The sequence below is a fragment of the Mustela lutreola genome, chromosome 4, assembly GCF_030435805.1.
Source record: "Mustela lutreola isolate mMusLut2 chromosome 4, mMusLut2.pri, whole genome shotgun sequence".
NCBI classification, from domain to species: Eukaryota; Metazoa; Chordata; class Mammalia; order Carnivora; family Mustelidae; genus Mustela; species Mustela lutreola.
The window spans coordinates 10,663,719-10,781,780 of NC_081293.1; the positions used below are offsets into that span (position 1 = coordinate 10,663,719).

The window sequence follows — 118,062 nt, forward strand, 5'->3', positions numbered from 1 at the left end:
GGGGCTTCTTGGCTTGGTGCAAACTCCTGGGCCTCCCACTAGGATCAGCCTGAAGACCCCTCACACTCCGTGTTGAAAGGTTAAAGTCTACATTTTGTCCAAAAAACACATTCCTCCACCATTACTCAGCAATTGGGATGGGAGGTACCACTCTCCAGTCTGCTGTACAAGCAAAAACTCGGGATCCCAGCATGACCTGTCTGCATTGGAACAGCCCCTTCCTCTCAGCCTTATCTACCAGACCCCAAGTCCTGCAACTTCCACCTCCCAGGGCACCCACCTAAATACCACCCCCTGCTTTTCAGCCCAGGCCACACCACCTTGCTCAGGTTGTCATCATGATTCATCTGCATCAGCGCAGAAGCCTGCCATCTGTCCAGCCCAGCTCCAGACTGCAGCCAGAAGGTGCTTCCAAAATGGCAGAGCCACTCCTGTCCCAACTTGGAACCCTCTGGGGATTCCTGGTTTTAGCAGAAGGAACAAAATGGCTAATATGACCCCTTTGGTGGTCTGTATGATCTGGCCCCTGCTACTTCTCTATCCTCCTCTCTATACCTGCTCTAGCCTTACAGACATTCCAGAGAGCTCCTCCCTGCCAGCCACAGCAGTAGACCCTTCCAGGGAGATCATCTTATTAAATTCTCTCAACACCTCTGCAAGGGAGATATTACTATTACCCCCCTCCTATTTTTTTTTTTTTTTTTTTTTGACAGTTGAAGCAGGCTCAGAAAAGCCCAGGTGACTTGCTTAGGGTCCCAAGACCTCCTGGTTTGAAATTCCTTGCTCCTTCTATCTCAGCCTGCTGCTCCCCACCTTCATGACTGTCATTGGCAATGTTTGTTAAGGACCTACTGTGTACAGAACACCATACAAGATGGATTCCAGGGCCCTCTCTCCACCGAGAAAGTCACAAAGCACAAACCATGTTCACACATGGTTAGCAAAATGCTAACTGGAGCCTCCAGAAACTTGAATCCCCAGCATCCAGCACATAGTAGGTGCTCAGTAAACATTTGTTAAGTGAGTGATTGCCCATGCTCCTGTCCCTACTTCATACCCCCTGTCAGCAAGTACGGTTGGTTATGTTTCTAGAGCCATCCATCTTGTAAAAGGTAAAGAAAATTTGAGCTTTACTCATCTTTTCCTCTGGATCTTCAGGCTCCCATGGGTCTAGAAAAGTTTTGTTTGTTTGTTTGTTTTTCATCTCCCCAAGTAGAACACTGATCCCAACATCATGCAAGTCTTACCTGGCTGGCACATTCTACTGAGATGCCAATAAAAGCTGTGGGTGAAAATGCTACATGTAAGTCACGCACAGATTTTGTCCCAACATTGCAAATGACAGAGTCTTTAGGTTTGATCTTTTTTGGGGTTGGAATATAGACCTGAGCTCTTGCAAAGCCCCAATAAGGCAATGGTTGCAGGGATGGGGGTGCAGAGGCAGCCCCCCAGTGGGAGGTACGTTCCAGGCAGCTGTTCATCCCGTTATAGGAGTTGTCCACCCTGGTTGCCATGGCAACCTTGCCCTTCAAATTTGGAAAGTTTCATGAGCAAGATCACCCTTTTTATGAAAAAAAAAAAAGGCCAACTCAGCCCCTGGGGGAGTGTGCTTTCTTTGGAGGACTTCTCTCGTAAAGCCAGCAGCGAGATAAAAAGACTCTGAAGACTGGTAAATATGAGCAGGAAAATAGGAAAACCACATTCACCTTTGCCCTGGGAAGCAGTTGGTTCAAAAAATATATATTTTGAATATATGAAGAAAGGAATATATTTTTAAATAAAATTGATTTCTCTTATAAGTAAATATAATCTAGATATAGATGTGTTTAATTGTACCATAAAAATGCCTAGAAAAATAAAGTGTCTCTGAAGGATGGATTTTCCAGTGTACTGTAAATTATGATTAGAACATCAACACTGACTAGTGGGGAAAGCTTGAGATTTCAGTCTGGGAGCATATGCCATTAGTAAGCTATTTTTTTCCCCCATTTGAGGATGGTTGTAATAAATCAGACAGTCTATGTTTAACATTAGTTTGAAAAAGCTAAAGTGCTAAACCAAAACCCACAGTGTTTCTTTAATCAATCTCAACAGATCTTTATGTTTTTGCTAACCTGGGCCCTATTTCTCTTCTACATGGATGTTTAATATTCCTCTTCTGCTGCCTTAGGCAATCACATCCACCCAAAGGCTCAGACCAGGGCGAAGTTTGTACAGCGGGTATGTTTATGGGCACTTGGCGACACATGTTTCTCCAGAGGTGAGCACAACATCAGGACACCAGTCACAGGGGGACAGCCCAGGCCTTGCTGACACAAGAAGAGATTGTCCCCCCACCCCCACCCCCGCGCTGCCAAAAAGAAGCAATGGAGCCCTCAGCACTGAGTTTGCTTCAGAACAAATGACTTCACTGGGAGTCCTATGGGAAATGGAAGGTTTCTTTGGAAACCCTTCTAGGCTTATCTGGTAAAAATCTCCATTGTCACTCTTTCTGTATGGGATCCGCAGAAATTCCTTCTTCCAGACAGCTTGGTTTCTTGGTAGGAATGACTGTACCAGGTGCCATGTGTGATCTTCAAATCCTGTCCAGACTAAAGCGTCAACCCACCTGCCCCACTCTCCCACAGGTAAAGATGCCAAAGATGATACTGGTTTGCTTCTTTTCTAGAGCCTGGAGTGAATAGAAATGGGCAGACGGTAACAAGAGCAGAACCGCCTCTAGCCCATTTATGTCGTCTTGTCCTTTCTTCGCACATTCATTACTCCTTTATTTATCTATGAATTTCCCGAATTCCTATAGAGTGATATGCTATATCTAGGCACTGGGATGCCATGGTGAATGGGCCGCAGACCTGACCTCTCACCTTTGTTCTCCATTATCCCATCATGTAGGCTCTGTTCTTACGCGCCATGCTCCTTCCTGTGCCTGGACATTTGCCCTTACTGTTTCCTCTGCCGAAAATGATCTTCTCCTCTTCGTAGAGCTCATTCCTCCCCTATCCTTCTAGCCTCAGTTCACAAGTCCCCTTTACAGAGAGGCCTCCGCTAACTCCTCTAAGAGAAATCCCTCCTCCCCTGCCCATCCTACATATATTTCCCTTATAGCTGATGTGACTTTACTCTGATGTTTTTAAAGACAGTTCTTTGTCTTCTTGCCTGATGGATCCCCAGCCCGTGGCACGCTGCCTAGCGTATAATAAGACAGAATAGAATTTATTTAGCCCTTACTATATACCAGTTGTCCTTCGAAGTGTTTCACATGCACTCTCCCAATTAACCATCCCTATATGTTACAAAGCGGGTACTAATAGAGGCATAGAGAAGCTGCATAACCTGGTCATACTATACGGGGTAGTAAGACACAAGGTTGATTTTTGAACCCAAGAAGTTTGATTCCAGTGTCTGTGCTCTTAAACCCTACACTAGACTGGCACTCGATTTGTCAGTCAGCCCTTTGAATGAATGAGTGAATAAAGACGTAAGAATGAATGAATGAGGGACGCCTGAGTGGCTCAGTCATTAAGCTTCTGCCTTCGGCTCGGGTCATGATCCCACGGTCCTGGGATCGAGCCCCACATCGGGCTCCCTGCTCAGCAGGAAGCCTGCTTCTCCCTCTCCCACTCCCCCTGTTTGTGTTTCTCCCTGTGTGTGTCTCTCTCTCTCGCTGTCGAATAAATAAGTAAATAAATAAATCTTTTTAAAAAATGAATGAATGAATGAATGAATGAGTCTAGGATGGACTCCAAACAGGAAACAAATCATTATTTAACACCCACATAAATACAAGGAGGGACAGGCTATGATGTGAGCATGGAATAGAGAGCTCGAGCCCAATTTGGAATCTCAGAGAGACCTGCCTAAAGAAGCCACACTTATTTAAGCAACGGTGTGGGGGGGGGGGGGTGCGGGAGTTAGCAGGAGAAGGGGGTCCTTCCTTCATCAGGTGATGTGCCGGCAATCCCGGAAATAAGGTGCGCTGAACACCGGTGCCTCAAGGTTCAGAAGAGCATCCCTTAGGGATGTTGTGGACAATCAGGCCACATACCAAGATAGGAGCAAAAATTAGTACGTTTTCTTAAAAGCAATGTGCAGAATCCATGCTCGCTATAAGCAACTTGCAGAATTTAAAGTATACCCTCTTTTCAACCCAACAACTGCACTTTAACTGTCTTTCTTACCAATATACTTGGCCAGCTGTAGAGAGGCATGTGTATAAGAAAGGTAGCTATGCAAATTGCCCCAAACTGAATAATGAAAAACAAATATTTATCAATAGGGAAATGGGCTAAATACATTTTGGTGTGGAATATTCTGGAACCATTTTTTTAATGATTTTAATCAATATGCGATGGCATGTAAAGATCCACAAGACATTATGCCAAGTGAAAAAAAGGCCCAGTGACCCTTCACTGTGTCAAGAATTATCCTATTTATATATTTTTCAAAAAGGGAAGAAGCTACACACGTGTACACACAATACACATGTACACACACAAATATAAATAAATGTTTTGAATTATTGGGGATGTTGTGAAAGAACACTCAGCTAATTCTGATTCGTGATATTTGGGAGGAGAAGTAAAAAGACGACACTGACCCACACTGCCGGAAACGCCACCAGCCACAGAGCTCCATCTGGGCCATCTTCCCAGAGTCTCCAGCCTGCCCTGGTCTGCTTCCCCTTCCACTCAGGTCAGTGGTTCTTGTATTCTGACTCTTGGCTTACTCCTGACTTGGCGTTTGAGCTTCATCCAAGGTTCAGGACACCTGCCTGCACACCCAACATTCAGCATTGGGACTACTTTCAACCAAATAATGTACTTTGTTTTCCTTGTCCACAGGCTTCTTAACCTCACCTGAAGCAAGGCAAAATCCCATCCCTTGGTCTCACAGCTGAAAAGAAACTCAGCAGATCTGTAGACCAGATAAGGGCAGTCATAGCATCACCCTAACAGGATTATGCTCAAGCTTAATGCTGGAATTTCCCCCCACTCTGTGGTGCCTGAGACATTGTCCATGTTATTTTTGTTTGTTTTCTTTCCAGGATTCTAAAACAGATTAGCTCAGCATGTAAGAGGGCGAAGTCATTTTTGCTTGGTTGAATTTGTGGTGGCATCAATAAAATAATGTCTTAACTCACAGGATGCTTGGGCAAAGCCACAATTGGTTCTCAGATTCACCCTTCCCCGGTGTCCTGACCAGTGTCCTAACCCCTGGCCTCCTCATCTGTCCCAGCATCAACTGTGACCTGCACCTGCTACTCTGTGCCCAGCCCATGTGGACAGCAAAGAGAGAGGAAGAGAGCACAGCCTAGGAGGGAGGACAGAAGCATTTCCCATTTCAGCTCAGTAAGCTCTTCAAGCCTCATGGCAACTGTAAACCACATTAAAGCCTGGAGGACAAGCCAGTGAGACAGAGAACCTGCCATCTTAGGGCTTCTGGGCAGTGTAGGAGACTGACATGGGAACACACCATCTCAGTACTCTCTGGTGAGTGATAAAAATAGTCAGAGGCATAGGGAAAGAAATATAAAAATGAGCGGCCCTCAGTGAGCCAGAAGAGTCTGGGAAGGCTTCCTGGAAGAGACAGATGGATGAGCAAGGGTATCGAGGCAGAGCTGTGGATGCCAAGAGAAAAGCATGAGTCAGTGCATGGAGATTTGAAATGAGCAGATGGGCCTGGCTCAAGCATGAGGGTTGATGGATGTGGCCATGAACAGAGATGACACAATAGAGGCAGGTGGGGTCCGGCATGGAGACACAGACCCCCACCTCACACCATTTCCATAGCATTCCAGCATGTCAACTGGTGTTTTAGCACTGACCCTCTAAAGCACTGAGTAGTATTTTAGCATCCTATGTTGTATTGAAAGGTGATGGGGAAGGGGTGCCTGGGTGGCTCAGTCCACCCAGGTCATGATCTCAGGGTCATGGATGGAGCCCCACATCAGGCTCTCTGCTCAGCGGGGAGTCTGCTTCTCCCTCTCCCTCTACTGCTCCCCCTGCTTGTGCTCTCTCTCTTTCAAATAAATAAATAGAATCTTTAAATGAATGAATGAACAAATGAATGAACCAATGTATGTATGTATGTGTTCAAGGAGGGAGCTATCACATTTGTTAAACACTGTTTAAAACTGTACCTGACCCCTGTTGACATTCTCTTCTAGAATAAAATGACCCACTTTGAGAAAGTTCTAGGTAATGAGCACCAGGAGGCTTGCTTGTCAGGGGTCAGCTCCTGGACACTCCCGGCCTGGCTAACAAAAGGGGGTAAATGCCAGGCTTGGAGATGTGCCCTGAAGGGTTTCTCTTCCTTCTGCATAGTCTAGTGTTTGGGATGCGGGAAGAGCAGAGGCGATCTGCCTCTTTCTCCAAATGAGAGAACAACCAGTCGTTCCCTCATGTTAGAATTGAGCGGTAGGGCTGGGTATTGGCACGCGGCGTTCTGACAGATACTGGTAAGACAGACAGTTTTCCAGCTTGCGGTGGTCATTCTAAGTCCCACAGCGCGGGATTTGAAAGCCGGATGATTCCGTGACTGCTCACTTCAAACAGGCATACATACGCAAAAACCTTAGTGCGGTTTTTTGATAAGAAAAATAGAATAAAAAATAATAATCCAGGGTCCCATGGCCTGTAAATTTATTCTATTATCTCAGTTTACTTGGGCTTGAGTTTTTTAAATTCAGGTTTATTAAGGTATAATCTATAATCAGTAAAGTGTACACTGTTACGGTTTCACTTACTTGTGGAGCATAAGGAATAACACGGAGGACACGGGGAGATGGAGAGGAGAATGAATTGGTGAAAATCGGAAGGGGAGATGAACCGTAAGAGACTGTGGACTCTGAGAAACAATCTGAGGGTTTTGGAGGGGAGGGGGGCGGGTGAGCCTGGTGGTGGGGATTAAGCAGGGCACCGATTGCATGGAGCACTGGGTGTGATGCATAAACAATGAATCTTGGAACGCTGAAAAAAAATAAAATTTAAAAAAATGTACACTGTTTGGGGTATGTGGTTCAGTGCATTTAGTAAGGCTCTGGAACCATGGTGGAGATACAGAACGCTTTCAGCACCCCAGAAAGTTCCCTCCTGCCTTCTGTGGGTCACCCTCCTCCATCCCCAGTCTCTGACAATCACCCATCTGGTTCCTACCCCTGCAGGGGTATTGCCCCAATTCTTCAGAAATAATGTAAGAATCAAGTAAGAAATTCCAAAATAAATAAAGAGCAATTTAATTCCAAAATAAATAAAGAGCAATTTAAGAAATCTTTTCCTCTTTTTTTTTGTGAAGGTACGGGACTTGGGAGGAAAAATGAAAGCCTATTTTTTTTTTCAGTTAATTTTATTTTACTGTGATTAGAAAATAAAATCTTATACTTTTGACCAAAAGCAATTTATGGAGATTTTCTCTATGACCGGGTATATGGTTAATTTTTATAAATGTAGAAAAACTACTTATCCATAAGGAGGAGTCTCCATCAGTGGATATGCCCATGTATATTATTATAATTATTAATCTCATTTATAATTTAGTCATTCTACTTTATTAGTATTAACAAATTATATATTAATTACAACTGTTGGATCTTCTATTTAATTTAGTTTTTTTCATCATGATAAGTATATTCTTCAATCTCCAACACCTATTTCACCCCTTCACCTCCCCGCTGGTAACCATCATTTGTTCTCTCTAGTTAAAAGCCTGTTTCCTGGTTTGCCTCTCTTGCTCTTTTCTCCTTTTGCTTGTTATTTTTTTTCTTCTTAAATTCCACACATGAGTGAGATTCTACAGTATTTGTCTTTTTTCTGACTGACTTATTTCACTTCTCACGATATTCTCTAGCTGTATCCATGTTTATGCTCATGGCAAGATTTCATTCTTTTTATGGCTGAGTAATATTCCATTGTGTGTGTGTGTGTGTGTGTGTGTGTGTGTGTGTATAAATATATAAATACCACCTTTTCTTTATCCATTCATCTACTGATGGACACTTGGGCTGCTTCCAAAGTTTGGCTGTTGTAAATAATGCTGCAATAAACACAGGGTTGCATGTATCCCTTTGAATTAGGAAATACTCAGTAGAAAAATTACCGGATCATAGGGTGGTACTATTTTTAATTTTTCAAGGAAATTCTGTACTGTTTTCCAGAGGCTGCACCAGTTTGCATTCCTACTGACAGCGCAAGGGGGTTCCTTTTTCTCCACATCCTCACCAACCTTGTTGTTTCTTGTGTTTTGGGGTTTAACCATTCTGACAGGTGTGAAGTTTTGATTTACATTTCCTTGAGGGTGAGTGATACATCTTTTCATGTGTCTTCTAGCCATCTGTCTATCTTCTTTGAAGAAATGTCTGTATATGTCTTCTGCCCATGGTTTAATTAGATTATTTTGGGGGCTAGTGAGTTGTATCAGTTCTTTATATATTTTGGATACTAACCCTTTATTGGATATGTCATTTGTAAACATCTTCTCCCATTCAGTAGGTTGCCTTTTGGTTTTGTTGATTGTTTTCTTTCTTAATTATAACTTTCAGACCTTTTAAATTCTTAAATATTTTTCTCTGTATCTCCTAATCCTTAAACTAGGCTACTGTATCAAAAAGACCCCCAAATATACAATAACTCAAATACATAGAAGCTTATTTCTCACTCTCATATAATGTACTGGTCACAAGATGATTCAAGGACCCTGCTCTTTCCACCTTAAGATTTCTCAATCTCCTAAGGCCTTATCACTGTTTTGGGGGAGGAGGGGACAGAGTGAGCTTCTTAAAAGTTGGCCCCGAAATGTTTTATATCCTACTGGCTAGAATTGTCATATAGCCATATCTAGTTACAAAGGAAGCTGGGAAATGTAGTCCAGTTGTGTACTTATGAAGTAGAGAAGACCAAAGATTCTGATGAGCAGCTAGCAATCTCAAACCCAATTTTGTATGTTAACGGGTATGAGCTAAACTCTCTTTCCTGATTCTGTAAATTTCTCTGTAGTCCCTACCCTTTATTCTTTACATAATTTGACACTTTGTTATTTGGTACATGTGCTGGATTCGTATGGCTGATGTAACAAATGCCTACAAATGTAGGCACTTAAACAACACACATGTATTATCTTACAGTTCTGGGGCCTGAAGACTCACCCTACTGGAACCAAGGAATTGGCAGGGCAGCATTTTTCTGGAGGCTCGAGGGCAGAACCTGCTTCCTTGCCTTCCTGGCTCCAGAGGCTGCCCACATTCCTTGGCTTGTGGCCCTCTTCCATCTTCGAAGCCAGAAACTCCACCATTCACATCATATCTCAGTCTCTGACTCTGCTGCTTCCCTCTTCCACTTAGGATGACTTGTGATGACGCTGGGCCCATGGGGATAATCCAGGATAACCTCCCTATCTCAAGATCCTCAACTTCAACCCATCTAGGAAGTCCCTTCTGTCATGGTCACATTTTTACAGGTGTTAGGAATGATACATGACCATCTGCGGGGAGCGGGAGGGGGGCATTATTCTGCCTCCCACACAACCTGAAGATCTAGATGTATGATCGTTATGGTCTCGTTGGGGATAATATCCTTTATAACAAAGTGCTACTTTTGCCTGATTTTAATCATTGGCTTTGAATTCACCTTCATGTGATGTGAGTACCATTTGCTAACATTCGCTCCATATGCTTTCATCCAGCCCTTTCCGTTAAACCTCACGGAATCACCTATTTTGGATGACTTTCATTCAGGATTCAAATTCTTCAAAGACTGAGAGGTTTTCATCTTTCTGTCAACTTCTTTCACAGTTGCTGATACTATGTTTGCCCCCTTTTTGCTGACATCTGTCACAACACACTTTGTTTCTTCAGTTCTTCTCAAAAATAATTGGGGCTCAGTTATTGTCCCATTGCAATACGGGCCCCAAAAGGGCTGGGACCAAGTCTGGCATGCTGACCACCAACTCGCCCCAGGACCTAGCACAGCACCAGCCACAGTAGGTGCTCAGAGACCTATGTCTATGAACGAATGCCTGGCTCTAGGTAAATGGTTCTGGTCACGTAAGGGCCCAACCTTCTCTCCAGGATTACTTTTGGTGACTCTCCCATTTCCCCACCTACAGACCCATACGTATGTCCAGAGCCAAGCTTATAGCTTCACACACTCAACACCCCTTTGCCATTCTGTCATTGGAAGACATTCCTCCCCTAGAAACCAGAGTGATGGCAATCTGCTCCCCCCACTCCCCGACCCTAGCATTCCCCCGGGGCCAGGGATGGCAGCCCAGTCAGCCAAGATTATTTTTTACTTCCTCTAAACGAGGGGACTGAAGCCAAGACTAAAGGTTTTAGAGAATCTGAACTTTGCCACCTGAAAGCCCTTCCTCATGTAACTTTACAGAGGAACTCAGAAACAAATGTAACAACATTTTAAAGAGATTTGGCATTTCCTGCCACATGAGGATACATAAAGTGAATTAATTATTTAGTTATTTTTCTGTAAAGCAGCTCAGAAATACCTTTGAGGCGTCTGCGTTTAATTCTGCTAAAGGATTAGCACTCTGCCTAATTTCTCCCTTTCATATTTTACTAACTTTTTTCCTGCTATGTTTACTCCATTAAAGTCCATAACAGCATAAAAGATGAAAGAATGCATTCAATTGTTTTAAAATGCTAATATCACCAAGCCTGTGGTGGCTGTTCAAGGTGATTTCTCCTTTAATGAGGAAATGACTTGGTAAATTTCTGACTCCCAATGTAAACTGTTCAGTTCACAGCCTCAATAATTTATGTTAATTTGATCAACAGTAGCTTTCATAGCAAACCTTAAAAACCTGCATTTCCTATATTGCTGGCAACAAGGAACCAACTTGGTGTACCTAAGTCAAGCATTTAATCCCCTCTGAAAGACAGAGTGTAGTCATCATAAGGTGGTAGAAACCATGAGATGGTAAAAATTTCATGTACACAAAACTTATGGGGAAGCAGAAATGATAGAGTAGAAAGAAATTCATGGTAGCAAAATAAGCAGGAGGGATTATCACCAAGAGTGTTGAGCCTCAGACAAGGGAGAAGTGGACTGCCTCCTTTTTTTTTCTGACTTTTCTTTCTTATTTTTTTTTTTTTTTAAGATTTTATTTATTTGACAGGCAGAGATCACAGGTAGGCAGAGAGGCAGGCAGAGAGAAAGGAAGGGAATCAGGCCTCCTACTGAGCAGAGAGCCTGATTCGGGACTCAATCCCAGGACCCTGGGAACATGACCTGAGCTAAAGGCAGAGGCTTTAACCCACTGAGCCACCCAGGCACCCTGGTGAATTGCCTCCTTGAATTGGGGAGTATAATAATGTGGACTTGACAGTGAATGAAAATGTCTTTCTGGTCCCCATGAGGATTGATCTAATTGGGAAGTATACTTACAATCGTTCCTATTACTGGGGGCAACCCAAATTGTCCTGACAAGTAAAAGACCCATTCCAGTGCCATTGGTTCCATGAGGAAGCAAGTGGCAGGTATGGCTGGCTAAGGGCAAACCTACAAATACTGGGAAGCAGAACAACTCACATGGCATGTGCAGCCAAGGGGAAGTCTGTGTCTGTAGGCAGAGAACAGCGAATCTCAACGGTCCTGATGGGAAACAGTCTTCATCATGCGTTCAACAAGTGGCATCAGGCATGGCACGGGCAGGGACCTTGCAGGGGCACAGACATTGCAAAGAGGCAACCCCACCCCTTGGGCCCTGCTGGGAGCAGAGCAGTGAGGAACACAGACTCCCCGCCCTCACACAGCTTGCAAGCCAGTGGGCGTCTTAGAGAGTACACAAGTTAACAAATCACGAATGGTATGATTAGATTGTGCTCAGCCCTGGGAAGAAAAGCACAACGTAAAGATTACAGAGGGTCTGCTCAGTTCCCTGTTGTTGCTGTAACTGATGAGAAGAAAGGCAAGAGAAATGTATCCAAAATTAAATTTCCTTACAGCTTGCAGCCAACTGATAGATACCTGAAACATACACAGCATGATATTCCTGGAGGAACTCATAGCTGCCTTAATGCCTTCATTTTTGTGTTTTATTAAGACGAAGAGTAATCTTACCTTAACAGCAGCTAGCCCCTCAAGGTCCTAGAAGCCTTGCTTCCAAATTCCTGAGAGACTTAACACTATCCCTAACCCCCACTAATTAAAAAGTGTATAATCAGTCACTCCTCACAATCCCAGTGCAGCTCTTTCTGCCCATGGGTCCTGTCTCTGTGCTATAATAAAGTCACCTTTCTGCACCAAAAACCTCTCAAGAATTCTCTCCTGGCTGTTCGCTCTCAGACCCCAACTTCAAATCACATCATAGGAAAGGAAAACAAACTTAGTGTCTTACATAAACAAAATTTATTTTCTTACATTTCATGGGGTGGAGTGGGGAGCAGCCCGAAAATCACAGCGTCGGCAGGGGTGTACCCCTTCCAGAGGCTCTGGGGAAGGATCCATTTCCTGGGTTCCTGATTCCGTCCTCTGCAACACAGCATCAATCTCTCTCCTCTCTGCTGGCTCCCTCTCCCATTCCCTCGTTCCATTGCCTTTCCTCACTCTGATCTTCCTGCCTCCCTCTTAGAAGGATTCCATGCTGGTTTCACTGGCCCAGCCAAACAATTCAGGATAGTATCTCCATCTCAATATCCTTAATTTCATCACAAAAGTCTTTTTGCCATGCGAGGTCAATATTCACAGGGTCTGGGGATTAGGATGTTCCATGTTTAGGGGACCACTGTTCCTTCTATCACAGAGAGGACCTTTCTGAGGAGGTAATGCTTGAGCACAGGGTCTGAGACAGGAGAAAGCCCAGCATGTTCCAGAGCAAAGACCTGTGGGAACAGAGCTTGGCTGAAGAGGGGTCAGGAAATAATACGGAGCCAGGGAAGTGGAGGGGCTGGGCTGAGCTGCTTGGATATTACTCAGCCAGGGATGGGCAACTATGCAAGGATTGTAAGCGGGGGAGTCCCATGATCTGGTTTATGCACTTGAAAGATCAAGATCTTCCGGCTTTTCTGGGTAGAATAGCCACATGGGGCAGCAGTAGAAGCGAAGAAAGAGAGAGAGAGAGGCTCCCACAATATTGCAGGTAGACCGGGGTGCTGCTGGTGTAGGGGATCCGGACCCAATGGGTTTGGGATGCAATTTGAAGACTAAGAAGAGCCTGAGCAAAGATTCCAGGGTAGGTAGCTTACTAGGCAGCTGGATCCCATGAAGCACGGTGAGAGTGCGAGCAAGAGACAGGGAAGGGGAGACGGTCCACAGAGGGTGCGTGCGTTAGCTGCTGCAGACGCTGGGGTTCCACCTGGCTGGGGTTGCTGCGAATCAGAACTGCTCCACGGAGGGAGAGCACTCCACTCCCTCCCAGCCCCTACTGCCTGACAGCTTCTCAGCTCTTCCAGATGCCCCCACACCCATGACCCAAGAACCCCCTTGGGCAGAGAACCAGGAGGATGTTGGCCTGAAAGAGAACTGTCCCCCGTGGCCTCACAGTGGGCCAAGGAGAACGGTGGGACACCCAAGTCCCCGTTACTCTCAGATCTTTGCGTCTTCCAGAAAGGACAGGGCAGAGGACCGAGATTGGTAGATTGAGGGAGGTGGGTGGTTCCTGTCTATTTTCGCAGTGAAAGAACGGAAGTCATCAGCTAAGAAAGTGGACAGGGTCAGATGTTAGAGCGCTGAGGAAAGCACGAGTGTGACATCGTCATGGACAATTACGGCATGGTGGGCTTACCAAGAACACACAGCACGCGGTGGAGCAGTGCCAAGATCGCCATTAAAGTCCGGGATCTTCTCCCAGCCCCTCTCAGGGGCTGGCATGTCCGCAGACAAGCGGTCCGCTTTAATCAGGGCTGGGAGAGTGGCAGGTGTGACTGGACAAGGGCAGAGTGGGGACCGGGAAGGTAATGTTTATGCTGCACCATTAGGAGGAAACCAGGTTTTGTGGGGTCTGAGACATAAACACTTCTGGGCGCCCTCTTTATGAAAAAGCCTACAATATCACAAAAATAAAATTAAAAACAAAAGTGAATATTTTTTTAAGAATGAGAAAATAAATCATAATTTTAACATCATAAAATCCAGAAAAGTAATGTGATTTGTTCTTTTTTTTTTTAAAAGATTTTATTTATTTATTTGACAGAGAGAGATCACATGTAGGCAGAGAGGCAGAGAGAGAGGAGGAAGCAGGCTCCCTGCGGGGCAGAGAGCCTGATGTGGGGCTCGATCCCAGGACCCTGAGATCATGAGCTGAGCCGAAGGCAGAGGCTTTAACCCACTGAGACACACAGACACCCCACATGATTTGTTCTTAATTAGCTGCCTGATAAAACTTGTATTACTTCTTCCCTGCCTTTTTTTTTCCTACTCCTATGACAGGAACTTTGTGTTATCTTCTATACAGAGAATAAAAAGATAATTCTGCCTTTCCTCTACAAGGCTGATTTGTACTTGTTTTTTGGTTTTTGGTTTTTTTTTTTTCTTACTGATATCTGAGGAAAGAAAACGTGTAACTTCACGCAGATATCTACTACTGACAGTACTTCACGGAGCTCCAGCTGAGTTAATGTGAAAAATGGGGTGAACCTTTTGTCTTAATCCGCCAGCCCACCTACTGACTTCTCCATCTGTCCATTCCCATCCAGCCCCACCCACCTGTCTGGCTATCCACCCCCTCACCCACCTGTCTGGCTATCCACCCCCTCACCCACCTGTCTGGCTATCCACCCCCTCACCCACAGATCCAGCCACGCCCCCAGCCCCCCCCCCCCCCGCTGCCCACTCTGCACGTGTCCACCTGTAGGCCCGCCCACCTGCCTATGACTCACCCGTCTACTTCCCCTCCATTTATCTCATTTTTTTTAAAGATTTACTGATTTTTTTTTTTTTTGAGGGGGGGAAGAGGGTTCACAGAGGGAGAGCGAGAGGAAGAATATCTCAAGCCGACTCCCCACTGATCTCAGAGCCCAACACAGGCTCCACCTCACAATGCTGAGATCACGACCGGAGCCTGAGATCATGACCTGAGCCAAAACCAAGAGTCAGACACTCAACCTACTGAGCCACCCAGGCGCCCCCACCCCTCCATTTAAATCCTCATTAAGCATCTGATAGATAGAAGACAGGAAGCTTAGCGTTGCATTTAGACCACTGAAGCCTTTCAAAGGTTTTCATTCCCATTTGCATTTTCCCGGTTTCTCTCTATCACGATGTATTTTATGCATGTAAATCCCTTGTCTCGTCTATAATCTCATCTTCAAGACCACAATTCAAGCCATGGCTCTCCCCACAGAGGCCCCTTCTCCTCCATGCTATTTGCATTGCTTGCACATGACTAATTAATTTCTCTAATCAAAATAATCCTCCTCCCGACACTGTCAGTGCTGGGCAAGAACATATCATGAGCACTGTGGTGTCATTTTCTAAAATTTAATAAGGAAAGGATAGCTGGGGATTTATAATTTTTTCAACAGTGGAGACATTAGCCCAGGGAGAGATGGATGAATAAAATCCAGTTCAGTAGCTAATAAAAGGCCAAAAAAAAACCCACAAAAAGCAAAAAACAAAACCCCAAATGCATGAAGGAAAGAACGGTTGGAAATGCGCACTGAGCCTGTGCTCGCTTCAGAATAGAGTTTAGAGAAAGGATAATCATAGTTGACCTTTATGGAGTTCTTACTAAGTGCCAGGCTCTTCGCATGACTTAATTTAACTGAATTACCATTGCACCGAATGATAAATTTAGCTGTTACCCCATTTTGAAGATGGGAGAACTGAGAGGCCTTGGCTCAGTGTGGGAGCCAGGCTTAGGCAGTGCAGGTGGCATCAGCAGCGGGGCAGCCCGGCTCTGGAGCCCAGGCTGTAGCCTCACCCTCCTAGTCTTTCATGTGTGGAGGAACCCAAAGAGGTGAGGCATAAGTGGAAACCAGATGGCCAGTGGACACAGCAAAGCCTGCAAGGCAAGGGCTCCAGGAGCCAGTCTCCTTCTAGCCGTTAGCTTGTTGTGTGATCTTGGATAGCTCCCTTTCTCCTTTGGTCCTCATAAAATGAGAAGACTGAGTGGATGATCTCCCCTGTCTATTCCTGACTAAAGCCTGGGCTATCTACATCCCGGACTATAGAACTCATTGATGACATTAGGCCAAAGTTCCTGCAGTTATTCAAGCAACCAGAATTAACCAGAGAAAGGACTGCAAGTAGAAACATCAATCTATCAGCCATGAAACAGGGTCTGGGCAATTCTGTGTCCAGAGAGAATACCGGGAAAATCCCAGCAACTGGAAACCGTGACCCACGGCCCCTTGATGCCATCGCCAGGGGGATTTGCACCGCTGCGCCCTCCTTCACATGTATCAGCTTACACAGAGGCACGTAACAAGCATCCAGCAAAGACAAGACCAGAGTCATGGACTTCTGCATTCAACAAACACATACTGTACAACTATTGTGTGCCCAGTAGGGCCCACGTTGCTGGAGGCACCAGATGATTAGAGCCGAGACAGGAAGCAGACAACCCAACTTAGAGAACCACAAGTTACCCTACATTGGGAGCATGCACAAAAGGTTCTGAGGGCATGGACTGAGAGCCCTTAATCCATGTTCTCCCCAGTCCTGCTGGCTTCTTGCAGTTCCTAGAACTTGCCCTGCTCCTTCCTTTGGCCTTGCCAGCTTCCGAAATGCCCTTCCCCTGCTCCAGGGCCAACTGGCTCCCACTTGTCCTCCAGGGGTCAGATTACAGGTCCCCTATGGAAGGAGGTCTTCTGTCAATTTCCCTGCCTGGAAGTTCCTCTGTCATACCCCTCTTAGCATCTGGTTATCTTTTTATAACCTACCTCTGTTTAAATAATTGTGTTTGCTTACTTACTTATTATTATTATTTTTTTTAATCTTGGGTCCTCACTAAACTCTAAGTTCCAGGAAGACAGATGCTAGGGCTGCTAAGCCGACTGTGGTACCCCAGTGCCCTAGCAAGTGCCCAGCACATCATTTCAAATGTTTTTGAATGAATAGATGTCTGGGACAGGGGAGACTTTACAGGAGAGACATCAGAAGGAAGAGGGGCCCCAGGTGTGTCAAGCAAGGACAGGGTTGTTCAGGAGATCAGCAGGTGCAAAGGCACTCAGGTAGGATCAAGAAGGGCGATCCTAGGACACTGCCTGATGGGCGATGAGAGTCTGCTCCCACCTTCAGCTTATGGATCTAAACCTTGAAAGTGTCTGCTCTTCCATTTCTTCTTTGGCAAAATGTTGAATCAGTGAGAAGACAGAACTGCTCAGTCTAAAATAAAACAAGGCTGATAGAAACAAGGACATGATGCAAATTACAGCTTATCAGATCCAGAAGGTGAGAGGGGAACCTCATGGTTGATGAAGCCACACATGAAAATGAATCATGATTTGTCTCCAGATTATTCTATTTAAAAAAAAAGGATATACTACATGTATCTTGGTATACTTCCTAAAAGAACTGAAAGACAATCATTATCACATTAGTCTAATTTATGCCTGCTAATAGGCCCATTGTGTCATTCTCATGAGATCAACTGCAGGCAGCAGGCCAGGCCTGGTTCGCAGGAGCCTCTGTGTGTCCTCCCTTCCAACCCAGTCATCAACTACCTTCCTGCCATCTCCTCCTGAATTCACTCATAAGATTGGGGCGACGGAAGTATGAGCCTGCCCTTGGGATTTCCTCAGAGTCTCAGTATCACACAAATTTGGTTTTGTCATCTTCCAGGCTCCCCCCAAATGCATATCCTAGTCCGTTCCCTCTGTGTTCCACATTCCGATAGACAGTATGCTCTGGGCTTCCAGTTGTGAGAGAAAGAGAGAGGAAATTAGCCAGTGCTAGATGGCAAGGATGCCATGTTCTGACCAGATTAATTCCAGACCTGCTCATCACAGGGCTGGTGGCACAATGCACACTCCAGAGGGATAAATGATGATTAGACTCCCTCCTTATGGAGTGGAAATGGAGAAGTGGCAATTACTTGGTGTTTATGCCTTCTCAAATGAGACGAATGAGCACAGCCTTCCTCACAGAAAAGCCTACACCTCTGAGTGTTAGCCACAACCTAGGATTCCAGCAGCTGTCAGCTCTATTACTGACCAATGGAAGCAATGGCTCAAGGCCGGCTGGAGACTGTAGTGGGTCTACAGCTGCTGGAACTAACCGGATGGGGATATCATTCAGGGAAGCCACCACATCATATCCCAGAGATTTCTTTGTCATAAGACAGACACAAAATCATGTTGTGAAATGCCCTTGACTGGGTACGATGAAGAGTTTCTGTTGAAATAAAATGTTTTTCGTTGCCTTGCTACACCCAGCTTTGGAATCCACTGCTGAGCAACAGGATTCTTCCCACTGATTACACTTTAATTTTTTTAAACTAGTAATGTTCCTCCAAAGGGAAGCTACACATTGGAATCAACTAGAAACTTCTCAGTGATGAGGTATTTCATTAACACCCTGTCCCCATCGTTGTTTTTTTTTTTTTTTAAGATTTTTATTTATTCATTTGATAGACAGAGAGAGATCACAAGTAGGCAGAGAGGCAGGCAGAGAGAGAGGGGGAAGCAGGCTCCCCGCTGAGCAGAGAGCCCGATGTGGGGCTCGATCCCAGGACCCTGAGATCACGACCCGAGCCAAAGACAGAGGCCCAAACCACTGAGCCACCCAGGCGCCCCATCGTTTTGAAGTGGCCTCTGTCTCAGGTCTCCTGGGCCCCCTTGACAGAGTAAAAACACTCTGTAGCTCCTGGGGACAGCTACTCTACAGCTACTTGACACAAGTGACAACCATGTTCCTTGAATTCGGGGAAGATGTGGGATTTCTTCCTGCACGCTTATGAGGTACTGCAGTAAACAGCTCCTTGGACAAATACTTCAGGTCCAAGAAGTTCGTTTTCCACCAAGAAGGCAGTCAGGGGACATCAAGGCTCTGCTCCATTGTCACCCTTGTCACAGATTAGATGGAATAATGACTCTGCTTCACAGTGATACTAATGCAAACAGCTCCACTGAGTCTCTAGAAAGTCCAAAACCCATCTAGGAGCGTAGATGCTTCCTCCGGGAACCAACTCCACTAACATCAGTAATTTGCAGGCAGTAAGCACACAGCAGATTATTGTTCAAAATCATACCTGGTTCGCTCTCCCTTACCCTCTTGGACAAGTACTTCAGTTTCTATTATCGAAACAACTGCATAAAACAAAGGTGAAGAGTTCTATAATTTGGTCTATAAAAATGAACTGGACCAGGTCTTCCATGAACCAGAGCCCCAGGCTAACCAGCTTTGCTCATTCCTAAATGCGGTGGTCAGCCTGTCCCATGTCACACTGTCCTGGGGAGGAGCAGGGGCGCATTAAAGCCAGTGGTCTGCTGGCTTGTTTCCCACCCAGGGGCTCAGCTTGGGATTACTGCCCAGAGGACTGACCTACAAACTGGAGAAGGTGAATACAAGGGAACTTCCAGGCACCCCCTCCTCCCGGGTAAGGTTATTTGAATAAAGACAATACCTGTGCCTGGGAGGGAAAGAAGATCTCAGACGAAGCTGAGAAAGGTTTCCGTAAAAAAGGACCACGGCTCTCCCTGCTACTTCCTGTCCTCTGTAAAGATAAGCATCACCAACTTTTCTTGCACATCCTTTGGTTAAAATATTAAAGCAACTGTATCTATTTGCATATGCTTTTAAAATAATCAATTAGAGTTAGGTTCTTTATATATGCTGTTCTCGGATTTTCCCTTAATATGTTTTAATGATCATTTCAAATCACATAGATCTCTATTTCTTATTTATAGCATAGTTCTTTTTTATCATGATAAAATATACATGAAATTTACCCTTTTAAGGATACAGTTGAGTGGCCTTAAGGACATTCAAACTGTCAGATGCATAACCATAGGCAACATCACTACTATCCATTTCCAGAACTTTTCATCATTCCAGACTGAAACTCCACACTCATTAAATACTAACTCCTTTCTCCCTCCCCCCAGAGCATGGTAACCTCCATTCTAGTTCCTGTCTCAATGAATCTTTCTATTTCAGGTACCGCACACACAGGGATTTCATACAATATTGATCCTTTTGTATCTGGCTTATTTCATTACTTCATGTAATGTTTTCAAGGCTCACCCCTGTTGTGGCTGCTCCTTTTTATGACGAATAATATTCCACTGTGTGGACATACTCATCATTGGATGGACACTTGGGTTACTTTCATCTTCTGACTATTCCTATACAAGTGCTGTTGAATCTCTGTTTTACATTCTTCGAGATACATGGCTAGGAGTAGAAGACCTGGATCATATGGTAATTGAGGAATTGTCAGGCCATTTTCCACAGCAGCTGCACAATTTCCCCACATTGTCACCAATACCTGTCATTTTCCCTCTTTTTTTCAAGCCATTGTCGTCCTAAAGGGGAAGGAAGTGGTATCTCATTCCATTTTTGATCTGCATTTCCCTAACAATTAGTGATATTGAATATCTGTTTGTGTGTGTATTGGGCATCCATATATCTTTGGAGGAATGTCTACTCAATTAGCAATAATTGATCCTCAGATAAACCTCATTGGTTATGATATGCCCATGTGCAGAGCTGGAGGAAAGTCTACTCAAGTCCTTGGCCCATCTTTTTAGTTGGGTTGTTTGTTCTTTTTTGTTGTTGGGTGATATCTATTTTTAAGTAAATTTTCAGTTGAGGTATTACATTTATAACACACCAAAACCATCAATGCAGAGCTTGATGAATTTTCAAAGGGAGCACATGCAAATAATCACCACCTATGCCAAGAAACAGACTCTACCATGTCTCACCCCACTCATTACCTGGCCCCCAACTGGATTTCTATCACTCATTTGGTTTTATGGGATTTTGCACTTCAGACACCTGGAATCATGTGGTGTGTACTACTACACCGTCTTTTATGTCTGGCTTCATTACTTCAACATTACGTCTGTAAGATTTACTTAGGTTGTTGCATAGAGAAGTAGTTTGTTTTCATCACTGCATAGCTTTCCAATAATCTGATGATAATCACAATAATCTATGATTCCACAATTCATTGACCCAGTCTACAATGTTTGGATATTTGCATCGGTTTCCATTAGGGCTATTATAAATGGAGCTGTTGGGAACATTCTTTTGTTTTATTTAAAGATTTTATTTATTTATTTGACACAGATAGAGAGATCACAAGTAGGCAGAGAGGCAGGCAGAGAGAGGGGGAAAGCAGGCTCCCTGCCGAGCAGAAAGCCTGATGTGGGGCTCGCTCCCGAGACCCTGAGATCATGACCTGAGCTGAAGGCAGAGGCTTTAAGCCACTGAGCCACCCTGAGGCGCCCCTGTCTTTTGTTGATTATATGATGCAAGTCTGTGGCAATACACACAGAAGTAGACCTGGAGAGCTATATTGGCAAACATTTGTTCATTCTTAATAGTTCCAAGTTATAGAATTATGTTTCCAGCTCAAATTAAGTTATTTTAGTTTAAAACATTAAAAAAGCCCTTGTACCAAGTTATACTCCATCGAGAAGTACAGTTACCCCAGAATAGTCTCCCAATTAATTTTAGTAATTCGTTGTATTGATGTACGTAATAAAATTACCCTGTTTCCTACCAAACAATCTGTAGGCTGTGTATTGGAGTTCTCCAGGGAAACAGAACCAACAGGAGATACACAGAAAGAGATTGAGTATGAGGGTTTGGCTCATGCAATCCTACGGAGACAGAGACATCCCACCATCTGCTGTCTGCAAACCAGAGGCCCAGGAAGGAAAGCTTGTGGTCTGTTTCCAACCTGAATCTGAAGGCCCGAGAACCAGGAGAGTCAATGGCGTAAGTCCTGGTCTGAGTCCAAAGACCCAACAACCAGGAGTGCCGATGTCTGAGGGCAGGAGATGGATGACCCAGGTGATGTGGAGAGCAAGTCCATCTTTCCTCCACCTTGTGCCTCTACTCAGGCTCTCACCAGGCTGGACTTGCCCCTCCACTTTGATGGGATCCATCTTTACTCAGTCTGCCGACTCCAGTGCCATTCTTTTCTGGAAACCCCCTTACAGACACACCTAGAAATAATATTTTACCAGCTATCTGGGCATCCCTTAGTCTACTCGTGTTGACCCATAAAATTAGTTCCTTTTTTTCTAGTGTTTCCATTACAAACAGTGCTACAGTGAGCATCCTTACACATACAAATTAGCACAGTTTTGCAAGCACAATCATAGGTTAGACATGTACCAGCATAGGAACTCGCCTACGCTGTACAGGACCCTGTCTCTGCACAAAACATTTTGACAGACGTGAGAGACGGTCCCCCTGAGAGGCTGCACACATTTCCACTCCCATCAACAACTCTCAGCTTGACTGCCACACACCGCCTCCCTCCCCTGTCCCTAACACCTAATTTAATTTCTTTCCAATTCAATGCATGAACAATGGCCCTCTTTGTTGCTCTGATTTGCATTCTTTAATTATGGAGTGAGGTTCTCATTTTCATTTTTAAACTGCCACTGAGTCAGTGACAGGAGGCAGCAGCCTCCTCATGCAAGGCACAGGGCAAATCTGACTCCAAGTTAGCTCTTGGAGGGACCAACCTTTGGGCTATAAAGTCTCCCCATAGTGTGTTGTCACTTCTGCCCCTGCTGCCCCTGCCATTAGAACGGCTCTTCCAGGGCCAGGAGCAATTTGGGGCTTCAGGGGAGCACAGGGCAGCACAGAGGACTTAAGACTCCAGAAATCTCCCCTCTCACAGTTCTGGAAGCCAGAAGTCCAAGAAGCAAGGTGTTGGCAAGAACACCCTCTCTCTAAGACTCAAGGGAGAATCTATCCCATGCCTTTCTCGTAGCTTCTCCAACACCAGTGCTCCTTGGCGCTCCCTCATTTGCCATTGCGTAGCAAAACTCCCTGCCTCCATGACTGTCACACGGCGCCCTTCGTGTGTGTGACTGTGTCTAAATTTGCCTCTTCTTATGCAGACCCCAGTCACGTCGGATTAGGACTCACTCCAATGGTCTCAGCTCACCTTGATGACATCTGCAAAGACCCTATTTCCAAATAAGATCGCAATGACAGGTACGGGGTGTTAGGGTGTTTGGGGAAACACAATGCAGCCCATAATAGTGACCTAAATCTGGAAACTTGCCTCTAACATCTCACCTCTCCAATCCATTCTTTCCCCTTGCCGCCCAAGCCATCTTTCTAAATGACAGGCACTGTTCTCCCACTCCCTTTCCTCGGGAACCTGTCACAGCTGTGGCCACCTGCAGAGTCAGTTCTAAACTCCTTAGCACAGGAAGACCTCCACTGTCTGGCCCTTTCTAACTTCTGCCTCCTCTCTCACTGCTTCCCCATCACGTGCCATGCATCCCGGCAGCCCCTTCCACCTGCCTTTCCCCAAACCTACCCTGCACTTTGACTTTGATTTCTGTGCCCAGAATATCTTTCCCTCATCCACTCCACATCCTGAACTCTTATTCACCCCACATACCCCCAGCAAGTGCCACCTCCTCCAGGAAGCCTGCCCAATCCTCCCTGTAAGTGAATCCCTTCTCCCCTGTAATTCAGGACCTACTCCTTACATCACTTCATTCTGCCTCTAGTCAGGTCTCCGTATGTGTGTCCTCCCTGCCAGATCATTTTTCAAGCCAGGGCACAGTAGCTTATGTAGGTCTCCCCACTTTTGCTCACCCCATGCTGAGGGCAGATCCATATCTTGTATCCCAAGAGCCAAACATAGCACAGTAGGTTCTTGGCATGGAGTGTCTGTTCAATCAATTAATTCCTTGACTGCTGGAACCAGAACCAGGCTCATCGCTTGCTGGATATCTGACTTAGTCCCGAGCTCAGATAAGGTTGCAAATATTAGGCACCAAGCACCGTGCCCTGCAAGGAATGGTGGCTCTTGATCCTGTTATTTTTTACCAAAAGGAGAGTGAACTTGGCTTTGACCTGGTCTAGATGAAATTGCATTTCTTCCAGAGGTTGAACTGAGTTCCTCAAGTATGAAAACACGGCAAAGTGGTGATGTTCAATGAGGAGAAATCTTGAAGCTTGTTGGTAGAGTTGAGAATGGCCCAGAATTCAGAAGGAGATTCCTCCATGGGGACGTGAGCTACAGGGGGACAGGGGCAAGGCCCAGAGAGTTCTGTGAGGAAGGACTCAGGGCCTTCCACATGCTGCCTCCACCCAATCTCCTTTGCCTGCCTGACTCTGTCCCAGTGTTTCCCATCTCAGTGAATGGCTCCACTATTCACCCAGTTTTGTAAGTTGGGACCTCGAATGTCAACCCTAACTTCTCCAACCCTCCATTTCTGAATCCAGAACTGCATCCTGTCAAGTTTATCTCTTGAATGCTCTCAGAGGCCCGGGCATTTCCACAATCATCTCAGGCCAACTGCCCACCATCCCTCCCTGGTTCCCTAACTGCTCTCCCTAACTGCTCCCCCCATTCCCATTCCTGGTCACACTGCAGCCAAGAGGTGCTTCCAGAATGGAAATCAAGTTACATATAACACACATACTCATACACACACAAACACCCGTTCATAAAACCTTCCAACAGTGGTTTCCCATTTGGTACTAGAATAAAAAAGAGAAGTTTCCGGCAGCACCCTCTAGGTGCTGCACAGCCTGTGGGAGGGTCTCCTCCTCAGATGCATCCTGATTTGTTCATGCCCCACTCACTGCCACACTGGCCTTTTCTCAATTTCTGCAGCATGCACGCTCTCTCACCTAAGGTCTTTAAGCTTGCCACTCCATCCTTCTGGAATGTTCTTCTTCCTTGAACCAGGTTAGCCCATCCTCACCCTTCAGATTTCCATTCAAGTACCACTTCCCCAGCAAGGCCTCCCCTGCCCCTTCTGAAAAATCAGTTCTCCTGCACCAGAAAGAGCAGATCTGAACAGGTTAGAGATGACATACCATCCGTCTCTCCTCTTTAGCACTTTTCGTGGCTTGTATTTTAGTGGTTCGCTCTGTGATTATCGGATGCCTGTTTTTCACGTGCTGCTCTGTAGGCTCCATAGGACAGGCACGATGTTTCTTCCTCATTACTGTGTTTTCATGACCTGGATGAGTGCCTGGCGTGTAACAGGTGCACAGTAAACATTTGCTGGACGGAGGAGTAGGGAATGAATGAACACACGCCTTTGCACGTGCCCATGTCCCACCGATTGAAATCCCAGTATCCTGCACCAAAGGGCAAGGGGAAGACCATTTGTATTAGGGAACATGTAAAGAGAGAGTTACTGGTCACCCAGCCTTTCACAAAATAATCTCGGTAGGGCCAGAGCTGTGACTACGAGGATAGTGAGTGAACAAAGCACATGGACGCACCGCCCCGTAGACACTAGTTTAAAACGCTCCCCAAGCAACTTAGATAAAACTGCTCAGTGAAGTTTTCTGCATTGATTTGTCCTTTGGAACTATAAGGGATCTCTGCCAAGAATTATCATTTCCCTTTCAGCACAGGTAGTGTTTCTTCTGAGAAAATTGCCCCATAGGTTTGGCTGCCTCTCTGGGCTGAAGACAGAGAACTGATGTCTACACAATGGGAAAGGACCATGGTTTTCCTCATTCACTCTGCCAAATGGGCGTGTGGCTGGCTGGCTGGCTACAGTTACTCGTCCGCCTCCAGGAATTCAAGCAGAAGCTGAAAGAAGGCGCTGGCAGGCATGAGGATGGGAACGACATCAAGGGGTGAGGCCCCCACTGGCGGCGCTCTCTCCACACGCCGGGCTCGGTGTAGAACCCCCAGGCATTGTCCTGTGTGGTCCTCACCGACACCCTTCAGATGCGGAGTCACATCTGGTGGCTGACCGAGGAATGAGTGGCTCAAAGAGGTTAAACGACTTGGCCAGAAGCCACATGGAGGAAACCATGGTCCGGGGCTGAGACCCGAGCAGCAACGCACGCCCTCATGGACCATAAATGGAGTACATCACAGACCTCCCTCCCCAGCTCTCCTGCCCTCCAGCCTAATCGGCCCTACAGCTAAACACGGCGCACCAAACCCACAGCTGAATGCCAGTGGAGTGGCTAGAAATCTAGAAACTCTCACAACAGCCCTGTGCAGCATGGCATTATTATCCACTTCCATGGGCAAGAAAACAGAGGCCTGGGGAGGTCAGTAACATGACAGAGTCACGTCATTACTAATGTCCTCCTGGTATTTGACCTCAAGACTCTGGCTATAGGACTCCTACGCCTTTGACCCCTTTTCCCATAGAACATTCCCCTCTTCGGCCTGTAGCCAGTATCCCTCTCCTCCCTCCTCACGCAGAGGTTCCCAGGAACACCTAAGAACAAGGGACTAGAGAACCTGATGCCTGATTTTCTTAAAGCCATCCTGGTTTCCTTGCACTCGTGGCAGGTGCAGACGGCAACAGTTATTTGGCTCTATAGCCAGAGATGCTGAAAACATTGAAACATGAAGTCAGAGACCACTGAGCAAAAGAAAGACATTGTATAGACCTCACCAGTTGGACTTAAATTAATGCTGTAGAGTCTGTTCATTTGGAAACATCAGAAACCCTACCAAGATTCTTTCTCCAAAGCTGCTTTCCCTGTTCTCAGGGCAGCCTTATCCCACCACACAAGCTGAGAGAGTTAGCTGAAATCTCCACTGCCGAGAGGCTGAAACAGACTTCCGGATTTCTAAAAGACTCCTTCCCTCCTCAGCATTTCTAGCAAGAGGTCAGATTTCACAGGAGACCTCCATCAGTCTCCAGGCACTTCAGAGCCCAAGGAGGCGTGGGGATGATGGTTCTTTGCACAGTTTAAATTACATTTGCTGAGAAAGGAGAGTAGCCAAAACACAAGTGAGAAATCCCATCAGTGTTTCCCTGACAGAAGAGCTCTTCCATTATGACTTCAATTATTCCTCCAGCATTTCTGATTAAAATATAATCGCTTTCAGGGGGTCCACAGGAGACAGGACTCTGGAAAAGAACTGATTCTCTCTGCACAGAAATAAAAAAGATCTAGGATTTTAAAAGATACGATCTAAAGTTAGGTACATGGTATTTGGGCAGGACCCAACCACATGTAAAATCCTCAAGCTCTTTGACACACTATACCCCAAAACCTACCCCACAATCAGGAAGGGGGCACATGTGTGCCCACTGCAGCAAACCCCATGAGGGCAGGGATCTTGGTCTAGAGCAGAGGTGGAATTTTTTTTTTTTTTTTTTTTTAGGATTTTATTTATTTAATTGAAAGAGAGCAAGAGAGAGAACACAGAGGGAGAGGGAGAAGCAGACTCTCCACTGAGCAGGGAGCCCAGTACAGGGCTCTATCCAAGGACCTTGGGATCATGACCTGAGCTAAAGGCAGACGCTTAACCAACTGAGTTACCCAGGCACCCCAGAGACTAGCATTTAATTCATGCCTAAGAAGTATTTATTGAGTGATCAAATAAGTAGAGCTGAACCCAAATATCAACCAATAGGGAAATGTTCAATGAGTGAAGGCAGAGCAAGTCTATGGAACAGAGGCGAGAGGCCAATTGTAAGCCTACACAAGCATGTAAGGAGTCTTGGTAAAACTGCTGGCAGCAAAGTAAATGTCTTGCATTATCACATTTTTTATCAAAATGAAAAGAACAAAAGTCCTGGAAGTGTGTGTTTGTGTGTGTGTGTGTGTGTGTGCGCGCGCACGCGCGCGCGTGTGTGTGTGTGTGTTCATGGGCATAGCAAAGGGTATGGAAGAATGCACACCAAACTGTTAGCAGTGCTGTATGTAGGGAGCTGGACTAGAAGAGGGGGTTTCTGGAATCCAAGACACCCACTCTTTACTTTATATTCTTGTCTGGGCTAGAATTTTTAGCAATCAGTATCTGTTCATCTTGTAGGTTAAAGAGTGCATCAACAATACCAAAACCTAAAGTCTGTTGCCTGCTGAGATCTCAGTTGTACAAGCTTTTACGTTGCCAGTACTCTGAAGTTCCCGGCATTGATCTGTCTCTCCAGCACTCGTGGGGTCCCAGGTTGGAATGTCAGCCAGGCTTGGCAGGTGGTCACAGGACAAGATTGGCCTGACCAGTCACTTTGCATGAAGCATCAGAAGCAAATTATTCCCTGGCTCTAACTTGGAGAAAATCATGTAGGTTACGTGTCATTGGAGTTTTGAGAGGGAGCTCTGGGGTGACGGACACCAGTGACAGTTCCACAGTAAACACGTTATGCCCAGCAGAGAGAGGCTTACAGTGTCAGTGCAAAGTGCCTACTCACTGGAGGTCCAGAGAGCTGACTGTGGGGTGGCGGGGGGGCCCAAGAGAGCCCTTGAAGGCTGTTGCTGGTGGCTCCCCGAAGTCTCCTTTCTTCCTTTGTCTTTTTTTCCATCTTCTTAAAACCCTCCCAAGGGCTTCCTATCCCCCCCCCCCCCCCCCGCCACCTCTGCCCCCAGTCTGCAGGGCTAACGCTACTCTGTTCTGTCCTCTCCAGTGATGTCCCCCAGTTCCATCTCGGGCTCCTCTCTCCAGCCCACGCCTGGCTCAGAAATAAAATACTAGCCCCCCGGGGCACCTGGCTGGCCCACTTTGTTGTGCTGCATGTTTGCCTTTGCTCAGGTTGTGATCCTGGGCTCCTGGGGCTCAATCCCAGGAGTCCCAGGGGTCAGATTCTCTGCTCACTGTGGAGTCTCTTTTCTCCCTCTCCTTCTCCCCCTCCCCCTGCTCTCTCTCTCTCACTCTCTTTCAAATAAATAAATAAAATCTTAAAAAAAAAAAAAACCAGCCCCCTGCTTCCTGCCTCTTAGAACAAAGAACTACCATCTCCTTTTTTGGTTTATTTTTCAGTTTTTTACCAATTATGAGGGACAGAGCAGTGATTACAAAAACATGCGCCTAGAGGAATTGTGCAGCATTGGGCTGCAGTTCCAGCTTTGGTCATCATCAGAAATACCCAAAAGCTCACAGCAGACTCCATCCCTAAAGATTCCTGGGGTTGACAGATGACCAGGTAAAATTTTCCACATACCCTTCCTTAACCCTTTTACACACATAGCTTAAATGAGTGAAATCAATGGAAGATATTCTAAATTCACCAAAAAGAAAGCTAAACCAATACTGACAGTCCAATGAATCACATCCAGCGATAACATAAGGAACCGAAAAGAGCAAGAAAAAAAAAATGAATGCCACAAAAAAAAAGAAAGAAAATTTTTTAAAAGCCTGTACCTTTTTATACCTAAAATTAAGTTAAAATTTTCTGGAAAATATTCCAGAAAATATTCTAATTAAATATTAATTGTACCATCCATTAGTGTATATTGGAGATATAAATCATTGGCTTCCCCCAGAAACCCATAATTCAGTCTTCAATATTTAGAAATTACAGCAGTAAGGAGATAGTAAGATTCTTATCCTGTTATTACATAAAACTGAAAAACACCAAAGACATGAACATATGGGCCAAAGGTAGCCAAAGGAAAAATTCTATTTTTGGCTACAGAAGAACCTAACATAATGGCAGCCTGGGCCAGCCTCTTGCAGTCACGGTTTGAGGAGGCAGCCCGAGGCCCTTCTGGTCTGAGTGCAGTATCCAGTGCAGCCCAGGTGGAGAGCAGAGCTGTCCGGGAGAGGAGACAGGGTCAGGCTGCACCCTTAAGCCAGATTCAGGGCAGGGGATGGAAAAATGGCATGAGCTCACGCAGGGTCTATGGGCTTGCAGAGTTTGGGGAGCCAGGAATCTGTGGACCCCAATAAGATTTCAGCCGGGAGGAACTCTGATGGCCTCCTTCCCTGCTCAGACGTCCAGAGTTTCTTTGATCTGCAAGTGATAGACCCACCCTAGTTATATGGAGGAGGGGGGAAGGGGAGCCCATGCCTTCTCTCTCCACATCCACCATTAATATGACTTGCTTCCCGCAATATTACAGCACAGTTCAGACTGCCTTCTGGAGTTAGACTCCACAGCTAAAGGGCTCAGTCCCCAGCAAGACAGCTCTCCTTTGGCACACAAACCACAAGCTCGGGGGTCCGCAGGCCACCTGCACTCTGACCCACGGGCTATGACTGAAACCTTCCTCCATCTCACCATAGCAACAGCAAGGACATATTGATTATGTGACAGTCAGAAATTGTATTAGGTCCTCAACTTCATAAAATAACTTAGGAAATTTATATTAAGGAAACACTGACTCAAATCAGAAACAGCTGAGGATGAAAGATAAAGTGATTGGGTATGATTGAACTATTGAAACAGATTTGTGTGATCTGATAACACAGAAAGCTCCAAGCACACAGCAGCACCATTCTGCCCGAGCACCCAGAGGCAGACGCATATCACACAAGGACAGAGAAATCTCCCCAAATTGCTAAGAGCTGAGGTCAGCACTTTCTTTCTGCTTTTGACTCCTGTTAAAATCATTTATCCCATGGATACTGCTCTGCATAGTGAGTTGATAGAGAAGTAGTATTTTCCTTCTAGAAACAAGTGGACAAAAACCCCTTGGATGCTCAGAATCTTGTTAGGGTTGTGACACACTTCCCCTTTCCCAAGCTCTCAAGTCTGACTGGAAAGAAAAGACCGATGCCCGTAAAGTACCCCTCAGACCCCTGGCTTGTCCAACATTGACCTCTATGATCTCTATCAGACTCAGTAAACAAACGAGCTTTGGGCAGCTTCTTTTTCAATATTCTATTTACATAAGACTATCTACAGTTCCCCTTCATTCTAATTTAGAGGAATAAATATCAGGTCTCCCTTTTTACAACCCCAGTGATTTGTTAGCTCATCGAGAGGTTGGACGGGTGGGAGAGGGAAGGAGTGCATTCTGGAGCAGATCAAAGAAAGTTCCAGTTGCAGGATGGGGGTTGGTGATGGGGGCAAGGCACTATTTCTAGTCTGGCTTTAGGCTGCATGATACTGTTGGTGAGATTTCTCTTCAAACAGATATCCTCTCACGTTTTTCTTTTTGTAGACAGGCTGGTTCTCAGCTGTGCTTATGCACAAAAAGTAAAGCACCTGGAGGAAGCTAAGAGGTTGTGGTTCTCCTCTTGATCTCATCTGCCACAGTGCTGATCCTTGACCATGAGGTTTAATCAAAAGGACAGTTTCATGCAGTGACTGGCAATCCATGGGCCACACATCTTGCGGAGAAAGGAGCAATTTCAAAGACTCTACAAATGCACATGGCAACAAACACTGCCATTTTTATCTTCATTTAGTTGTAAAAAATAAAATGACACCAGATACATGCCTATAGGTGCCATTAAGATTAACCCGCTTGACCACTGGGTGTTACATGCAATGAGTCATAGAACACTACACCAAAAACCAGTGATGTACTGTATGTTTATTAATTGAACAAATTTAAAAAAAAAATACAAACAAAAAACTCATAAACGATTCCTTAACTTATCCATTGCATTTTGTCATTATATAGGTGCTCAATTAACAGATTCTGAAAAGCACAACCACCATAGAGTGAAAATCTGTGCAAGTTTTTACCATTAAAATAGGCTGCTCCTCAGTTCCTTAGAAGTTGGGAACTGCTTGTCTAGTCAATTTGTTTGGGTACCTAGTGAGGATGCTTTGCCCCAAACCCTAAATATTTACTTAATTCAACCAGCCAGCAGAGAATTCCATGCACTCCATGCCTACTGGCTCAGGGGGATACAAAGTCTAATCAGAAAAGACCCCTACAGGTGCCTAAGCCAAACAACATTAAGCACAAATGACTCTTTAAACAGTAAGAAGAGTCTCTTTATGAAGCCTATTTTTCCAAGCAAAATGCCCATGGTAGTTCAGCTGGAAGGACGCGGGGGTTAACCATTCATGTCCAGCAAACATGTTCCTGTGCCTTTCCTGAGTGCACTGACTTGTAGGAGGGCTAAGAGTGGGTGTCATAGGCTGAACGCCCCCACACCCCAGATTCTAATGGTAAATCTGAACACCCAATATTAGCATTAGGAAATGGGGTCTTTGGAAGGTGCTTAGGTCATGAGGGTGAAGCTCTCATGAGTAGTTGTTTGTGCCCTTAAAATAGGGACCCTAGGGAGCCCCTTTACCCCTTCTTCCTTTTGAGGACACAGCCAGAGGATGGTCATCTATGAACCAGGAAGCGTGTCCTCACTAGATACCAAAGCTGTTGGCACCTTTGTGTTGGACCTCCAGCCTCCAAAGCTGTGAGAAGTAAGTGTTGGTTAAGCCACACAGTCTATGGTATTCTGTTGTAGCAATCTAGACAGACTATGACAACTGGGCTCTGTGCTCAAGGAGTTTCCATCTGCTGGGAAAATGGAAGACTATAAATGATGAGTGTCCACTGCATGTCCCACAGACAAATGTGATTAGCAGTTACCTAGGGAAGAAAGTGGTAAACTCCAACAAGAGAACCACAAAATGATGGACCCCACAAAAGAGAAGGTGAAGAGAGGTTTGTAGCTGATGGAGATCAAGGAAGATACCTGAAGAAAGCAAAATTTGATCTGGTCTTCAGAGAAGATGATTTCGTATGGCTGCTGGTGGACAAGAGAGTCGGATCTTAGGCAAAGTATAGCACTGAGACTTGGGATTTATATGCATTTCATGGAACATAGACTTACTGAGTTCCAAAGACAGGTGTAAATGCTAATGGTTTCTTTCCTTCACCCCTTAGTCACTGCGGGTCATGTGCACCCAGAGATGGGATGGGAGCCAAGCCTGGATCAACCTGTGATCCTAGCATCCCAGCCAATAGCTACAGTGAAGGGTCCACAGGAAGGACATCAGCCCAGGTATCCTTGGACCTTTTCCAGACTCATGATGCAGGACCTCTAACCCCTTGAGAAATACATGTGTAGGTACACACACACACACACACACACACACACACACACACTCCCACCCATACACATACACCCTGACTTTGAAGAGTCACCAGAGAGTCTTTACATAGGCTCATGATACCTCTTGCCCTCTCTTCCATCCTGCAGGTCAGTGCCCACAGCGCTGACCCACAGACATTCCATTTTCCTGGTACCACCAGCCTTGTCCGGGCAGAGTGGGGTGTTTTTCAGCTCTGAGGCCCTGCTGTATGCCACACACAGGTGAAGCAGACATCCTCTCTTCTCTACACCGTGGTCATGGCTCCCACCCAAAGCCGTGCCATGCTCACCCCTCATTGCCCCATTCTCCCCCATAGCCTTTCTCTCCATGGGGCTCAGACAGTCCAGGTCAGATGAGCAGCACCAATGTCAGAGACCAAGCCCAGCCCAATTGTTTACTCCACACCACACCTTCCCACTCAGCTAAACACACCTGAGAAATGGCCTCCTGGGAGTAGTTTGTCAGAAGGTGGATTCTGGAGAAGTAACTCAGGGCCCTAGACTTGGGGAAAAGAAATGGGAGATGCCTGGCCTCACCTTCTAGATTCAGGTTAGTTAAACTTAGTCTGAAAGGTTTTTGTTCAATAGGTTTGGAGGCAGGGTTGTGCACTGATACTTGTTTATCCAAACATCTTTAAATGATGCCACCATACATCCAGAGCCAAGAACCACTACAGGTTCTCCCAAATGCCAGGAGGAAGTCAACATAGTTCGTCATCTCAAGGCCTGTGGGAAAGAAAATAAATATCATAAATACCAAGGACTGGATTTTTTTTTAAAGATTTACTTATTTAAGAAAGAGAGAGAGAGTGTGTGTGTTTGTGTGTGTGTGCGTGTATGAACAAGGGGAGAAGCAGAGGGAGAGAGAGAGAATTGCAAGCAGACACCCTGCTGAGGGTGGGGCCTGACATAGGGCTCAACCTCATGACCCAAGCTGAAGTCAAGAATCAGATGCTTAAACCATCGAACCATACAGGTGCCCCCAAGGATTGTTTTTAACCAATGAGATGTTGTATTAAATGTATGCTCAAGACCCAGCAGAGCTTGGGTCCTAGTAACTCCAATCTTTAGATGGTTTTTAACCTGGCACAGGGAGTGGGGAATCTGCAATTATCCCTCTGTGTTTGCCTCTATTTCTGCATCACTTTACCCACTGTTTCAACCACAACGAAGAGTCTGGAAATGGAGACTGGTCACAAAAGACTTCAGCTGCTGGAATAGTACTAACGTGACCCACACGGTAAAAACTGAAATGAAATGTGAACCACCAACCTATTAGAGCTTTAGTGGATGCTCGGGGTAAAATTCAACCTCTACACTGTTCCTATTCTAGCCATGTAGTCCGTCAGTCTTCGCTCTGCACACCCCACCATTGTTTCCCCACGACTTCCGGAGTTGCGGTAGCCAACTTCTGGCCGGCACCCATGCGGATCCAGCAAGGCAAAAGAGATGCTCCTTAACACGCTCTCTGAGAGCCTTCCTCAAGGTAATGTTTCACAGACCCCTCTTCACCTTCAAAATGGACGAGAAAAACAACCCCATCTGACTATTTCGAATGCTTACGTTTTTTATTATTTTACAAGAAATGGTATTTTAAAATAGTACTCAGAAATTAATATTTTAAAAATCTTACCATCTTATTATTCAGATTTTTACAAATATGCCAACAAAGCATTACCTTGTTCCAAGTGGCTCAAAGAGCCATTAGAAGATCTTGTTCTTTTAACCTTCCTGTAAATATATTTCTATTATGCTGAAATCTATGTTAATATCATAATGGCTGCACACTGCCAGCTAATGTGATGTATTATGAAGTATGAAGAGCTGAGTAATTTCCATATTATGGGACTCGAATCTATTCTTAATGGGCACCTAAATGTGTATTTATGTATTACCTCACAATAAATCACAGAAATGACCCAGAAGTTTTTAAGCACATATTTGAAAACTCCTAATAGCTTCAGAAACCTCAATAAATCTTACTGTACAAATTAATATGTAATGTTTCATTTGACTTACACAAGAAAAATGTATTTTAAATGCCTACAAAAAAAACCCCCCACATCTATGTATGTCACCTTTGAGTTTATTTGTCAAGAGGAGAAAAGGAAAAAAATAACGTGCATATTCCTGAAAAATCTATTGATTTAATTCCACTTCTCATAAATGAGATGTTTCATCCAAAAAAAGGAGGGAGGAGACTATAATTCGAGGAGAAGTTTTGAGTTAATTATTCCAGATAATTTAAATTCAATTAACACCCATTTGAAATATTCAGATTTTTGGAGTCCATCTGAGGTTTGAATTCCTTATGTAATACAATCACATCAGGTATCTTTGGAGGATCTTCGTCAATCTCTATTCTAGGATTCTTCCAGCTCTTGGCACAACCAATCATGGCCATAAGATTTTGGTGTTTTCTTTAAGTCTCTACTCAAAAAGGTCTATATTGCTTTTTCCTCAATGGAAAGAATGAAACTCACTCTGTTGACTGAAAACTAGAAATCACCCTATAGAAACCGCATCATAATGAACTGTAACTCGTTAGTTGCAGGTGGACCTTTTCGGTGGCATGGACTTCCTCGCACTCTCTGGGCTTGTTCCTCCTCAGTCAGGGACGCTGGTAAGGTGAACCGTCTTGAGCCCACATTCACACTAGCAGAGGAAGCCCCGCTCCATGTCTGGATGGTTTCCATTGACCCTCCCGCTCTACCCTCCGGCCTCCTCTACTCTGCACTGTGTGCTAGAGGCCCTCAGTGCCCCTCTTCTATTTGATTCTCTATGACTGCCAGGCAATAGAAGGAGAGAGGAAAGTGACACTGTGTTATCTATGTCCCCTGGCTCACTTGCAGTCTCTGCACTGTGCAGGTCCCTCTACCAAAGGCCACAGTTCTTGCTGGGAGGTCCTCCCCTCCAGCTTCAACTATTCCCACCAGATTCCAACAACTGCCCCTTAACCAAGTCCCCACGGCCTGTGCCATTCACCTCAGCCAGGTTTTCTCAGTTATCTTGCACATTTTTCAGCAGAAAAAACAACCTGGGTCTTCAGTTCTAGCCCTGTTTTCTTGCAAGGGAAGAAGCTTTATAGAGTTGGACACATTTTGGGTTTTCCTCATTTTGTTTCATTTCTACACTAATTTGTAAACATTGATTTTTGCCTGCTTTTCAGGTCAATTTTTTAATTCTGCACTTGTCGAAATAAAGATTCTTGTGTAATTTTAAAAACAGTAATTTAATTATATAATGATGCATATAATTTTATGTGTTAACTTTTTCAGGTCATAGGATACCCAGATATCTGATTAAACATTATTTTCAGGTGTGTCTGTGAGGATGTTTTCAGAAGAGATCAGCGTTTGAACTGGTGGACTGAATAGAGCAGATAGACCTCCGCAGTGTGGTGTGCATTATGCAATCCACTGAGGGACTGGGGAAACTATATTTGGAAATAGAGTCTTGGCAGGTGTTGTTAGGTAAGATAAGGAGTAATAGTGTGGACCCTAATCCCATGACTGGTATTCTTATAAAAAGAGAAGACACAGACAGATATAGAGGGGATGGGAGCAGAGGTTGGAGTGACGCATCCACAAGCCAATGACACCAACGACTGTGAGCAACCACCAGAAGTCAGGAGGAGGCAAGGAAGGCTTCTTCCTTCAAGCCTTCAGAGGAAGCATGGCCAGGCCAATGCCTTGATTTTGTACTTCAAGACACCAGAACTGTGAAAGAATACATTTCTGTCACTTTAAGCCACCTAGTTTGTGGCACTTTGTCCCCAGAGCCCTAGGACATGAATGTGGGGTGAGTGTTTTCCCACCACATGAGCTTGCTGGCATCTCTTAGGAAACAAGACTCTCATTCTGTCATATTGTCAGTATGTCAGCCATTTCAGTCCTGCATCAGTAATTGCTGTGTTTCAATAATGTGACTTCTCCCCAAGAATCTCTCCATGTGTCTCTTCACACTCAGTCTTTCCTGCCTCCCTCCTCTCCACCCAAGACCCTTTCCCCACTTCCTGCGAGAGGTCAGAAGAGTCCCACGAGAGAGAAACCACCCTCCCCAGGTGGTTCCCAGTGACCCTTTAGGCCATGGACAGCAGATTATGGCAACTGTCACCACACAGGTCACATGTGTCTATGGCCATCATGTTCCCAATGTCTTCATCAAGCCAAGACTGTGATACTTTAAGATGATTTCTATTTTTTTGTCACCTTTCCCCACTGAAGCAGTCTCTGTTTCATTGCTTCAGGGGAGGAATACGCTAGCAGAAAACCACCAGTCTAAAACTTCTTGGCTTTTGTTTTCCAAATCCTGAGCCCAAAGTTGGACAGAGCTGGCGGAAGAGGTAGTGGGGCTCCACGACACAGGGTGGTGGTGGGGGGTCCTCCCGTGGAAGGAGAGCAGCAGGGATCTGGCCTCCCCTCTTCCCCCATCCTGAAGAGAGACACTTGGACCCAGAAAGGACCCCAAAGGATATCCTCAGAAGCATCAAGTGTCCCAGGCTCCCCACAACTCCAGCTCCTAACCCAGCATATAACAGTCCCTCATTCTGAAGGATGAGCTGCTCAGCAGAGGGACAGACAGTGGCTGGAGAATTTTTCCTTTCCCAGCTCTGGTCATAGGAACCAAGGGGTGTGGGGGGAATCCCACAACTGAGATGGGATTCCCCTAGCCTGGCAATATGAGGACTTGGAGCTAAAACTTAGGTTTAAATTTCTAAAACTTCAGTGCTATTTCTTATACACCTGAGTCTATGGTCTAAGCTCTGCTCAGGTTCCCTCTCCACTTCAGCGAATGTTGAAATGGTTGCAGGGCAGGTGAAACTTACAATTAAAGTAAAGGGAAGCTTGCATTTCTTATTCTAAATCAGGCACCATGGAAATAGAGGCACATGCTTAACAGAAGACGACTTCCAGAATGTCCCCAGGAGCACTTCCCATAACAGCCCCATATTGGAAACTTCCCAGTGCCCATCAGAGGCAGAATGGGTAAACAAACCACGGTATTTGCAAAAAAAGAAAGAGTGCCCAGTGATGAGAATGAGTTTTCAACTACACACAATGTGAGTAAGCCTCACAGACAAAATAGCAAGTAAACGAATCCACAGGATTCCTGTTATTTAAACCACAAAAACCGGCAAATGCATCTGTGCTGTTAGGAATCAGGGGACATGGCTGGTCTTGGGAAGAGACAGTGATCAGGACAAGGCATGAAGGGGCTCCTAGGATGCTGATTAGTGTTTTTGAGAATTCGCTCAGCTGAGCACTTATGATATGGGCACTTTGCTGCATGTATATTTCCCTTCAATGTTAAAAAAAAATTAAGGTAAGGAGAGAGTTTCAGAGAAAGTGGGCAGAGACAGAGAAAACTACGCTGAGACAGATGGAGGCAGACAGGGGCAGACAGGGGCAGCACTGACAGACAACCCACCGTCTCCAAAACCATGAGGTACGTGGCCATCATTGGGGTATTAAACACACCAGCTAGAGATAAGGGGTTGGGGATGAAAGATACGATGTTTGAAACTACAAGCCCTGAGTTGACATTCCAACTGTTTGTAGGAAAGGTTGGCACGCAACAGGCGACCCACAAGCATTGTCCCCCTCCCCCTCCCTTCTGACCACCTGCTGTCTGTGAGCAATGGCGCTGCGGCTTCGGCATTTCATAATAAGCAGAGCCGTGCAAACTCTCTGAATGAGGAGAGGATTTCTAGAGCCAGAGACAAACATCTGCATTCGTTTGTTCCTGAGTGTGGTCAAATATATAGCTTGCAGAGTCTCAAGGGGGATGGGGGAATGGTGCCGCTCACCCGTAAGTCATAGCAATTTAATGACTGTTACCAATTGCTAAATAATTTTTTTTTCGAAAACCGTGATATCACTGGAATCGTGTAGAGGCATATAAAACTGGGCTCAGGGTATCCCTGTTTTGGGAAGGTGGGATATCACAGGCCCTGCCTCCCGCTCCTTCTGGGTTAACCTGCATCCCATCCAAACCCATACACGGCACAGACTCGCTCACAAAGTCCCTCACCAGGGGTTTCTCAAAGACCTGAGAAATGTTACATGAGCTAGGGACCTACAAGCCCCTGGAGGATAGAGCCATGGGTTATTAATTGCTGGCGTTAATATCCACCAAAAGTGTATATATTTGGACACAACCCTCAGGACTCCTCAAGCATTTTCCCTTTTGATTTATTCTTCTCCCTTCTGTGAATGCATGTTCCTAATCTACATTAGCAGTCCTCTAACGACGCCGTGTCAGATCCAAATGTCATCTCATTATTTCTGACACTCACAGAACCCACACCAGTAAAAGCCAATTATAGGCTAAAGAAATCCCAGAAGACCTTGCCCACTGCAACAGCTAATAAGCTTCAGCATCGTTATACTCGGTGGTGGCCCCCTACAACGGAAGTCTGCGCGGATCTGTCCTGGGCAGTGGGCCCTTCCATTCACCGGGGGAAGGAGACTAGCGGGGTAGAGCTGGCTGTCGGGACGCTCTGGCAGGAAGCCGCGGGATTCATCAGCAGCCAGAGGACGGAAGTGCTCTGTCTTATTCTGGCAGACATGGGAATCGGCTTCAGATCATGGTTCATTGACAGAGTCCACGTGGCTGCCTGGGACCGCATTTCTAGATCCCGCGCAGAGCTCACCAGAGGAGACATGTGCTGAAGACCTGCAAGTCCGGAGTGAAGCAACAGCTATTGCTCTCGGAAGGTCGTCATGGGATGAGGGGAATCCATGCTGAAGTCGGAGTGGGGGGATGGGTTCTGATTTGTTCCTTTTCTCTCCTCAAAACACACCCAAATCTTCTTCCTAAATGTCAACCCGCTAGCCAACAGGACTGTCTCCAAGAGAGAGAAGGATGGCCACAGATGTCATCCCCAGCCTCCTTGGAGGTCCCCCTTCAGCAGAGGGATCCGTGTGGCAGCTTCCCAATTTGGGCAGCAAGCTCCGACTTTCTACCCGGGTCGTACTTCCAGAGGACTGGTTAATGACTCTCCTCTGACCCTCCAACTCTCCGTTCTGGATTCTCTTTTCAGGTTGAAGGACTGACTTGTCACTGGGGACAACAGAGGCAACCAGTAGGAATTCATTTCTTCATAAGTATTTACCCAGACTCTTCCATGGACCAAGCATTAGAGATACAGAAGGAGAAAGACAACGAGTCCCTGTCCTCCTGAGCCTGCACAGCCTGCAAGAGGCTCTGTCACACTTACAACATCCCAGACACTGGGCTAGTGCCCTACGTAAAGGATTTCATTTAATCCCCACAAAACCAATTTTATAACGTAGGTACTATTATTACTTTCATTTACAAGCAAGGAAATGGAAGCTTAGTTAGGTTAAGAAATATGGATGCCAACTCCAGAAGGCATATTCTGACCTACTTTACCATTCAATGCCCTTGAGCAAGAAGATCCCCCAAAACACCCACACAGGATTCCAGTTCAGAAGGCCCACATGGCAAGAACAAGCCAGACCCTGAGCGAGCTTCCCACCTCATGCCCAGAGCTTTTATGTGGCTTCCGTTTCTGAGAAAAACACTACCCCTGGAACAATGCTATTTTGGTATCTGTACAAGCCCTTACTGGGGAACCGTGGATGCACGGTCAAGGCCAGCTGCTGACCAGAGGCACAGCAGGAGAGCCAGGCAGGCCCAGGCCCATGGAGGTGGTGGAGGTTGTTTTAACACACAGAGATACTAAATTATAAACTGAGTTCAAAATATGTTACTTGAGCTTTCTCTGTTAATAAATAAATAAGTGGTAGAAGGAGCCAAAAACAATTCCAAGAAGAAGGTACAACTGTTGGCGGTGGTTTTCCTCAGAGACGAGGGAGAAAGGGAGTGATTCCACAGAACCCTCCTTGGCCAGTCAGATATTTCATGATACCTGAATTTTTTAGCAGTGAGGATACACTTTTGTAAGCAGAAAAATAAACAAATGACGCTTCTAAGAAGGCCAGGAATTTACACTGTAGTATTGGCTCAATTAGATGGCGTCTTCACTTTGGGGTGCTGGGTGGCTCAGGCGGTTAGGCATTGGACTCTTGATTTCAGCTCAGATCATGATCTAACGGTCGTGAGATGGAGCCCCACGTGGGGCTGAACTGAACTGAATGTGGAGCCTGCTTAAGATTCTCTCTCTCCCTTTCCTTCTGCCTCTCCTCACCACCCCCACTCGCAGGCACATGTCTGCACGCTCTCTTTAAAAAAAAAAAAAAAAAAGGCATCCTTACTGCAAGCACTGTTTGTGCATGGGCAGCCCAACGGCCCAGACCATGCCTTCCACACTCTCTTCCCCCAGCCTTTGCCTGCGTGTATGTTCAGAGAAGAATGCTACATTGGCAATTGCAGTAATGAAGTCCAAGTTCACCCATAACTGATCTCGCCTTATACCTCTTTCCCAACTCAAAATCAAGTCTAAACTATTAATCATTCCAGCAGAGCCCAGAAAAAACTGCACATACTGATCTTCTGAATGTTATCACCCACTGCTCAGGAAATATTGAACCCAAAAAAATTGGACAGCAATTTCATTACAATTTAAGAATACCATTTATAACATTTTTTGTGGTCCTTTCACAAAGCAATATGTAAATACATATTATTCAAACTGATATGCTAATGAAAAGGACAGATTTGAGTTTGCCAATATTCTTCTTGGGTTGATTTTTACCTTTTTATGTCAAAGAAACTTTGCAAGGAGACAAGTTTTCTTCATTGACAGCATCTGTAAGAGCCAGGAGTGTAACTATCCAGCTGGGCCCCATGAGAATTAGTCTTTCCGAAATCAATAAGAAATCCCAGTTCTTAGGGATTTCTAGTCCCACTGTATGGTTTGGAACAAAATAAAGACAGATCTCTATACTAATTTCATCTTTTAGTGAATCAAAATGTTCAAAAAGCACAAAACTGTGGATTGAGCCACAGTGGACAATTTGTGTCTTCCCACCCACTGGGCATGTGGACCTCTGCCCTCTGTCCTCAAACTCCCCATCCCAACCGTCCTGCTTCTCATCAACCCCGAAGTGGACTTTCACTCTGGGAGGCATTACAGGACATTTGCCACCTCTTAGATAGAATCAATCCACAAATCTTCCCGGATTCAACGCAAAAAGATTTTATTTTTATTTGTTTGACAGAGAAAGACACAGCAAGAGAGTGAACGCAAGAAGGGGGAGTGGCAGAGGGAGAAGCAGCCTCCCCACTGAGCAAGGAGCCCGATGTAGGGCTCGATCCCAGAACCCTAAGATCATGACCTTCCATTGTTGAGGGCTCCGTGGAGCTAGGGACTGTTTCTACTGCCTTTGGCCTCTGTGCCCAGGCTGGTGTCCAACCTACGCCCTTCACTCAGTACTCAACACTAGCAAAGGTGATGCTTTGGCTGCCTCATGCTAAACAGACGTCAGCTTTTCTGGAACACTATTTCCTCATCTGGAACAGGTAGAAAATTAAATAAACACTTTGAATTGCAGGAACATCCAAGGCTGTAGCAGATAGGAAAGCAATTTGTAAGGTATGAACTCATATATGCATTATGGGATGACTCAGGGGCTCAATTCAGAGCAAATCTGAATTTGATCTAAAGAGAAGGAAAAGCATAGTTTTCCAGTTTTAACTCTATAGTCTTTCCAATTTATGCAAGCCCAAATAAAGAATCCACTTACATTTATTAACATATCTCTGCCTTATGTGAATTTTAAATCTTAACAGACTATCCGTAAGATCTTAACTGCCTTAGCCTACAAATTTTTCCCAGTTGGTCTCTCAGTGTATACATATATAAATAAAATGCCATATATACATATATAGAGAGATACATATGTATGTATCTACATATGACATCTTATTGGAAAGCTGAGAATAAATAAAAATTAAGACAGAAATGATATTTTCTTTGGCAAGAAGATTCTTTTTCAAAATTGATGTAATCTGTTCTATTTTTCTTATTCAGAAGTTGCCTTAGGAAACTGTATTTGATATCCCTGCAGAATTTGGGGGCAAGGAGTTAATACTTTCTTTAGGTAATTTCTGTGCACTACATGGGGCTTGAACTCATGACCTCAACATTAAGAGTTGCATGCTCTACTGACTGAACCAGCCAGGTGCCCCCTATCCCCACAGAATCTTTAGATCTACTTTGAATTAATTTTCTAGAACATTTCTCCCTGTTTTCCCATGTTCTCTTCTTCTTACTACTTTAACTCAAAAAGCAACAAACATGCCTTCTATATACTTAATTATCCCTGAATTTCAAATTAATGTGAGTACTTTCCAATGCAAAGGCTAAAATCCCAACAGCAACAATGAGTAAGCAGACGGGCTGCTTACGGGGGAAGCACCAGAGAAAACTATGTAACCTACTTTATACACCTTCTCCAGGCAAAATAACTCTAGGTTCTTTACCACATTATTAAAGTTGTAAATTAATCCAGCTTGAGGGGTTGGCCAAGAAGTAACAGCTACGGAGAGTGGGAGAGTGGGGGAAGAGATTAGATGAGGAGGAAGAACTGCTGTCCGCTGAGGCGCTGATACCAGGCATAGGGAAGGATGCCCAACTTCTTGCCACCCGCAACAGGGCTCCCCTCCACTGATTTGTTCTAAAGTCCGCCTTTTGATGTCTGATGTTGATGGAGAGTAGACAAAGCAGCATTCCATATGACAGCTGAAAGCCCATTGGATTGCATTAGGAACAAAAGGTCTTTCTATGGACCTCTGATTTTGCTGTTAACTCGGCCATTTTACCATTTTGGACAGGACACTATATCTTTTTTGGTTACTGACTATAACAAAGCAGCTCCCCAGCATGAGAACTGTAAATTCAATCGGAATAATAGCAAATGTACCCATTAGGGGATGTTGGCCTATGGCATGGCTGATGAGGGTTCAACCAAGTGATAGGTACTCTATTCTTTGTAAATGTCAGGTACTTGAGTATTTGCAAATAAAGGTATCTCATGCCCCCTTCTTTTGCAAATTACATGAACCACTGGCTAGTCTCTAATATAGAGGTAGTGTGGAATCTACTAACCTGCTAACTATTCTTGGGAGCCAGCAGATTGTCAGTGTTCAGACTTGTCACTTAAGAATGGCTTGTTTAGGGGCGCCTGGGTGGTTCAGTGGGTTAAAGCCTCTCCCTTCAGCTCAGATCATGATCTCAGAGTCTTGGGATCAAGCCCCACATCCGGCTCCCTGCTCATCAGGGAGCCTGCTTCCCTTCTTCTCTCTCTGCCTGCCTCTCTACTTGTGATCTCTGTCAAATACATAAATAAAATCTTAAAAAAAAAAAACACACACAAACAATGGTTTATTTATATACCCAGTCCTTCACAATTCCCATAACACTTAAGGAATCTTCATTCATATAGGCAAATTTATATTTTAGCTGTTAAAATGTATGCTCCAATTCCAACATTTCTGGAAACTATGATTAAACACTGACTGTTCACTAAAGCAAGGAAAAAACCTCTGCTTCCAGCCAGGGTACTGGTATTCCCAGACCCTGCATGGGCCTTGAGCGAGTTACCTTTCCTCCCTGAGTCTACACTTCTCCAAAAGTGAATGCTGAAGTTTGATTAGATCTAGGGTATAAATAAGCTTCACTGTAAATCAATCAAAACTCATATTATTCTGAAAAGGATAGTGAATCTGCATCCAAGCCTGGTGGGAGAAAGTGCAGAGACTGACTGGCAGCATCTGAAACAAACAAAAAAAGTCAGAGGGTGGAGAGGCACTACCCTGGAATGACTGCTAAGATCTCTCCAATGTCTAAAATCCATGCAGAATATGAGCTCTGGCATGTACTTTAATGTCACCGGTTCCAGAAATCCAATTCAAGCACAGTCTTTTAGGAAGCAGGGAATGAGAGTGATGCTCACCAGATTGTCTCTGGTCATAAGGAGTAGAGAGAGAGAAACAATCCAAGAGATGGGGCTGAGAGAGAGTGACAGAGAGCCCTTGCCGAAGGCCAGAATATACCACCCCAAAATGTGCCACTTTGGCATAAGGATTTTTTGAGCTATAGCCAACAGAGAAAAAGCAAATGCCACAAAGCTCTGCTCTTCCTCATTCCGTGATTTTGCAATTGCCGGGCTATGCACTCAGCCAAACAATTTCTTGGTCCCTCCGTGTATGAATAAAATCTTCCACTGGCGTCTTGCTACCCTGTGAAACAGCCACAGAACAGTATATGGAAACTGCCGAGGAGGGCCCTCAAACTCCACTGGGAAATCTTGATAAAAAATATAGACTCCTGGGTTCCATCCCCAGAGAGTCTGATTCCATTTATCTGGGTAAATCTCAGGAACCTATATTTTAAACCAGTTCTTCAGGTTCCTGGAAAGTGGAGAGTAGAGGGGACCACACGTGGGGAAAACTTGCAGGGTAATCCATCATGCAGAAATGCTAGGAGCAACAGACCCCCATTGTCCCTGAAATGAGCTGAGAGTCCTTCCCGATTTGTATCTGATGACATCCATCAAACATGTTAATGCCAGCCACAAATTAACGACTTTTAAGCAATTTGTGTAGGTGGCAGCTCATGTAATCAATCTTAATTCACAAACACTGCTAACTGTCTCCACAAGGGTAATAATGTATCCAACCTCACACATAAATCTCTCAAACAGAAATTAAGTGGGTAGATGTAGGACTCTGGTGGGCATCATTCAATGTCCCAAGAGGTAGCATTAGGTTAACAGGACTGGAGCTGAAAAATCAATCAGACCATCAGTAAAGTGCCTGTCTTGTCCTGTTCAGAGCCACACCCAATTTCAAAGCCAAGGCAGGGACTTGGGGTAGAAACCTCTCCCCTCTGGGAGGCAGGTATGCTGTGAACCTGGAGACCATCTGGACGGCTGTGATCACTTGCAAAAAAAAAAAAAAAAAAAAAAAGGAGTATGGAACTGGAAAAAAGTTAAGTTAATCTCCGTAACTCAGGCAAAGAGCTCGTGCCCTGCTTCAAACAGTGAAAATGATTTTGAAAGATAGAGCCCAGACGTTACGAGGTCATGGGTTGTCTATCCAACACCCCTTCTTTGGGGAACATCCTTTCTTGCTACCTGATGATCTTGGGTGCTCCACAGCCTCACCTGCTCCATAGTGACAGGGGTAACTCAGGTCTACTTTCCCTGCCCTCCATGATTGGGCACAAAGTCATGTGGTCCAAGCAGAACCAATCACAGTCCTCCCATGATATTTTATACACTTAAGACTGGCTGATAGGAGGACCATGTAAGCTCAGGGATGCCACTGGCCAGTTTAGCTGCTGGGATAGCAAGAACCACCCTGAGAATAAGCAACACAGAGGAAGTAGGGTTGAGAGATTCAAATTCCCAAGGCCATTGTTTGAAAGCCCACATCTATTCCTGAATTCTGTATTAAGTAAAGCTCATATTAATTGTTTAATTGTTGTAAAAAACACATAAAATATGCCATCTTGACCATTCTGAAGTGTGTAGTTCACTGGCATTAAGTCCATTCACACAGTTGTGCAACTCTTACCACCAACATCTCCAGAACTGAAACGGCGCTCATAACACAACTTCCCATCTCCTCCTCCACCCAGCCCTTGGCAGCCACCATTCTATTTCTGTCTGTGGTTCCGACTACTCCAAGAACTCTATGTAAGTGGCATGATCAAGTATTTGTCTTTTCATAACTGGCTATTTCACAGACCACCATGTCTTCAAGGTTCATCCACGTTGCGGCATGTGTCCGCATTCCCTTCCTTTCCATTTGAGGTTGAATCATGTTCTATGACTTGCATATGCCTGCATTCATCTGTCCATCCATGGACATTGGCCTTGCTTCACCTTTTGGCTATTGTGAATAATGCTGCTATGAACAGGGACGTACAAATATCTTTTTTAGATCCTGCTTTCAATTCTTTTAGGTGTATACTCAGAAGTAGAATTGCTGAATCTTATGATATTTCTATTTTTAATTTTTTGAGGAGTCACCATACCATTTTCTTCCACGGTGGCTGCACCACTTTACATATCCATCAAAAGTGCACCAGGGTTCCAATTTCTCCACATCTCACCAACAGTTGTGTTCTTCTTCTGATAGTAGTCATCCTAGTCTGTGTGAGGTGGTGCCTCATTATGGTTTTGATGTTAATTTCTCTAGTGATTGGTGATATTGAACATCTTGTCATGTGCTTTTGGCCATGTATGTATCTTCTTGGGAGAAATGTCTCTTCAAGTCCTTGGCCCATTTTTTGATTGTTTGTTCTTTTATTATTGTTGAATTGTAGGAGTTGCTTATACATCATAGATATTAACCCCTTGTAAGACACATGATTTGCAAATATTTTCTCCCACTCCATATGTTGCCTTTCACTCTGTCAATTATGTTCTTTGATGCAAAAAAATTGTTTATTTTGATATAGTATTATTTATTTTTTCTTTTGTTGCCTTTGCTGTGGTATCATATCCAAGAAATCATTACCAAATCCAACATCATGAAGTTTTCCCATATATTTTCTTGTAAAAGCATTACAGTTTTAGCTCTTACATTTAGGTCTTTGATCCCCTTGATTAATTTTTGTATACAGTGTAAGACAAGGATCCAACTTCATCTTTTTGCGCATGGATATCCAGTTTTCTCAACAGTATTTCTTGAAAAGACTTCATTTCCCTCACTGAATGGTCTTAGTAGCTTTGTTGAAAATCATTTGACCATACACATGGGGTTGATTTCTAGGCTCTCTATTCTACTGCACTGGTTTATATGTTTGTCTTTGTACCAGTGCCACACTATTTTGATTATTGAAACTTTGTAAGAAATCAGCTTTGCAAAATGATTTTTTAAAATCAGAATGTGTGAGACTTCCAACTTTGTTCTTCTTCACTACCTCTGACTATTTATTTAAGGTTCCTTGAGATTCCATATGAATTTTAGAATACATTTTTCTAATTTAAAAAAAAAAAAGGTAAAACAAACAAATAAAAACTCACCCTTGGGATTTCAATAGGAATTACACTAAATGTGTAGAGTGCCTGGGGTACTACTGACCTCTGAGCAATATTAAGTCTTTGAATCCATTAACATGGGATGTCTTTCCACTCATCTGTGTCTTCTTTAATTTCCTTCAGCAAAGTTTTGTAGTTTTCAGTTGTACAACTTTCATCTCCTTGGTTCCAAGTTTATTCCTAAGAATTTTATTCTTTTTGGTGGCATTGTAAATGAAATTATTCTCTCCATTTCCTTCATGGGTTGTTCATTAATAGGACACAAAAATGCAACTGATTTTTTAATGTGTTGATTTTGTATCTTGCAGCTTGATTGAACTTGCTTATTACCTGTAACAGGTGTGTGTGGGTGCAATCTGTCTGGTTTTTCTCACATAAACTTATGTTGCCTATAAACAGACACTTTTACTTCTTCCTGTCCAATCTCAATGGCTATTATTTCTTTTTTTGACTAATATTTCTGGCTAGAACTTATAGTTGACTTATGTTAAACAGAAATGGCAAAAGCAAACATCCTTATCTTACTTCTGATCTTAGAGGAAAAGCTCTCAGTCTTTCACAATTATGATGTAAGCTGTACCCTTTTCATATATTGTCTTTACTAAGTTTAGTTGATTTACTTCTATTCCTAGTTAAGGCTCTCATTTTTTTAAAGATTTTATTTATTTATTTGACAGAGAAACGGATCACAAGTAGGTAGAGAGGGAGACAGAGAGAGAGGAGGAAGCAGGCTCCCCGCTGAGGAGAGAGCCCGATGCAGGGCTCAATCCCAGGACCCCAAGATCAGGACCTGAGCCAAAGACAGAGGATTTATGAGCCACCCAGGCACCTAAGGCCCTCATTTTTTAACTTGAGTAAGTTTTAGTTAGTTCCCTGTTCCTCACAGTCAAAATGTTCTTCACTGAAACAAGTATATTGTAATGTTTGTAAATGCTTGGTACTGGCAACAGTGAGCACACAGGTAGGATATCTTGTCTAGCTCAAATACATCGCAAAGTTAAAGAGTCAACTCCAATCAACATGTGATAGTGTGATTGCTAGGGCTGCAGAAGTGGATTTCTGTGTAGGCTGGTGTGTGTTTTGGTTTCTTTCCAGATAGACAAGATCATGGAATTTTCACATCTGTGCATTAACGCACTGTGTACCATCAAAGGAGGTAGAAATGGACCAAGAAACTTCACTACAAAAGGTAGAGCATACAAGTCCCCAAAAGTGAGAGGAAATCTGACCAGTGCCTAGCAACTAGAGGTTTAAGGTATCACTGTAAATGAAAGACCATGTGTGGAATGACCATGTGTCACTCTCACTCCCCAGGCTCCAGAAGCAGAGATGAGTCCACGCTGCTTCTGCAACCCCAGAGCACTTCCTGCCTTCCCGATCCCAAGCACACTCAGTACTTGTGCACCGTGTGAGTTTTAGATGACTAGTTTGATTGCTGGCAAATGAGAGGGTTAAGCCAGGGTGTCACTAAACTTGCCCCATTTGTCACACTTGGAATTTGTGGACAGCATGCTGGCTGCTGATGACAATGACAGAAAAGAACTGAGACCTGCTGGTCCAGGGCTCTGGTGAACACAGCTGGCTGCACACCAAATAGTATTCACTTAACAACCTGGGTTCCAGACACTGAGCTTTTCAAAGCCCATTTGTCCTACTGTCTTCAGATGTATAAGCTACAACCTGGGACAAAAAAGCAGAGTGACATCTTTTATGCACAGAGCTTTTGCCATATTGGTCATTCCCCCTGCTCCCTTGACAATCCCTTTGACTCCTGGTCAACTTCTTCCACCCTGCCCCACAGTGACAGCCCTGCCGCCGAGCAGCCCTCCCTCCTCTGTGAATGAAACCCCCTCCAATTTGCTTGTATCTCCACCTAGCGCTTTCTCTATTTCTTTGTGCTGTGCTCAGTTGTGCAACAATGTCTCCCTCAGTCAGTGGGCAGCTCCCAGGCAGCAGAGGCCTCTTTTTATTACCTTTGTATCTATTCAGTCGTCCTCTTCCCCCGCCCCCTCCCCCAAGCCCTGCATGATGCTGACCCATAGTAGAGACATAACCTATGTATATTACATTGAAATAAACGGAATCTCCTATTAAACAAATAAGAGGATTACACACAAACTGCTCAACTGGGGCTTTTAGGGGCCGAGGAGGCTCAGACTGCTGCAAAAAGGTAAAGGAAGGAAGTTCCCTAGAGAAGGGACGTCACAGCCCATGCTCAATGGGAGTGACAGTCATGCTGTCCACCACGAAGGGGTGGGATTTCCAGCAGAATGCTTACATCTGCCGGAGAGCCACTTGGAGGTGGAGTGGGTTTTCTACTCACAGTTTCACCCACATCCATCTCCAAGGAAATCACGGGAGGCTGACTTCTAGATAATTACATGAACTCAGATCATTCCCTTAGCTCTGCAGAACTGGATTCAAAGGGAAAAAAAAGTTTAAAGGGAATCCTTAAGCATTCATATCCTAGCAAAATTACCCTAAAATAATACATTTCAGCTCAGCCTGAGAGAGACTGGCTGGATGGCAAGACAAGGAGAGCTTTACTGACTCGGGAGCAGCAATCATTCTGAAACTCTCCTGGGTATCAAATCACCCCCAGGGAACTTGGCACTGAGGCAGGATTCTGATGACACTGTACTGGCCAGCCTGGGCAGCTGCATTTTAACAAACACCCCATGATTTGGATGCCAGGGGCCCGTGAAATTGGCTTCGGGAAGCACAACAGCAGGGGACACTCATGGGAACCTCCTATGGTGACACAGCCGTGAGGTGAGTTCACTGCTGGGCTCTGCTCTGAACCAAACTGAGACGTGGGCGGGGCAGTCACCCTCCAGGTCGGAAATATGAACACTCGATCAGGCAGAGATGTGTGGACATGAGGCTGTCCTCTCAGAGGTGGGCAGGGCGAAGCTTCGGGCCTCCTCAGAGCGTAAACCCTGCAGAGTGCGCCCACTCTGTGTAGGAGTACAAAGGTGTCACCTGCCTCGTACTCAATTCCAAAAACCCAGGAATGAGCAAATGGGAGGCAAAATCACCCGGTGGCCAAATGCAGAGTGGGTTTTTCTTCTTTTTTAATTAACACTATTTTATAAATCAGGGGAATTCATTTTAAACATAACTGTCTCCATCTGGTGCATTTTCAGACCTGCTCGAGAGAGTCACTTAATCCTGGGATTTTGCAGACATCCAGTAAAAGTACAGCGAGAGAAGAGGAGGAAGGGGCTTTAGGGAGCCTTCCTGCGATGACTCAGTTTTCTGGGGTGCATATGGTTAGACTTGGATTTACAGCTTCTAATCTCATCTCACCGTACTGGCAAGCCCTGAGCATTGGATAAACACCAAAGAGGTGACTCAGCAACGTACAGAACACTTCTAATCCACAAACAAAAAATACATACACATCCTCAGCTTAACGTTAAGAGATTTTCTAAACTATGGGGTGAGTAGTTGCCATTGCCAAGTTGAAAAATAGTTGGAAACCTTTAGAAGATGAGCTGTCTGAGTTTGAGATTGTTTCACAGACTAGGGGAAGTTTTAATCATATAAGGGTCTCCCTAAAAATACTGAATGAAACTTAAGATTGCAATTGTTGGAGTAGTTTGGTACTTGGGGGTTTGAATTCAAACAGATCTGGGTTCAAATTCACCTTTTTAAAATCTACTCTTCAGCTGTGTGGCCACAGACAAGGCACATAACCTTTCTGAATTTCAATGGCTTCATCTGTAAAATGTGTCTGATAATAGCAGCTATGAAGATTAAATGCAGTAATACAGCCTTAGTGGGGGCAAGATTGGCGATTTTTCTTCGCTTTTTTCCAATGCTTTTCTTTGAGGACTGGTGCGATGCAAGGACTTCTCGCTGTAAAGTCAAGCCCCAAAGTCTACTCACTTGCTCCCACTGCCCCTGAGGCAGCAGAAGGTTGACTTAAACTCAGCTACTCAGGTGCTGTGATTCGGGAGCAGGAGCAGGAGAAACAAAATGCGGCAAGGCCCCAAATGTCCCAGGCTCAGGGACAAGAGCTCACATCCGAAACCCCAGAACCAGTGGGCATCTGGGAATGCTAACCAGGCTGGAATTGTGGGTGACCACTGGTTCTGGCTGCCCAAAGCCCCCTGCTCCAGGCCATACTCCGAGTGTAAGTTTCCAGCTTTCCCATTTTGCCTCCTGATGTCCTGCCCATACATTCCTTTTCTGCTGAAATTCATCAGGGCTGGAGGAGCTGGAGATCGAGAGAATCACCAGTGCTCGATCTTATCAACCACGCCTACATAGTAGAATCTCCATAAAAACCGTACCAGCACAGCTTTGGGGAGCTTCTCGGTTGATTTATGCATCCTTGAGCTGAGAGGGTGCTGCATCCCAAACTCCATGGGGTCCTCACCCTCTGCTCCCCTCACTCTCTGGCTTTTCATTTGTATCCTTTGTAATAGTCTCTGTAATTGACTGGTAATCATAAATAAAGTCTTTCCCTGGCTTCTGTGAGCTGTTATAGCAAATTATGGAAACTGCAGGGCGGGGGGTGGTCATAGGAATTCCCAGTTTGTAGCCAAGTCAGACGGAAGTGTGGGTCACCTGGGAACCCAGTATTAGCAGTTGGGATCTGAAGTGAGGGGCAGTCTTGTGGGACTGAACCATTAACCTGTGCGGACTGCACTACTCTTGAGCAGTGAATGTCAGAATTGAACTAAATTTGAGCACACCCAGTTGGTGTCCCCATAGAATCTGGAGAACTGCTTGGTGTGGAGACCCCACACATTTGCTGTCAGAAGTTTTGTGAGTAGAGAAACAATTTTCATGTAATGCCTCCTACCAAAGAACTCAAAACCCCTAGCAGAAGTCAAAACTCCTGGCTTCCTACCTATTTGCTTTTGACCATACCATATTTCTCTTAAAAAGTGCACAGAAAGTCTAAGAGTTGCCTGCATGGCATCACCATAAAAATGCCTGCCCTCCATTTCTATATCAGAAAGAAAGCCTCAAGGGGAAAAAGAAATCCCAAATTTGCATCTTTGAAGAAAAAGTACAATATGGAATGGCATTGTGTTATCTCAGCTATTTTCCCTCCTGATAAAACCGCTCTTCAGAATTCCATCCACATTTTCATATTTGGGTTTAAATGAATTTAAAATTATTTAAATATGAATCCAGTGAGGTCTTTGAAAATTCAGATTCAAATCAGGAAATGTACAAGGAAGATTAGATTATCTGGTATATAGAAGGCTACCTGAGACTGTATCAACCAGGGTTTTCTAAGGAAACAGAAGGTAGACATAAATATATGTATGTACAGAATTTACAGAGATTTATTTTAAGAAATTGGCTCAAGCAGTTGCGAGGTCTGGCAAGTCTGAAATCCATAGGGCCAGCAGGCTGGAAACTCTGGAAGGAACTGATGCTCAACTTTTGAGGCAAAATTTCATCTCTGGGGAACCTCAGATTTTGCTTGTGAGACCTTCAACTGATTGGATGAGGTCCACCCACACTATCAAGGGTAATCTTTACTTAAAGTCACTTAACTGTAGATATTAGCAATGTCCAAAAAACTCCTTCATAGCAACGCTTAGGCTAGCATTTGATTCAGTAACTGGGTGCTATGGCTTAGCCAGGTTAACACATAAAATTAACCATCATCACAGGCTTTGCAGAACACAACAATTCGTTTCAAACCTTTCCCCCATGCCATAATCCCGCAAAGTGAATTATACGGCAAGCTGCACAGATCATAAAAATTAATTTGATTAATCCCATTCTCCATTTCATTCATTTTGCCAACTTGTCATTTTACAACACATTATATCTATCTATATAGACCTATTACATATAAATATATATACATATATATATATATACATATATATGTGTATATACACACACACACACACACACACACACACACATATATAAAATCTAATACAACATAACTTTCAAATGTGTTTGCTCCATAAGCCTTTTTCTGCTCATTTCCTCCCCAAACTGGGTATATTTTAAGTGAACATTTTAAATTACTTTTTCTCTGGATGATGCCTCTGGGTTCATTACATCTCCCTTTTTTGTTCAAATGATGATATTTAACTTGCATTTTCATTTCAGACCATTATGTAGTTATTGTTTAGAGCCTGGAAAACCAATCTGCTCTCTGCCCATCCCTCCAATGATTTTGCCATATTGAGATGCAAAAGAGAAAAGCTATTTCTTATCGAAGCTGTGACTATAATGCAGCAGGACATTTGATGGCCATTAACCTCTTGCTTAATTACTTTGGCAATTGCGATTCAAGAAAAAAAAAAAAAAAAAACCACGAGACAAGGAAATCCATCCCTGCTTCCCCACAGCAAACATGGGTCCGTCTGCCGGTGTGCAGTACTAGTAAGATTCAAAGCACAGTGAGACTTAATAATAATTTCTGATATTGGGGGAAAGCTTGTTTTTAAAGTGAAAAAAAAATTCAGTAAAACTCCTTGCCTAACCAATCTTCATCTGTTTGTTTTCTCCAGGCTTTATGCCGATCATTCTGGTAGGTAACACCCTGGACAAACTGTAATCCAGAGTGATTTAATTAGCTTTAATAATAACACTTGGCCTTGCTTAGTACTTCTGGAGATTCATTGCAACATTAGGGCATCAATTGCCAAACACTTGCCATCGGGAAAGCCTGGTGACAGCGCTCACCTCTGGACCCTCATAAAGCCAAAGAAATCTCACAGCCTTTTCCGTTTTCACCTTCCAGTTGATTACTGTCCCTCATCCTCCCACCTGGTGACGGGGACACCCTCTTTGGGTCTAGCCAATATTCCACACGCTGACGCTGTCTCAGAAAAAAACAGGACTTCCTTAGATTTTCCAAAACCTGTTTCTCTCCTTTGAACTGGTATCTCTAGAGGTCCTTTGAATCAACATCCAACATTCACTGGTGCAGACACAACCTAAACCTGTATTTACCTGTGATTGACCTTGAAGGAGACCAACCAGTGTGTGTGCCTCAGCTCTCAAGAATGAGCTTGGAATGCTTTTTTGCTTGGTCAGGGAATGCTCCAGATGACTGGAGGCTTGTGGGTGGGGTTTTTTTTTTTTTTTTTGTAATAATTTGGAATTATGTTTAATTCTTTCCATGCGATCTGGAATCCTCCTAATGAAAGCCTTTGTAATAAGGCAATATTTAGATTTAGTGATTCATGCAGTGTTTATCCATGGTCTTAAGAAATTAAATAACTGAAAGATGAATTTAAAAACAGAGCCCCACAGAGATCTTTGTAGTAAGTATATACCACCCTAACCAGGACAAATTGCCTCCCTTATATTTTTAAATTTGTTATATTTATTATAAGTTTAGTCCCTTCACCCCGGAGAGAGACATGACCAAATGAACAGAAGCAAAATACCAGGGAACGAAGTTTTATGACAGACTCAAAAGATAACAGAATTTCCGAATATTTTCTCACAAAATGTTGACACTGTCTTGGGCTGGTCGAAGGCTATAATTAAGATATTTCACTTTGGTAGCTAATGAGCTGCCCACTCTCCTGGAAGCCTTTGAAAGACATAAGGAATTCTTCATTTGTAGGTATCAGTATATCCATACATAGATCACGTGATCATCAGGATATAGATCATCTGAGCAGTGACTTCAACCCTTTCTAGAATAATCTCTTTAGTACTCAGGGACAAGACACAGACATCCTATTTACAACCAATAAGCTGCTGATTTTCCGCAGTTGAACCAATAGACATGACTAAAGGCAAGTATCAGGTATCACAACAATTCTGCCCAAAGGAGCCCAGCAAATCCAAAACAGGTGAAGGGGAAACACATAGAAGCCAGAGTGACTGGGATCGACTTTTCTTTAGGGTTAAATGCAGAGTTCTTAAAAATTGCGTGGCCCATCTCCTCCTCAGGAAAAAAACAAAACAAAACAAAACAAAACAAAACAGAAATTGAAATATCAAAGGGAAAGCAGGGCAAACATCATAAGAAATTGGGGAAGGAGGGAGGGGGGGGAACCACGCAATCATCTTTCGCATGCTCACTGGAGGAAATCCAATTTACTTTTTGCAATTTTGAAAATAAAATCCAGGATAACATTAAGGAAGGGGAAAAACATTTTTTTTTAATAAAAGGAAATAAAGAAGGAAGATCCAATGCCTGCCTCAGGACAAGCAGCTGCTTCCCCATGTCCCAGGCTTCAAGTGCCCTGGCGTCAAGCGGGAGCCTTGCTTTCCGTCTCCAGACATAAGGAAAGAGAAGAGAAAATAAAAAGATGAAGATTACAAAAACACAAGTAAATGAGAGGGCTGCCCCCATGAGAATCAAATCAAATAAAAGGAAATCTACACATTTCCAGTCACTAATTTACAGTTTCTATTTAAAATAAGCTAAGATCATGATTAAAGGCAGATTTCCAGAGAGCTTAGCTGATATATTTTGAAGTGTCAAAAATTAGGGAAACTGGCTATTTGGTTAGCAGGGAGGAAAGAAGAAAGAGTTGCAGGGCTGAATCAGGTTTCAAAACTTTAAAAGCTTCAAACCAGCACTGCCTGGGTGGCACAGTCGGTTAAGCATCTGACTCTTGGTTTTCCCTCAGGTGCCGATCTCAGGTTCATGGGATCCAGCATGCAGCCTGCTGGAGATCACTCTCTTTCTGCCCACACCCACTTGACCTGCTCACACTCGCTCTAAAATAAATAAATACATCTTAAAAAAAAAAAAAAGTCAAACCAGTTTATCTGAGATTAGGGGTCTGTCCACTCCATCACAACAACCCCCACCCTTCATTAAACTTGGCTTTACTCCAAATGCTTGGTTGTTCCTCTCCCTTTGGGTTCAAGTCATGCGTGGAGGACTTGTCCAGATTAACACCCAGTTTGTACTCATTTGTTATTTACCTACATACTGAGAGCTGCCTAGTTTCAACTATGTATCAGAGATGTCTTCCAGAAACAAAAAATTAAAACCAGCGACATCAACCACCACAACAAACAATACAAATACTGGTACTGACCATGAACTGACCTAGGAGCTTTCTTTTGGTCAAAGCAAAACTAGAAACATGATGGGAACATAATTCTCATTTGGTCATTTGTCAAATTAAAGGAAGGAAACACACCTGTCATTTCACATTCCTCACTGTCCCTTGTTCTTAGTGACCAGTTAGGTAAAGCCTGACAATGGCATCTCCCTCTTTCTTCCCATCCGTCTTCTCAACTCCCATGTGGCCACTTCAACTCCTTCACTCTTGTGGGAACCCTCTGTCCAAGCCTCCCATCCCAGGGCCTTCTTGTTCCTCTCTCTGCTGGCCAGTCCAACCACCTGATCACATCACTGTCCAATGGACATGCTTTGGGGTCTGCTCAGTGTCCCCACCAAGCTTCTAATATTGCATACAGAGTTGTGCATACAGAGTTGTGCATACAGAGTTGTGCCCAGTGCATACAGAGTTGTGCCAAGACTACAGGAAGCCAAGGAACAAACACCAAATGTCTTCCAGAAGCTACAATTTGGTCAAAGATTTGGGAGGGAAAACATTTTAATTGTGTATATAACATGGAGTTTACATGTAAGTTACATAAAACTTTAAGTGGAAACCCAAGACTTTAAAATAATGTTATACCTGGATAGCCACTTTGGACTCAGCTTTCAGAATGGATGATGAGGATACTTTAGAGAAAACACTGAAGAGATACGGATAAGACAAAAAGTCCAAACTCTGTTCATGTCTTGTGACACACAAGCTTTGTTCATGGAAATTAATCCAATGGAAATCACAATCATTTGCTGAAAACCTATGCAAAAGGTGATTCCTCTCAGCATTACTTATATTAGGAAAAAGCTGTCATGATTTAAATGATCTCCACTCATGCTGAGTCATACATACAATAGAATACATTGTCTCATTTTACAAAACGTTACAGAAATATATAAACTGACATAAAAATATATTTTTATGGGATATATTGTTAAGTACAAATGCTAATCAGAAAGTACTATTTTATTATTCATCATTGAAGAACAAGTATCAAGGTGTAAGATTAGTCTTCCTGGGTTGGAAGACATGGTTGGAAGACATGGTTGGCCATTTTTGTGTTCTTTTTGCTTCTTACTGTTGTTTCTTGTCATGAACATGTATTGCTTTTATAGTAGATAGATATAAATAAAGGAATTTCTTTCTGTGAGAAGGGGAGCTGGGAACTCCAGCTTTTTGAATACTGTATATATCATTCAGGATCTGGTTCCTCCTTATCCCCCTCAGTTTCATCCCCTGCCATGTCGAGCCTGGTCCTTCACCTACCAACAGTGCTTGAGTGACTGTAGCTTTTTCAACAGGAGAAGCTCTCTCATGGCTTTGTTTCCCAAGTGCTTCTGTCTCTGCCCAACATATCCTTCTTTAACTTTGGAGAACAACTTTTCAGATGATAATTTGGCTTCCCAATGGGCCTTTACGGACAGAGAGATCATTCTGGCCATGTAATTCAATTGCATTCCTCCATGTAAATGAGTAAAGACTTTGCTTTTATAAAGCACCTTTTGGGGGTGCCCAAGTGGTTCAGTGGATTAAGCCTCTGCCTTCAGCTCAGATCATGATCTCAGGGTCTTGGGATCAACCCCCGCATCGGGCTCTCTGCTCAATGGGGAGCTTGCTTCTCTCTCTCTCCCTACTTGTGATCTGTTTGTCAAATAAATAAATAAATCATCTTTTGTATGCTTGGTCACCTTGAGTCACCCCAGACAGACAGTCATACCAGCAGTCTCTGCACATTAGAAATTTCTCACTCATACAGCTGATGCCCAGTTTCTCCATCACAGCAAAAGCAGTAAATGTCATCATCTTATGAGCCCTTCTGAACCAGCCCACCAATTAGCCTTCATCCCTGGACAGTAAACCACCCCACTTTCATTCTTTTAGCCAGGCTGGAGCCTCACCTTTCCACTGTCATCATGGAGAACTCAGTAATTCAATCATTCGATGAGCCGGGGAGCTTCACACCAGCTGTGCCAGTAATGGAACTTTCACCATATGACAGGTCAGTGAGAGAATGGCCGTGTTGAACGATAAGTCCATGTACTTTTCATTCCTTCACTCTAAGTAGAGTTTTGGGCATGGGGTGTCTTCCAAGCAGAGTATATGTGTGTGTGTGTGTGTGTGTGTGTGTGCGCGCGCGTGCACGCGCGCGTGCACACATGTGCATGTGGGTGTCATATTAATAAAGAAAATACAACTTCTGCCCTCATTGTGTCTTATTCAACCCAACACCTTGGCTTCTTCAATGAAGACACTTCTTAGTCTTTAGTCAGCAAGCTGCTGCCAGTTGCAAACCCATATGGGGGTTGGGGAGCAACAGGAACAGATGGTGAACAAGATTCCTGACAAAGCTTTGTTTCAGGGAACAGGCAGAAACTGTCCAACCTCCAGGCTCCCACCCATCCTGGTCAGAAACATTATTTCTCGAGCTTGATCACTCTAATGTGTAATACTAGAGAACAAGTTGGACACTAGGAGCCTGCTGTGAGTAATGATTTCCCACCATATACATGTCTGCTCTTAGTCATCTGCTGGCGTTTCTTTACAAAGCAGTAAAATGTCTGAGGATTTCCTCTTTGCTTTTAGAATGAATTTTTAAGTGGTCAGAAAGGAAGTCTTTGTTGGCACAGTTTATATTTTGCAACCTTCATGAAGAGAGAAATAGTATCCACAGAAGCCCATATCTTAGGCTAAAAAGACCCAAAGGGAGAAGATGAAACTCAGGGATGAGACACTTCTTTTTGGCAGTTATCCAGACAGATTTGAAGCCTCTGCCCAAACACAGTGATTGCCAAGTGCAACAGTGGATCCCAGATTGCATCAGAGTTAATAGCCTAAGCCACATTTTTTTTGGTCCCACCTGAGTAAGCAGAAGTAATGAATGGTGATTATCATGGAGATATTATGCTTATAGTCTCTTGTCTACAACGCATCCACTTCAAGAAGAATGAGTATTAAAAAAAATCCTCAAGCTCAGTAGTAAACATGGAAATGCAAATTAACACTAAGATGTCATTTTTCACCCGTAAAAGTATGAATTTTTTAAAAATATTTATTTATTTATTTTAGAGAGAGAAAGCAAGAATGGGAGGGGCAGAGGGAGAGGGAATTTCAAGCAGACTCTGCTGAGGGTGGAGTCCAATGAGGGGCTCGATCGCACAACCCTGAGATCATGACCTGAGCTAAAACCAAGAGTCAGACCCAACCACTATACCACCCAGGCGCTCCAGAGAGTACAAATTTTTTTAAATGTTATTATTACCCAGGAGTTGACAAGGGTATAGGGAAGCAAGCACTCTGACCCTCCAATGCAGGCAGTGTAAATGAATGCAGTTTTTTGTAAGACACTGTGTCAGCACACTTTATGAACTTAAAATTTTACATATGTATGAACTTGAGATCTTTTTTTCCAGCTGAGAAACCAGAAAACACAATCCCTAATGACCTGATCAATAAGAAAACTCATTATGTCACAACACGGGTCCAGTTGTAGAAGGTTTCTGACCAGCTTTAGGGCTGGTCCCTTCAGAAACCCCATGATGTCCTCCCAGGCCCAGGTCCTCACCACCCTCCTGCTCTGCCCCCATCAGCTTGTTGGCTCACTTCTACCATGATCGGTCACAGGATGTCTCCTGCAGCATGTTTTCACACACTAACATCCCAAAGCAAAAATCAAACAAAACCCTGCTTTTTCTTTGATTTCTTTAAAATGTAGTAAGTTTCTCCAGGACACCCCTAGAAGACTGCTCCCTCTACCCTCTCAGGGGTCTAATTTGGTGGTTCTCAAAATGTGGACCTCAGAAATGCAATCTCTCAGCCCATCCTCGACCTGCTGACTCAGAAGCTCAGGGTGAGGCGGATTCTGTTGTTCCAGTTCAAGGACCACTGACCTCAGTCAAGGAACTGACAAGGGGGGTGTAATGACCACCGTTGATCCATTCCCGTGGGCTAGGAGCGGAGCCACCTCTCTGGAGCACAAGGGCCTTCCCTTGCTGACCCCTACCCTACCTGCCCACTTGTGTGATGAGTCCTAATTTGTCGCATTCTGTTTCATTAGCATGTTTTCCAGCTGTGTGGCCAGCCCAAGAGGTCTTTAATGATGGGGAGAGTTTACAGATTCATTCATGACAAGGGTAGCACCTAGGGTTAATTCAGATGCCTACCTCTCTAAACTGTAGATAACTTCCTCCTCATTTATATTCCTCTCTGCCTTGCTCGGTGGAGGATGGAGGAGGGAGGGAGAGCCTGTGCCAGTGGTAAATTATATCCATAAATTTTCTGCTATTCCTCCCTTCAAAATAGTGAAGCCCAATTCCCCTCGCCTTGACTGTGGGCTCTGCTGAGGGACACACCTCTAACAGATAGACCGTAGGAGACATGAGGAGATGTGATTCCCAATACTGTGTCACGAAAGACACCATGGCTTCCTCCTTGCTGTTTTCTCTAGGTCACTGGCTCAGGGGGAAGCCCAGTTGCCATGTTGTCTACCAAGAACTAAGCACCCTAGGGAGAAGTCTACCTAGAACGAAGACCCCCTCCCAATAAATCCTGTACCATCGTGGGAGTAGATCCTCTTGCCCAGCCCAGTCATGTCTGCAGATAATGCAGCTGACGTGGTGACCATAGCCTTAAGACTCATAAGATATCTCGCTAGAACCATCCAGTAAGCTGCTCAATAATTCCTACACACAGGGAAAATGACAATGAAGTGATATTTGAATGTTTTTAGGACAAAAAAACAACCACCATGCTCGTGTGATTTTTTTTATATAGCACGGCACAACTAATAGAAACCCTGAGCACAACGGCTGGGGCTTCTGGGGCTACCCAAGTTTTAGTTTACAGCCTTTCCTTCTTCCCTAGACATGTGTGATTCTCCAACAGGAGTGGGCTCTTTTTATCCTATGCTTTGGGCCTGTTGCTGATTCTGGTCCACTGTGTGGCCACCCTCTTCCTCGCCTGTGCTGATTATTTTCTCCTTAGACAACCTGACATCTCTTTATGCATCTGATGCCCATAGCCTTGTCTGGCTCTTTGCCATTTTCCTGTTCGCATTTGAACAGGGGTCTACTGGAAAGAGACTGCATCTCACCCTGTAGCACTGACTTCAAGAGTAGAAACTTCCTGCTGTACATCATCGTGGGTGAAGGAAAGGTTAGGAAGACCTGATTTGGGGCAAACTTCTCAAAAGCCACTCAGAAGAATGGTGAGGACATCTGCTGAGACGTCACTATTTTCTGGAAAGTTAGAGCAAATTGACATGATCGTTCCTGCAGGTAACCCAATCCCTCTGACTTAGCTGTGGCTATGACTTCTCTTCTGTCCCGAGTAGAGGTGGCCAATGACTCTAGGCCTTTGTCACTAGAATGTGCCTATAGACTCCTCCATGTGGATGGGTGCCCAGCAAGGTCAGGGTACAGTGGGGGGAATGAAGCCAGCCCACGGGATGCTTAGATACTGCCCTGGAGCCTATCAATTCCAAGAACCATATCGAGGGTGCCCTGAATGAAACTCAGAGCTTAAGACGGTGTTTCCCATGAATCACCAGAAGTACCCATTGAAAAGCACAACTGCTTCCACCCTATCCATGGCCCACTGGCCAATTCTGATGCACCCTAGATTTTTGTTTTTTGTTTTTTGTTTTTTTTTTTAAGATTTTGCTTATTTATTTGACAGAGATGACAAATAGGCAGAGAAGCAGGCAGAGAGAGAGGAAGGGAAGCAGGCTCCCTGCTGAGTAGAGAGCCCTATGTGGGGCTCCATCCCAGGACCCTGGGACCATGACCTGAGCCGAAGGCAGAGGCTTTGACCCACTGAGCCACCCAGGTGCCCTGCATCCTAGTTTTTTAGAGCGATTTCTATTTTTTAATCAAGGGATGGTTTACATACAACAAAATGTGCAGATTCTAAGTGTTCCATTCAGTAATTTTTGACAGGTGTGGACACCTGTGAGAGCACCTCCTTAAACAAGAACATTTCTGTCACCCCAGAAAATCTTCTCTTGTTCCTTTTCAATCAACCCCACCCCCCAAAGCCAAGACTATTGAGTTTCTATGATCTTATAGAATTCTTCCCAGAACTATTGCTTTTGAAACATTTAGGCTAAAAAAATTTTTATCTGTCATTCGAGAGCTCTAAATAAGCCATCTCTGCATGGCAGGGGAGAGGGGTTCAATGGTCCATCTGTGAAGACTGATCCCTTTCCCTAGGAAAGCCAGCCAAAGGGGCCTTTTAGCAATGTAAATACAGGGCCATCTGCATTGGCAATGTGGCTGGAAATGTGACTCCAAGGGGCTGGAACTGCCCCGGGAGAATGCTAAAGCTGGAAGCAGGAGAGCAGCTCTCAGGCAGTGCAGGAGAAAAATGTGTCAAGGACAGTGGAGGGTCCCCCCCAAGCCTTTTGGAAAGGGTCCAGCCCACGGTTAGGGGCTGAGGGGCCCAAAGTAGATGGGATTATTTTCATGAGGGACCTTGGGACAGTCTGGACTCAGACAAGCATGCTCAGGAAAGGTGGCAGTTAAGGGGGCGTGGGGCGCGGAATGGGATAACTGGGGGATGGGCATTAGGGAGGGCACTTGATGGAAGGAGCCCTGGGGTGTTATCTGAAACTGATGAATCACAAAATTCTACCCCTGAAACGAATAATACCCTAACTGTTAACTAAATTGAATTTAAATTTAAAAAGTCAAGGGAAAAAAATACTATTTGGGGAAAAACAAAGGACAGAGTGTCCTGAGTAAGACAGTGTGGCCCCGTGGGCTGGCTTTGGTCCTCATTACTTGTGTGGCCTTGGGCAAGTGACTTATCTTCATTGAGCTTTGGTTTCTCTCATCTGTAAATGGGGATAATAACCACATGATGTTGATGTTAGGATTAAGTGGGGTAATATAAGTGAAGTGCTTCCCATATATTTACATTATTTTCAGGAGACATAAACAATTTTTAATGTTATTGCTATTATTCTTAAAGCAGTCAAAAATAAAAAAATAAAATAAAAGAATGGCACTTTCCCCATCAAGCTTCCTAACTAACCTTGTGCTGGCATTTACAGATGATTTTGATATCTATACATTTATTTTGATCTGCCTCGCCCCATTGAACAAATTGTCTTATTAGTTCTAATAGCTGTCCACTTAATTTTCCAGGGTTCTCTAAATATCTATCTCCTGAAAATAAGGACACTTTCATTTTTCCTAATTATTATAACGGGTTTTCCTTCTGCCTTATCACTTTGGTAATTATTAAATTATTTTAATGTTCTTTAGAAAGAATATATTGGTGTTGAATTTGAGGCCAGGCTGAAAATGAATCAATTAGGAACTGAGCAGCTATCCACAGAGTAAACAGCAGAAGCCACATCTAGTTTGGGTGTGATGGGACAACGGCTGGTGGTAACTGAGAAGCAGAAGAATCCCGAGACAGAGTCTAGGTGAGCAAAAGTTGGACTATGGCAAGAGAAGGCAGAGCCAACAGAAACCCCGGCTCTGAATGCTGGTGGTGTCATTGACCACAAAGCCATGAGAAGAGCTCTGTTTTGACTCAATCCTAGTATCTTAAAAAGAGGGGAGAAGGAAATTGAGCACCCATTTCAGTCTATGACAGATCTGTGACTAAGGAGTCAAGGCAAAGTGGCAAAGAGCTTTACTTTTTACTTTTTTTTTTTTTTTTCATGATGAGGATCTTTTTTTATTAACATAAAATGTATTATTAGCCCCAGGGGTACAGGTCTGTGAAACACCAGGTTTACACACTTCATAGCACTTACCTTCCTCAATGTCCCCACTTACCCCACCACTCTCTCCCTCCCCTCTCCTCCCAGCAACCCTCAGTTTGTTTTGTGAGATTAAGAGTCTCTTATGCTTTGTCTTCCTCCTGATCCCATCTTGTTTCATTTATTCTTTTCCTACCCCCCAAATACCCCATGTTGCCTCTCTACTTCCTCATATCAGGGAGATCATACAATAATTGTCTTTCTCTGATTGACTTATTTTGCTAAGCATAATATACTCTAGTTCCATCCACATCGTAGCAAATGGCAAGATTTCATTTCTTTTGATGGCTGCAAGTATTCCATTGTATATATATACCACATCTTCTTTATCCATTCGTCTGTTGATGGACATCTAGGTTCTTTCCATAGTTTGGCTATTGTGGACATTGCTGCTATAAACATGCAGGTGCACGTGACCCTTCGGATCACTACATTTGTATCTTTAGGGTAAATATCCAGTAGTGCAATTGCTGGGCCATACGGTAGCTCTATTTTCAACTTTTTGAGAAACCTCCATGCTGTTTTTCAGAGTGGTTGCACCAGCTTGCATTTCCACCAACAGTCTAAGGAGGGTTTTTTGTTTGTTTTTGTTTTTGTTTTTGTTTTTTAATTTATTTATTTTCAGCATAACAGTATTCATTATTTTTTCACCACACCCAGTGCTCCATGCAATCCGTGCCCTCTGTAATACCCACCACCTGGTACCCCAACTTCCCACCCCTCCGCCACTTCAAACCCCTCAGATTGTTTTTCAGAGTCCATAGTCTCTCATGATTTACCTCCCCTTCCAATTCCCCCCAACTCCCTTCTCCTCTCTAACTCCCCATGTCCTCCATGCTATTTGTTATGCTCCACAAATAAGTGAAACCATATGATAATTGACTCTCTCTGTTTGACTTATTTCACTCCACATAATCTCTTCCAGTCCCGTCCATGTTCCTACAAAAGTTGGCTATTCATCCTTTCTGATGGAGGCATAATACTCCATAGTGTATATGGACCACATTTTCCTTATCCATTTGTCTGTTGAAGGGCATCTTGGCAGAAATCAGTGGCTTTCTTATACACTAACAATGAAAATACAGAAAGGGAAATTAGAGAATCGATTCCATTTACTATAGCACCAAGAACTATAAGATACCTGGGAATAAACCTAACCAAAGAAGTAAAGGATCTGTACTTGAGGAACTACAGAACACTCATGAAGGAAATTGAAGAAGCCACAAAAAGATGGAAGACCATTCCATGCTCTTGGATTGGAAGAATAAACATTGTTAAAATGTCTATACTGCCTAGAGCAATCTATACTTTTAATGCCATTCCAATCAAAATTCCACCAGTATTCTTCAAAGAGCTGGAGCAAATAATCCAGAAATTTGTATGGAATCAGAAGAGACCCCGAATCACTAAGGAAATGTTGAAAAACAAAAATAAAACTGAGGGCACCACGTTACCTGATTTCAAGCTTTACTACAAAGCTGTGGTCACCAAGACAGCATGGTACTGGCATAAAAACAGACACATAAACCAGTGGAACAGAGTAGAGAGCCCAGATATGGACCCTCAACTCTATGGTCAAATAATCTTCGACAAAACAGGAAAAAATATACAGTGGAAAAAAGACAGTCTCTTCAATAAATAGTGCTGGGAAAACTGGACAGCTATATATAGAAGAATGAAACTCTACCATTCTCTTACACCGTACACAAAGATAAACTCAAAATGGATAAAAGACCTCAATGTCAGACAGGAATCCATCAGAATCCTCGAGGAGAACATAGGCAGTAATCTCTTCAATATCAGCCACAGCAACTTCTTTCAAGATATGTCTCCAAAGGCAAAGGAAAAAGTGAAAATAAACTTTTGGGACTTCATCAAAATCAAAAGCTTCTGCACTGCAAAGGAAACAGTCAAAAAAAACAAAGAGGCAACCCATGGAATGGGAGAAGATATTTGCAAATGACAGTACAGACAAAAGGTTGATATCCAGGATCTATAATGAACTCCTCAAACTCAACACACACAAAACAGGCAATCATATCAAAAAATGGGCAGAAGATATGAACAGAGACTTCTCCAATGAAGACATACAAATGGCTATCAGACACATGAAAAAATGTTCATCATCACTAGCCATCAGGGAGATTCAAATTAAAACCACATTGAGATATCACCTTACACCAGTTAGAATGGCCAAAATCAACAAGACAGGAAACAACATGTGTTGGAGGGGATGTGGAGAAAGGGGAACCCTCTTCCACTGTTGGTGGGAATGCAAGTTGGTACAGCCTCTCTGGAGAACAGTGTGGAGATTCCTCAAGAAATTAAACATAGAACTTCCCTATGACCCTGCCATTGCACTACTGGGTATTTACCCCAAAGATACAGATGTAGTGAAAAGAAAGGCCATCTGTACCCCAATGTTTATAGCAGCAATGGCCACGGTCACCAAACTGTGGAAAGAACCAAGATGCCCTTCAACAGACGAATGGATAAGGAAAATGTGGTCCATATACTTTCTACTTTTAATCGATGGTGTAACACTTCCACCTAACGACAAGCACAACTTATTTTAAGAATTAAAGTTTGATTTTGGTGATTGCAGTTTGCAAAGCTATCTTTCTATCCTTTGGAATCTCGGATGCACAGAATCACCGTGATGTGCTTCTCTGAGCCCCTTTCATCAGTTTCTCGCATATTAGCATCAACATCCCCATTTTTATCCTTAATATTTCAAAATTTATTTTGATCCCCTTTACCCAACTCCTAATTCCATTCCCACTCCACTACATGTTCACACTCCGATCGAATATATAACTTTCCTGAATGACCTTATTTACATCTAAAGGCATCCTTAACAATTATTTACTAGTGTGGGTTTTTCCCCCACAAACAAGATTATGCTGGGTATCTCATTTGACTTTTTACTTTTTTCATTAAATATTACATGTTTGAGCTTTATAAATTTTTTTTCTATTATATATAAGGAGTATTGAAGTTGACAAGAAATGAACACAGAGCAGTCCCCCACCGGCCATTAGATGGCTAGTATCACAGAAACCCAGGGTGACTCCCCAATTCAACCAACCTTTCTTCCTCTGTAAGTAACTGTATCCTAAATTCTTGCTTATCCTTTCCTTATCTTTATTAGTTTTGCCAGACACATCATATATTCCTGATAATCTATGGTCTGGTTTCTCATGGTTTTCAACTTTACGTAAAGGCAATTACATGCATTTTTACACAACTTTTAAGAATTCGATAGTCTAGGGGCACCTGGGTGGCTCAGTGGGTTAAGCCTTTGCCTTTGGCTCAGGTCATGATCTCAGGGTCTTGGGTTCAAGCCCTGCAGCAGGCTCTCTGCTCAGCAGGGAGCCGGCTACCCCCCTCTCTCTCTGCCTGCTTCTCTGCCTACTTGTGATCTCTTTCTCTCTGTCAAGTAAATAAATCTTTAAAAAAAAAAAAAAAAAAGAATTCGATAGTCTATGCACAATTCTTTCCCGCAGATGCTTATAACTGCCATGTATTAATTTTCGTAACCCTGCATCATTATTTATCCATTCTTCATCCTCAGACACTTGGACTGTGTCCAGTGTTTGACAAACAAAGCTATAGGGACGTTCCTAAGCAAACACGCAGGAGCATCTCTATGCCACAAAACAGAATGGCTGGGTTAGAAGTACACATCTCCGACTTACACTTGATGCCACACTGACGTCCAAAGGGGCTGAGGCAACTGGCAGTCCCCCCAGAACACGATGAGCATCCCAGTGGCTCCCAGCTTCTCAAAGGCTTGATATGGTCGGACTTAAACTTGTGTCAATGTCATAATTGTAAAATATGGTTTTACTTTAAATTTCCTTGATAACCAATGAACTTGACAATCTTCGTATACATTTTTCAGCCACTGAATGAAGTGACTGTTCAAGTCTTAATCTTTTTTTTCCTGTGGGCTCTTTTTGGGCTTGATTAGTAAATAGATGATTGTTTTTAACTCTTGTAGAGACTCTGGAGATTTTACACATTTGCCACATGTATTAGTCCCTCTTGCTGCTAGCTATATAGCTTATTTCCAACCCTTTGTTATTTCAAGCAATGCTGTGCTAGACATCTCTGTACACGGGTCTTGGTTTGGGAAGAAATACCCCTGAGTGGAACTGCTGGGTCTTTGAGTACGTGCATATTCCATTTCCTTAAAGGCTGACAAAATGCCCTCTAAGAATAGCAGCACCAATTTCCCATCCTCCTACAAGTTATCAAAGGCCCCCATTCATTCTCCTGCATGTTTTTGCCAGCACTGGACGTCATCATCAAGGCAACCCTAGGTAGATACCATCTCCTTTAGTCTGTAAATAATCATGGAAAGTAGAAGATGAAAATGAGCCAGCATGTTTCTAGTACTTTACAATTCGGGAAGCGCTCTCCTCTGTATGACCTACCTCATTTTATGGCCAAATCCCATCACTGATTCCCTTGCAAACCACACTCCAAGCCAGCGTACTTCATTCTCTAAATTCGACATGCTGCATCACACTTCCATGTAAATACAGGTGTCTTGCCAACAGCAAGTACCCCGTCCCACAAATTCCCTAAACCCTGTTCAGTCATGAGCTGGTCTTTATCTCATACTCCCAGGAAGCGATGAGACCAGAGATCGAGCTCTGTCATCGGGATCTTCAAGAGCAGGACATGGCCCTGTCATCCTCTCCCAAGGGACCCTGCCTCCTCCCCAGCCACCAAAAGTCGGGGATTTTTGAAACATGGAAAGGGGTTTGGATACTTGTCAGCCAAAAATTAGGACACGTTGTCCAGCACAGAGGTTAAAGACAGCAGGGCACTCAAGGACACAGGGCTCCTGTCTTTTCTCCCCAAACATTACCTTTCCCCTTCTTGTTCTCTCCTTCCAGTGTCTGGTGCTGAGTCTGGGGTAAAGAATGGGCCGCGGGATCACAATCAGTCAGGCATTCCCACCAATGGGAGCTCGCTCACGAACTCTTTATTTTTCTGGATCTTTGTGACTGTGTTCCTTCTGTTGGCAATATGTCATCCTAATGATTTTATTTTAACAGTAATGAATGATGACTTCACTCCGGTAGCATGGCATATGGAATCCCTTTTCAATCCCAAGTGAATCAGTGTTGTAGTAATGAACACCAACTTCATCAATAACATTAGAGAATATAAAATGCTGTTCTCCAGTCATTGGCATCTCTTTCTGTAATCTTTGCACTCCATCATTTTGACTAATATTTTCTAGATTTAGCTGCCTTTTTATTTACAAAATGCTCATGCGTGTCTGCCTGAATTATAACTTCCAGGTTGCGATTTCACGAATGGTTTTCAAGCGCCTGTGTCAGGCCTTGTCACACACCAGGCCTACTGTTTGGATCGGAGGTAAGCCAGACTCAGAAAAGTCATTTGGTCAAAAGTCTGAAGAATGGAATTTTTAAAGAATTTTTTCTTAAATTTTTTTATTTTTTTATTAACATGTAATATATTATTAGCCCCAGGGGCACAGGTCTGTGAATCATCAGGTTTACACCCTTCACAGCACCCACCATAACATATCCCTTCCCCAATGTCCATAACCCCACCACCTTCTCCCAGCCCCCTCCCCCACCCCAGCAACCCTCAGTTTGTTTCATGAGATTAAGAGTCTCTTATGGTTTGTCTCCCTCCCGAGCCCATCTTGTTTCATTTATTCCTTTCCTACCGCCCAAATCCCCCCATGTTGCCTCTCAACTTCAGGGAAATCATATGATAATTATCTTTCTCTGATTGACTTATTTCGCTCAGCATAATATCCTCTAGTTGGGATGGAATCAGAATTTTAACCCCGGGTGTAGACCTCAAAATCTAGTGCCCTGTCTCCTGCACTACGTGACAAGTTTGCAAAGTTTTGTTGTTTTTGAAATAGCAGACATTGAATTCCTGACATTTTATTTAATTTTCTTGAGAATCCTAAAGGAATTTGCAATCACTGCATCCGTGATGTTTGAGCTCCCGAGGAGTGAGAGGCCAAGCCAACATTTCGTACAGCACCTCGGCCCATTACTCAGAGACACAGCCCAGACGCTGTGTCAGCCAGCTTCCCCTCTGAGAGGCGTCAGGTTGACAGTCGCCAGAGCCCCCCCCCCAACCCCCGCCCAGCCAGCTGCCTCAACACTGACAGTTTCATTCCCTTTCCCTGTGAGAATCAATACCCAACAAATCTGAGTCTCTGGTCTCCAGCTCTACAGTTTTATGTGTGGAGATTTATGCCTTTGGGTATCTGAGGAATCAGTCTAGAATGGATGAGAATACCCCACATTTTCAAGTTACAAATTTTAATCTTTTTTTTTAATAAAGATTTTTATTTATTTATTTGACAGACAGAGATCACAGGTAGGCAGAGAGGCAGGCAGAGAGAGAGGAAGGGAAGCAGGCTCCCTGCTGAGCAGAGAGCCCGATGTGGGGCTCCATCCCAGGACTCTGGGATCATGACTTGAGCCAAAGGCAGAGGCTTTAACCCACTGAGCCATCCAGGTGTCCCTCAAATTTTAAACTTCTGATATAAAGTTTGGTTTACAGAGCAGTATTCGATACAGTTTAAGCTAAGCCTACAAAAAACATCAGACTTTATAAGACGATGATGAGTCATTGAAAATAAAAAGTCTGGGGACACACTACATAGAGGTCCTGAAATGGTCACCGTAACAAGTATGCACTCTTACATTTTCTCTTCCAGGCCCCTGGGCCTTTCTGGGAGCAACCCAGCTGCTCCCGTCCTCATCTGCCATCGCCTGGAAAGCCCCCAGCTCAGAAGTCATGTCTTCACAACCAAAACCTTTCCGACATGCCCACCTGTCCCTCATGATAGCCGCTCCCTGTTCCCACACGACGTCGCCCTCCTGCAGTCATTCCAGTCACTTGTTCCTCCGGCAAATACTCGCAGAGGACCTACCGCATACCGGGCACCCCAGCAACCGATGGACAAAAGTGCCTGCCGTGTGGAGGGGACACTTCAGCTGGGGACAACAGACAAAACACAAACACGTGAAGGAAACAGAGTATGCCAGACAGTGATTTGAGCAATGAGGGAAACAGAGCAGGGAAAGTTGGGTCCAGAGCAGGGGAGTGTGGAGGAGGCGCCCAATTTAAAATAGGGGGACAGGGGAGATCTCAGTGAGCAGGTAACATGTGAGCACAAAGTTGAGGGAGGGAAAGGAGCGACCATGCTCCTTCCATTCTAAGCTGAGCAACAGATGGTGACATGGCTTAGGGCAGGAGGCACATTGAGCTGGAGCAGGGAGAGTGAGCAAGACACCAGGTCCAGAGACCCCACGGGGGGAAGGATGCAGAGCCTGGCTGGCCATTTGCAAGATGCTGGGTTTGACAATGAGTGAAACAGGGAAAGAAGTGAAGGATGGCTCAGGGCCCATCCCTCCTTACCACACTGGTGCACACATGGATATGTCTCTCCCCCGCTTACTGGACCGCGAGATGCCCAGGACAGAAGCCGCCTCTGGATTCCCAATGTGCAACCCAGGCCAGGACCCACGGACAAGAACTGTGTGTTGAGTCTCATGGCTGGCATGAGCGTGTCTCAGTCATGTGTTTTACTAACAAACACGAAGGCAGAGACAAGCTTTTTAACATCACTTGGGGAAAAAATAAGTCAGAGGCCAGGAGAGCGCCTCCACCCAGCCCTCTAGCTTCACCTCTCTGGGTAAGAACTCAGGTGACACCATGAACATTCTCGGCTTCCACAGGTAGACATCAGAAGTGCTGGCTACCAATGAACTCTTTATTCAAGGGCAGGGTGGCAGATGGAACTGACTTCTTGTATTTGTTGAAACAGAAGGGGAGAAATCTGTCTTTTCAGAGTGTTACAACAGGAATTATTTCGTGCCAAGGAATTTCCCCAACCCCTCTTTTCAGCTGAGCAGACACACTGCTTTGGGCCAGAGGAGGACTCAAGACAGCTTTCATGCAGTGTGGGGACAGCTTGAGAAGCTACCGGACCAGCCGGAGAGGCCCTACTCTGGCAGCCTCGGGTCTCCTGGCAGCAGAGCAGTGGGGATGAGTCCCGCTCTTTCTGGGTGTCAAGCACATCGCTGATCTTGGTCTGTCTGTGCTGCTGATGGCCCCTGCCCCACTCCCTCCCTCCCTAGCCTCCTCCCCAGCTGTCTGTGGGGGGCGGAGCAAAAAAGCCACTGGGAACAACATGGATAAGAGATTCTACAAAGCATGTTCTTCAGAGATGAGTGAGAACAGCCAAAGTGCGGAGTGATTATGGGCAAGACCAGAAGAATGAGAGAAAGCGCTGTTCTTTGTCTGTCACACCCAAACCTGTCTGAGAGGGAGGACCACAGCCAGGACTAAACAGCCAAAGAGCAAAACAAATACATCTCCGGCAGAGCAGGGAGGCAGAAAGGAAATTTTACAATTCCACAAAAAACTGCTTACATTTCAGCAGGTGGGCAAGCTTCATGTCATTTCAAAAAAATGAATTATTCTATGGTTTAATGCCAGTCTTATTCTAAATTCCATACGCTGGACAGTATGGTAAGGTTTTCGGTGTACACAGTCCCCATAAGAATCCAGCCCCTTCAACAAACTCGGAGGGCTCCTCAAAGCTGAATCTAGATGTAAGAAACAACACCCCTCATCAGGTCTGAATTGGCAAGCTCTGCTGTGTGACAGATCCTACAAGGTGACAAAGAGCAAGCAGCGTCCAGGGCTTGCCAGCAGTGGGAAGCAGGTGTGGGAGTCGCTGCAAGGTGACCAAAGAGCCATTCTGCCTGGACGGCGGGGGCATCTCCGTGGGCCAGCGGCCGTCACGTGTGCCCGAGCTGTGTAGGTGGCTATGTCCTGCCTCCAGACGGGCAGGCTGTCTGTCTGGAGAGGCCAGAATAACCACGGGCCCTCGAGGGGGAAGGTCTTCCCACCCTCGATGGAATGCCCACTGAGCAGTGTTTACAGGGTTCCTGCGCTCCTGGACACCTGCCGCATCGCCCTGCCTTTTTTTATGCTCCTTGAACCCGGCATGAGAAATAGGTTGCACTCGGACATCTGCCACCCGCTTGCTCATGATAGAGATCACATTTGAGCACGGTGTCTTCCCCCATGGAGCCCAGACCAGATCTCAACATTTGCTCAACGCTGCACCCCAGACACCCACAACCTGCCAGCCAACCAGACGTTGGCAGCATGCGACGCAGAGCCTATCTCTCAGCCTGACTCGAACGCTCAGCCGTTGGAAGGGCAGAACCATGTCTTCGGCATCTCTGCAGCCCAGATGGTACCGAGCCCCCATCTCAGAGACAGAAAGCAATCTAGACTAAGTTTCTCTTCCAGAACTTTAAGCCACGCTCAGCAAACTTCCCCCATGTGTGGGGGACACAGAACCAAATCAGATGTGGGCTACAACCTCTGGAATCTTAGAGTCATTCAATCAACACTTAAGGAAACCAGCTCTGATGACAGCGGAGATCATCTTAGCTCTGATGACAGCGGAGATCATCTTTGGGAGACGATCCCAAAGAAACGCTGTGTGGGTCACTCTGAAAGCCTGGAGACGTGGCCCCCCCAAATTGGGTTAGGTAAGTAGAAGATGCTATTTTAAACAAATAGCAATTAAAGCGACCTGGTTCCTTGAAGAATTGCCTTCCAGAAGTAATACTGCCAGGCTCTCAGGCATCCTGTCACTCAGTGATAAAAAGGCTTCAGGATGACATACATCATGACTAAGCCATTCCTTCTGCATCTGTTTCCCTCATTACCATTGTTAAGAGACGGAACAGGAAAAGCTTCTGCGACTGGGTAATGACTTCTTCTGAATCCTTTCTACCAGTTGTAAGGAGCTAGTCTGACAGTCTGATTTGTTTTCATTTTTCCTTAAACCAACCCAAACAGAAGTTAGGTTGCAATTTTGGAAAATGCCTGAAAACTTTTGGGAGCCTCATTAATAACAGGGTCAATGCCCACGTTTAACTGGGTGCCTCCTGTTCCCATTGTGGCTGAGGCCGTGGCTTTCACAAGACTCAATTACACTGGCTAATGAGGTACATTAATCAGGCCTCAGAGCTCTGGAGACACCAGCGAAGGGTCTGTTGACCTTCGGAGCAGGCTGAACCATCACTGTCCTATTTCGTGTGTCATGTTTCTGATGACGCTAGGTGTGGTTAGGATGTTAACTCGTGCTTTACTAGCCTGAACTAGTTATTGTTTTGGATTCTACTGGATGATCTCAATTGTCTCTATTTCTTTAGCACTGATGCTTAGATCAAGCGAGTTAATGTACATGGAGCTTCTGCATGGCAAGCAGCATGGAGGAACTAGAGATCAGTAAGCAGGTCACTCACCTGGCGGATTCCATGATGTTCCAGCTGCCATCGGTCAGACCCCCACTCACTCCATTGGCTGCTCAGACGCCTGGAGCACCCAGACTCTTCTTCTCTGAATGAGACCTTCTGGGATCTCCACCAGCTACTTTTGGGCAAGTCTGTGGTTTGGAGAGATTAGGGGAATAAATGTAAGAATTAAATAAATGTATGCATTTCTGTGACCTTAGCCAAGTTGTTTCATCTCTCCAAGTACCAGTGTCCCAACTGATAAAATGAGGACTCTGGGGGTTGGTGGGATTTTTCTAATGAGCTCAGGGTACATTGAGCAGAACAGGGTCTCAACAAATGTTAGTTCTTATTATTCATTAAATATCATTCCTAATCACACTTGAACACTTTTGAAAGACAAATCTGCTTGGTCCATGAGCAGACAATGTTTCTTGTCCCCTTGGGATGAGGAAAGTCCTCCTTGAGTGGAAGGAATGGAGGGGATGGGGACAAAGTGACCAGCAAGGCTGGCTCTTCGGGCAGGGAGACAATGCACGAAGATGTAGATAGCAGCAAAGCCTCTTGGGAACATTTTGTGGGATTTAGAGCTATTTTTGTAAAAGACTATCTCCCCGAGTCACCTACTCATGCTGACTCCTGGAAGCAGCATAGACAGAACTCAAACTGCTCGAAAACAGAAAAGAAAACTGTCCCAAAGCAGAAAAGTGCAGGACAAGAGCCATGATCAGGGCTGCCCAGGCAGTAAACAGCCACATCGAACTTTCTGTCTTCTGGTCCGTGTTCTTTCCTCACCACCAGTCACTTCTCCCTTCAAATTTGGGCTAACCTTGGAGAAATCTCCAGAGAGGACAGTTTGGGGAGGCATCGACAACTGCCAAGTCAGGCATTCTTCAGAACAGGTGTCACCTTCAGTACCGACAGTACCAACAGGTGTCACCTTCAGTACCAACATACCCTGAGTGTCAGCCCCTTCACCAAAAGCCTCATTAAACCTCCTCAACCACCCCCAGAGCTGGTACCAGCATGTATTCTCCTTTGACCTAAAAGGAAACAGAGCCTCAGGATGGTCAAGTGACTTTGACAGCAAGTTTCCTTGCCTTACACAAACTATTCTATATGCTAAGGGGCAAAAATGAAGGTGCTCTGAATTGTTTTATAAGGCCATGAAACCAAAACTGGTTGAGAAATAAGTTACAGTCTAATCTCATTTATGAACACAGAGGCAAAAATGCTAAATAAAGGAGGATTGAATCTGACTCTACCACACACAGAGAAAGAGAGAGAGACTATGAAAACATTAGGGCCAGATAGGATCTGTCCTGTGAAAGCAAGGATGGTTCAATGTTACAATATCTAGAAATACATTGCATTGTCTGATTAAAGAAGAAAATGAAAGGATCCTCTCAATTGTACTGGGCTATATGGTGATCCCCCAAAAGACAGGTCCTTGCCCTAACCCCAAGCCTGTGAATGTTACTTTATTTGGAAAAAGTCCTTGCATACACAATTATCAGATTTCGAGATGAGGAGATCATCCTGCATTACCAATGATGCATCCTTATTAAAAAATACAAGGAGAAGAAAGAGCAGAGGAGATGGTGATGGTAAAATCGATTCTGTGATTAGAGAAATGCAGCTCCTAGCCCAGGCTGCCAAGTCCACTGACAACTACTGCAGATACGAGAGTGGCATGAAATGGATTCTCCCTTACAGCCTGCAGAAGGAACACACCTGCTGATGCTTTCAGATTTCTGACCACCATAACTGAAGGAGGAGAATGAATTTCTGTTGCTCTGAGTCATCAGGTTTGTGTCACAACAGCCCCAAGGAAGAAATACATTCAATAGTATTCAACATGAGTTTGTAGAAAATAACTTTCAGAAAACTAGGAATATAAGGGAAAGTCAAGTTACAGATGGGGTAAAGACACTCAAAACACATATCTGTTGTAGAATTAATACTCACAATGTGGAAAGAATTGCAAGTCAATAAGGAAAAGACCAAAATCCTATTGAAAAAAAGGTACAAAAATGAACAATTCACAGAACAGACAACCCACTCAGTCTCACCTGCAATCAAGAAAATGCAAATTAAAATACTAATGAGATTCTATTTCACACTCATCAAATTGGCTAAAATTTTTGAATGAAAATATCAAGTTGGCAAGTGTGCAGAAAATTAACTTAGCCGGCCTGACTGCTCAACTCTTATACATTCTTATGAGGATCTGCTTAACATGACCTGGCTTCTGAGAACGGGGCCAATGGAATCTTCTTTACATTTCTTCTTAAAGATTTTATTTATTTATTCATGAGAGACAGAGGGAGACAGAGAGAGGCCGGGGCAGAGGGAGAAGCAGGCTCCCCACTGAGCAGGGAGACCCATGTGGGACTTGATCCCAGGAGGCAGGGATCATGACCTGAGCTGAAGGCAGACACTTAACCATCTGAGCCACCCAGGCGCCTCTCTTCTTTATGCTTTAAGTGAGATGGCATTTTACATACTCTAGACGTGCTATACACCAGCTGTCTAGGTAATTTGTGCACACATTGTGAATTTTGATGCAAGTCCACTTTCCTTCTGCAGGTCAGGAGTTTCAGGAACTATAGCTAGTTATAAAGACAATATGTGCCTACATCACCAGCCCTCATTAAAATCTCCAGACCTGGAGAGAGGAGTCAAGATGACTGAGAAGTAGCAGGCTGAGACGACATCAGGTAGCAGGAGATGAGCTAGATAGCTTATCAAACCATTGCAAACACCTACAGATCCAATGGGAGATTGAAGAGAAGAAGAACAGCAATTCTAGAAACAGAAAATCGACCACTTTCTGAAAGATAGGACGGCGGAGAAGTGAATCCAAAGCGATGGGAAGATAGACCATGGCGGGGGGAGGGGCCGGCTCCTGGCAAGCGGCGGAGCAACAGAGCACAAAATCAGGACTTTTAAAAGTCCGCTCCATGGAGGACATGGCTCCAGAGGCGAAACCAGGGTGAAGCCCACGCGGGCTCTGCATAACCCCAGGTCCCACAGGGTCACAGAATGATCGTGGGTGTCTGAGTCGCAGAGCTCACAGGTATTACAGCCCGGAAGCCGGCTGCAGAGACAGAGCCAGGACTGAGCTTCCAAGTCGGGGTTACCTTGAACCAGTCACAGTGAGCTCGGAGCGAGGCCGGAGGCCAGGGAGACGGGAGTGATTGAGCGCTTTTCTCTGAGGGCGCACTGAGGAGTGGGGCCCCTAGCTCTCAGTTCCTCCAGGCCAGAGACTGGGAGGCCGCCATTTTCATTCCCTTCCTCTGGAACTCTACGGAAAGCGTTCAGGGAACAAAAGCTCCCAAAAGCGAACCCAAGCGGATTACTCAGCCCAGTTCCTGATAAGGGTGGTACAATTCTGCCTCGGGCAACGACACTTGAGAATCACTACAACAGGCCCCTCCCCCAGAAGATCAACAAGAAATCCAGCCAAGACCAAGTTCACTTACCAAGAACAGTGGAATTCCAGAGGAGGAGAAAGCAAAGCATGGAACTCATGGCTTTCTCCCCATGATTCTTTAGTCTTGCAGTTAATTTAATTTTTTTTTATTTTATTTCTTTTCTTCTGCTAAATTTTTTTAAACTTTTACCCTTTCCTTTTTTAACGTTTTTTAACTAGTTTATCTTAACAATACCTTTCATTAAAAAAAAAGATCTTTTTTGAAACTTCATTATTATAGTCATATTTTATGCTTCATTGTATCTGACTTTATTTTTTGTATACACACAGGGTTTTTTCCTCTAAAAAATTTTGGGGTACAACTTCTTCTAATAGATCAAAATACACCCTAATTCTAACTCTGGGCATGTTCTAGTCTCCAGCCTAAGCAAATTCTCTCCATTTTCTTTTTCTTTATTCTCCCAACCAACTTACTTTATCAACTCCTTTTTTAGAAATTTAATTTTTTTTTCATATTTATAGGCATATTCCATCCCTTCATTGTGTTTATCCTTATATATGTTTTTCATTCTTTTTCATTCTTTTCCTGGGGTCTTTGCCACCCTTTTAGTATTTTATTTTCTCCTCCATATATTCTTATCTGGACAAAATGACAAGGCTGGAAAAACTTACCACAAAAAAAAAGAACAAGAGGCAGTACCAAAGGCTAGGGACCTAATCAATACAGACATTAGTAATATGTCAGATCTAGAGTTCAGAATGACGATTCTCAAGGTTCTACCCAGGCTCAAAAAAGGCATGGAAGATATTAGAGAAACCCTCTCTGGAGATATAAAAACCCTTTCTGGAGAAATAAAAGAACTAAAATCTAACCAAGTTGAAATAAAAAAAGCTATTAATGAGATGCAATAAAAAATGGAGGCTCTTACTGCTAGGATAAATGAGGCAGAAGAAAGAATTAGTGATATAGAAGACCAAATGAATAAAGACAGAGAATAAAGAAGCTGAGCAAAAGAGAGACAAACAACTACTGGACCATGAGGGGAGAATTCGAGAGATAAGTGACACCATAAGACGAGACAACATTAGAATAACTGGGATTCCAGAAGAAGAAGAAAGAGAGAGGGGAGCAGAAGGTTTATTGGAGAGAATTGTTGTAGAGAATTTCCCTAATATGGCAAAGGGAATGAGCATCAAAATCCAGGAGGTGCAGAGAACCCCCCTCAAAATCAACAAGAATAGGTCCACACCCCGTCACCTAATAGTAAAATTTACAAGTCTTAGCAACAAAGAGAAAATCCTGAAAGCAGCCTGGGAAAAGAAGTCTGTAAAATACAATGGTAAAAATATTAGATTGGCAGCAGACTTATCCACAGAGACCTGGCAGGCCAGAAAGAAATGGCATGATATATTCAGAGCTCTAAACGAGAAAAACATGCGGCCAAGAATACTATATCCAGGTAGGCTATCATCAAAAAATAGAAGGAGAGATAAAAAGGTTCCAGGACAAACAAAAACTGAAAGAATTTGCAAACACCAAACCAGCTCTACAGGAAATATTGAAAGGGGTCCTCTAAGCAAAGAGAGACCCTAAGAGTAGTAGATCAGAAAGGAACAGAGACAATATACAGTAACAGTCACCTTGCAGGCAATACAATGGCACTAAATTCATATCTCTCAATAGTTACCCTGAATGTAAATGGGCTAAATGCCCCAATCAAAAGACACAGGGTATCAGAATGGATAAAAAAACAAAGCCCATCAATATGCTGCCTACAAGAAACTCATTTTAGACCTGAAGACACCTCCAGATTTTAAGTGAGGGGGTGGAAAACAATTTACCATGCTAATAGACATCAGAAGAAAGCTGGGGTGTCAATCCTTATATCACATCAATTAGATTTTAAGCCAAAGACTATAATAAGAGATAGGAAGGACACTATATCATGCTCAAAGGGTCTGTCCTACAAGAAGATCTAACAGTTTTAAATATCCATGCCCCTAAATGGGAGCACCAACTATATAAACCAATTAATAACAAAATCAAAGAAACACATTGACAATTACATAATAATAGTAGGGAACTTTAACACTCCCCTCACTGAAATGGACAGATCATCCAAGCAAAAGATCAACAAGGAAATAAAGGCCTTAAATGACACACTCGACCAGATGGACATCACAGATATATTCAGAACATTTCATCCCAAAGCAACAGAATACACATTCTTCTCCAGTGCACATGGAACATTCTCCAGAATAGATCACATCCTGGGTCATAAATCAGGTCTCAACTGATATCAAAAGATTGGGATCATTCCCTGCATATTTTCAGACCACAATGCTCTGAAGCTAGAACTCAATCACAAGAGGAAAGTTGGAAATAACCCAAATACATGGAGACTAAACAGCATCCTTCTAAAGAATGAATGGGTCAACCAGGAAATTAAAGAAGAATTGAAAAAATTCATGGAAATAAATGAATGAAAACACAACTATTCAAAATATGTGGGACACAGCAAAGGCAGTCCTGAGAGGAAAATATATAGCGGTACAAGTCTTTTTCAAGAAACAAAAAACGTCTCAAATACACAACCTAACCCTACACCTAAAGGAGCTGGAGAGAGAACAACAAAGAAAGCCTAAACCCAGCAGGAGAAGAGAAATCATAAAGATCAGAGCAGAAATCAATGAAATAGAAACCAAAAAAAAGAACAAATCAAGGAAACTAGGAGCTGGTTCTTTGAAAGAATTAATAAGATTGATAAACCCCTGGCCAGACTTATCAAAAAGAAAAGAGAAAGGACCCAAATAAATAAAATCATGAATGAAAGAGGAGAGATCACAACTGACACCAAAGAAATACAAACAATTATAAGAACATACTATGAGCAACTCTACACCAGCAAATTTGACAATCTGGAAGAAATGGATGCATTCCTAGAGACACATAAATTACCACAACTGAACCAGGAAGAAATAGAAAAACTGAACAGACCCATAACCAGTAAGGAAATTGAAACAGTCATCAATAATCTCCAAACAAACAAAAGCCCAGGGCCAGACAGCTTCCCAGGGGAATTCTACCAAACATTTAAAGAAGAATTCTTATTCTCCTGAGACTGTTCCAGAAAACAGAAATGGAAGGAAAACTTCCAAACTCATTTTATGAGGCCAGCATCACCTTGATCCCAAAACCAGATGAGGATCCCATCAAAAAAGAGAATTACAGACCAATATCCTTGATGAGCACAGATGTGAAAATTCTCACCAAAATGCTAGCCAATAGGATCCAATAGTACATTAAAAAGATTATTCACCACGACCAAGTGTGATTTATTCCAGGGCTGCAAGGTTGGTTCAACATCCACAAATCAATCAATGTGATACAATACATTAATAAAAGAAAGAACAAGAACCATATGATACTCTCAATAGATGCTGAAAAAGCATTTGACAAAGTACAGCATCCTTTCTTGATCAAAACTCTTCAAAGTGTAGGGATAGAGGGCACATACCTCAATATCATCAAAGCCATCTATGAAAAACCCACCACAAATGTCATTCTCAATGGAGAAAAACTGAAAGCTTTTCTGCTAAGGTCAGGAACATGGCAGGGATGTCCATTATCGCCACTGCTATTCTACATAGTACTAGAAGTCCTAGCCTCAACAATCAGACAACAAAAAGAAATTAGGACATCCAAATTGGCAAAGAAGAAGTCAAACTATCACTCTTTGCAGATGATAGGATACTATATGTGGAAAACCCAAAAGACTGCTCTCCAAATCTGCTAGAACTTGTACAGGAATTCAGTAAAGTGTCAGGATATAAAATCAATGCACAGAAATTGATTGCATTTCTCTACACCAACAACAAGACAGAAGAAAGAGAAATTAAGGGGTCAGTCCCATTTACAATTGCACCCAAAAGCATAAGATACCTAGGAATAAAACCTAACCAAAGAGGCAAAGAATCTATACTCAGAAAACTATAAAGTACTCATGAAAGAAACTGAGGAAGACACAAAGAAATGGAAAAATGTTCCATGCTCCTGGATTGGAAGAGCAAATATTGTGAAAATGTCTATGCTACCTAAAGCAATCTGCACATCTAATGCAATCCCTATCAAAATCCCACCCATTTTTTTTTTCAAAGAAATAGAACAAATAATCCTAAAATTTATATGGAACCAGAAAAGACCTCAAATAGCCAAAGGAATATTGAAAAAGAAAGCCAAAGTTGGTGGCATCATAATTCCAGACTTCAAGCTCTATTACAAAGCTGTCATCATCAAGACAGTATGGTACTGGCAAAAAAATAGACACATAGATCAGTGGAACAGAATAGAGAGCCCAGAAATTGATCCTCAACTCTATGGTCAACTAATCTTTGACAAAGCAGGAAAGAATGTCCAATGGAAAGAAGACAGCCTCTTCAATAAATGGTGTTGGGAAAATTGGACAGCCACATGCAGAAAAATGAAATTGGACCATTTCCTTACACGAATAGACTCAAAATGGATGAAGGACCTCAATGTGAGAAAGGAATCCATCAAAATCCTTGAGGAGAACACAGCAGCAACCTCTTCCACCTCAGCCCCAGCAACTTCTTCCTAGGAACATTGCCAAAGGCAAGGGAAGCCAGGGCAAAGATGAACTATTGGGATTTCATCATGATCAAAAGCTTTTGCACAGCAAAGGAAACAGTTAACAAAACCAAAAGACAAACTGATAGAATGGGAGAAGATATTTTCAAATGACATATCAGATAAAGGGCTAGTATCCAAAATCTATAAAGAGTTTATCAAACTCAACACCCAAAGAACAAATAATCCAATCAAGAAATGGGCAGAGGACATGAACAGACATCTCTGCAAAGAGGACATCCAGATGGCCAACAGACACATGAAAAAATGCTCCACATCACTCGGCATCAGGGAAATACAAATCAAAACCACAATGAGATACCACCTCACAACAGTCAGAATGGCTAAAATCAACAAGTCAGGAAATGACAGATCCTGGCGAGGATGTGGAGAAAGGGAAACCCTCCTACACTGTTGGTGGGAATGCAAGCTGGTGCAACCACTCTGGAAAACAGCATGGAGGTTCCACAAAATGTTGAAAATAAAGCTACCCTATGACCCAGCAACTGCATCTTGTTTTTATCTTTGTAAAGATATAAACGTAGTCTTCCGAAGGAGCACGTGCACCCAAATATTTATAGCAGCAATGTCCACAATAGCCAAACTGTGGAAAGAACCTAGCTGTCCATCAACAGATGAATGGATAAAGAAGAAGTGGTATATATATATACAATGGAATACTATGCAGCCATCAAAAGAAACGAAATCTTGCCATTTGCAACAATGTGGATGTAACTAGAGGGTCTTATGCTTAGCAAAGAAAGTCAACCAGAGAAAGACAACTATCACATCATCTCCCTGATATGAGGAAGTGGAGATGTAACATGGGGGTTTTGGGGGTAGGAAAAGAATAAATGAAACAAGATGGGGTCAGGAGGGAGACAAACCATAAGTGACTCTTAATCTCACAGAACAAACTGAGCGTTGCTGGGGGGAGGGGGTTGGGAGAGGGGGGTGGGGTTATGGACATTGGGGAGGGTATGTGCTATGGTGAGTGCTGTGAAGTGTGTAAACCTGGCAAATTCACAGACCTGTACCCCTGGGGATAAAAATACATTATATGTTTATTAAAATTTTTTAAATTAAATATTAAAAAATAAAATAAAATATCCAGACCCTTAGGCTCAAGTGAGCTTTCCCAGGACAGACTATGTTTCACAGGTACTGCTGCAGTTAGTTGCCAAACGAATAAGCCTGTCCTATACAACTCACTGGGAGAGGACTTCTGAATCTCATGCCAGGTCTTCCCAGACTTGATTCCACGTGCTCTTTTCCTTTACTGATCCTGCTTTGTATTCTTTTACTATAGTAAGCAATAGCCATAGTAAGAACTATTTCTGAGTTCTGTGAGTCTTTCTAGGAAATCAGTGAACCAAGGGGTGATCTTGGGTACCATTGGAGCAGTGAGAATGTGAAGAAACGGGACTTTCACACACAGCTGCTGTGTGTGAATCATTCTGGAGAGCAACGTGACGAGATCAGGGAAGTTTAAGATGTACGTGTGCCAACTCCTAACAACTGTGTATCTATGTTTCTAGTCTAGGAAAAGTCTCCCTCGGGTCATGTAGAAAAATGTTTGCTACAGCACTTTTTTCCTTAAAGTGAACAACTGGAAGCAATTTCAAAAATCCATTGAAAGGAGGATGGAAAAACAAACTGTGATATATTTGTAGATAGTATGGCACTGTAAATAGCAAAGCATTTCAACTGAATAAATAAGAACTACAACGACATGGATAAGTCTCAAAATACTATATAAAAGAGGGAAGTTTTGAAAAATTCTATGCACAGTAGAATACCATTTATGCAAAGTTTAAAAACATGTAAGATTATCTAACGCATAAGAATGACACCAGCTTCATGACAAAAGTTATTCATTAGAAAGAAGGAAAAAACTAGGGTGGGGGAGGGGAAGAGTCAGGGGTTTATAGAGATCGGTAATGTTTTATTTCTTACAAAAAAAAAATCTATAGCAAATATGGCAAAGAAGATTCGTTAAAACTGGAGAGTGAGTTTGCTATATTATCCGCATATTTGCTATATATGCCACATCCCATAGTAAAAAGATTAGAGTAATAATAACATAAAACTGAAGGGTCGAGTAATTTGGTTAAGATCACAAATTACATTGAACTGAGATATGAGCCCCAGCCCCCAAGCCTGGCTACAAATTTCACCATATGTCTTTTCATTTCAGTGATCTCTTAATTAAAACCCAGGCAAATTAACCTAATCCCATCTATAGTATGCTCATGCAGAGCTCCGAATTAAATTTAAATAAAATGCTCATTTCACATTAAGACTTTATTTGCTGTTTACAACATTTAATTATATTCTGAGTTCTCACAAGCTCTTAATGTGACGGTCCCACACGAATGACAAAGATCTTAGAGATGGGCTTCAGGAGGCAATAAAAACCCTATAGAGGGAAAGGTTAGTAAATCTTTTGAGCCAAGGGGCCTCTTGTTCTCTTAAAATGTTGAAGAAAATAAAATTAAAATCAATATGAAGGTCTTAAAGACATACAGCTTGGTCAGCTGAATGTAAATTAGGAGCTGTTCTTAATTAAACAATTTGTATATGTGTTGACGGATTCACGTCATCCTTTAAGAAACATAGTTTTCGGGGCGCCTGGGTGGCTCAGTGGGTTAAGCCGCTGCCTTCGGCTCAGGTCATGATCTCGGAGTCCTGGGATCGAGTCCCGCATCGGGCTCTCTGCTCAGCGGAGAGCCTGCTTCCCTCTCTCTCTCTCTGCCTGCCTCTCCATCTACTTGTGATTTCTCTCTGTCAAATAAATAAATAAAATCTTTAAAAAAAAAAAAAAAAAAAAGAAACATAGTTTTCACTTTGTCACTGAAACATCATGAGACTGAAACCAATGTAGTTTGTATTTAAAGACAAAAAGCCAGAGAAGAAGGATAAAGGTCAAACATCTGAGTTCTCAAAAGGAAATCAACCAGAGATGTAAGGCATTTATGGCGACACCATTTTATAATATACACTTAAAAAGGGGATTGACCAGGTTTAATTAATATTTTTAAGTTTTTTTCATTAAAACTTGCCAGAAATTATGAGGAAATGTTTTGTTTTGTTTTATTTTATTTTTTCACTGTTCCAAGAGTCATTGTATATGCACCACACCCAGAGCTCCATGCAATACGTGCCCTCCTTAATACCCACCACCAGCTCACCCAAACTCCCCATCCCCCTCCCCTCCAAAACCCTTGGTTTGTTTCTCAGAGTCCACAGTCTCTCATGGGCCATCTCCCCCTCACATTTCCCCCAATTCACTTTTCCTTCCCTTCTCCTAATGTCCTCCATGTTACTCCTTATGCTCCACAAGTAAGTGAAACCATATAATAACTGACTCTCTCCACTTGACTTATTTCACTCAGCATAATCTTGAGGAAGTGGTTCTACGTGGTTTTGTTTTGCTTTTTTTGTCAACACACTTTCAATTCAATTTCACAAAAGTTTCCAAAAGAATTCTTTGTAAGAGAAGCATTTTTCTAGGTTCTATAGAGGTAAGTCCCTTTGGTGTAATAACAGTAAAAACCACTATTACTATTGCTACTCTGTTGGAGACCTCTCCGTGTGTCAGCAGCTCTGCTAGAAGATGTGCACAAGTAGAAGGAAAATGAAATGTATGTGCATGTAGAGGCAGAGACTGAAGAACATAAGGAGTAGTTAAGGAACTTGTTAAGACCACGCAGCAAACAAATGGAGGCAAGGGTTCAGAGAAAGGAATTTTAGAGTTAGGGATATGGAGAGTAGAGATGTTCTCAGTGATTATAAGGGGACTAGAGAGTATGGGTTTTCTAGTGTTGCATAACAAACTTAGCAGCTTGCTAGAACATGAATGTATTTATTGTCTGACTGTTCTGTGGGTGACAAGTCCAAATGGGTCTTCTAAGCTAAAATCAAGGAATGCTGTTTCCTTGCCTTTTCCAATTTGTAGAGGGTGCCTGTGTCCTTCTGGTCCCTTTTTCCAACTTCAAAGTCAGCAGCACCCAGTAGAATCCTACTCATATCACATCACTCTGACCCCCCTTGCTGCCTCCCTCTTCCACTCTGAAGGACCCCTGTGATTACACTGCGTTCATCCATACATCACAGGATAATCTCCCTATCTTACAATCAATTGATTAGCAACTTTGACTGCAAGCCATCTGCTCCCATAGTCCTCTTTGCTATGTAAGATATTCACAGAGTTCGGGGATTAGGATGTGGCTATCATGAGGCAGGCATTATTCTGTCTACCTCATCAAGGTTGCAAAAGAATTCTAACTCAAATTAGCTAAAGCAAACAGGTCTCTTTATTGGAAAGATGCCATAATATCGTAACACTTCAAGGGCTACCCAGCCTCAAAAACAGAACCCAGCCAGGGATCCCTCTTCCCCAGCCTCTCACCTATGCTTTGATCTACAACAGCAGGTTGTGTCTTCTGCTGAAGACTGGGCTCCTTTATCCTGAATGCACACTTAAGAATATGGCTGCCCGCAGTTCATGGAATGTTACCTCGTATATCCCAGGCATCAAGAAAGGGAGCTTGCTATCTACCTTGCTTTTACTCTCTTCTAGTTCCAAGATATCAAAGACAATGCTGCTTGGTCCATCTTGAACCAATGTCTTGGCTGGAGGTTCAAAGAGGCTGCCACATAGAGCCACAGAAATGGTACTGAGTAGGGGTGAGATAAGCAGCTCCCCCCAAAAGATGAAGGAGTGGTAATGAGTAAACAGGTTGACCAAGTTGAGTAAGAAATTTTCCTGGGGCACAAGGACCACACAGACCAGAGGAAGATACAGCAATGCATGGATTTCAAAATAATGAGATGAGTCTGCACAAAATCCTATGGGGACTTGGAGGACCCCTTCCATCAGTAGAGCTCGGTGAGGCTGAAATGTAAGGTGGAGTAAAGGACCAGTCCAAGATGAAGCTGGACAGAAAGCAGGGCAGCTAAGATCTTCTAAAATAGGTGATGGGGGCGCCTGGGTGGCTCAGTGGGTTAAAGCCTCTGCCTTCGGTTCAGGTCATGATCGCAGGGTCCTGGGATGGAGCCCTGCATAGGGCTCTCCGCTAAGCAGGGAGCCTGCTTTCTCCACTCTCTCTGCCTGCCTCTCTGCCTACTTGTGATCTCTGTCAAATAAATAAATAAAATCTTAAAAAAAATAAAATAGGTGATGACTGGCAGTAGATGGAAGCACCCCCCACCTTGTTTAAGCTTTAGATCGACAGCTGCTAGACAGAGCAAGACTTGGTCCATAGGCAAAAGTTAGGAAGCTGTTACTTCTGTCTAGAGGGGAACCGAGAAGTGGGCTGAAGCATTGGGATGGAGATGGAAAGGATAGAGGCACCTTCAGAATGGAATTTCAGAAGGCAGAGGAGATCAGAGCTGATGAAGAAGGAGTCCGAGAGGTTAACTGTGGCTGGAATCTGGGCATCTGCCTCCACAGGAAGGACATCCTGCTGGTTGGGATGGAATTAAATCTAAACTGATTTGGGGGGACTTTCAGTCTTTTTCAGGGGTATGCTAGTAAACATTTAACGACTGGTTCTGGTTTGGGGGAGGGACTGATCTATACAGTTTACTAATTTCCATGGTGTAAGTACTCCTATTATGGCCAGTTTCAAACCACAGGAAGCCACTAGATGTGGAGATGGGAAACCAACCAGGAGCAGTCAGCTCAGCACACCCTGGCTTCTCATTCCTCATCATGATGCTCCTCTAACATCACCATGTCCCATTCAATGGACAGCCGGGTCCCCAGATCAAGGTTTCCCCAGCAGGACTAGGGATCTGTTGCTCATATACCTCTCCTGTCCAACCTTCTCCAGGCCTCTTCAGCAATTGAACATCTAATCACAACACAAATAAGAAAACATGGGTATGCAAATACACGGCCAAACACTGACAAGAGTGGCTAGCCAATGAGTGAAAAGAGAACACAGCCCATAAAATGGGAGGTGGTAGGGTACAAAGTCAGACCACTTGAGTTTCAATTTAGTTCCTCCACTTGCTAGCTCTGTGCCTTAAGCCCAGGTATATAACTACTCTGTGCCTCTAACTGTGATCTCCAAAATGGGGATGTAACTGGCAGTATTTTCTTCTCAGAGTTACTGAGTGGATGAGTAGAATAAGGTAAGAGAGTACTTGGTGATGAGTAAATACTCAGTGCACCTGATGATAATGAGAACTCCATCTTACTCATTGAAGCTGTGTATGCTAATGAAATTATAACCAGAGGAAAAAGGGCTTTCATTCCTATCCTGACTTTGATAAGGAACTCAATGGACATGGTCAACACTATGCTGGATGCTGAGGCCCAGGAAGTCTGAGAGCTTGAGAACGTGTCTCCCCATCCCTATTTCCAGAGTATAGCATAGGGTCTGGCCCATAGAAGTGGCTTAATACAAATTTTTGCTAACTAAATACAGCACTAAGTGCTGCAGGATTCACAGGAATGAAAAAGATAGTCCAGTGACCTTAGTGGACTTCTACTGAAGTCTTACTAAGTCCTCTCAAAATGTACCTACTGGTACATTTTTCCACAATGTTAATGACATTTGTGTCTGCCTTAGGACAGAAGAAGGTTACCAATGAGACAATCAATAACAAAGGCTACCATAAACACATTTATCTCCAAAATGCAAAGGTAAATTTCTCTCCAAAAGCTTAGGTGGCAACCAAAGTGCTTCCTCAACTTTCATAAAAAACAATCAAATGTCAGCCTTGTAAATATTTATGATCCTAAATGGTTCATATTTGAACATCAATTGTTTAAAGATCATTTGAGTGCCTTTTGACAGAAATCTTATATTCTACACAGTTTCCTATACACAATACTTAGAAAACCTGCCTCTATAAGGTTTTCCAGTATAAGGTCACAAGAGGTACTAAATCTGATTGTACAGACCCACCCAGAGCTTCATTCATTCTGGGCAGTACATTTATAAAGGTTAGAAGCAAATTTACTGATAAGGAGGCCACAGTGACTCTTATTCATAATTAATATTATTTGGCTTATAGCGTTTCTGTTTCTCAGATGAATTTCCAGATAGAACACAGGAAGGAAATGAGAGAAAGGGCAAAGAAAAAGTCATCATACAACAATGCTCCTTAGGTGTTCCAGCCCGGCGGGGGCGTGGCAATGGGCTTTGGTTAAGTTCATGATCTACCAGCAACCACCTGCCACTTCCAACGAGTCCTCTACGCCTGTTTCCTTAACAGCAAGAAAAAATATTCAAGATTATATAAATAGCAAACATTTTTGTGTACTTTTAATCATTCATCTAAAAAAATGCAATAATTTCTGAACTTGTGATTGGCGTTCTTGAAAACACAATGGTTCGAAAAAATAAAAAATAAAACATAATGGTTCTATAAACTTGGTAATAGACATCTGAGAATCACAAGGCCATGTTTTACTCAACCACGGAGAATAAGCCCCAAACTCTCTGAAACCATGAGTCTCAAGTGTTCCATTCCACCGACACTCCACCCAAAGCAAAAACGTCTGGGTATTACTCAAATTTCAGTTTTTACCCACTTATCGCTACTCTGCTAGAAAAATCAAAAGAAAGGAGAAAGTGGAGAGGCCTTACAAGCAGTCCATGAAGTCTGTTTAAGAATCGACCGGACTACATAAATTTGTCAGAGCTCAGAAATCTGCCATCGCTTACTAGGATTTCTTTGGAATGATTGGCTGATTTGGAAGAGAAACTCACTCACTTACAGTAAGTAATACCTAACAGATATGAAATTACCAGAAGATGAGGGATTCTACATAATGAATTTTCCAGAAAACTAATAAAGATGAAAACTTTGTTTTTAAGCACGAAGGACTGAATGCTTCTCAAAATATATAGACTATTTCCCTGTCTGCTTATCTTTGGAATAATGAGCTGAATTAAAGCTTTTTGGGCAATCAGCTTCAGCATCATTGAATATCCGCTGTCCAGACTGATAAGGCCAAGCACTAGCTTTCCCTGCCTGGTAACTGCAGCCTGAACATGTGACCCAAACTTGGCTGATGGAACACTCTGGGGCACATTAGGAAAAGGTGGGGTAACTGGGAGTTTTACTGTTTGGGGTTCAAATGAAAAGTGACGAGAAGGAAATAAAGACTCCCTTCTGTACATAGTTGCGATCCCCAGTAAGGAGAGCCCGGACAGCACCCTGACAATGGCGGATACCTGTGTGCTCGGAGGCATCACTAAGCCGCTGAGTTAAGCTTGGCTAGGACCCAGGGTTTCAAGATAGATGAAAAAATGAACATCCTGGGGGCGCCTGGGTGGCTCAGTGGGTTAAGACCTCTGCCTTCGGCTCAGGTCATGATCCCAGGGTCCTGGGATTGAGCCCCGCATCGGGCTCTCTGCTCGGCAGGGAGCCTGCTTCCTCCTTTCTCTCTCTGCCTGCCTCTCTGCCTACTTGTGATCTGTCAAATAAATAAATAAAATCTTTAAAAAAAAAAAAAATGAACATCCTCTTGAGAAGTCAGTGCGGTCAAGAGGATCCTTTTCTTGCATCTAAAAGTGCTTAGCTGATAGGCAAGGTCTCCAGGAAAGGTTAAACTGGGGTTCAGAGCCAGACTATTTGTGGAACAGGTGACCCGGCGACCATATTCCAAGTAACTGCACGAGTTGATGTACAAGGTGCTCTTTGGTTGCACTAAGAAGGATGAAAGAGCTTGTTTGCCAGCGCGCACTCCCAGGCTTCTGCCTCGCAAACGTGACGGACGGGAGGAAGGGGAAGATAATGCTGTGGCTCGGTGTCCAGGTGTGGCAGAAAGTGCGACCATGAGGAGCCTGGGCTCTGGGCCCTGGCCCGATCGCAGCTCACCACAAATGAGATGTTACATAAACTCTCTGGGCCCCTTCCCTAGACGAGGCAGGAATAGTGCCCTCCTCCCAGGGCTGGCAGAAGGACCGAAGGCTGGATGTCACTGGCTCGACCATGTCACGGACTGCAGGAAGTTAGAATGTGTGGAATGGGAAGAGAGGGTCTTTGACTTGGTGAAATGTGGAGAGTTTATAAAGTGCCTGGCACAGAGAAGGAGTCATGGGCATGCCTGACGTGGTCCATAGAGGTAAAGGAAGGGCCTTTCCCTCCAGCTGCTGTTGGGACCCAGGACAGAGGGCCCCTCAGTGACCAGTGGTTTGGACCGTGAGGAAAGGGAGCCCCCAGCACAGAGAAAGCAGCCACACAGAGCAACTCCAGTGGAAACCAGGAAGGCATGGTGCCGGCGGGCCATGGGAGGGGGTCACAGCAGGAGTGAGGTGGTGGCAGGAGCCTGTGAATCATGTCCCCGCTGCTCCTGCAACTTCACTGTGCGTGTGTTTCTGTGAGCTGTTGGGAGGTCAGTTCTGTCCCCTCCCCATGAAATGTTCCCCCATCAAACCACCCGCGTGAGCTCTGGAGGCACTTTCAGACCATTCCTGGACTCCCACCTCACCAATAGGGTCCATCTGCTCCCCCCTCACAGCTCCACATCCCCCCGACCCAACCCCCCAGACCTGTTCCCTCACAGCCCTCTTTGATCTTCTCAGCTAGGAATCTAGGAAATCAGAAAACCCAATGTCACCAACTACTTGGAAAGCTGTTTTGTGAGTGAAACAAAGGCACACTTCATTCCTCTGTTCTGCCCTCAATAATAATTTCCAGTACCTGCTTGTGCTAGACGTTGTCCAGGTGCTGGGGACACAAAGGGCCCCAGAGACCAGGCTCCTGCCTGATGGGATTGACATTCTGGTGGAAAGCACAGATGACAACATCTAATTAGATCAAGAAGATGATGCAGTGGTTTTAAGTGCTGTAAAGAAAGGCAAGTGATGAAGGGATGAGAGGAGCCGCTGGGAATCAGGGGCAGGACAGGTGTTCTAGATCTCTCTGAAGGTGACATGTGACAGGAGACCTGGAAGATGGAGCCTGACTTGCAGAAGTCATGCCGAGAGTCTCCGGCAGAGGCCACAGCAAGTGCCAAGACCGAAGACGGGAAGCAGGTCGGGGCATTTGAGCAGAAGGCGGCCACGGCCGGCAGCAGTGAGCAATGGGAGTCCACAGAAGGACTTGGTGTCCCCCCAGTATCGGCAGGAAGCCACCGCAGGGTTATTGGTGGGGGTGGTTCTGGTTTGGCTTTCAGCCCATGCTCTGTCTTTAGAGAGGCTGCACTGGCCGCGGGGCAGAGTGGACTGCGGGAGGCAGGAGAAAGAGCAGGGAAGCCTACAGGAGGCTTGAAGTCACCTGACAGAGGGAAGACGGTGGTGGGGACCAGGGCAGTCATACTAGAGATGATGACTACTGCTCAGAGTCCAGACACATTTCAGAGGAGGAAGGGCTGGGTGGGCTGTACTGTGACCCCCAGAAAGAGATGTTCAAGGACGAACCCACCATACCTGCAAATAGGATTGTTTTTGGAAATAGAGTCCTTGAGATACAACCAAAATGAGGTCACAGAGGCTAAGGATGGGCCCTAACTTCCACGACCAGGGGTCCTCACCAGGAGACAGATGGAAGACCCAGAGACACGCGGGGAGGGAGGCTGGGCAGGTGCAGCCCCGAGACAAGGCAGGCCAAGGAATGCCAGCAAGCCCTGGAAGCTGCGAGAAGCAAGGAAGGCTGTCCGCGAGAGCCTCCAGGGAAGCAGGGGCCTGTGACACTTTGGTCTCAGACTCTGGTCCCAGGCTGTCAGAGACTAAGTGTCTTTCGTTCCAAGTCAGTTTTAGTCCTTTGCTCAGGCAGTCCTGGGAAACCAACACAAGGTGGTAGGAGAGAAGAGCCTGATCTCTGAGAAAGGCCCGGAGTTGTGCGGAGCTGGAGGAGAGGGAACGCATATTCTAACGATGGAATGAGCTTCCTGTGGCCATGAACCGCCACCCAACTGCGGCTCTCCTTCCCCTTCCTTGGAGCGCTGACCACGCCACCGGCCATCCCTGCCTTCGGGGACACTGATCGTGTGACCAAATTGATTGCCCATGGCTGAGTGAGTCTCACACGTCCAGACTCCCCTTCCCCTTTGTCACCCCTCTGCTCACCGCCGCCAGCAACGTCACCCAGACACATTTATGCCGCCGGCAACAGGGCAATTAAATTCATCCCAGATAATGACCAGCAGAGCCTGATCTGAGTTTCGAAAAAAAGTCCTCCTTTTGAGTCAAAAGATCATTAGACACAATGCAGGGACAAACGACAAGCGCTATTAATGGAATCATAAAACAAACCCAAACTCTTGGAATTTTGCAGAATTTTTGGAGAGCCACTCTAACTGAACCCCATCGACACCTGCTGCTCCCAGCGTTAGACTCTGAGGAGCTCCTTACGGGTCAGTCTGCTCCGCCAGTGGTCCCTGAGGACAAGGATACCCAGCTGGTTTAAATTTGTTTTAAGCCTAGTACATTCACTTATTCAATAAATATTTATGGAGAACACTCCACGAAGCCCCAGGCATCTTTAATAGCTGCTGAATTGAATTAAATACCTTATGCTCCCTGGTAGAAATAAAATAATGTATGGAAGGAAGGAACTTATTCATTTGTTTAAAAATGAGAAAGGAAAACATGGTTACAAAAGACAGAGACAAAAACAGATAATGGAGAAACTCACCTTGTAAGATAATTGGGCAGGACCAGGGAAATCTCAAAATCCCATCCAGCTCTAGGCTAGAACGTTCCACTGAGGGAGGAAGGACAGGCAGGTGTACAAAAACAGAAATCTCAAAGGGGCGCCTGGGTGGCTCAGTCAGTTAAGCATCCAGCTCTTGATTTCAGCTCTGGTCATCATCTCAGGGTTATGAGAGTGAGCCCCACATCCGGGTCCACAGTCAGTAGGGAATCTGCTTGATAGTCTCTCTCTCCCCCTCTCTCTGCCAACCCCCATGCCCGCTCTTGCTCTCTCAAATAAATAAATCTTTTTTAAAAAGAAGAAGAAAAAGAATGCGGATCTCAGAGAGAGGCTTGAGTCTGAACAAACATGGGAGAGAGGCTTGAGTCTGAACAAACATGGGAGCCGGGCAGCCGCAAGCTACACGGTGTGACCTCTTGCCGCCCTGCACCTTGTCCTTTCCTACTGATCCCTCAACCTACTTTGGAATTACGTGTTTGTTTCTTCAGTGTCTGCCTGACTCGACCAGAACGTCAGGCTCCGTGACTATTTGCTCACTGCAGTACACCCTGTGCTGTATCAGGCACCCATAGAGGGCAAGTATATATTTGTTGAACGTTCGGATACATTAATTAAATTAAACTCCGTAAGCCTCCGTGTCACTTGTAAAATAAAAATTATAGTTATATTCACTTCCCAAGGACCAATAGGAGGGTCAAATGAGATAAAGTATTTCAACTGTTTGGCTTATGAGCAGGTGCTTGACAGATGAATACCAGCTTATAACTAGTATCATTAGCATTGATATCATAGACATAAAGAGCTCATTTATTCAAATATTAAAATAACAACAAGAACACTGTTAAAAAGGTAAACCGCACGATAAAGAGACATTTGGGAAATGCTTAATATCATGGGCAGTCTCTCAGATTAAAATGAAGGCACAGAGATGTAAATTGGATGAGGAGGAAGTGTCCCCTTAGGTCAGAGACTAGGGGCACTAACTAGGTGCCAGAAGCAAGAGGGGACTCAGACAACATTTTCCCCTGGCTGTGCTCCTGGGGATCCCACTTTGCTCTGACAGCATCTCCAAAGAACAATGTAGAAACCCAACAGTGGCTATACTTTGTCATGGAAACCAATATAGTCTTTCCTTGCCAGCCTCAAGCGAAATTGGTTCCTTAGTATCTGAAGTAAAAATAACAAAATTCCTGTCTGAATCATCCAGTGTGCCACCCAAAAGTTGTATTCTCATTACCCGTCAAGTACATACTTTCTTTTGGCCTTCTGTCAGATCTTTTTTTACCTGAGAACATGCACCAGTTCCAGCAGAGAGGAGAGGAGACGTCAATCTACAGTTTGCAATGTTCTAGTAATCCACACCCGGAATCCGGCCATAATTTACACTTCCCTGTAGCTTATTTATTTCTTGTCAAACTATTTGAACTGCAGCCTGTACCTGAAAACATCTGATCTAGCACATCACCTGGGCAGCCCCTGGTTTACTAATATTCTTGAAACAAGTCACATGGCCAGATTTTACCAAAAAGTTGGGGAGTTGGGCCTATGATTTCCTCCCTGTAGACTCTCCGGCACCATTTTTCTTTTGGCTCCAAAGCCATCTGAGACAGCTCTGATATACTGAAGTAAAAATTGCTCTTGTTTTATCTCTTCAGTTCAGAGATCAATGAACTTCCTGTAAAGGGCCAGGTAGTAAATATCTTGGACTTTGTGAGCCAGACACTCTTTGTCACAACTATTTAACTCTGCCATTGTCACCCAAAAGTAGACATAGACAATATGTAAATGAATGGCCATGTCTGTCTTCTGATAAAACTTTATTGACAGCCTTTGGATTTAGTACAAGGACCAGAGTTGCTGGCCCCCACTTTAGTCATGTTTGCACCACATTTAGAGCCAGTAAACTAATGGACTATTGTCCTAAGAAACTAAAAGGAAACACATTCTAAAGGTTAAAAAGACAGCTAGCTCATTTGCTATATAATAATATATATAATATATATAATAAATATATTATATATATAATATAATAAAGCATCCTTACCCCAAAATTTGCCCCATAAATTATAGTTCTTGATGTTTTGTTGTTTGTTTTGACAGTTCTTCCCAGTACTGATTCAGTGGAAGCATGAAATAGATAACAGAACCCCTTTTTCCAATGCCTCTCTTACAGAGAACCCAGACATACAAAGCTAAGGAATTGATGAAGGAGCTCTCCAGGTGGTCCATGTCTTCACTGGTCTGGATATTCTGGAGTTATTTAGAGGGGCCTATGGCACTCCTGAAGAGCCCAGTGTGGGGAGCACTGGTAAAGAGCATAGAAGATGCGGCTGAGAGTTAGAGACCTGAGCTCTAGACCAGGCTGCCTCCAGTTTCTTTGTAAACCACAGAAAGATGCAGGATGTGATCCTGGCCCCAACATGCCCCGTTCTAGTTAGGGCCCTATGGACACCTAGCTGGTCTGCTGTGGTCTGCACCATTTTCTTCCAATAAACTTCATCTTGATCTTTGCTTTTTTAAGCAAAGCTTTAAAACAAAGCTTGGCTTTGAGAAAGACAACTATCATATGATCTCCCTAATATGAGGAAGTGGTGATGCAACATGGGGGCTTAAGTGGGTAGGAGAGGAATAAATGAAACAAGATGGGATTGGGAGGGAGACAAACCATAAGTGACTCTTAATCTCACAAAACAAACTGAGGGTTGCTGGGGGGAATGGGGTTGGGAGAAGGGGAGTGGGGTTATGGACATTGGGGAGGGTATGTGCTTTGGTGAGTGCTGTGAAGGGTGTAAACCTGGCGATTCACAGACCTGTACCCCTGGGGATAAAAATATATTATATGTTTATAAAAAATTAAAAAATTAAAAATTTTTAAAAAAAAAGTTTGCTTGGCTTTGTATCTGTTCCTTATGACCAAACGATCCCTAAACAAATCAGCAGAATTAGGTTTAATGGCATTTCATTCTCTTTCAATTCATGCTGAAAGAGACATCAAATGGGCCAAATGAATCCTGACATTCATTTTATCTGCAAATTCTTAAATTAATAAAATATGTTTCAGTCTTTCCTAAGATAAAATTCCAGGTTGAGGAAAGAAGATACGGGCTTTCCATTCATAGCTCAGATTCCACTTCTGGAATAAAAGTGAATACACAGAATATTTGGGGCAAAGTTAGGCTAGTGATTCCTAATCAGGGGAGTGTGATTCATGAGATAAGATTAAAATAATAAATGCCACAGCCAAGCTAAATAAAAAGTAAAGGTGTAGAGATAAGCAAGTCTGACTACCTAAAAGGATAAACAATGGAGTGATGTGGTTTTGGGGGTAGTGTTGAGGCATATTAAGTAAGAAGACAAGAGGGAGACTCTAAAACATGTCCTGAATATTCCATTAGAAGGCAGAATTATCCCTCTGCAGGAATTTGCAGGATTATCTTCAGAATTAACTGTGCAGTTTCCGAGGTTGGCCTGTATAAGCAGGTACGAGATGTGTACTAGAGCCTAGTTTAGTTCTCACTCAGCAGAAAGGGGCAATGTTGCATTGCCCTCTGGCTCTTGGGTCCCCCCTGAAGGCTGGGACCTGACATAGCCCAACGTTAAGCACATGGACACACGTGGGAACAGTCCTAAATACTCAGGTGGCAGCACATTCATCTCTTGCACCTGTATTTAGCTCTCCAGAGAGGGGAGGACCTAGATAACTCACCTGCTTGGACTTATGAACAAAAGTTGCTATGAAGACAGTGGGAATTGGGCCTCAGGGGTCTGAAATATGGACTTCTACTAGCAGTGCAGCAGGGTAGATCATGTTGACTTTCAGGTTCCTTATTTAGGGCAGAGGACGAGCCAGGGCTAAGAAAATGAAGCCCCATGGGCCAAATCCAGCTGCCATCTGTTTTTATAAATAAAGTTTTATTGGAACACGGCTGCATAATTTCTTTACTATCTGGCTTTTTACAGAAAAAGTTAGCCAAAGTACTAACTCCTTTCTATGACGTTTTCCAAATTCTCTGACTATTCTGCCATGTGGCCACATAGTAAGAATGTGCTTCCAAAGGGTATGTGTGTGTGCACGAGAAAGAAAAAGATTCACCTTTCTCATTCGTGACCGTGATAGATAATGGGTTGGGGGGGGGGGCGCGCCACGGGACTTCTCAGCCAACCAAGAAAAGGAAGATTCCTGGGGGACAGAGCAAATTTCACAGACTTTGAAGGGCCCTCAAAGAGAATGAATCTGTGTCTTTCACCCTGCATCAGCCTGACAGATGATAGAGAACAAGGTTCTCTTTTCCTCAAGTATCCGAAACCCAGCCCACCGTCACTGCATCCTCGCACAAACTCAAAACCGAAACCAACAGCAAACAATCTCACTGCTTCATTCAGTAATAGATTTGGCCAATCCCATGTTTACAGGATGATTTAAATTCCAGCTTCTCAGAAACTGTAGATTTCCGTTTTCTTCTTAGCTAACACAATCCACGTAGAACGGCCAACCACAGCAAGGGCAGCCAATTTCTAGTAAACCTCACCAATTATGTAAGAGGATTGCTCTTGTTCCAACTACCCATGTACACTGGATGTTCAGGGATAATTTTCCACAGAGAAATCCAATTCCTGGAGGGACCAAGGCCCGCCAGCAGCAGCCGCTGCCACCGCCCTTTCTGTAGTGGCGAAATGATGAGCTGACAGCCCCTGCCAGCTGGTACTTTTCTGATATGGGTCATTTGTCATCTTGACAGGAGGACGGGAAAGCTACTGAGTGATAGTTTTAACCTATGCGATAGAAAGCATATTTGTCTAGAAATAAGTGTCTGCAATTACAAAGCCTTCTTAAAAAAAGCATTAATCCTTAAAACCCTCCATCTGTTATGAGATAGGCTTCATTTGGGTGTTTAACAAAATGACAGAACAGGTTCGGAGTCCCCTATTTCCATTTCCCTGGTGGCCTCCTCCTTCTCCTCCCCCGTATTCAGCCAGCAACTGGAGTCCTAGATCCTGCCAGCTCTGTAACCTTTGGTGGAGGGGCGGGGGCGGGGGCGGGGGGGACCCGTAGCTGCCATAATCATTCCAGCCTTCACACAAGATGCCCCGAGGGCATCCGCAAGGATGGGAAACAAAGTCAAGAGCATTCCCATTAAGGGGGGGGGGGGGCAGGGATATTTCCATCATCCCAGCATCAAAAAGTACCACCCAGGGGATAATGGTGTCATAGCAATCTTGTCAAAAAACTAACAATGTCTTCGTTGTCTTGTGGTCATCAAACGTATATTATCAGTAACCACACTAAAGGCAGTTTTGGGATTTTCTTTTCTACCGATGTATCCAGGTTCTCTGTTATTCTTCCTTCTCTCTCCTGCCACCTTGTCCACTCATTTCCCTCTTCATAATAAAAACAGGCAGTCAGAGGCGATACCATATTTAAATGTTTGAGATGAGCACAAGCTGTTATACACAACAAACGAATTGTTGAACACTACAACAAATATGATGGCTAACTGAAAATAAAATATAAACAAATAAATAAGTAAGTAAATAAACTTTAGCTGAGGGGCACCTGAGTAGCTCAGTCAGTTAGGCCTCTGCCTTCAGCTCAGGTCATGATCCCAGGTCCTGGGATGGAGCCATATGTCGGGCTCCCTGCTGGGTGGGGAATCTGCTTCTTGCCCTCCTCTGCCTCTCTCCTTGCTTGTGCTCTCACTCTCAAATAAATAAATAAAATCTTTTTTTTTAAATTTTTTTTAAATAAAAAAATAAATGTTTGAGAAACAGCAGATCCTCTTTCCTGAATTTAAGCTTCTGGAAAGGTAACTATTTTTGCTGGTGTTTGACATTCCCTTTGTTAAGGGTTTGTGGATAAGGATGTTTCTGTTTCCTGGAGGTCCCCTTACGGGACCTTAAGAATCTTGGGGGATGGACTGTAAGTCATTCTGAAAGCTATGGGAATTCAAGGTGAACGTGTGGCTTTGGCCCCAGGCTCCTACAGTGAAAGGAAGCCAGCAGAGAGCCACAGGCTGCTGGCACCCACTGTTCTTTCCTGTCCTCATTCTTGAGGACACAGAGAGAGCATCTTTCAGACTAGAACTGCTTCCGGAGAGCAATGAATGCTGAGATATTGTTAATGGTCTTTCTCCAACACTAATTTCTTAATGTTCTCTATATCCTTGTTTCTTGGACAAGCATTCTCCACTCCAAGTTTAAAGACAAACCATGTAAGCCCAGCTTTCTCAAAGTGGGACAGGCACATTTTCTCAAAACTGATTATATTGGACTATGGCTTTTGCTTTTTTATTCCCCATTTTATTATCTTAAATATATTATTTCAGCATTAAACACTCCAGTCACTTGGAGAAACACAATGTTCAAATGGAAAGATCCCATCTGGATTTAGACTGTGCTTTGGAAGAAAAATATTACCATTCCAATGTGACTTGAACACTCAAAGGCTTTGTGATAAGCACATGTGGAGATTTGCCTTCTAAAATATGAAAACATTCTCTGCTATTCACAAAGTTTACAAATGCCCATGAATAAAAGATCATGATTTCTCATGGGAAATAGCCCAAAATGTTGTCCAAACAAGAAGGCCCACGTGGAAGTCCTTTGAGGTTACATAAGCCCATAGATTCTCCTGCCATCAGAATCGGCAGAGGCCTTTGGGGCTGCTTCCAATGAGTCCCCTCACTCTCCAATTCTAAGGGTTTTAAGTACCTAGCGTTTGGGAGGCACTGTGGAAAAAACAATTTCTGCCTTAATCCAGCCTTCAATATGTGTTGGCAGGGCACACAAAATGCTATAAATTCTTAACAAAATACTTCATGTGCTGTTTCTGTTATGAAAGCTTAGACATTTGCACTTTATTTTAGGATAGATATTTCCCATATAGAATTTTAGGGGCTCCTGAATTCATACCTTCTCTGGGTATTCACTGCCCGTCATTAGGGTTTGCAAAAGCCTCCCCACCTCTGACTTTCTTCTCCCGTCCCTCCTCCAAATATTACTAGAATTACTTTCTGGACATCCATGTCTGATCATCATTCTCCAACTTTGATGCTTCCATATCATCTATAGAATGACATGGAAGCTCTTCAGCAAGGGGCTTACTGCACTCCTGGCCTAGCTAAAGTAACAGGGGGATTCACCCTCCCAACCAAACTAACAAAAAATACACAGAATGTAGGAAATAATGGTTTCCAAAAACTGGACATCAGCCAATGAAGAACAGTGAGGGACAGGAAACAAATAGGGTGAGCCCTACAATTGTTCTTTTATACTGTAGAGAGTTTCCAGTCTATGGCACAGGCCAGGGATACCAGACAGAGCCCGGCAGAGCCCCTGAACTGAGGAGCCAGAGCTCAGTGTCCAGAGAAACCAAGGCAACTATAGTTCACAGGACAGAGTGATGCTTCCATATCATCTATAGAATGACATGGAAGCTCTTCAGCTTCCAGGGAGGAAAACGCTGCACAGAGAGAGAACTCTGGATTTGCATAGTGTTCCTTCTCCTTGTGTACCAGCTGAGTCCTGGTCAGCACATGTGCTTACAGAAACTTCCTGAGGCCAGGGAACCACCTGAAAGGATCAGAGGTAATAGTGCCTAGTACTCACTGAGACTGAGAATAGGTCTCTTCTAGTCAGACTGTAAAACCCCATGATTCATGAAACCTTCAGTAGAGTACACAGAAGGGGCTACCTTACTGATGAGAAATAATTAAAACTCGACTGAATATAGCTCCCACCTAAAAACATCAAAAGCAAGACCCAAAGGGCCCAACTGCTTTCAAGGAACCTAAATTTGTCAAAAACAAAGCTCAATAAAATGTACAGAAATTAAAAAAAAAAATTTTACACTCAACAAAATAAAATTTACAATGCCTAGCATACATTCAAACATTACCAGGCATGCAAAGAAGCAGAAACATATAAACCCTAAGGGGGAGAAAAAGGAATCAAAATTGACACACAACTGACATGAATGTTAGAGTTGGCAAAGACATTAAAAGAGTTATTACAATGATAATTCATATGTTTAAACGCTATGTAGAGACCTGGAATATATTTTTTAAAAAAGGACCAAAATTAAACTTCTAGAGGCTATGATGTCTTAGGTGAAAAATACACAGGATGAGATTAATAGCAGATTAGACATGGCAGAAATACATATTAGTGAACTCAAAGATATCACAGTAGAAACTCTCCAAAATGAAACAGAACTTAAACAATTAAAAGAACATAGTAAACTGGAGAAAAGTTCAAGTGGCCCAATATATGTGGTATTTGGAGACTCCTAAAGAGAGGAAAGAAGGGGAGACTGAAAAACTATTTGAAAAATAATGGTTAAAAATTTCTAAATTTGATGAAAACTAGAGCCCACAGATCCAAGAATCTCGACAAACCCCAAGCACTTGTGCACACAAACACACAACATGAAGAAAACCACATCATAATCAAATTGCTCAAAGCCAATGATAAACTTAAAAGCATTCCGAGGAAAAAAAGACATGTTAAATGTAAAGGATCAAAGATCCTTTTGACTACAAATTTTTTGTAGGAAACAGTGCAAGCAAGTAAACCATACAAAAACATCCTTGAAATACTGAAAGAAAATAATGTCAACTAGCAAAAAATAGCTTTTAAAACAAAAGTGAAATACTATTTAAGACATACAAAGATAGGAAGAATATATAACCAGCAAAATCACACTACAAGAAATGTTACAGAAAGTCCTTCAAGCAGAAGAAAAAAACATACCCGTTGTTAATACAGATCTACATATAAGAATGAAGAGCACTGGAAATGTTAACTTCCTGGGCAAACATATGATTTTTTTTCTTATTGCTGAATTTCTTTAACAGATAACTGATTATTAAAACAAAAGCAATAATGCACTATGGGGTTTATAACATACATTAAACAAAAGCATATGACAAAACAGCAAAAGCATCAGAACAAAAGAAATAGAAATATACTATTGTCAAGTTCTTATATGACATAATACCACTTTAATATGGATAGATTATGTTAAGTTACAATGCATACCATAAACCTTAAAGTAACCACCAAGAAAACAAAATAAAGTATAGTTAATAAGCCAACAGAGAAGACTATATAGTAAAAAAAAAATTCAGCTAATCTGAAGGAAGACAGGAAAAGAGGAAAAAGAACAGTGAACAGTTCAAACAAATAGAAAAAAAGAGAGCAAGATGATTTAAACTTAATCATATGAATAATCACATTACATGCAAATTGTCTAAATACTAAAATCAAATATCACACTGGATTTTTTTAAATAAGACCAAACTATATGTTATATACAAGAAACATGCTTTAAATATTAAAAGTTAATCTTAAAAAGGACTAAAAGCATGAAAAAAATATATACAATGCTAACACTAAGAAATGCTGGAGTGGCATATTTAACATAAATTTTAGAGCAAAGAATAGTGCCAGTGATAAAGTCATTTAACAATGATAAAGGAATCAATTCATCAAGAGAATATAACAATTACAGATATTCATGCCCATATTAGTGGAGATTTAAAATACATAAAGCAAAAACTGATAGAAACAAAAGGAGAAATAGACATGTCCATAATTATAGTTGGAGGTTTCAATTCCCCTCTCAACCACTGGCTGAACACGTAGACAGAAGATTAGTATGGATAAAGAAGGTCTGAACAACATTATCAACCAACTTGACCTGATCAAGATTTATGGAACACTCTACCCAACAATCATAGAAAACGCATCATTCTCAAATGAAATTGGAATATTTTCTATTATCCTCAGTCATAAAAGCCTCAATAATTTTAAACAGATTCAAGTCATTCAAAGTATATTCTCTTATCAGTCGGGAATTAAATTAGAAATAACAGAGTATCTGGGATATCCTTGCTATTTGCAAACTGTCCAGTCTGGTCTTTGACCCCTTCATGATACAGACTCGACCACTGTTTATTATATTGTCGCTCGCTCCTATAATAACAGCTAAAACTTACACAGCACTTTCTGTGAATAATTGGTACTCATAATGATTCTATAAAGCGAATGGTTTTATTCCTATTTTATAAGTAAAGAAATTGAGCCACAGGGCAGTAATGGAATCTCTTTGAAGTCACAAGGTCTAGGAGTGTTCTAGCTGAGACTGGCACTGAGGCAGTCTGGGTCCATAGTCTGTGCCCTTAGGTACTACTGTCTGCTCTTTCAATCCCATATCTGACCACTGGCCATTTCAAAAATAGCTCTTCCTCCTTTTTATCTTTGCTCTACCTTTTCCCTTTTCAAGACATGCGCTTTCCATGTTTTCTTGGGGGTCAGACATGGTCTCTACTCACCCTCTTCCTTTAAGCATCTCTCGATTTCCAACTCAAAAGCCATCTCAAATTTTATTCAATAAGAGTTCTCTGCTCCCTACAGGAATAACATAATTCCTTTTCTAAACTGAAGCACTCGGTAACGGGCAGAGTTTTTTTTCTATGATTTCTATGGTAAACCAAGACGAGTTAGATCTGCAATAGAAATCCAAAGCCCATCAGAAGAAAAGCAGAGGCGAGGCAGGCCGTGGTTTCTGAGTCAGAAATCAGAACAGGGAGGTTGACAAAACCGGCAGTCCTTTTTAAATCTCCTTTCCCACTAGGTAAAGTTACTTTCCTAGTCTCACCTGTGGTCATTTCCTGGGCAGATGTACTTAAGTAGTCCATGGCCAGACAGCATAACCACTGCCTCAGAAGTAGGTCACTTACAGCTCCCTCTTTCCTAGTGCTCGCCTGCCCAACCAGGCTGGGCCTGCCTGCTTGTTCCGGGCATTTCTCTTGTCCACCTATAGACCTAAGGTTCTGCAGAGCATAACCCTGGCTCCTGCATCCCCCTCCTGCTGTGGCACTCACCATGTCACAAAGTGACCTTTTCAAAATGCAAATCTGATGTAATTTCTAGCTTAACACCCTTCAATAAGATAAAGACCAAAATTCCATACTTGGCCTACAGGGCTCTACATAGCCTAACAGTACCAACCTCTAAGCCCAATCTCTCAACATAAGCATGACTCTCTGAAACCCAGCCCTACTGGCCTTTCTCTCCACCCCCAACTCCAAATCACTACTCCTAGTGAATTCCAACGCTTCCTTTGGATTTCAGTTAAATTCTCTCTTTCTCAGGGAGGTCACCCCTGCTGACCTGTCAATGAGCCATTATAATTTCCAAGAGCAAAACGTGCCTGTCCTTCCATAGCCCCGTCACAATGACAGTATTGCATTCACTGTACGATTTGGGAGGTTAGCATCGATCTCCACTAGACTATAAGCTCCTTGAGGACAGGTACTCAGACCATTTTGCGTCTTCGGCATCTAGCTTATAGTTGGCCCTCAATAGGCATTTACTTGATGGGTGACAAAATTAGCCTGGTAACACAGGGATGATACAACAATATGGACAGATTGTAAAATGGACAATATTAGCTTTCTCATCTCTCATCGGACATGTTACTCTCCCTTCCTCAAGAAGCTTCCCACCTGGGGCGCCTGGGTGGCTCAGTGGGTTGGGCCTCTGCCTTTGGCTCACATCATGATCTCAGGGTCCTGGGATCGAGCCCGGTCCTGGGATTGAGCCCTGCATCGAGCTCTCTGCTCAGCAGGGAACCTACTTCCCCCTCTCTCTCTGCCCCCCTCTCTGACTACTTGTGATCTCTCTGTCAAATAAATAAACAAAATCTTTTAAAAAAAGAAGAAGAAGAAGAAGAAGCTTCCCACCTGAGGCATCAAAGTGCTGGGAAATTGTCTTCAGTCCTAGTGCTCAGAAGGGCCCAGTGCCTGATGTATTTTAGCCATGATGTCTTTTAACGATTACTCTTTGGCTCCCCAACAAATTGATCAAATGCCCATGCTGTGGTATTTGCCACCGTTCCATGCATTTAGTTTTACTGTCTTGGTCTCCTGTCTGCTTCTGTGGCTTAAATGGATTTTTACAAAGCAATCCTCCCTGGAGCCTGAGGTTTCTGTACATGAAATTAGGCTGATGGGATTACAAATGAGTGACAGAGCAAAATTGAATCAAAGTGGTCATTCCAAATGAATGTAAATACATTTAGGATTTGGGAAAAGCTGATGCTAGTTTTATTTACGCCTCTCCTACCTTGGAGACAAACAATAGGGACTTTTCATTTATTTAATTTTATCATTGTCAAGAAATAACAGAACTCCCTGTTAAGTCCTGAGCCAAACAGATTTCAGGTGAACATGCTCTGCTCTGCACTGACCCACAATCAGCCTGCAGAGGCCACAGCTTTCCAATCCTCAACCTCCCCAGCCCTTTCTCCTGGTTCTCATGAATTCATTGGATTTCAATAGCATTCAGGATTTGGAGTTGGATATAAATTAACTTTCTCCTATCGGCTTTGTGTTTGTTTTTACCTTTTTTTTTTTTTTTAAACCCCCAAGGGATTAGACTGTATATCTCTAGAAATCTCTGGTTTTTCCTCTAACACCATGTGTATACTTTGTCCACAGAAAGGACGGATGGAGAACAGGGCAGGATAGTGTTTTTTTCCAAACAGAAGAGACAACAGAATTGCTTTGTGCGGTATGTCCTCCACACAGCCTGGTTTCCGGGTCTGATGTTGGAGCCCGAAGAAGGGAAAGAACAGATGCAAGTGCTGCCTGCTCCTCCCTTCTCCCAGAGATGTCCTAGGAAGCCCCAAATCTCACACAACTTCACCGGAAACCAAAGCTTCTGACTATACCCAAGCATTGGAAGGAGAAGGTTCTAGTATGTCCCAGAGTCCTGCCTTATCATGGCATGGCAGCCTCCTGCTAACACAGATCTCTGAGTCATGTTCATTTCTGACATGCCAAGTTTTCTCTCTGATACTGACCGCTTCACATTCATCTCATTAGATCCTTAAGATGTTGCGAAGCAAGAAGCACAGGTTTTACCACCTGCATCTTAGAGAGAGAGAAACTAAGGCTCTTGGGACACCCCAGGGGGCTCAGTCAGTTAAGCATCTGACTTTGGCTCAGGTCATGAACTTGGGGTCCTAGGATCAAGCCTGGAGTTGGGGCTCCTCGCTTAGGAGGGAGTCCCTATATTCCTCTGCCCCCCCCCCTCATTCAAGTGCTCTTGCTCTTAAATAAATAAAATCTTAAAAAAGAAAGGAAGGAAGGAAACAAACTAGGGCTCTAAGTAGACACCTTTTTCTGCTTGTCCAGCCTCTCCTCCCTTCCCAGATTCTGGCATCTCCCACTCACTTAGGAAAAACCTCCACGCACCTCACGTTTGGTTTCCGCGAGGCTGGGAATCACTGGACATTGCTGCTGCCATCTGTGCTGCCACCACCCGCCTAAGTTAAGAGAGGGTCATCGCTAAAAAACAAAAGCCAATCAGACCTTCTGTCCCCCACAACTTTGAACCAAGCAGAGAACTCAAGGCAGAAGGCTGTTGGAACCGAGGGACAGCCCACACGCCTACTGCTGAGATCCTTCCAGAGGCCTCACCGCCTCAATCCCCCTTCCTTCTGTAACCCTTCCAGTCTGTTCCCAACAGATCTGTTTTTCCTGCGTTCAGTTAATCATCGTTATCGTTGCTTACGACCACGAACTTAACAATATGTTTGCGATCTGCCCGAGCTCTCAGTCTTGAATAAGATCACTGGTGTTCTCGGTGCTGTGCCCTGCAGTCGGATATAATGGTCCCGGTCTCCTGCCCAGCAGAGAGGAGACAGTAGGGCTAATACAAGAAATATAAAGGTAGTTCATTATCCAGGGCAGTGGTTCTTAACTCGGGGCGATTTTGCCCCCCACGGGACATGCAGTGATGTCTGGCGACATTTCTGGTTGTCACAAAGGTAGCGGGAGGATGGGTACTACTGGCCTATTGGACATCCTACAGTGCACAAGACAGTCCCCCAATAACAAGGAAATATCTGGCCCAGAATAACAATTTTGGAGAAAATTGAATTTTCTACCATATTAGGGTAACACCAGGCAGTAACACAAAAAAAGGAGGAAGGGAAGGAAAGAAATAAGAGGGGGGAGAATGAACTGAAGTTTTCAGTGGCTTGACACTTTTTCAAGGTTCGCAGCGTGCTGTCGGGCTGGTGACTGTCCTTTCTGTAATGACCTGGCAACCCGAACCTTCCCGTTATGTGACGCCACCAAGTTGCTACGGTACGGGAAGCCAGAGCGGGAGAGTGACGTGCCATCTCTTAAATACCCCAGCCGAGGGGTGACATCTGTCACTTCAACTCATGACCCACGCCGGCCAGAACAGGAAGCCTAACTGCCAGGGGTTGGGGGTGGGGGAATGCATCGATATTGGAGAGTAAACAGTTCTGTTGCGTCACCCACATGGCCCAGTGACCCTAGATGCGGAAATCTACCTGCTCCGTGACCAAGTTACACAGCTAGTTATCCGATCATCTCCTGTGCAGTGGATGATCTCCCAGCACCTAGATGTTTTTCGTTTTCTTGTGCTTTAACCTCGAAGAATTACCTTACAATAGTAGCCCCTACTGCAGGCAATAATGCTTATCTCCAAGTAAGTGTCCTTGAGGTCTGTTTGGCTGGGTGGTGATTGAGCTATGACTGCAGTAGGCAGAACACAACCAGCAAAATTCCACTGATTCAAAGAGCATTTCCTCCCAAAAAGGACAAAGTCACATAAATGAAATTATACCCGTACCTGATGCAGAGCACTCACAAGCAAGACCAATCTATTTTCACAGGAAATAGTTAGCTGGAGTCCCTCTGTGTAGAGAAGCCATCATGCAGTTAGAAATCTTTAAATATGCATGAAGTAGTTTCTCAATCATTTTGGGCAGTGTTTCTTTACCATGGGCAGGGTCACTCCCATGGCCTTTTCTAAAAATAAATGTCCAGGCTGACATTTTTAATTCAAGGGAAGTGTATTAAGATTATTGAAGATACAAATAAAGAATTTGATTACAGGGTTGCCTGGGTAGCTCAGTTGGTTAAGCCTCTCTCACTCTTGATCTCATCTCAGGTCTTGACCTCGGGATGGTGAGTTCAAGCCCAGCATTGGGCTCCACACTGGGAGGTGGAGAACAAACTTAAAAAAAAACCCAAAAACTACGAATCTGGTTACAGCTAACTGAAAAACAAAAGGGGAGCTCTTTCTAGAAGGATAGTAGAGAGCTTACAGAAACAAAGGCAGAAATGAACAGCCAGGGCTTGGGAAAGGCAGAAGAGGCAGGAACTGTAGGAAGTGCAGGAGCACAGCCACTGTTCCAGATCATTCTGAGTGCTTCCGGGCGGCTCACCTCTGTCTCCCCCACTTTCCCAGCCTAGCAGAGAAATGAGCTGCTGGACTGGCCTGATGGAGAAAGGTATCTCCACTCCTGGATCAGTCAGCTATGCGGGTATGTCTTCCACTAAACTGTGCGAACTGGGCAGGTTACATAACCTCTATGTGCCTCAGTCTCCTCAACTGTGCACCGCTCCCGAAGCAGCTGCTGTTGATCTGTCCTGCAGTTCCAACTGTTGTCTGAGTGGACCTAAAATATATATAATTTGGAATGAGGATTGGCTCTTTTAATCAGTAGATTTACTGAGTACTTTCAAGGAGTCAAACACCTCATGAAGCCTTTAACTTGTATTATCCCATTTAATCTTCCAAAGAGACTCAGGAAACAGGTACCTCCTGAGTGTGAGCCGTTGCCTGGAGCATGGCAAGTGCTCCAAAAATGTCAAATGAAAGAATGAATGCATGGATGAATGAATTATGGTACCACTGCCAACCATTTCAGCCAAGATGGCGGGGAGTGGCAGCCACCTCTCAAAGCTGTGTTCCACTGACGACTGCAGGCCCTGTACGTGCCCAGCCCTGTCCACAGCCTGTTCCTCTCATGGGGCCACCACTCTAGTTGATGTTCCCTGCAGGGACCAGTGGCCCCTCTCTCACACTTACCCCGTTTTTCAAGAATGCATTCATTCTGTATAAAAGTACAGGACTTCTCATTTCTCTTTGATGTTTAAGAGTTTGTGTAAGTGGTGTGGGGTCCGAGAGCAGGCAGGTCAGGCTCCATGATTCTCCACAGTCCCCCATGTGACTCTGGGCTAGTGACTCTCTTTCTCTAAGCCTCAGTTTTACAGCCTGTGAAAGGAGCATGAAAGCAAGTGATTCAACCGCTGTAATGTAAGATGGGAACAAATGCATGGAAAAAACAGCACAATGCTTGGCCCATAGCAGGGCTCCAAGAAATATGAGCTAAAATAAGATTTAATAATCATTATTATGGATACCATAGCTCACAAAGGAAACAGATGAAAATAAATGAATCCCAAAGCAGAAATGTACTTTTAAATTACATCTGTTTCCTTGATATTTGCTTTCCTTGAGATCTTCTGTTTTTCTTCCCCTATAAGACCTGATTCTAGAATTAGACTCCCTGGGTTTGAGTTCAGATTCACCACTGAGTAGGTGAGCGACCCTTGGGCAAGTTTCTTCACCTCTCTGTACTACATTTCCTCATCGGTAAAATGTGATCATATTTGTAGCGAACTCTTGGGCTGTTGTAAAGAGTAAATGAATTTGTATTTGCAAAGCAGAGTGGTACCTATACACTGTAATACTACTTAAATCTGTTACATACATGACACAGAATGCAGGGGGAACTTCGGGTAACTTAGTATATCCCGTTAATTGGTTTCCAGACATTCTGTCTTGGTAAGGAGACCAGTTAGATGAGGCTTACTCCATTTTATTTCTGAGGTCACCATTTGATTGCTTTTCAAATTTAGATTACAGAAGACTTAGACCCGTGTTCATCCAGATCTACTCAACCAGATGGGAGGTGAGCTCACAGGCTCTTGTATGGACCCCAAATCACGAAACGCTTTGATCATTGGGAACTGCTGGGGTCCAGCTGTTTTCCTGGCCTCAGTACAAAGAAGCGACAGCTATTTCAAGTTGACTTTGAGGCGACAAAAGTCTTATTAGGGCACCGATGACAAAAGGGTTCTGGGAGCTGGCAGATGGCACCTGGTACCGGGGCCCTTCAAGAAGAGCAACAGCTGGAGGAGGAAGGTGAGATGCCCTGAGGCAAGGTGTTTTGCATACGAATTGCTGCATTTCTAATCAGTTTCCCCCGAGGCTTAGCAGAAGGAAGACTTCTGTAAAGCTTTCTCTTTAGGAGATACTGCAGGGAAGACAAAACTCTAAGCAACACCATCTTTCCCTTTTTAAAAAATTGTTGTAAACACATAGCAAAATTTATCCTCTATATATCTCGTTTCCCCAGCCCACCAGCAGCCACCATTCCACTTTCCTTTTTTTTTTTTTTTTTTTTTGAGAGAGAGAGAGAGAGAACTCGAAAGGTCCTGGGAGGGGCAAAGGGAGAGGTGAGGGAGCATCTCCAACAGACTCCCCGCTGAGGGCTGAGGGCAGAGCCTGGCAGGGCCCCACCCCAGAACCCTGAGGTCACAACCTGAGTGGCAAGAATTGGATGCTTAACCGACTGAGCCACCCAGGGTCCTGTCTACTTTGTTTCTATAAATTTCATTCCTTTAGATGCCTCATATAAACAGAATCATACAGTATTTGTTTTTTGTGATTGCTTCATTTCATGCGGCAGAATGTCCTCAAGATTCTTCCATTTTATAACACATGACAGTACTTCCTTCCTTTCTGAGGCTGAGTAATGTTAGGTCCCCCAATAATGGGTCTGTGATTAAAGGAGCGAGACTGATATAAAGCGAAGGTCAAGCAAAGCTTTATTCCATGCCAAGCATCAAGGATCAGACCAAACGTTTGGGGCCGCACCTCTTACAAGAGAGGGCGACCTCTCTCTGCTTCACAGACTAGCTTTTTTTTTTTTTTTTTTAAGATTTTATTTGTTTATTTGACAGACAGAGATCACAAGTAGACAGAGAGGCAGGCAGAGAGAGAGAGAGGGAAGCAGGCTCCCTGCTGAGCAGAGAGCCCAATGCGGGACTCGATCCCAGGACCCTGAGATCATGACCTGAGCTGAAGGCAGTGGCTTAACCCACTGAGCCACCCAGGCGCCCCACAGACTAGCTTTTAAGGACAAAGGCCATGTGGTTGGGCCTGGCCACGCACAGGTGGCCAATGAAATTGTAACACAGAGAAAGCTGCACAGTCGTGTTAGGTCATACATAGGTGACCAATTGAATTACAATTTACCCTAGCAGATATTTGAAATAGCCTATCACCTTGGTCAGAATTGGTACCCAAACGTGCCCAAAGGGCAGGGCCCATACTCCTTGGTAACTGGGGAGACAGTATGCACCTCCCCCACTGATCAGATGTCTCCACCTAACCTGACCCACCCTTGTATTTGGGCTTTGTTACCTGGGACTGGTTTCTGGGACTTGTTTTTGAGAAAGTCCCCTGGGGGAAGAGAGGCAGGGACAGTTTAAGGGTTAAACAACAAGGTTATTATTTAACCTGGATGGAAGTGCTCTGGCTAAAATAGGTCCTTACAAGTAATATGTCATTGTATGTGTATACTACATTTTGCTTAGCCATCCATCTATCACCGGATATTTTGGTTGTTTCCACCTCTGTGTGTGCCCACTATTTTTGTCTTTAAGTCGGCTTCATGCCCAACATGGGTCTTGAACTCACGACCCCAAAATCAAGAGCCTTGCTTTACCAACTGAGCTAGGTGGTGCCCCAGGTTGCTTCCACCTCTTCACTGCTGTGAATAGCACTACTGTGAACATGGGTGGGCAAATGTCTCTTCAAACCCTACTTCCAATTCCTTAGGAGATATAGATATGTATCTGCATACATATATATAATGTATTTTTATTAATTATATATATGTTTTTTAAAGTTTTTTTAAGATTTTTATTTATCTGAGATAGAGAAAGAGAGACCGTGTGAGCATGTGTGCCTGTGCACAAGCAGTGGGCTAGGCCTAGGAAGAGGAAGACGCGGACGCCGAGCAGGGAGCCTGATGCGGATGCCGAGCAGGGAGCCTGATGCGGGGCCGCATCCCCCACCATGAGATCATGACTGAGCCAAAGGCAGATGCTTAACCGACTGAGTCACCCTGGCGTCCCTGGATCATATTTTAACTTTGCACGGAAGCTCCATACTGCAGCATTTTACATTCCCGCCAACTGACTGCACAAGGGTTCTGATGTCTCCACATCCTTGCCAACCCTGTTATTTTCTGCGGGGGGCTTGGGGGGTTGTAGTCACCATCCTAATGAGTGTGAAGTAATATCCCATTGTGGTTTTGATTTGCATTTTTCTGATGATTTGTGATGTTGAACATCTTTCCATATGCTTATTAGCCATTTGTATATAATCTTTGGAGAAATGTCTATTCGGTTTTAAAACCATTTTGTTAATTGGGTTATTTGATTTTTTATTGTCGGCTTAAGGGAGTGCTTTATACATTCTGGTGATTAACCCCTTATCAGATAAGAGCTTTGCAAATATTTTCTCATACTTCATAGGTTGCCTTTTCACTCTATAGATTATGTCTTTTGATACACAAAGATTTTGAGCTGGATGTAGTCCCATTCATCTATTTGGTTTTGTTGGCTTGTGCTTTTGATGTTGTATCTATGAAACATTGCCAGGTCCAATGTTGTGAAGATTTTCTCTATGTCTTCTTGCATTTTTGATGTCTTACATTTAGGTCCCCTTTGCATTTTGAGTTAATGTTTGTCAGTGGTATAAGACAAAGGTCCAACTTCATTCTTTAGCCTTAGGAAATTCTGTTTTCCCAGCACAATTTGTCGAAGAGATTCTTTTGCCTTCTTTCAACGTTCACGTTACAACAGAGGATCCATGGGGCTGCTGATGCCCTCCTTACAGACTCCAGATGCCCCCACCCAGCCAAGGAAGAGAGGAGTTGAATTCACACCTCCCTCCCGGGAGCTGACTTCACGTTCCTTGTTCACCTTGCACTTGTAGACCCAGCCCTGACTTTGCTTCCACTCACTGGATATTCCACATTTTCAGCTCGGCTTCTGACCGTGGGGAGTCTGCTTTGCTTCATCTGTTTCTCTAGACTTCTGAAACAATCCTATATTCAATACCCAACCCCGTGAAGCTAATTTCTTTTGCCAAAACTTAACTCACCAGGTTTTGTTTCATCTCCTGAGTGCTTATTGATGTGGGAAACAGAGGCAAAAGGAAAAATTGAATCTCCTTCCTACTTACAGTCCATTGATAAGTCTTTGAACCATGCAGAGTGACCTTCCTCTGGGAGCTCAGCTGCCTCAATATTGACACTTTGCTAAGGGCAAATCTCAGCCCGACCCCCAGGATCCGGTTTGTTTACTTTAAACAGAAATTCCTTTGGAAACTTCCTTTGTCTTGACCCCCCAAGATATATGTCAGCAGTCATCCTGCAAGCATATGGCCCGCTGAGATACATCTGAAGGGTCTCAAGACTGAGTTTTTACTAAACAGTAATAAATGACATTTTCCTAACAATAGATAGCCCCACTGAGGGTCCTGGAAGCATTGTTTCCAGAATACTATGGAGGTTTGCTTTATCCCTCACCCATACATAGTATTCTGGAAACAATCCAGAATACATAGTATTCTGGAAACAAAGTTTTATCCCAACTTGAAAAGATAAAATCAGCCACTCATCACAAGCCTGGTGAAGCTCTTTCCACCCATGGGTCCTACACCTGTGCTTTGGTAAAACCACCTTTTTTTACCCAAAGACATCTCAAGGTTTCTTTCCTGACCATTTGCTCCAAACCTCAATATTTCCACATCACTTATTAATCAGAATTACGATTTTCCCCATTTCTGAACATCTGGGAGACTCTGGCAAAGTAAATTCTGATGTTCTTTTTAATGGGTTATTTTAATTATTTAAATTCTGTCTCCTTGCAAAAACTATCTATAGCAGCTTAATGTGTAGTAACTTCATCTCATCTTCTGAAAGCTCACTGAGGGCTTTAACTTCGGCCAACTGACAGAGGATAAAGCCACAATGGTCCACCCCTTGTCCCCTGAGCATTATATGTACCACCTCTAACCATCCTTAACTTCCAAATAAAGACAGTAGCAAAATCATGTTTCCACCTGCCTTCATGCTACTCTTCCTGGAACAATCGAAAACACACTCCCAAAAAGAGGCCACAGGTCTTTCTATTCAACTTTGGGTCATTTTCATTCCTCTTTTGAGTCACACTTTCCTTTTGATCTCCTGGAACTTAAATACTGAGATATAAAGTTAACTGCTATTTAACACATCTTATGTAGAATGGTGGGGGGAGAGGAAGAGGAGAATAAAACTGTACGTTCACAAGTACGGACACGTCAACACAGAGGAGAAATGTGCATAACTATTATAGCTTCTGTAACTTATTTCTGCCATAGCTGGTAGAACTTCCTTCTTTCACTATTTACTCCATATGCATTTTGCCGCCAGCAAGCATGTCAGCCAGTCATGATTCTTTGGCTGGTGAGATGACCCCAACCTTTGATTCTAAAGGGTCTAGGCTATTAGAAGCCTTGGCTGAATTTTATCATTGTGGTTTTCCATTGACTTTAATCACAGGCCATGGGCAGTCTAAGAGGTACCAAGAGGTACTTACCTCTGCTGCAGAGAAGCAACCCTTGATAGTCAGGAACACTCAGCCCAGCCAGCACAGAAACTCTTCTTTGCCTGTTGAGTTGCTGTGATGAAGAGCGTGAAGTGGCCAGTTGGCGGTCTCCACTTCCCATTTAATAAAACCCCTGCTGTGTCTCCTGGTGGAAGCAATCATCCCTTGGGAACTAAGACCTCTAGACAAGCAAAACAAAAGTCTCAGACATGGAAAGTAAGATTCACTTTTGGGTCACCAGGGAGAAGAAGAAGAAGAGCCACCCTGATATTCTTTCCTTGACTCCCAGTCCCAAGAAGGTTATGGTGAAAACAGCACCATATATTGGCTCCGAATTTAGAGCAAATGATTCCAGGCCTACAAGGTGTTTTTGCCCAACCAGCACTGTAAACAGATATTCTAAAAGGCAATTCAGGGCTTACCAGGTTAGCTGCTTCAGGACAAAGCGGATATGGTTAACCAGTAAATTCCATGAGGAGGTATCTACTGACGCCTTATCCACTCCAGCCCAGTCTCACATATACTGCTTACATAGGATGATGGAATGCTACATGGCACAACCAACCTTATGGCTGAGCATAACATGGACAACTTTGGATGACATCTATAACTTGGATGACACCTAATTTATGATAGGTGGCTCAGGTCACTTGGTCACTTAATGGCCTGTGGTTATGTATCTGGTGTTGCCCAGTTGCACCTGCAGATTTCTGTGATTTAAAACCAAAACAAAACAAAACACACACACACACACACACACACACACACACACACACACACACACAAGAAACACTTGCCTCAAGTTATCCAGTACACTTAGAAACAACCAGCCAAACCACTATACTCCTTACTTTCACTAACATATTTGATGGCAGCAATTACTTGGTTATCCCCAGAACTATGGGAGCAGATAAAGAAATCTATGGAAGGTGGCTGACTCCCCATCTGTGATGGGTCTGAAGTCACTGTAGGGTGACAGGGATGTAAGTCAGGAAGAAAAATGAAGAGAGAGAGAAAATGATACATTGGGAAATGCAAAGATCACCTAGAACACACAATGACAAACTGGAACCCACACAAAAATTGGAACATGTGTCTGTCTCACCACACTGACACTGATGACATGGTAACTGGCAGAAGCTGACTTTCCTTTTGCCACAGAGTTGTACATACACCTGCCCCAGGACCTGGAGAAGCTGGTAGAAGAGGTCCAGCAAAAGCTACAGGAGCTCTGAGCTCACCAGCACCATACAGTGACTCAGCAACAAGACGAGGGACCACCAGGGGCACTCAACACTGACCTTCAGAGGACTGTGGCTGCCACTTCACTTCCGCTGCTAAATTTTGCACAATATCCTTTGATGGCCAACCCCAAACTAGAATCAGACATGGCAAGGAATTCTGGGAAACACAGTTCCACCGCCAGTGACATGATATAAACCCAATACAAGGATGGAAATCATTTCTCAGATTGCTGGGAATCTCCAGGAACAGTTTTCCAGGAATAAATTTCCTACTCAGTGTCACTTTTTCTCCTTTGACATTCATATACATTTGACGGCAATTATCATGTTTGATTATGATCATCATCACAGCTCATCCTTATCACACATTTATGATATGGCAGATATTAGCCAAATACTTTGCATCTTTAGTTCACTTAATTCTCACAATCATCTTATGGGGTAGGTCTTATTATGTCTCCATCTTACAAATGAGGAGATGGAAGCCTGGGGAGAGGTTACATAGGTTTCCACACCTGTATAGAGCATAAGAAGCCGGGCAGGCATCCAAACAGAGTCAGTCTGACTCCCTTGTCCTTTCCCTTAGCCACTAAGCTGTAATATCCATAACGTCAAGCAAGATTCAAATATCTTAAATCATTCACAAATGG

The 118,062-nt window shown here is 43.8% G+C and overlaps 1 long non-coding RNA gene across 1 annotated transcript; it reads right to left on the minus strand.

The window, feature by feature from the left end:
* Positions 1 to 31,280: 31,280 nt before the first annotated feature.
* LOC131830261 (uncharacterized) lies at positions 31,281 to 75,059 on the minus strand. Its single transcript, XR_009353086.1, has 2 exons — positions 74,924 to 75,059; positions 31,281 to 33,534 (listed from the first exon to the last, which is right to left on the minus strand). It is a non-coding gene; the product is annotated as an uncharacterized LOC131830261 (long non-coding RNA).
* Positions 75,060 to 118,062: the final 43,003 nt, after the last annotated feature.